Raw genomic sequence first — 144,179 nt, 5'->3', positions numbered from 1 at the left:
CTCTGGACTAGACCTGCCACCACTGCGCTCGGTCTGCAATTACTGATAGTGGTGACACGCGGGTCCTACGTATACTAACTGACCACAGCCAATTTAAAGGCTACCACCTAGCAAGTGTGGTGTCTGGCGGTGACACCACACAAGACATTCAGAATCTCCATCAGATGGAATGATAGGATAGATCACTGTCAACTTCTTCTTCTTAGATATTCCCTTCTTGATGGGAGGAACCATACAAAAGTGTCAGTCACTGACATGGTCAGTTGTGTCATGCCAGATCATGGGCATTGCAAAAGGGCATTGAACATCCTTTCCCATGCATCCAATTCCTGAGGTTGCTGCCCCAAGTGTTGGAGATCACATGTGCAGGCCAGGGTTATCCTGATCACCTATTTTGCACCCAAAACAACAACTGTAAGCTTTTTTAATCAGTGGAGTTATTTGCTGTTGTGAAGCAAATGTCACTTCTCCACCCATATAGCAAAATGTGTCACCACTGTTAGCACAAACTCATGGCATTGTTGTTCATTTCAATAGCAGTCAACTTTAACAACTGGTAGCTATTCTGGAAACAAATGTGTAAAAATGTTTACATGCATTAATAAAGTCACTGTAATTGAAGAGGAGGGAGACAAAAAGCTTACTAAAATTGGTATCAAAATGTTTATATCCAAAATATAGCACACAAGTAGGGCCAGGGACAATATAATAATATTACTAGTTATTATGACTTTGGCAAACCATTATAATATTTGATTTTTAACTTAACATAAAAATCCATATAAAATTATCTCACCATAAAAAAAAGACAGTGTAAAATGAAAACTAGAGCTAATTTTGAATTGTCTTTGTGATATTTGGGATCAGCATATTAGAATTTATAGGAATAGGCTATTATCACTCAATTTATATTTTCATTGTTACACAGTGTTCTTGCTTTTGTAAGAAGAGCGGTATCATACCCAAAACTAAAGGCAATTCAGATTTTTTTGATATTTACCAAAATCAGGATCTGTGATTCAGAATTTCCCCAAAGATATTGAAAATAATTTTGAAGAGGAACTCAGCCAATTCACTGAACTTTTTAAAACTGACTTACCTGAATATCATTCATAAATTATGGCTGTTTCACCTCACAGATGATGATTATTATGGCTCCAATTTCCTAATGTGGAAATTGTGTTGAAGATCTGTCTCACTATTATGGAAGAATTCAGAACAAAATAAAGGTAACTATGGGACAAAAAGGCTCAACTACTTGTCTGTGATGAGTACCGAGCCAGGTATTCTAAAGAGAATTGGTGTCTGAAGAACACCGAGTTTTTATTGCTAGTTCCAATTGATTCATTGTTTGATTGTAACTAAAATCTGCTGAGTGTATGTGTTGTTTGTACTATTGTATATACTCATTTAATCAAATACATACTAGTATACAAAAGACAATACGTATTTGTTTGGTATACATTTCACTATATGTCTCAGAAAGGGAATGATCTTATTTGCATGCATCTGTTAACATCTGCACATCAAAAGTTGCTCTCTGATTTTGGAAACTGGAACTGGCTCTAATGTCAGTTCAACAGGTGGTTGAGTGCCACGCAGAAAGTTTTATGTTTGTCTGGAAGACATAAATGTTGTCTGTCTTATTCCTTTTGTTTTGTGATAACACACACTAGTAACTTTAAAAATATTTCAGAAAGTAACTAATAATGTTAATAAAAGTATGTGAAAAATACGAACTGATACAGAAACTATTACATTCAGGGAACAAAGTTTATCTGGGTTCAAGGGATGCACTGAGGTATCACTGTCTCCAGCACACGATTACAAGGATCTGGGATTTGTGCATATTTAATAATTAACACTGCAATGGTTTCTTTTGTTGTTTAGCATGCTAAAGGTTGCCATGTCTGATCCCTCAGTGCCCTACCAAGTGACAAATGTTTATTTTACTACAAAATTATTGGACAGTGCTTGGCAAAAGACATTTAAAATATTCTGGTTGTGTATATTTGAATATATTGTCCTTTATAAAACATATGCAGTGTCATTAAATAATTTCAAAAAACTAGTTCACATCCATGAAACAGGAATTCTGTATACTAATTTGGGAAAATTTAGTCCCGTTTCTTTTGGACATATATTCAACAACCTACCTTTTCACTTTACATTCAAAATCTCTGTTTCAGACCTTTCTCTTGACTCAGAACCATAAGGCTACAATAAATTCTGGGGATAAGGCTCCATGTTGCAAACTTCGATGAAATCACATGAGCTTGGCTTGTCTTCAAGTACCACCTTGAAGCGTACAGAACAGGCATCATTCATGCCTGTGTGTTCCACAGTCTGTAGTGTGATAAAATCTGTTTCCTCAATGGCTGCTGGAATAGCCTTTTCAGCATGAAAGAAACAAGATTAGGATTCAATTCCCCACTGATGAGGATGTCATGAAAGACTAAGTGTTTACTGAGACCTAGGAGCACACCCACTGAGTGTATGAAGATATCCTTCCCATGCCTTGGGACCATTTTCCTAAGGTGTACCACTATTCAACATATGTTAGAACCGATGGTTATTAATAAAGCTACACCCTCATGTCTGTGCTTTCCCCTGACAAGGGACACAGCAAGCCCTGCTAGAGGGAAACTGTGTGCAGTGACAGTTTCAGTGCGAGTGTGAGACAGCATCTCAGACTTACTGGTTAAGGGAACGACTGTAGTACTTCAAGTTTGCTCTAGTGCTTGTCTCCCATACAGGGCCCCTAGACCTACTACTGACTTACCACTCACAGCATAGTTGATTAGTAGTAGTAGTAGTAGTAGTAGTAGTAGTAGTAGTAGTAGGTACTGCATTTTCTGGAAAGAAGACAGTACCTGCTAGTGAAAATAGTACTTCACACGTCTTTTGTATTTCTAGTAAGGGACTCTTAGCCATTCACTTGACATATATTCAGAGTTTCTTCTAATCACTTAACAATAAGGATGATTTCTAGCTGCCTAAAAACAGCAACACAGTTACCTTTTGCCTGATAACATCCACAGCAGAGCTGCATTGCAGCTGGTGCAATATTTTTCTGATCATTAAATGAATAACTTTAAATTAACCTCACTGATTCTCTTCTGGACCAGTTTCTATACAAAAATTATAAGAACTGCACCAAAAATGGTGAAGGAATGTTTATGTCAATATAAGAGAAAACCTGATATAAAATTAAGTGCTTCCTTGAAGCTACTTGAAAATATGTATGTGTGATATTTATTTTGTAGAAGGTATACCCAGTAACAGACTTGTGTGACAAATTTGACAACAGAAGAAATATGTGAGAAACAGATAATACATACAGTACTGTTGTGGGAAGAAACTAACTTTAACATAATATGACAATTATTTTATGTGCGGAAGGCAGTTTTACACAGGGCACCCCATTTTGTCAGAACTACATCATGACTGCAAAGTAATGAACACTTCTTCAGAAGAAAGTGGCCTTTGAGCAGAAAAATGTGGAAATGCACTAATCACTTAATTACAATTACAATTACACTTCATTACAATTAAAGGGATGTAATTTTCAAAACAAGGTATTACTGCCAAAATTTATAGGTGTTGCAACTGTTGATCATTAAATTTCATTTGCCACAAAATATGTTATGCATGACAAAGTCATGAAAATTCTCAAAAATACCAGTACACACTTGATCACATAAATATACTTTTAAATGAGGGGGAATACATGTCGCAAAGACACTAGTAGAGAGAAAATTTGTAGTAAGCACAAATTTAATTTATAACTAACAATATAAAAGTAATTTGATGTGACACCTGTATATATTTGGAAATATCCCATTTACAACAACACACAGAGACACACCTGTATACAAAGAAAAACTTGGAAGTCAGCTTACGTGTGTCAATAAATATCCAAAATTCACAGAATTTGCAGTTAGCTAAATTTGCTAGAATTTCTGCACTAGTGAACATTTTAGTGTGTTTATCCCACACAAAACAGAAAAAAAATGTCTGCTATTGGCAGATGATAATCTTTTCATCACATCACATCAAATTTAATCAACTCCATTTTCTACAATATAAGTAGGTGAAGAACACTGATTTTCACTGTATAGTCATAAAAGAGACAAACTATCAGTAGCAAAAAGCTCATGACAAAAGATTAGTCATTTGGATAGAGAAATTGATAGATGCAAGAAAATGTAGAGGATAAGTAAAACAGCATCAGGCTAACAGTGACATCTATAGGCATTAAACTGCACTCTGATCTGATTGCAGACCAGGGTTCAAAATTTGATTACTTACTGTTACTTTGTTCAGCTCAATATTTATATCCTTTACAAGGTTCAGGAGGTAACTATTCCGGTGCTTATACACATTTATCACATTTTCTAAGTGTACTATTTCGGTGTTAATTTCTTCTATTTTCTTGTTACTCTTTGTAATATTCCTAAAATGAACAAATTTATCTCATGTATGTATTATGCATAAGCATGAAAATAGATTAAATCTGTTTTATGAGCTGTAACAGTCTGTTCCAAGTAACAAACAGTTTAATGTTCTAATCACAGCACATTAACCAAAATTAAGCAAACTTTTCTACAATCCATTAAAAGGTTTCACTTCTTTTGAAAGATTTTTCATGTAAAGCACTGCATATAATAATTACATAATAACTCAAAGCCTCTCTCATTCATAGGCAGAAAATGAGCATTGGGGCATAGACAGTAATTCTGCATTGTTGCCCTGTCTGTTTGCTTCTGCCTTCCTCTGAACTATTATGAAGTATCAAGTGAGTATCTGTTTTATGTGGCTGACTGTTAAAAGCCTAGTTTTGTGTTTGAGTTGTTATGGTTGAAGGGAAGGTAGAGGTGAACCCTAGAGGCAACACTTAGTGTAACATCCCCATGTGACACATAAATCACAAGACAGATAAAGTCTTGCGATCAGGATTGTATGCCACCATTTCTCTTCCACTTGCCAGCCAAATACTAGGAACAAAAATTTCTTCCAATGCTAAAATTTCACCAGCTACCTCCAAGTCGAGTACTATGATACAGGAAGGTGTTACCAATCTCAGCTAGGAAGGCAGGTATGTAATAATTAAAGATTCATCATTATCAGCTGATGTAAATGAAATGAAGTAGTCTCATTAGTAGTCACAGCTTATTTGCCACAGTCTCTTTTTAAAGTAACTTATAACTGTAATTTTTCAAATAAGAATTGGCTGATAGACTTTTTTCCAATGATACTCAAGAATGGGTACACCAGCACCTTTACACAAGAATTTTGAACAGAATATGGTTAAAATGCTTAAAATTGCATTTCAAAAGATAAAATATGAAACAGAAATCTGATCACTTCTGCTGCACTCATTTATTTTCACTCACACTTTGTCAGAAGCATAAAATATGTAATACTCAGTCAACAGTAATTTTGTAACATTCATTGTTAAAATGAAGATCTCCCTGAAAGTAAGTTACATATAACAACTGTATAATTTTTCAGGGAGTAAAAATAATTGTTGTTTTCTTTGGTGCTACTTACTTATACATTTTATTATGTATGATCAAGAGATACAGTATGTATTATAGAACAGCAATGTGTGTTTTGCATATTTTACAATATTTAGAAATTTATATTAATTTTTACACATCTTTCAGTGTAAGAACATCGAATATCCTGTAAAAGTACATTATATATATATATATATATATATATATATATATTAATTTTCTATTACAGTGGCAAAAATAATGAAAAGTACTAACATAACATATAATCCAACATACAGAAATAGTACTTACCTACTTACTTGGTTGCGCACACAAACTGTTGTCAGATTATGAATAGGTATTTATTTATTTAATTTACAATCAAAAAGTAACTAGTTATATATAGGACAAAAAACAAAAACAGAGAAAAACTTTAAAACAGCGAAAATAAACTGAACTGTTCAGTCAAAAGGTAAGTTCACATAAAATTCCTTATTTTGTACATCAAGATATTGACACACATACAGCAAGACCACCATCCCAGAAGACAGATGAAGAAGCTGTTTATTCAACAATGGATTTACTCACCACACGAGTTCAAAATTCGCTTCGTTCTAATGTAATACTCCCATAACTGCACAGAACACTGTTCTGACACTTAAGGGTGTTTCAAAACTGACAGGTATATTTGAAACGGCAATACAAAATAAATGAGCAGCGATAGAAATACACCGTTTGTTGCAATATGCTTGGGACAACAGTACATTTTCAGGCAGACAAACTTTCGAAATTACAGCAGTTACAATTGTCAACAACAGATGGCGCTGCAGTCTGGGAAACTCTATACTACGATATTTTCCACATATCCACCATGCGTAGCAATAATATGGCGTAGTCTCTGAATGAAATTACCCGAAACCTTTGACAACTTGTCTGGCGGAATGGCTTCACATGCAGATGAGATGTACTGCTTCAGCTGTTCAATTGTTTCTGGATTCTGGTGGTACACCTGGTCTTTCAAGTGTCCCCACAGAAAGAAGTCACAGGGGTTCACATCTGGCGAATAGGGAGGCCAATCCACGCCACCTCCTGTATGTTTCAGATAGCTCAAAGCAATCACACGATCATCGAAATATTCATTTAGGAAATTAAAGACGTCGGCCGTGCGATGTGGCCAGACACCATCTTGCATAAACCATGAGGTGTTCGCAGTGTCGTCTAAGGCAGTTTGTACCACCACAAATTCATGAAGAATGTCCAGATAGCGTGATGTAGTAATAGTTTTGAATCTGAAAAATGGGCCAATGATTCCTTTAGAAGAAATGGCAGCCCAGACCAGTACTTTTTGAGGATTCAGGGACGATGGGACTGCAACATGGGGCTTTTCAGTTCCCCATATGCGCCAGTTCTGTCTATTGACGAAGCCGTCCAGGTAAAAATAAGCTTCGTCAGTAAACCAAATGCTGCCCACATGCATATCACCGTCATCAATCCTGTGCACTATATCATTAGCGAATGTGTCTCATGCAGCACTCATAGCGGCCCTGAGGGGTTGCCACATTTGAATTTTGTATGGATAGAGGTGTAAACTCTGGCGCATGAGATGATACATGGAAGTTGGCGTCATTTGGACTGCAGCTGCAACACGGCGAACGGAAACCCGAGGCCGCTGTTGGATCACCTGCTGCACTAGCTGCGCGTTGCCCTCTGTGGTTGCCATACGCGGTCGCCCTACATTTCCAGCACGTTCATCTGTCATGTTCCCAGTCCGTTGAAATTTTTCAAACAGATCCTTTATTGTATCGCTTTTCGGTCCTTTGGTTACATTAAACCTCCATTGAAAACTTCGTCTTGTTGCAACAACACTGTATTCTAGGCAGTGGAATTCCAACACCAGAAAAATCCTCTGTTCTAAGGAATAAACCATGTTGTCCACAGCACACTTGCACATTGTGAACAGCACACGCTTACAGCAGAAAGACGACATACAGAATGGCACACCCACAGACTGCATTGTCTTCTACATCTTTCACATCACTTGCAGTGCCATCTGTTATTGAAAATTGTAACTACTTTAATTTCGAAAGTTTGTCCGCCTGAAAATTTACTGTTGTCCCAAGCATATTGCAACAAACGGTGTACTTCTATCGCTGCTCGTTTAGTTTTTATTGCCGTTTCAAATATACCGGTCATTTTTGAAACACCCTGTATATTGAGGAGATTACACAGGCATAGGGTTGTTAATTTGAGGCTGATTTTTTCTTTTATTTTTAGAAGATAATAGCATATGAAAGATTAATTGAGATTATGACTGAGTTCCAGACACACTGCATTTGGATCATCTGCCCTGATGTTCAACCACACAACTAGTAATTTTCAAGTTAGAGTCAGATGATATAATTATTTCAAGAACATTGACAGCAACAAAAACATTTTGGCCCATTTCCTTTGTAATGAAAGGTGTACTTAAACAAGCTTATGATATTTCATACTTCCATTCATAGATAATCATGACATCCATTAATGCAAATGTATGGTCCCAAGACAGAAAGCTATGCCCAAAAACAACAAACTTAAGATCTACTGCTCTAAAATATCCTATCAAAACAAGGAAGTTTTACAAAAATATCATTGTCTAGTTGTTTTTGTGCCCAAACCAGTGGCCTAACCAACGAAATTATTCTAGTGTACAATTTTTATGTTATAATGGCATACAACGTTCTTATATGTAACACATTTGATGCAGGTTTTTCAGGCACATTTTTACCAGCAGTACAAATATAAGATTTTCCACTGTACCTCCTACTTTTCTTTACATTCTGCTTCCAATTTGATGGATCTACTTTCTTTCTATGCTATTATTTAATGATACAATATCCTTTGGATTGAAAGTTGCCAACCATGTCTGCTATTTTCATTGACATACAATGATCTTCCAGGATGGTCATCTTCCAGCTACAAATAGCTCAACTTGTAAACAGAAAAAAGACATTTGTTGATACAATAGCATGTCTCATGTGAGGTACCACTTTATTCCAGTGAAAATTCAACTTAGTTAAAAAATATGAGATACAACCTTCTTTGAGGGAGGTCTTTAAATACACATACTATGACCATAAAGTAGATAAAATAATGTAATGGAGAACTGCAAGTGGCTGATATCTGTGAAAAATATAGGACGAGCCAGTTGTCTGGATAACACAATAAAATCTTTTACATAATAGACTGTGTAGGATGTGAGATGCTACACAGAATCTTAAAATCTGCAGTACCAAATTGTTTTCACTGTTTCCTGAAGTAGAAGAAATATCAGCTGGTAATCCTGTACCAACTGTCAAATGCTGAAGAGCCAAAGAAACTGATACACCTGCCCTGCCTAACATCATGTAGTGCCCCCATGAACACACAGAAATGCACACAATATGACATGGCATGGACTCAACTAATGTCTGGAGTAGTGCTGGAAGGAACTGACACCATGAATCCTGCAGGGCTGTTAATAAATGTGTAAGAATATGAGGAGGTGCAGATCTCTTCTCAACAGCATGTTGCAAGGTACCTCAGATATGCTCAATAAAGTTCATCGTTGAGGAGTTTGGTGGCCAGCAGAAGTGTTTAAACTCAGAAGAACGTTCCTGGAGCCAATCTGTATGTGTGGGGTGTCACAATGTCCTGCTGGAATTTACCACATCCATCAGAATGCACAATGGACATGAATGGAAGCAGGTGGCCAGACATGAGGCTTACATACATGTAACTTATTAGAGTCATATCTAGATGTATCAAGGGTCTGATATCACTCCATGTGCACATGTCCCACTCCATTACAGAGCCTCCACCAGCTTGAATAGTTCCCTGCTGACATGCAGGTTCCATGGGTTCATGAGATTGTCCCTATACCCTTACATGTCCACCTGCTCGGTACAATTTGAAATGAGACTCGTCTGACTAGGCAACATGTCTCCAGTCATGAACAGTCTAAAAGTCAGCGCTGACTGTCCCAGATGAGGTGTAAAGCCTTATGTAATGCAGTCATCAGGGTACACAAGTGGGCCTACAGTTCCAAAATCTCATATTGATGATGTTTTGTTGAATGGTTCACACACTGCCACTTCATGCTGGCCCAGCATTTAAATCTGCAGCAGTTTTCAGAAGGGTTGTACTTCTGTCATGTTGAACAATTCTCTTCACTCATTGTTGGTCCCCTTCTTGCAGCATCTTTTACCAGCTGCAGCAATGTCAAAGAGTTGCTGTTTTACTGGATTCCTGATATTCATGGTGCGCCTGTGAAGTGGTCATATGAGAAATTCCCCATTTCATCACTATCTTGGAGATGCTGTGTCCCAATCGTTCATGCATCAACTATAACACCACACTCAAACTCTCTTAAATCTTGATAACCAGCCATTTCTTTCACAATTCTCTTTGGCAAATAGGTAAGCAAAAACTACATACTACTCTTTGGTGCAATTCTTGCTGTAAAGCTGTTGTGCAGTAGATAGGCTCATGATGAAATAATTAACAATAGTTCACTGTGGCAAATGACAATCATCTTAACACTCACAAAGGCAATAACAGTGTCGAGTGATGCAATAATTTCACAAGAACAAAACTCTTGTTTTTCAGGTTGAACAAAACAGGCATAGCCATCAGTGTACACCCAGTGTAGTACAGAATGGCATTATAAGGACTGTGACTTGTTTGCTAATAAAATGTATTATTGTTATTGCTATTTTCATAAGCCAACCCTGTTCAACATCCTGATGTCGTACCAACATATCTTGACCCTGTTCCTGTAGAGGTGAACCATCTGTATTTTGGTGACAGGTACTGGATCAGAACTGGTGACAATTGTCAGCTACAAGGAGGACGCAGTTTCCTACATCTCTATAGTTTGGTCAGCCACAGGATCAGTGTTTGCAGCTAGACTAGAAACAGTGTCTCCAGTTAAAGCTCACAGTTCAGTATGTAGTGAGGTGAGTGCAATGCCTTTTTGTGTGTGGGGTTCATTTTCCTCAATTGAAAGGGACATGGCAAGTCAATGGGTCCTTTGCCAGAGGTTAAATTGTCTTAGTAGGTTCAGTATATGTCAGGTAAAAGCAGACAGTGCTATGTGGATGTATAAATATAACTGTTAGTTTTCTCCCGTAAATGTGGTAATATGCTTTATCACGGGGATGGGTATGTCACTTATTTAAATATGGTAATATGCTTCATTATGGCAATGGATATGTCACTTATTGTGTAGAGGCATATAAGGTGTTAGCCATGAGTAGCAATTTAGGAAGTGAAGCCAATTTTTGTCAAAATCTATTATGAGAATGTTTTAATTAAGTGTCCTTTTTGTAGATTGGTTTTGTTTGCTGTATTGTTGTACTTATTCAATAGAGTTTCTGTGACACCAGGGTCTGAGAATTGGAATAAATGTATATTAGTCTGTACCATTTGGAAAGGGTAATGTATTTCTCATTATGCAAGGATTATTCTGTAAGCATTTAAAGTGGTTCTAGGGTAGTGGTATGTTTAACCTTGTGTATGAAGTGTGCCAACTCCAAAAAACATTGTTGTGCACTGTTCCATTGCTGTTTTACAATAGCAAGCCTCTACCTATTCATGCATTATTGTTTCAGCTAGGACAATGAAAAGTTGTGTTGATATAGGTTTACATCAGCTACTGTAATTTAAAATAAACTGCGACTGCGTCATCTTAGTGTACAAAGTATCCATGCACCTGGCCTTGTACACAATCATTCCAGTCCATAGTGCAACATCAGTACAATTCAGGTGCTATGTCGGCCAATAAGTTTGAGCAGCCAACAATTTGTAGGTCAGGTTTCCCCTGGCTCATGACCAACCAATTGGGCACATGCATGCCACATAAACAGTTCTCTATACAGGCAGCTTCACAGGTGAACAGAATTAAGTCATGCCCTTGGTGCTATTCATGGTACAAACGCTAAGACTGCCCATCCAGACAACCACAGTGTTAAGCTTGTGACAAGGAACGACATGTACAATCCATGTGTTTGCATCATAACAAACATACATATGAATTCTGTCCACTCACAAAAATCTAGTCACAAAGCCAATGTAATTAATGTAGTGTATTCAAAGCCTGCCTCACGCATTAACAAAACTAGCAAGTGAACAGTTTCTTCAGTGCCACGTCAATCCGACAAACTTTTTGTTCATTTGTATATTACTGGAAAATGTGAAATTTCAGTTGGATATGGATGCCTCTGTTACATTGAAGAATCATACACATATGAACTGTTAGGCTTCCCACATCTGTCTAACTCTAGCACACACCAGACAGCTTATAATGGACAAGCCAATCCTGTATTGGGAAAACGTGCTTTGACTGCCATGTATCACTTGCATACACAAACTGTAACTTTCACTGTGCTCTAATCATGTGATTGTAAGAACATATTTGGCCTTGATTCATTTGATTTGTTTGGTTTCCACATTCAGGACCATGTGTTAATGTCTGCATTCAATGCAAGAGGCAGTGTAGCTAGATTTTAGAAAGAATGCCCTGAACTTTTTTCTTAAGAGTTAGGGAAGGCTAACAATTTTGTTGCACATATTACTGTGAAAGACAATGCTCAGCCAAAATTTTGCCAGGCCAGAACTCTTCCCATTGCATTACAGGACAAAGTCACTACTGAACTTAAAGAACTGCAAGTTAGCAGAGCTATTGCACCCATACAAGCTAGTCAGTGGGCAAGTCCACTGGCTTTGCTCCCCAAACCTGAAGAACACACGCAAAACTGTGTGCTTTGTTTCATGAAGTATCTGATGCAGGACTAAAGTGTACATGGAACAATTGTAATTTTTTCAAACCCGAGTTGCAGTATCTTGGTCATGTCAAACAGTCAAGGCGTATATCCTCTTAAGCCACATTTGTTAGCGAGGCATGATATGCCGGTCCTCACAATACAACAGAATTGCAGTCAGTCTTAGGGAAAATTAATTATTATATTCAGTTCATACCATATGCTGCACAAATTGCAGCTCCATTGCATTGCTTGTGTTGAGAGAACGCCCCTTTGTTTGGACAGATGAGTCCCAAGAAGCTTTTCAAAGACTTAAAGCTGCATTGCTAAGTAAGCAATGCTTGGTTCACTTTGATCCCGACAAGCCAGTTGTGTTGCAAGTTGATGTTTCTTCCTATGGAAAAAGTGCAGTGCTTTCACACAGATTTGATGATGAAGACAGGCCTATTGCTTTCATGCTGAAGTATTGTCCAAATCTCAATGTAACTATTCACAAATAGAGTAAAAGGTATTGTGTATGGTGTTACCAAATTCCGCCACTATTTGTATGGGAAAAATTCTACTTAGTAACGGATCACAAGCCATTGCAATGCTTGTTCCTCTTAGAACTGCCCCAAAAATTGCAAATATGGGCTTTGTTGTTGTCTCAATATCAGTATGAGATTTTGAATTGTCTGACAGCTCAACATGGTAATGCGGACACACTTTCACATCTTCCAATTGGTCCTGATACAGAAATTGTCACTACTTCTGCATCTTGTTGTCACATCAATGCTCAGGATTCTCAATTGCTTCAGTACTTTCCTCTGAAAAATGGTGCACAGACCACGCAAGCTGATTGGAACATTTTGCTAAACTACATATGCACATCTTGGCCTCACTCTTTGCATAGCATAAAGAACTCTGTTGTGTGCTGATACTTTGCATATCAGCATAGCCTAATTAAACAGAAAGGCAGACAGTCACACGAGTTGATCCCCAAAGCTTTGCAAAAAGCTGTGTTACAGTTACTTCACCAAGGACACTGGGGGATTGTTCATACAAAACAGTTAGCGTGTCAGCACAGTACTTCGCAGGGTTGTGTTGTTGCTGTGGTCTTCAGTCCTTAAACTGGTTGGATGCAGCTCTCCATGCTATCCTATCCTGTGCAAGCTTATTCATCTCCCAGTACCTACTGCAACCTACATCCTCCTGAATCTGCTTTATGTATTCATCTGTTGGCCTCCCTCTACAATTTTTACCCTCCACGCTGCCCTCCAATGCTAAATTTGTGATCCCTTGATGCCTCAGACCATGTCCTACCAACTGGTCCCTTCTTCTTGTCAAGTTGTGCCACAAACTCGTCTTCTCCCCAGTTCTATTCAATACATCCTCATTAGTTATGTGATCCACCCATCTAATCTTCAGCATTCTTCTGTAGCACCACATTTAGAAAGCTTCTACTCTCTTCTTGTACAAACTATTTATCGTCAATGTTTCACTTCTATACATGGCTACACTTCACACAAATACTTTCAGAAACAACTTCTTGACAATTAAATCTATACTCAATGTTAACAAATTTCTCTTCTTCAGAAATTCTTTCCTTGCCATAGCCAGTCTACATTATATATTTTCTCTACTTTGACCATCATCAGTTATTTTGCTCCCCAAATAGCAAAACTCATTTACTACTTTAAGTGTCTCATTTCCTAATCTAATTCCCTCAGCATCACCCAACTTCATTCGACTACATTCCATTATCCTCATTTTGCTTTGCTTGATGTTCATCTTATGTCCTCCTTCCAAGACACTATCTATTCCGTTCAACTGCTCTTCCAAGTCCTTTGCATCTCTGACAGAATTACAATATTCTTTTTGAAGAATGAGGGATTTTCGCAAGTCTCACACATCTTGCTCACCAGATAGTAGAGTTTTGTCAGGACTGGCTCTCCCAAGGCCGTCAGTATTCTAATGGAATGTTGTCTACTCCGGGGGCCTTGATCCAACTCAGGTCTTTCAGTGCTCTGTCAAACTCTTCACGCAATATCATATCTCCCATTTCATCTTCATCTACATCCTCTTCCATTTCCATATTATTGTCCTCAAGTACATTGCCCTTGAATAGACCCTCTATTCACTCCTTCCACCTTTCTGCCTTCACTTCTTTGCTTAGAAATGGGTTTCCATCTGAGCTCTTGATATTCACACAACTGGCTCACTTTTCTCCAAAGGCCTCTTTAATTTTCCTGTAGGCAGTATCTATCTTGCCCCTAGTGAGATAAGCCTCTGCATCCTTACATTTGTCCTCTACCCATCCCTGCTTAGCCATTTTGCACTTCCTGTCAATCTCATTTTTGAGATGTTGATATTCCTTTTTGCCTGCTTCATTTACTGCATTTTTATATTTTCTCCTTTCATGAATTAAATTCAATATTTCTTCAGTTACCCAAGGATTTCTAATAGCCCTGGTCTTTTTACCTACTTGATCCTCTGCTGCCTTCACTACTTCATCCCTCAGAGCTACCCATTCTTCTTCTACTGTATTTCTTTCCCCCATTCCTGTCAATTGTTTCCTTATGCTCTACGTGAAGCTCTCTACAAGCTCTGGTTCTTTCAGTTTATCCAGGTCATATCTCCTTAAGTTCCCTCCTTTTTGCAGTTTCTTTAGTTTTAATCTACAGGTCATAACCAATCAATTGTGGTCAGAGTCCACATCTGCCCCTGGAAATACCTTACAATTTAAAACCTGGTTCCTAAATCTCTGTCTTACCATTATACACTACTAGTAATTAAAATTGCTACACCAAGAAGAAATGCAGATGATAAACAGGTATTCATTGGACAAATATATTATACTACAACTGACATGTGATTACATTTTCACACAATTTGGGTGTATAGATCTACATCTACATCTACATCCATACTCCGCAAGCCACCTGACGGTGTGTGGTGGAAGGTACCCTGAGTACCTCTATCGGTTCTGCCTTCTATTCCAGTCTCATATTGTTCGTGGAAAGAAGGATTATCGGTATGCTTCTGTGTGGGTTCTAATCTCTCTCATTTTATCCTCATGGTCTCTTCGCGAGATATACGTAGGAGGGAGCAATATACTGCTTGACTCTTCGGTTAAGGTATGTTCTCGAAACTTTAACAAAAGCCCGTACCGAGCTACTGAGCGTCTCTCCTGCAGAGTCTTCCACTGGAGTTTATCTATCATCTCCGTAACGCTTTCGCGATTACTAAATGACCCTGTAAGGAAGCGTGCTGCTCTCTGTTGGATCTTCTCTATCTCTTCTATCAACCCTATCTGGCACGGATCCCACACTGTTGAGCAGTATTCAAGCACTGGGCGAACAAGCGTACTGTAACCTACTTCCTTTGTTTTCGGTTGCATTTCCTTAGGATTCTTCCAATGAATCTCAGCCTGGCATCTGCTTTACCGACAATCAACTTTACATGATCATTCCATTTTAAATCACTCCTAATGTGTAGTCCCAGATAATTTATGTAATTAACTGCTTCCAGTTGCTGACCTGCTATTTTGTAGCTAAATGATAAGGGATCTATCTTTCTACGTATTTGCAGCACATTACACTTGGCTACATTGAGATTCAATTGCCATTCCCTGCACCATGCGTCAATTCGCTGCAGATCCTCCTGCATTTCAGTACAATTTTTCATTGTTGCAACCTCTCAATACTCCACAGCATCATCTGCAAAAACCCTCAGTGAACTTCCGGAGTCATCCACCAGGTCATTTATGTATATTGTGAATAGCAACGCTCCTATGACACTCCCCTGCGGCACACCTGAAATCACTCTTACTTCGGGAGACTTCTCTCCATTGAGAATGACATGCTGTCTTTTGTTATCTAGGAACTCCTCAATCCAATCACACAATTGGTCTGATAGTCTGTATGCTATTACTTTGTTCATTAAACGACTGTGGGGAACTGTGTCAAACGCCTTGCGGAAGTCAAGAAACACGGCATCTACCTGTGAACCCGTGTTTTAGGCCCTCTGAGTCTCGTGGATGAATAGTGCGAGCTGGGTTTCACATGACCGTCTTTTTTGAAACCCATGCCGATTCCTACAGAGTAGATTTCTAGTCTCCAGAAAAGTCATTATACTCCAACATAATACGTGTTCCAAAACTCTACAACTGATCGACGTTAGAGATATAGGTCTATAGTTCTGCACATCTGTTCGACGTCCCTTCTTGAAAACGGGGATGACCTGTGCCCTTTTCCAATCCTTTGGAACGCTTCGCTCTTCTAGAGACCTATGGTACACCGCTGCAAGAAGGGGGCAAGTTCCTTCATGTACTGTGTGTAAAATCGAACTGGTATCCCATCAGGTCCAGTGGCCTTTCCTCTTTTGAGCGATTGTAATTGTTTCTCTATCCCTCTGTCGTCTATTTCGATATCTACCATTTTGTCATCTCTGCGACAATCTAGAGAAGGAACTACATTGCAGTCTTACTCTGTGAAACAGCTTTGGAAGAAGAGATTTAGTATTTCGGCCTTTAGTCTGTCATCCTCTGTTTCAGTACCATGTGAGTGTGTGGACATTTTGTTTTGATCCACCTACCACTTTGACATAGGACCAAAATTTCTTAGGATTTTCTGCCAAGTCAGTACATAGAACTTTACTTTCGAATTCATTTAATGCCTCTCACATACCCCTCCTCATACTACATTTCGCTTCGCGTAATTTTTGTTTCTCTGCAAGGCTTTGGCTATGTTTATGTTTGCTGTGAAGTACCCTTTGCTTCCGCAGTAGTTTTCTAACTCTGTTGTTGTACCACGGTGGCTCTTTTCCATTTCTTACGATCTTGCTTGGCACATACTCACCTAATGCATATTGTACGATGGTTTTGAACTTTGTCCACTGATCCTCAACACTATCTGTACTTGAGACAAAACTTTTGTGTTGAGCCATCAAGTACTCTGAAATATGCTTTTTGTCACTTTTGATAAACAGAAAAATCTTCCTACCTTTTTTAGTATTTCTATTTACGGCTGAAATCATCGATGCAATAACTGTTTTATGATCGCTGATTCCCTGTTCTGCATTAACTGATTCAAATAGTTCGGGTCTGTTTGTTACCAGAAGGTCTAATATGTTATTGCCATGAGTCAGTTCTCTGTTTAACTGCTCAAGGTAGTTAAAAAAATTTCACTGGATTCGTTTTCCCGGCCGCCTGTTATGAACGTTTGAGTCTCCCATTCTATATTCGGCAAATTAAAATCTCCACCCAGAACTATAACATGGTGAGGAAATCTACTAGAAATATTTTCCAAATTATTCTTCAGGTGCTCAGTCACAACAGCTGCTGAGCCAGGGGGCCTATAGAGACATCCAATTACCATGTCTGAGCCTGCTTTAACCGTGACCTTCACCCAAATCATTTCACCATTCAGATCTCCATCAATTTCCTTCGATACTATTGCACTTCTTATCACTATGAACACGCCTCCCCCTTCACTGTCCACCCTATCTCTGTGGTATACATTTCAATCTGAGTTTTGGATTTCATTACTGTTTACGTCTGGTTTCAGCCAACTTTCTGTCCCTAGTACTATATGGGCATTGTGACCGTTTATTAATGAGAGCAGTTCTGGGACCTTTCTATAGACGCTCCTGCAGTTTACTATTAGCACATTAATATTGTCATTCCCTGTTGCAGTTTGCCTACTCCTACCTTGCCGCGTCTCAGGAGACATCTTGTCGCCCATCAGAAATCAGTACCCAGAACAACCACCTCTGGCCGTAATAACGGACTTGATATGCCTGGGCATAGAGTCAAACAGAGCTTGGATGGCGTGTACAGGTACAGCTGCCCATACAGCTTCAACACGATACCACAGTTCATCAAGAGTAGTGACTGGCATATTGTGATCAGCCACCAATGACCAGATCTGGAGAATGTGCTGGCCAGGGCAGCAGTCGACCATTTTCTGTATCCCGGAAGGCCCGTACAGGACCCGAAATGTGCCGTCGTGCATTAGACTGCTAACATGTAGGGTTTTGCAGGGATCAAATGAAGAGTAGAGCCATGGGTAATAACACATCTGGAATTTAATGTCCACTGTTCAAAGTGCCATCAATGCGAATAAGAGGTGCCAGAGTCGTGTAACCAATGGCACCCCATACCATCACGCCGCGTGATATGGCAGTATGACAATGATGAATATACGCTTCGAATGTGCGTTCACCACGATATCGCCAAACATGGATGTGAACATCATGATGCTGTACACAGAACCTGGATTCACCCGAAAAATTTGTGTTTTGCCATTCATGCCCCCAGGTTTGTCATTGAATACACCATCGCAGGCGCTCCTGTCTGTGATGCAGCGTCAAGGGTAACTGCAGCCATGGTATTGGAGCAGATAGTCCATGCTGCTGCAAATGTCGTTTAACTGTTTGTGCAGATGGTTGTTGCCTTGCAGACGTTCTCATCTGTTGACTCAGGGATCGAGACGTGGCTGCTCGATCTGTTACAGCCATGCAGATAACATGCGTGTCATCACGACTGTTAGGGATACGAGGCCCTTGGGTTCCAGTATGGCATTCCGTATTATCCTCCCAAACCCACAGATTCCATATTCTGCTAACAGCTAACAGTCGTTGGATCTCAACCAACATGAGCAACAATATCGTATTGTGACGAACTGCAATAGCGATAGGCTACAATCTGACCTTTATCGAAGTCGGAAATGTGATGGTACACATTTACCCTCTTTACATGAGGCATCACAACAAGGTTTCACCAGGCAAGTCCAGTAAGCTGCTGTTTGTGTATGAGAAATCTGTTAGAAACCTTCCTCGTGTCAGCACTTTGTAGGTGTTGCTATCGGCGCCAACCTTGTGTGAACGCTCTGAAAAGCTAATCATTTACATATCACAGCATCTTCTTCCTGTCAGTTAAACTTTCCTTCTGTAGCATGTCATCTTTGTGGTGTAGCAATTTTAATGGCCAGTAGTGTATAATCTATCTGATATCTTCTAGGATCTCCAGGATTCTTCCATGTATACAACCTTCTTTTATGATTCTTGAACCAAGTGTTTGCTATGATTGAGTTATGATCTGTGCAAAATTCTACCAGATGGGTTCCCCTTTCATTTCTTACCCCCAATCCATATTCACCTACTATATTTCCTTCTCTCCCTTTTCCTACTCTCGAATTCCAGTCCCCATTACTATTAAATTTTCATCTCCCTACACTACCAGAATAATTTCTTTTATCTCATCATACATTTCATCGATTTCTTCATCATCTGCAGAGCTAGTTGGCATATAAACTTGTACTACTGTAGTAGGCATGGGTATCGTGTCTAACTTGGCCACAATAGTGCGTTGACTATGCTGTTTGTAGCAGCTTACCCACACTCCTATTTTTTATTCATTATCAAACCTACTCTTGCATTACCCCTAATTGATTTTGTATTTATAACCCTGTATTCACCTGACCAAAAGTCTTATTCCTCCTGCCAGCAAACTTCACTAATTCCCACTGTCACATGTCAGGGTATGAACACTAGATGATGTGACAGTGTCATTCCTGTGTGGAAGATCAGTTCGATCCACCACAAAAATTCTCTGCTTGGCCTAAATTGTAATCACTATGGCATCATGCACACATAGACTTTGCAGGGCCTTTTTAGAACACTCATTGGTTGACTGTGGTAGACTCTTATAGCAAATTTCCTTTTGCCCTACCAATGAACTCAACAACATCACATAGCACAATTCAGGTGTTGTCCACTATTTTTTGTCTCGACAGTTTGCCTGAAGTCATAGTGTCAGACAACAGACCTTAGTTAACATCAAATGAATTTGAAAAATTCTTTGAACACAATGGGTAACTTGTGCACTGTTCCATCCACAGTGAAATGGCGAGGTGGAACTGTTCGTCAGAACATTCAAGCAGCAGATGGCAAACTTTGCACAACACACACCAGAAATCAAGCATTGCAACTGTTTCTTGCCTCCTATTATTTGCATCCACAAGATGGACCATTGCCAGTGGAATTGCTTCACAGCCACTGCCATCAGACACTGCTGCACTCTTCTCAGCATCCAGCACCAAAGGAAGGCCACAAGTATCACTTTGCACCACATGATATTGTGTTTCACAGGGTTTTTAGTGGCAGCAGATGGTGAGATTAAGGCGAGGTCCTTCGTTGACTTGGCACATGCATGTATCTCATTTCAGGCCCAGATGGATTGCAGCACTAACATCACAATCAAATTCCTACTGTCATGTGCATGGTGATCCATCCGTGTCTCTTCCCCGAGATTAATTGATATTGAGGACAGTGCAGCCACATCAGCCACCTGAGGGTGACATCACAACACTGTGGGATGACCCCACAGAGATGGAGCCTTCACCTCCTTTGCCTACTCTCGGTCCTACCTATGGAGCTGGACACACCAACACTGAAGCAGGCAACACCTACATCAGGTTATGGGCCTCAGGAGGTGGACACGTACCCTTCTGGTCACTTTCAAGGGTACGTTTCTGCCAGAGCAAAGACCAGATGCCAGGGTATGACCAGAAGCCTGACATCCCCTGCAGCCATGGCTTCCAGTCCAGTCCAGCACAGCATCCACAATCCTGCCTCCCCTCTCATTGTCAAGCTCCTTATATGACGACGGTCCATCACTTTGTGGGGGAGGAATGTTCTTGTGTAAAGTCAAGCACTGGCACACTGGTCGGGAACATTAGAGCAGAGGAGGCTGTAAAGAAGGTATCAGCCAATGGCACGCAGAGCAACCCCTCTCTAGAATGACAAAGAGATGGCTGCGAATTCTACGGTGAGAACATAAGCGCTGCACCCGACTTACCACAGCCAGTTGAAGGCTAGCAGTTCTGCCAGTTCTACAGCAGCAAGTCCAATAATAGTATCAAGACTAGTCATTTCACTTCACCTATGTAGCATAGTCTATACTCAAGAGATTTCCTATTTTGTCTGTTGCGCTTTGCTTGTGAAATATCTATGTACTTCTCATAGTTAAGTATTGTCATTTATATTTTGTAATAAAACTCTTTAATTTGATTTTCTTGAATTGTCTAGCAATTCGAGAAAGCAAGTTTCCTAGGCACAGCATCTTTGACAAGTAGGCAGGATGCAACACGAAACACCATCACATCAGACACAGTAGATACCACCAGTTGCTTTCTACATTTCAGCCCAAGGACCAGTGCTTGCAGCACTGTTAATACAGGAAGTAGCAGCAGCTAGCACATTGATGCACCTACTGGCCATCACCATATTTTGATATACATACTTGTAAGCAGTGCCTCAGCACAAAATGTGTGCACTGAAGCTGTATAAATACCCAAGATTTTCAATAGAGGTACCCACAGTCTGGTATCACCTACGTGATAGGAGGTCCATGTCAAGCAATGGGGTGACATGGTATTGCAAGTTACCACCATGGTACTTGAGCTCCATCATCATGGAGCCATGTTCCGATACTATATTTTCATACCTGTGGACTTGGAGATTTGCATCTGGTGGACCACTCGGGTTCACTTCAGCCACAGCTGGACTTCTGTCTTGGAGGGCAGCTACTCATGTCTAGTGTAGTGCTGCCACCCTACTTCCTGCACTTATGCAGGCAAACTTCTGCTGTATGCCACCACTCACAGAGGTCATCACCACTACTGGAGGGTTGTCTTCAACAGCAAGAATCAAGGAGGGCTTCTGCGTCCACAAGAGTACCCTGCCCTGAATTGCAAAGCTATGCCTGGCCAGTGCACTTGTAGCCACAGGTGTCCCACATCACGTCCTAGTCCACAACTGATGCTAAGCTCTGCCTCTATACTTACTATGAAGATGTTGGTAATTCATTACCAATGACTTTATTTGCTAGAGGACACTTCCTTCACAAACTGTTGTTCTACATACATGAGAATTCTTTTAAACTTGAGCCTCAGATCTCCTACATGCTCCCCAGAGGGAAATGATTTCACTTCTCCTGTGATGTGACACAGCTGACTAACTTACTTAGGATGGAAATCTTCCTACTTGTATCAGCTACCCTTTATACTTTAGTAATCAATGTCGCTACAACATCTTTTGGTCACTATTACTGGTTTCAGTGTGGACATCCTTAAAGAGGTCTGGTCTATCTGTTACTATCAGAACTCATATTTTTACATCATCAGTTGGCTCCCCAAGTATCTATCTTAGGTAGTTTTCAGAGTAGGGATTTAGTAATGTTTCGCAGAATGTCATGTCATGTCCACCTCTTACAAAATGGTGTTTTTTTCCAACTGATAGTTGGATGATTAAAAGCTCCTCCAGTGATGAAGCCGATTGGAGAATAGCCGTACTAGTGAAATGAGGTCTTCTCAAAAGTTTCTGGTTACATTTGGGGATGAGTCTGGTATTGATAGAAAGATTCAGTTAGAAGTTTATGTCCATCCATTATCAGGGCCACTGAGAGGAACACCTGTTGTGTCCAAGTGCAGTATTTGTGTACAGAATATATCGTCTATTGTACAACTTTTCTGGGTATGGTGCTAGGTCATGTTGTAAAATAATGACTACTTGATCAAAGTTACAGTTACATTCTAATCAATCTAATGGTGCATTATGTTGTTCAGGATTCATTACATATCATTATGATGGAATGAAATTATTATGACACAATTTTAAAGCCTATCACATCCTGGACCATGTGAGTGCTGTAGAAGACAGGCAGTGTTAGGATCCATCAGGGATAAGATAGATGTTCCGCACACTGCAGGTGCATGCAATGTGGACCAAGAATGTGGAGAAGTCTACATCAGCAGACCAGTCACTCTATACATTCAGGAGCTCAAGTGTTACATTCAGCTTGGGCAGCACAACAAATCTGCAGTGGCTGAACACCAGAAAGATTGCAGCAAGAAAATAAAATTCAACAAAAACTGTGTTCTTGACAGTGAGTGTTGGTGAAACACAGAATCCGAGCGTTCACTGAAGTATTAAAATATCCTAACAATATGAACATAGAGGATGGTGTTAGGCTTGCAGCATCCTGGCTGGCAGCCATCAGAGTTCAAAAGGCTGCACAAACAACTTCAGATGTGAGAATTCCAATGGACTACAGCCACTATATGACAGGCGTACCCACAAGAAGGAAACTACACTCCACATCCCTACCACTTGTGGCACATTGCAAACAGCAGATCCCCACTCCCTCCACAACAGGAAACCAATTACAATAAGTTTCCCACTCATTCCATCACATGAGAGCAATAATATCAATGACAGTAAAGTTGTAACAATGCCAAGTTCTGTAGAGGAGTCATGAGAAAATGTAATGGACTCTTGACAACAAAATATAATGGATTCTTGACAGCAAAGTACACCAATAGTCCCAGAAGAAGAGCATGGAAACTATATCAAACTGCCAGTTTTATGAAGTGATAGTTACTTTAGAACATGATGTGGTACTTTACCCAGATTATACTTACATTAACTAACACTGGCCACAAAGGCCTATACAGTGGTAAAGAGCATATAAAATTTGTAGTGAAATCTGACACCAGTGCAAGAATGTAGGGCAGGGGCAGAGTAGGGATACGATAAGTGGCACAAAATAATATTTTACCCATGTAGAAAATTTTTGTTTAACTCACCCTGCCCTTTATATCAAATCTTGCCCTAATATTCCTATTAGCCTATCCTGTTCATATGAGGTTATATTTTCCCCAAAATTACAAAGGTAGGACACAGTTCTTAATACGGTATGTCGTTACTGTGAATGATGTTCTTGTGGTAGATCATTCCATTGTCCATCCTGTGCAGTTGACAGTAAGTGGATGGCCACTAGCACATGTGCATGTGCTGCAATACACCTCAACCATGCATCTCTGATGTGCTTGATGGGATTTAATGGGGAATGGGCAGGGTAGGTGATTAATTGGTTATCCTCACATTCCAAGAGCTCATCCACCTGCATTGTACTAAGCAATTGCAGAATAATTTTATAGCATCTGTTTAAAGTTTTTAGAAGTTTTACCAGGTAATCTCAGAACAGAGAAGGTTAGCTGTACACCAGTGTGCCAATTGGAATGTTAACAAAGCAAATTGCCAATGTACTAGGGTGAAAGGTGAGCATTGCCACACAATCTCAGATAGAGGCGGAAAGGCTTGGCCCTTTGAATAACACGACTTTTGGAGCTCAAAGACACGTCAGTCATGCTGACATTCTGCCTGAGTCACTAGAACCAAAGGGAATGAGAGTCTATTGGGTTTCAGTGAAACTATTACAAGCTGATTGATGATGGCTTGCCTATTACCTGCTTGCTGACTTCAGCACTGAGATGCAGCCAACCTGATGCATGCCACAGCTGTGATCTGCCATTTCTGTCTACTGGATCATTGTGGGTAAGAGCACTGGTGGACGGCCAGACCTCTCATACTGCAGGTAATCAAAGATAATCTAAAAACTGTCATCCCCATATTTATCAGGTGTTTTACATTTCCACAGTATACTAGCCAGCTATTCAGCATCTGCTGTAGCCTTGTTTGATCCATGATGGATGACCAGGGCCTCATCTTCTGACAGTTAACATCCTGGAGCACAGTCAGCAGCCTCCACCTGTGCACGTAATGGACTGTCTTTAAGAGTGCTGAATTGGAAGCCTTGATGTGTCACAGGAGTTCAGGGCAAGGACATTCCTTGTCCCTCCCACTAGAGGTCTGCAAATAGGGCATTTCACTCACACATACTTGCTCAAGCCCAGCACAAACATTCATGGCTTACCCATGTACGATTGGTCAGAGTGAGTAGGCTGTGCACAAATGAGGTGCCATGGTGAGGGAAGGGCAGAGGTCATCCGATCTGGTATGCTTGCATGCTGCTGTTGTGACCATTTCAGTATTGGTAGTGTGTGTCTACATGCTGGAGTTGTCCCTGACATACCCCCTCCAGCTGATGGACCTACACTCACATCACTTATGCTGTAGACGTATATTCCTGGGTGGTAGTGTCTATAGTGACACTATTATGATTCATCAGAGAAAATAGCGTGCTTTATGCAATAGACCATGAAACAACTACAGTCATTCAAGGCTTTATGCAATTAGTATTAAAAATTTGTAAATAATTTGAAGTAGCCTGCAGAAACTTTGAATCGATTGTAGGGGAAGTGTGTGAACTCCAGTGGTCAGCAGAATGTCAAACAGCATTTGAAGCATCAACAGTAGTGTTAGTGTCTGATTCAGTGCTAGTCTTTCCTAATTTTGAGAAGGAATTAATCCTCTCATTTTTGTGGTGGTTGGTTATATTTTGAGCCAGAATATCGATGGACAGGAACAGTCCACACAAAGTGTGGGGAAATTGCCATAATAGGAAGTGGATCAATGGATATTAGTCACTAGACCCTTCATGCACAAGGAAAAGTCAAAAAATCCTTGACGAAATATTAGGGCCCTTATCAAGTCATCGAGATAACCTATCCAGTAAACATTACAGTGCAGTTTCTGACTAAAATCTCCATTTTTCAGCCATGAGGGGTTAAACATTTTAGAGGAATGGTGGATGCAATGCCATAAGTCCAGATGACAGAGTCAGGGTGCAAGAATAAGGCTAAAAAATCAAAAGGCATAGAGCAGTGGGCAAGCAGAATGTGCACAGAGATGACACGTAACAAACAACAAGTAGTATTTAAGTATATCTGTTTTATATCAAAGAGCTGTTTGATGCATGTGTGTTTCTCTTTTTGTTTGAGTGTAATCTGAACTTGTGCTGGTTACCGTAGGTCATACAGTAATATAATGGTTACATGTTGTTTCTTAGTTATTATGTTCAAATGTGTGTGAATTCCTATGGGACCAAACTGCTGAGGCCATGGGTCCCTAGACCTACACACTACTTAAAGTAATTTAAACTAACTTATGCTAAGAACAACACATACATCCATGCCTGAGGGAGGACTTTAACCTCCGGCGGGAGGGGCCGCGCAACCCGCAACATGGTGCCTCAAACCGCACGACCACTCTGTGCAGCAATTATTTCATTGTGTATGCATATTTTCAAAGGAGGGGGGGGGAGGGGGGAATGGCATAAGTTCCTTTCTTCATGTGGCAGATCTCCAGGAACAACCACATGGGTTGTGGTAATCCTGATGTTGCTGCCTGTCATAACACAAGAATGATGCACTCAGTTCAAATTCAGGTATGTGATTTCCTCAAAAAATGGATATGTTACTGGGCAGCCATCAATGGACATTTGGGTTCGCTGTTCATGTGTGTGAGAAGGAATGAAGTGGACAGATTGCAGGATGCATTCATAAAATTACACAAGGCAGTCTAAGGTAACAAAATTCTCACTGAGATGCAAGGTGAATACCAGGAATTGAGGCTGTCATATAGCAAAATGAGACCTCAACTGATGCAAATCACTGGAATTTTACCACAAATGCTAGTTTGTAGGAAATGATGGTGGCTGTATGCAGCAGAAATGTTTTGGAATGGGTGGTAACAAAGACATCATGGAGCTGAATAATATAATTAGCCAAGTGCAAATGATGGCTGACACTGCTAAAACTATTTTAGGATGGCATACAATGTAACTGTGAAATCTGGAACAGGAAATTCTGAATAAAACCAAAATGGTACAAGAGTTAAACATGTAATCAGCCTTGTACACCCACTATACAATGAAAACAGTCAACAGTAATTTGGAGTAAATACAAAACTGATTGAGTTTACTGAACAGCAAATTAGCAGAAGCTGGAAGTAGTCTGATATGCAATAATCAGAAATTGTGCTTGGTGTTGCAGCCACCACAACAATTCTTGACTGGATTGTGGCTACCAGGAAAAGAATTTCCTGCAGATCTACAACACATGACAGAGTTGTTGGAGAAGAACTTTGCAAAGCCTTACCATATAGCAACTGTGCATGTGATTAAGGACAGAGCAAACTTGTATGTTTTTGATTAGGCACCAGTGTATGGATGAATGTCCAAGATAGATGTTATACAGTTCACCCTTATCCAGTAAGGTATGTAACAGTAGGTAAATGGCTAAAAGTCAAGATATGGACGTGTTTATAATTTATGAACATAGAGAAGCTCATCCTCTTATGTCACTAAGGGACCTACAGGAGTGTTTAAAGGAAAATATCACCTCTTTTCTATCCAGAAAAATGCAGGCTGATGCACAGACATGCAAAGTGCAACTGTTTCTTGGGAGAACAGAGGCAATGTAATGTCAGAAAGAAATATTGGCACCAGACCCTCATTTTCAGAAGGTAGGAGCACACTGCAAAAGCTCAGTGTTGCACCAGAAATTGTGATCATGAAATGCTCTAAGAATGGGAAACCTCAAGCCATGATAAAGTGTGAATTATGTAATAGTGATATTTTGGTAAAAGGCACATGAGATAGGCATGGTGAACTTCCAAATTCCAGCTTCTCTCACAGGTATGACTGTATGCCAACTAACTTGTTGTGCATTGTAATTGGCCAGCGAAACCATTGGTAGTACTGCCAATACAAAGTCTAACCTAGCTTAACAACTCCCTGAATCCTGATGTCACACTATTCAGACACACTAATAGCATTTTAGCAAGGGGTAAATCTTGCAACATGTTCAGTAGTATCAAGAGGACCTATTTGGTAACCATAGTCATTACAACCACCAGTCTTCCCATGTTTCTGATAGCAATTTGCATGTGTTACTTTTATCTCTAACATACAAGTATTCATTCTCCACACCTACTGACACATCAGATAGCTGTCAAGTGGTTAACTGTCACAAACCAAGAAGCTAAAATTTGTATAATTTGTACAAAAAAACAAGGTTAATGTAGCATAACTGTGAAAAAGATTCAATAAACTAAAACTTAAGAATGACATAGAATTGGGAAGCAAAGAGACAATCTATATATGTCAGCTCTCACAAGCAAAAGTGTTGGTGCAATGGGCACACTGTACAATTATGTAAGTATATGTATGAAATTAGTGAAGAGGATTAATAAAGGCAAAATCGAGGATGAATTTTTGAAGCAGGGGAGGAATGTCAGCAGAATAATTACATTGTGTTTGTTAAAATTTTTTAAAGGTCTACCAGGTGATCACAGGAAAGAGAAGGTTAGCTCTGGTACAGTTTGCTAATTTGAATGTCGAAAGGGCATACTATCAATGTAACAGATGTCAGGGCAAGAGTTGAGTACTGCCACACAACATCAGAGGTAGGCAGGCAGAAAAACAAATGTTGCCATACTACATAACAAAGCACTGTGAGGTAACACAACATAACTTCAGTGGCTGAACACCACTACAAACTCAAATGTAGAAGGGAAGAACCTAGCTCAGTGAGCCAGAATAATTACTCAATTAGCACAACAAAGTAATGAGTGCTGACAGGTTTGATAAAGGAGGACAAATGTGTCCACACACCCAGAAGCACTGAGTAATAGGCACAGGTTTGACCCTGTAAGTAACAAGGCTTTCATAACAGAGAGAGACATTGAGTGATGCTGCCATTCTGTCTGTGTTAGTAGATCCAGAGAAAACAAGTCTACTGAGTTTCAGTGAAACCATGACAAGTCGAATGATGATAGCCTGCCTGCTTTCTAACTTCAACACTGGGATGCAGTCAATGTGTTGCATATCTACATCTACATCGACATCTACATACATACTCTGCAATCCACCATACAGTGCGTGGCGGAGGGTAAATCGTACCACAACTAGCATCTACTCTCCCTGTTTCACTCTCAAACAGAACGAGGAAGAAATGACTGCCTATATGTCTCTGTACAAGCCTTAATCTATCTTATCTTTGTGGTCTTTCCGTGAAATATGAGTTGGCAGCAGTAAAATTGTACTGCAGTCAGCCTCAAATGGTGCTTCTCCAAATTTCCTCGGTAGTGATTCATGAAAAGAACGCCTCCTTTCCTCTAGAGACTCCCACTACAGTTCCTGAAGCATTTCCGTAATACTCATGGGATGATCAAACCTACCAGTAACAAATCTAGCAGCCCGCCTCTGAATTGCTTCTATGTCCTCCCTCAATCCAACCTGATACTGGTTCCAAATGCTCAAGCAGTACTGAAGAACAGGTAGTATTAGTGTTTTAAAAGCGGTCTCCTTTACAGATGAACCACATCTTCCCAAAAGTCTACCAATGAACCGAATATGACTATCTGCCTTCCCCACAACTGCCATTACATGCTTGTCCCATTTCATATCGCTCTGCAATGTTACACCCAAATATTTAATCAACGTGACTGTGTCAAGCGCTACACTACTAGTGGAGTATTCTAACATTACAGGATTCTTTTTCCTATTCATCTGCATTAATTTACATTTATCTATATTTAGAGTTAGCTGCCATTCTTTACACCAATCACAAATCCTGTCCAAGTCATCTTGTATAATCCTACAGTCACTCAACGATGACACCTTCCCGTACACAACAACATCATCAGCAAACAGCCGCATATTGCTCTCCACCCTATCCTAAAGATCATTTATGTATATTTTTAATATGTAGCGGACCTACCACACTTCCCTGGGACACCCCAGATGATACCCTCACCTCCAATGAACACTCACCATCGAGGACAACATACTGGGTTCCATTACTTAAGAAGTCTTTGAGCCACTCACATACTTGGGAACCAATCCCATATACTTGTACATTAGTTAGGAGTCTGCAGTGGGGCACCGAGTCAAATGCTTTCCGGAAGTCAAGCAATATAGCATTCGTCTGATACCCTTCATCCATGGTTCGCAAGATATCATGTGAAAAAAAGAGCGATTTGCGTTTCACAGGAGCGATGCTCTCTAAAGCCATGCTGATGCATGGGCAGCAACTTCTCTGTCTCAAGGAAATTCACTATTTTTGAACTGAGAATATGTTTGAGAATCCTGCAACAAACCAATGTTAAGGATATTGGTCTGTAATTGTGAGGATCCGTCCTTCTACCCTTCTTATATACAGGTGTACCCTGCGCTTTTTTCCAGTCACTCAGGACTTTACGTGGGGTAAGAGATTCACAATAAATAAAGTAAGGAGCCAATGCAGTAGAGTACTCTCTCTAAAACCGAATTGGAATCCCATCAGGACATGGCGATTTATTTATTTTCAACCCATTCAGCTGCTTCACAACCCCAGGGATGTTTATCACTATGTCCTCCATATGGGAATCTGTACGAGACTCAAACAGCTGTATGTTGGTACGATCCTCCTACGTGAAAGATTTCTCAAATTCTAAATTTAAATTTTCAGCTTCCGTTTTGCTGTATTCCGTTGCCAGGCCAGACTGATCAGTGAGTGACTGGATGGAAGCCTTCGACCCACTTACCGATTTTACGGAAGACCAGAATTTCCTTGGGTTTTCAGCAAGACCTTTTGCTGAGGTATGACAGTGGTAGTGGTTGAATGCTTCGCGCATTGCTCTTTTTAGAGCAGCATGAATCTCTACTAACTTTTGCCTGTCCTCATTCTCCTGATCTTTCTTGTACCGTGAGTGCAACTGCCCTTGCTTCCTGAGTATTCTGCTAATTGTGCTGTTTAACTACGGTGGGTCTTTTATGTCAATAACACACTTTTTTGGCACATATTTGTCCAATGCGAGGTTTGCAATGTGTTTAAAATTTGCCCATCATTCTTCCACATCCATAGTACCGGAAATAAATGAAGTCGATTCATTTACTAAGTGGGATGTTAACAACTGCTTATCTGCTCTTCATAGTAGAATACTCTCTTAGCCTTCTTGACAGACTTTTTTTAACTTTCATAACCATAGTAATAATGACAACATCATTATCACTAATCCCTGTCTCAAACCTGACACTGTCAATAAGGTCTGGTCTGTTCGTGGCTACCAGATCTAAAATATTTCCATTACACATTGGCTGTCGATTTAGCTGTTCAAGAGAGTTTTCGGATAATGTGTTCAAAAGTAATTCACATGACAGCTTGTCTGTACCAACTGTAATGAACACATAGACATCCCAGGCTATGCTAGGTAGGTTGAAGTCACCTCTGACTAATATAGCACGATCCGGGTACTTCTGCGCTACAGAATGTAGACTCCCTTTGAATTATTCTAGAAGTGTCAGGGTGGAACCTAGTGGCCGGCAATAACACCCCACAATTCACTTTAAATCCCCTAGTCCTGTTGAATGTGTCCAGATAACTTCACAATCACACTACTTCAACTTCAGTAGAGAGAATACTTTTGTCAACTACAATGAAGACACCACCTCCTATGGTGTCTAATCTGTCTTTCCGATACACGTTCCAACCCTCACTAAATATTTCGGAACTTCCTATCTCAAAGTTCAGCCAGGTCTCAGTTCCGAGAATAATTTGCGCGCCACACGCTTACTGGCGGGCAGTAAATTCAGGAACTTTATTCCAAACACTCTGAAAATTTACTGCTAATAGCTTGAGAGATGAAGTGTCTTTACACTGAGCACATCCCGATTTCCCTGCCTGCACATCGACTGGTGAGTGTTCATCAGGACACCTTGCACTACTGCCTAGCCTAAAAAAAAACATGTGCACACCATAAATAATCTGCTACCTGACTACCCACTTCCTTTGTGTAGTGCACCTCTGACCAATCAAGGGGCGTTCTACAATACGCAAGGATATCATAGCCATGGCCTGCTGTTCCTGTCCATTGAGTCATCATCGGTGATAAGACAAGGATGCAGCCATCCCTCTTCTACTATGGATCATCGCAGGTTATCTGCAAGCTGTCATCCTTTCACCAATCAGGAATTGCACCTTCACATAGGCTGCTGGTCAATTTATGAGCATCTGCTGCTGTCTTGGTTCATGCATGGTGGATATCCAGGACCTAGTCTTCACAACAACTGACATCATGGACGACAGTCGGCAACCTCCACTGAAGCATATGATGAGCTGTCTTCCAGAGTTCTGAGGTGGAAGTTGCACTGCATCACAGAACTTCTGGGCAGGTGACACCTCCTTGTCACTTCTATTGCCACCAATACTGCACATGGCCGTGGCACTCACCTGTGGTATTATGTGACATCTTGTTAATGTAGCATTAGCACTTCTTTGTGTCACACAAATTTACACCAGGCTGCCAACCATCAGTTTGGATACACTTATAACTCTGTACCCTTTACATCATAAATAAATGTGACTGCAGATATCACTGTGCCAGTAATGCCTCTGGCTGTGAACAGGACCACTCACACACACTCCATACTCAGCCTTCTATTCACAATGTGACCCTAATGGACAACAATACAGTCATCCATAAAAATGAAGTCAGGGCTGAATGCATCCCTGAAAGAGACACAAATGGGGAAGGAGTACAGGGTCACAATAACATTAACTGTTGATGGTACCATGTTTAAAGATTTGGAGGTATGTGCTCCCATGCAACATTATGCCTCCTCACAACATAATACCTGGACCACCAATCAATCCATGTTTGACAGGGTTCTTTGGTACATTACATGTTCCCATCTCTCGCCATATAACGGTACATCCAAGATCGTCAGTATCCAGAAGTATGTATAGTATGTCTGAGATTAGCATATCTGATAATAAAATTAAAACAATTTGGAATATTGTTAACATAGAAACAAGACAACTGAGAGCACAGGAAGACTAATTTTCATCAAACTCAATAAAATTTTTAACAATAATTCAGAACTAGAAAATATTTTAATAATCATTTTTAAAAGTCATAGAAAAATGGGATCCAGCTGTTCATTACAAAATGTGAGGCTATATATGGAAGAGGCAATATGTATGCAATTTGATACAATTGAAATTCAGCTCACCACTCTTACTGAAATTGGGAATATAATAAAGTCACTTTAAAGTAAATGCTTGCATGGAATTGATGGCATTTCCAATAGAGTACTAAAAGCTTGTTCCCAAGAGATAAGTAGGACACTCAGCCACATATGTGGTAGCTCAATGAAACAATGCATTTTCTTGGATAAACTGAAATATGCTATTGTTCAAGGATTGCATAAAAAAGGGGAGAGGTCTGATGCAAACAACTACTGCCCAATCTCACTTCTGACAGCTTTATACAAATTTCTTGACAATGTAATGTCTTCAAGAGTAGCTTCACATTTTGTAAAACTGAAGCACTAACAAAATGTCAATTTCACTTTCAGAAAGGCTTTAAACAGCAAATGCTATACATGTGTCATCTGATCAATTATTAAATGCTCTGAATAACTGAATATAACCCACTGAGATCTCTCAAAGGCTTTTGACTGTGTGAAATATGAAAAGCTTCTAGATAAGCTTTAAGTACTTTGGTATTAGTGAACAGTGCACAAATGGTTTAACTCACATTTAACTGTAAGAAAGCAGAAGGGTTAAATTAACAGTACAGGTATCAAGAGGTGTCCCACAGAGTTTAGTCTCAGTTCTATTATTATTATTTTTATTTCTATTATTATTATTTACTTCCTTTCTCACACGTTATGTCTGGTGAAAAATGGAAAGTGACGCGGACCTTGATCAAGTGTGACTTCCTTTTAAATGTATGGTATATGTTACATTGCATTTAGGAACTTTCGAGTAATTGAACATGTATCAATGATTACAGATTTCTGTAGTTGTATGTATACGTTTGGATGCAGTAGTATTGTGTTGATGTACTGGTGGATATTGTGTGGTATGACTCCTGTAGTTCATAGTATAATTGGTATAATGTCAACTTTATCCTGATGCCACATATCCTTGACTTCCTCAGCCAGTTGGATGTATTTTTCAATTTTTTCCCCTGTTTTCTTCTGTATATTTGTTGTATTGGGTACGGATATTTCGGTTAGTTGCGTTATTTCTTCTTTTTATTGGTGAGTATGATGTCCGGTTTGTTATGTGGTGGTGGTTTATGTGTTATAATGGTTCTGTTCCTGTATAATTTGTATTCATCATTCTCCAGTACATTTTGTGGTGCATACTTGTATGTGGGAACGTTTTGTTTCATTAGTTTATGTTGTATGGCAAGTAGTTGATGTATTATTTTTGCTACATTGTCATGTCTTCTGGGGTATTCTGTATTTGCTAGTATTGTACATCCTCTTGTGATGTGATCTACCATTTCTATTTGTTGTTTGCAAAGTCTGCTTATCTGTTGTGGTATTGGGATCTTTAATAATACGCTTGCTGCAATATCTGGTGTTTATTGTTTAATCCCCTTCCTCTTTCCTTTCTGCTTAATGTGAATCTTTCTGTTGCTGAATGTATGTGATGAATTCCATATTTGTGGCATTGTGATCATGTAAGTGTATTGAGTGCTTCTAGGTCTGTGTCACTCCATTTCACTACTCCAAATGAGTAGGTCAATACTGGTATAGCATAAGTATTTATAGATTTTGTTTTGTTTCTTTCTGTCAGTTCTGTTTTCAGTATTTTTTGTTAGTCTTTGTCTAAATTTTTCTTTTAGTTAGATTTAAGTAGTTCTACGTTCTAGGGGACTGATGACCACAGATGTTAAGTCCCATAGTGCTCAGAGCCATTTTTGATATACCCTTCTTCATTCCCTGATTTAAGCTTATAACATTGTTTGGTTAAAACCTGGAAATCTGTTACCTTTCTAGTATCCACACTGGTCACCATAGCAACAGAATTCTTAGAACTGTAGCCGCACTTCTGCCAACCAAGTGCCATCAAAAACTACTGATATATCAGTCATACCATCATTTATCTCAACATCATCTTTTGCAACACCCTTCATTGACTCACAAGCAACAGATTCCACAGCAGCTCCACTAAATCCTGATACTTGTTGATTTTACAAGGTGGGTGTGGAATATTCATCATAACACACATTTTTTCTGCTGCACTGTGTCCTTTGCCAAAAACTCTCAATCCATAAAACCACCTAACATTTACTTCAAAATAATTATCTTTACACTTATCAGAATTCCAAAATGAATGAGTATATTTATGACTGGCACAATTAATGATGAGTTTCCTGGCTAGCCATTTGATACCTCACTGTCTTCATGTATACTAACTAGTCTTCCACTATTTTACAACACACACATTCACCTAACAGCCTTCTTAGGATGTCTAAATCTATCAGAATATAACCTATCCTACCATTTACATCACTTTCATTTTGAGGAAACTGTGTATCACAACATTATTTTTAATCTTCAAAGCAGTAATGGGTGTTTCTCTAGATACTGATGAGTTTGCCTGTATTTCATTGTTGGTAACTTCACACACCACATGTTGAACATAAATTTTGAAAATTTAAAAAAATAAAAAAGATTAATTTAAAAAACGTCATGTATTATTGTTTTTACTGACATGTTTTACATCCTGGAGGGCCTCCTCACTTTGGATAATTTGGAATGAAAGTAAATCTAATGTAATCTAATCTAATGTTTCCCTTTATTCAAAAATCTATTACCATGAAACCCATGCATATCCAATTAGAATATTGTACAATGCTACCAGTATGAGCATAAGAAAAGCAGTATATCACAGATACTTTGAGTCAGTAATAAGGTGTGGAACTGTATTTTGGGGCAACTCAAACCATGCGTGTTGAATACTAAAACTTCAGAAGACTGTCATTAGTAATATGCACAATGTAGGACGAAGAAAATCATGTTGGCCACTCCTAAAAAATCTGAGTATACTCAGTGTTCCCTCACTATACATATATGAGCTGATTAGCTTTAGACACAGTAACCCTGATGTATTTGTAGCAAATCATTTTCAACATGATTACAACACAAGAAATCAAAATAATTTTATGCTGCCCACCCACCATTTAAAACCTTCTCCACATTATATGGGTATGAAAATTTATAAGAAAGTGAAAGGAAGATAAGTGCTCAGCATAAATTTAGAAACACTGAAAAGATCCTTATATGAGAAACTAGTGGAGAAATGTTACTATTCAGTAGAAGAATTCATAAATGACAACCTGAAAATTTGAGCAGGAGGGAGCAAGTACTTAGGACTATTAAACTTAAAAGTTTGTTACTTTTGAAGAAAAATTATTAATTGCTTAATTAAGTAATTATTCAGTACTGTATATTGTGTTACTGGTATTATATGGAAAATTGTCAAACATTTATTGTGTTTTGACAAGTCTTCTGTACTTCCAAGTCAATGGTTTGAAATTTTATGTTATGGCATATTAAACTTCTGCTTCTACTTCTGCTACTACTTCTTAAAAACACTTCATTTGGCGCCATACTTTAATTTTTGAGAGATTTACCAATCTATTCATCACTTTTCCTCAGAAAAACATTAATATGAAACAATACGATACTGTTTTTGACAGTGCTACACATACAAACATTTTATTAGATCTTGAAGTAAGGCAGATAAAAATTTTAACATTTTCATCCGGTGTAGATTATATTTTTAAAAAATAAAATAAAATGCTTCATAATTTTATTTGGAAAATTGCAAATTTTATAATCATATAAAGATCCAAAAATGTGAAAAAAGTTTTTTTCCATTGTAACTCGCCTTAATAATAATAATAATAATTAATAATAATAATTAATAATAATAATAACAACAACAATCCCTGTGGAGGTCCGGGAAAAAAATACGCCTTCGGTATGTTCTGCCAGCCATAAAAGGCGACAAAAAGAACAAACCACTAATAGTGGTAACCCCCCCCCCCCCCCCCATTTAGTGTGATTAGTTGGTTCAGGACAGAACTAATGAAGTGTCAGACAAGCGCTGTCATGGTCAGGGACGACGCTTAAACCCTATGCCCGTCCACAATGCAAAGGACACTGCTAGCCACACGGAAAATGCTATAAATGTAAGTGTATTGAGTGCTTCTAGGTCTGTGTTACTCCATTTCACTACTCCAAATGAGTAGGTCAATATTGGTATAGCATAAGTATTTATAGATTTTGTTTTGTTTCTTTCTGTCAGTTCTGTTTTAGTATTTTTGTTAGTCTTTGTCTAAATTTTTCTTTTAGTTCTTCTTTAATAATTGTATGATCTATTCCTATTGTTTGTCTGTAGCCTAGATATTTATAGGCATCTGTTTTTTCCATCCCTTCTATGCAGTCGCTGTGGTTATCCAATGTGTAATCTTGTTTAGTGTGTTTTCCCTTGACTATGCTATTTTTCTCACATTTGTTTGTTCCAAAATCCATATTTATATCACTGCTGAATACTTCTGTTATCTTTAGTAATTGGTTGAGTTGTTGATTTGTTGCTGCCAGTAGTTTTAGATCATCCATGCATAGCAAATGTGTGATTTTGTGTTGGTATGTTCCAGTGATATTGTATCCATAATTTTTATTATTTAGCATGTTGGACAATGGGTTCTGAGCAAGGCAGAAACAGAGAGGACTTACTTAGTCTCCTTGGTATATTCCACGCTTAATCTGTATTGGCTGTGCTGTGATATTTTTTTAGTTTGTTTGGATATTAAGTGTGGTTCTCCAATTTTTCATTACTATGTTTAGGAACTGTATCAATTGAGGATCTACTTCGTATATTTTCAATATTTGTAGTAAGCATGAGTGGGGTACACTATCAAAAGCTTTTTGGTAATCTATGTATGCGTAGTGTAGCGACCTTTGTTTAGTTTTAGCTTGATATGTCACCTCTGCATCTATTATCAGTTGCTCTTTACATCCTCGTGCTCCTTGGCAACAGCATTTTTGTTCTTCATTTATAATTTTGTTCTGTGTTGTATGTGTCATTATTTTCTGTGTAATGACTGAAATTAATATTTTGTATATTGTTGGTATGCATGTTATGGGGTGATATTTTGCTGGGTTTGCTGTGTCTGCTTGATCTTTAGGTTTCAGATAAGTTATTCCTTGTGTAAGTGTATCAGGGACTGTGTATGGGTCTGCAATGTAACTGTTAAATAATTTAGTTAGATGTGAATGTGTTGAGGTGAACTTCTTTAGCCAGAAATTTACTATTTTATCTTTTCCAGGGGCTTTCCAATTGTGCGTAGAATTAATTGCTCGGGTGACTTCATGTAACAAAATTATCACTTCAGGCATTTGTGGTATCATCTTGTATGTGTCTGTTTCTGCTTGTATCCACTGTGCATGCCTGTTACGTTGTACTGGGTTTAACCATATGTTGCTCCAGAAGTGTTCCATGTTTTATGTTTAGTGGGTTGCCTATTTTAATGTGAGCGTTATCTATTGTCTGATGAAATTTCTTTTGGTTTGTGTTCAATGTTTGGTTTTGTTTCCTTCTATTTTCACTTTTTTTTTTTTTTTACCTTCTAAGTCGTTTGGCCAGCGCTTGCAATTTATGCTTCTTTTCATCTAACTGCTCTATCGCTTCTTCTTGCAAGACTTTACCTAATCTTTTTCGTTTTTGTCTGATATTTCATTTCTTATAAATTGTGTTAGCTGCCCGATGTCTTTTCTCAGTTTTTCTATTCTGATCTGTAGCCTGTGTTGCCATGCTGGTTTTGTGGGTTTCTTCTGTGTATTCGTTTGTTCTGATCTCTGCCTAGTGTGTATATTTAGTGTAGTGAGTGCTCCTATATAAACCAGTAGTTTTAACTCTTCCATAGTTGTATTTTCATTTATTTTGCTGTGTTTGATTGTGTTGATTGTTGTTGTTGTTGTTGTTTCGACTTGTTGGTTATTTGGTGGTCTATGTAAGAATGGTCTAATGTCTGTATTTGTGTCTTTGTATTTTAAATATATTAGCTGAAATTTTTGTTCTATATGTAACATGTGTGTCACTTCATATTGTATTTCTGCTTGTTCTGGTGGCTGTCTTCAGTTCTTGTTTTTCTCCGATTGTTTAATTGATGTGTGGTGTTCTTTGTTTGTTTGCTCTGGGATGTTTGAGTCCATTAGATGTTTTCTCATTCTGACTGGGGTACCCCGTTTTATTATTATTATTATTATTATTATTATTATTATTATTATTATTATTATTATTATTATTATTATTATTATTATTATTATTATTATTATTATTATTATTACACGGATCTGATCACCTTTCCCGGCGTAATAATTGATAATATTCTTCTCGGGTATGCAGCCGGATCATAACGTCTTCAAGACACAATATTTCCGCGGTCCAACTGGCCGCCATCTTCAGGTGAGAGTGCTGGTGCACTATCTCGCCGGAACTGACTTCACAGCGCAAGCGGCGGCCCCTATATAGGCCGCAGAAGACCCACAACGCGTGCGCGAGAAGGTGCCGTAACCGCCCTCTAGCGCAGTAGACATACCCCGCCGCCAGTGATGGAAAGAGGCGAAATCGAGATATCGCTGTCAAAAATTAAAAATAAAAATAAATAAAAAAATTTTATTCCGACGATAGAACCACAGACCGTTGTTTTTTAATGTCAGATAACACTGGGTCCCAAGTCTTACTTAAAAGAAAACCCTTGTCTCTATTAATAAGATTGTCAGATAACCGAATCTCTATGGATTCTTTTAAAATACAGTCCCAATAGCGAGATGCAGGGGCAACCATTTGGGTCTCGTCATATAGTATGTTGTGTCCCTCGGTGATACAGTGTTTTTATTTACTCGATTTCGCCTCTTTCCATCACTGGCGGCGGGGTATGTCTACTGCGCTAGAGGGCGGTTACGGCACCTTCTCGCGCACGCGTTGTGGGTCTTCTGCGGCCTATATAGGGGCCGCCGCTTGCGCTGTGAAGTCAGTTCCGGCGAGATAGTGCACCAGCACTCTCACCTGAAGATGGCGGCCAGTTGGACCGCGGAAATATTGTGTCTTGAAGACGTTATGATCCTGCTGCATACCCAAGAAGAATATTATCATAAAACCTATTTACAGAGACCTGGCTAATCCTGAATTATTGAAGAAGTGTGTACATGGTTAGACTCAAAATCCCAATCAATAATCTTATATGGACTTGCTTACCAAAAAATGTTTCTGTTGGAATAAGAATCTAAAGTGAGGGGTCACTGACGCTGTTATTGCTCTTAATGATGGCAACATTGGTAGGGTGAAAGTGCTACAGCATATGGGAATTAATCCTGGAGTAAACTGCATTAGAAAACTTTAACAGGGGCAAGGTTTGCATTGAAACTTCCCGACAGATTAAAACTGTCTGCTGCACCGAGACTTGAACTCGGGAACTTTGCCATTCACCTGCAAGTGCGCACACTCTACTGCAGAGTGAAAAATCTCATTCTAGAAACATCCCCTAGGCTGAGGCTAAGCCATGTCTCCACAATATCCTTTCGTCCAGGAGTGCTAGTTCCGCAAGGTTCGCAGAAGAGCTTCTGTGAAATTTGGAAGGTAGGAGACGAGGTACTGGTAGAATTGAAGCTGTGGGGATGGGTTGTGAGTCGTGCTTGGGTAGCTCAGTTGGTAGAACACTTGCCCAAGAATGACAAAGTTCCCAGAGTTCAAGTCTTGGTCTGGCACACAGTTTTGATCTGTCAGGAAGTTTAATATCAACACACACTCCACTGCAGAGTGAAAATCTCATTCTGGAAGGTTTGCATTGATAAAGCAGAGTATGCAGCACAATTGGCCACTGAGTCCAGAAAGAAGAAAAGAAGAAGAAACTTGAAAAAAAGAGCAAGAGGATGATATACAGTATGATGCAGGGTGCTTCTGAGTGACTAAAAATAAAAAATAAATGAAGCATATATTTAGTGAGTTACAGTCTGTTGAAGCTTTAGAAGGCATTCCTGAAAATTTAAATTTTCTGTTGCATTTTTCTATAAATCTCAGAAACCACTTTGAGTACAGTATTCAAATTTTCAGGGAGTAATAACATACATATACTGAGTCAACTGAACTTAAAGAAGAACATAATGTTATGTACATTAAAATTATTTAGGATAACGCACAAGAAAGTACACAAAATTTTAACCGTGTAATTAAAAAATTGTATTTCCAAAACCAGTGCCTAAAATAAAATTTTTTAGTTCAGTAAACTCAGAATACACAGTTTAATGTCCTGAACAAGTTTCAAGTCAATTGCTACAGTTGTTCCTGAAATAGAGGGAAGCCAAGTTACTAAATTTAACATTGTTGGGATAGGGTGTTCCAACTCCCCTTAATATATATTAACGACTTGCCACTCTATATTCATGAATAGGCAAAGCTAGTTCTTTTTTTTGATAATACAAGTATAGAAATCACACCCAATAAACAAGAATTGGCTGAGGAAATTGTAAATAATGTCTGTCAGAAGATTATTAAGTGGTTTTCTAGACTCTCACTAAATTTTCAGAAAATCTCGTATACACAGTGCTGTACAGTGAATGGCGTAACACCATTGATAAATATGGACTTTTAACTCTGTTGCTAAGGCAAAATATTCCAAATTTCTGGGTGAGGGCTTTTATGAGAAATTGAATTGGAAGAAACACATTAATGATCAGCTGGAACATTTAGGTTCAGCTTCTTATGCTATTACGGTTATTGCATATCACTGCTTTCATATGACGACATATTTTGCGGTAATTCATCATTAAGAGAAAAACTATTCATTTCACAAAAGCATGTACTCAGAATAATAGCTGGAACCCACCCAAGATTACCTCACAGGCCCTTATTTACCCTTTGGGATATTCACAGTACCTCCACAATACATATATTCACTTATGAAATTTATAATTAACAATCCATCCCATTTCAAAAATAATAGGAAAGTGCATGGCTACAACACTAGAAGAAAGGATGATCTTCACTATTCAGGGTTAAATCTTACTTTGGCACAAAAATGGGTGAATTATGCTACCACAAAAATCTCTAATAATTTATCAAACAGCATTAAAAGTCTGATAGATAGCCAACCAGCATTTAAAAACAAATTTAAAGAATTTCTCAATGACAACGCCTACTCAATAGATGAATTTTTAGATATGAAGTAGTAACTGAAAAAAAGACATGTCATGTAAAGAAAACTTATGTTAAACTGACACATTCCACATCATTACAAAACGTCGTATAATGATCTATGAAACAAATATTATTGTATTGTATTGTATTGTAATGTAATGTAATGTCCTGTCAAAGAAAATAGCAATTGGCATTATTTGTTTTTAACATTTTATACATCCTGATTGTTGAACTGTAAAAATTGCATGTCCTGTGGACATAAGCTTATGAAATACAAATTGAGATTGAATATCTACCATATTTTGAGAGAGAAGGGTGTAATTGTTCTTGCATGCATAAGATTTTCCAATACCTCTTGGGAGGTTTCAAGTAGAGTGTGTGCTTCATAATTATCAATCTATGCCTTCTTACCTTTCTTGTGAAGAGGTTCAGCAATAGCATATTTCACAGCCAGCCTGGAAATATCCCCTGTGATGTATGTGAAGAACAGGATTTTTAATATGTTCCCTGAGATATGCTTAACTACATGAGAATTTTTGTTTCCGAGACGGTTAGTTACATTCTTAATTTATTTGGCAAAGTATAGTGTTACTGCGATTGGTCTCTATTTATGAGGCTTTAGCATTGCTTCTTGCATATATTCTATTTCATCATTGCTTGAGCTGCCAATGCCAATCTTCTCAACTACTTCCAAGAAATGATCATTAAATACATTGGCTACCTGACTGCTATTGTTTGTTATTTAGCTGCATCATTAATAACAAAATATTCACTTTTGTTAAAAAGTTTTGCATATAAATTTAATTTCATTATTTGAATTATTAATTTCCGACATTACAAAGATGTTTCTTTAATTTTTTAACATCTTTCTTTAAAAAGCAAAGTATTTCTCATAATATGAAATAAATATCATTTCTATGTTTCTTCTAATCATTCTGTACAATTTCCTTTTACTTGCACATAATATTTTGATGCCTTTAGCCATCCAAAAACTTTTTAATGTCATTAGTGCTATATTTTATAGCTTACTACAGAAAACAGCTGATAAACATTGACAGAAATCAATCAGTAAATACATTAAATTTTCAGTTGACATTGTCACATTATATGCTCCCCTCAACTCAGCCAGTAGGTCTGCCCTGAAACTATGTTGCCTGTTCATTACTTTCTCTAAGTTCTCTTTATATGGGCCAAAAGTATCACACTTTGGTCCACACTCATATAGCCACTAAAGTGTACAAAAATGTGTACCTTGAATGCTGTTTCTAGGCCTTCAAACTAACTCATTTTTAAGCTAACCCTAAAGAGGGCATGTAAATTTTTGTAATACAAGCAGGTGTGGACATAATTTCTACAAATATAAAGAATACCTGTTTTTATGATACCAAGGTAAACATATATGAGCAAAAGCACACTTTACTCTTAGTTTAATTAAACAATGATAAAAGAAACTTTTATTATGTGAGCTAAATCCTTGTTTAATTAAACAACAGCAAAATACACTTTCTTTACATCACACTGTTGCTATGTACAGATGTTGCCCCACATTAATGATCCACTCATAGGATTAAGTGGCACATAAGTATCAGATTGAAGCCCAATTCTTAATCAGTTACTAATTATCTTGTGGCAGTTATCGACTGCAAGAGTCAAGTGCCTCATCTTTGAGAACAAACTTCTTGGAAAACTGTTGATCTCATTGTTTTCTGAACTCTGTATTCAAGCAGATGTGTTTGTACCAACATGATGAAAATAAAGTTAATTCATTATACATGAGCAGATACTTAATGTTGGGTTCGATATTACTGTATGTAACATCTCGATCCCCATAATCTCATAGAAAACTACCTCATTGGAGGATTTGGTGGTGTGAAGCCTGGGGGATTTTTCCTGCATGGATTGTAAATTTTGTTCTGACTGAGCTTGCTGTTTATTTTATATTAATGCTGCTCACTTGGAAATATGACAACACTACTTATCACAGTGTTAGACAAAGCAATAATGAAGGGATAGGCATGGGTTCACAACTGTAAAACAAAAATGGGATGGTAAAAGGCACAGGTACTTTTTGTTGGTGAGCTTTGTACCCAGGGGTGCCCAGTCAATGTTTAATAGAAAATGTTTACATCAGTTTATTCCTTCAATGTATATCCATCAATATGAATTGTGAATTGATAATAATTTATAAAAATTTCATGTAATCCCTATCAGTAGGTGCTCTCATTTATTTATAATCTGTTAATGGTTCTCCATTAACATTTAATATCTTATGAATTTTACTGTTTTTGTTATATAACACCCATAATAATACATTTGAACTATTGAAATTTTTGGTGTGTAACAAATTTATTAGCTTCCATCATCACACTTCACATTTATACTTGCAGGTGCTTGAGTAGGTATCAAAGTTTTAGCCATCTTCATTGTGCACATTCTTCATTTGTTTGTAACTTCATAAAATGTCCCTTTTATTCAGATGCCCCAAGATGATGTATATATAAGATATAGAAGTGTAATAGAAGTGACAAAACCTTTTGGTTATGCATCAAGTTTTATAAAGTTGACTTAGGACATGGCTTGTTTTAGGCAAACATTTAAATAATATTGTATGTAAGTACCACAAAATGTTGCATCCTGTAGGTTGAACATACATAATATAATTTACTAGCACATTATAATATTAATTTTTGCAGTTCTGAAGATGATGTTATTACTAGGTAAACCGTAAAGTTAACCTGTAACTGTAGGCTGTATATTCTTATATAAACAATATCAGTTGCTGTTACTGCATAAAAACGTTAAAAATTACCAAGATGATGTATCAAATATTAAATAATGTTGGTAGAACTAACCCAAATCTGGTAATCATGTTTACTTTAATTTATGTCTGTTGCTGCAGTAGTCCTAATTTTGGTATGACACCCTGAACAAATGGGTGAGCAACTATACCAAATTCACCTGTAAATCTGTACAAAAGTAAAATCCTAAAATGTAGTGTGTTGTTATATAATATGAAATTTGATCTGTTTACTGTAACTCACCTTTCCGCTCTTTTAATATCAGCTTTTGTTTTTGTTATTTCATAGCACTTGCTTGATAGTTTCTTTTTGTTTTTTTCTACATTTTTCTTAATTAAGCCAACTCTATTGTTAATCTTATCCTCTATTTCATTACTTAAGCAGTTCACCTCTGAACTCACTTCCTGGGCCTTTTGCATTGCATCATCATAATCTGAAAGAACAAATTCTTCATCCAGTATAGCAGATTATAGTTAACAATAAATTACATAGAAGCTGTTGTTACATTTAAAAATTAGAATATTCTGACCATGAAGTTCAATTTTACTAGTCATGGATGTACTCGATATGGTATGTCCTTGTCTTCCTGCAACATTTGAACTGAGTTACCCAACTTTATAGTGAAAGTTGCAATAACTAATGTTTGCACCTTGGATCTTTCCTTTGGTAGTACAACACCTACACACTTAGGTCGAGGTCATAGCAAAAGCAGAACAACCATTAAGTAACTGCAAGTGCAGGGATCTGAGAACTATTTTTTTTTCTTTCAAAAATCAATTTCTGAATGTATTGGTCTTTGAACCTTTACAAACATTGCTCAAATGTTCCATTGTCATAGCTTCACAACTGTATTGTCTCCTCCTGTCTAGGTACAAATCTCATAAATATCCATCAAGTGAATAGATGATAATGTGAACTGTGTAAAATTTCTGAGAAATGTAACTACCATTCAGATGAAATCATTAGTAAGTTTACACTTTCATAATTGTAGGAGATAATTCTCTATTCAGTACATCAACCATTTGTTGTACATAATATAATAAATGTAGTGACACTTTCTGATACACCAACAGAAATAAAAAATGCAGTTTTGACTACATATAAGTACTCCTTAAATTATTTCCTGTAATGGAAACAAGTTTAACTCCAACATTTGTGTTATGTTGTATAGTGAAACTAACATACTTATGTATGATGTTCAGGTTCCATGAATATGTCAACCACCTTATTCTATTGTGAGGTTTTTTCAAATACAACGCTCCAGTTCAATATTTCCTAAACATTAGGAAACAGTAAGACATGGAATTTGTAAAATAAATAAGTACATAAGTAATTAAATAAAATTTTATTTCTCTAGGTAATGAAATACAAGGTAATGGGTCTCTGTGTTGTATATGAGCAATTCATTAGGAATGCTTGCCACTATTGTGTTTTAGACTACTGCTTCTTAAGTGAATTGTATATGTTTAAATTAGATACAACCTGTAGGAATAGCAATAAACATTCTATAGTAGTGTGGAAATTAACTGGGACCAGCTCATGTTTTAAAAAGAATTTAAGCTGGTTAGCTGTAATGAATTTCATCTGCCTAATTGTTGGACTCTTCGCGCACTGATGTTGCCTTATCTATGAACAACAGTTGTCAGTCCCCTCCAGTTCATTTGAGAGCTTGTATATGTTGAAACAGCATTTGTTATTCCTGTGTTCTCAAAAGGAAAACTTTGTGTTTGTGTTAAAATGGATATTTCACCTAACAAGCTGGCAAAAACAGTTGCTTTTCATGAACATACATCTGTGACTATAGGAGACTGTGCCTCTACTGATGGCATGGGAAAATTTAGTGTTTCAAGACATCTCAGGGCATATAGTAATACTGCGTCACTGTTTCCAAAGAGAAAAGATAGATGTAAATGGAAACTAAAAGCCACCCCTTTAAGTGACCAAACTATTTATCAACCGTAGAATTTGTCCTCACAAGTTAAGTATGGACATTCATGGAGATTTATTGGCTGCTGGAGCTGAAACTGACTGTTCAGCAGTATGGCATAGTCTTCTTGATTGTGAGTGGAAGGCATGAAATACAATGAAGAAGAAACACTTGTTAACACCTACCATTAAGAAAAAATTATTGGCATGGGCCAAAATATATAAATCTTGGACCTTAAATGACTGGAAACAAGTACTTTTCAGTAGCAAATCACGTTTTACTGTTCAAGGATACAGAGCAAGAGTTGTGAGGGGAAGTGCCCATGGTTCAGTGAGAGCTGACCATCTTAAGGAGACTGTAAAATACTCTCCCCACAAAAAAAAAAATTGTTTTGTGGCTTCTTCATTGCAAGGGGCCCTGGGGCACTAGTTCTTTTTGATGGCATATCAATTTCAACCAAATACATGGAAATACTTAGGTGCAGGATTGTGCCATTCCTACATACCTTTGTAAATGAAGGAGCAACATATCAATATGATCTGGCCCTGTGTCACACTTCTAAAGCAGTCAATACATTTGTGGAAGAAACAACATTAATGTGCTTTAGTGACCCCACAATAAACCAGACTTAAACCCCATCGAGAATTTGTGGAGTAATGTGAAAATGCATCTTGGCAAAAGGACTATTCAACAAAAGACTGCATGTTAGTAAAAGTTGTAAAAGAGTGGTCTCATGACAAACTTTGAAATATTTGCTCTAACCTGGTCAAATCTATGCCACAACATGTTCAGAAGCACATTAAAGCAAAAGGAGGACACATTAGTTATTAATATTCAGTTAGCTACTATCTGTAGTACACATATAGCAATAAATGTACACAGTTATAGTTTAATCATCTTGTCCTAACTAATTAGCATGTCACTGTAGTGTATTTTAATTATAATTTAGTTGATAGAAAACCTGTTTACAAAACTGCATAATGGAATGTCCAGAATGGAATAACAACAAAATAATGAGAGAGATAGATTGCTACTCCCCATTTAGATGATGATGAGTTGCAGACAGGCAATGAAAGACTGCTACACATTTAAGTTTTTGATCAAAAAGTGTTCTTCCAACACATCAACTATTTTGGAAGTAGTTCTTTTGGCCAAATGCTTAAATGTATAGCAGTCTTTTGTTGTGCCTGTCTATGATTAAACACCTCCACTATATGGTAAGTAGCAATCGATCCTCTTCATATGATCATATTGTTCCTTAAAAGAATTGAGAGTCATACGAAGCTATTTTGTATATGTTGTTATTAAACCAAATATTCCAGTTTGTTACAGGGTTACCAAAATCTTCAACAACTGAAATTTATTTGGAGCCTGCACATACAAAGCTGGTAAGTCTGTTTTACTACATTAGTAATTGGATCTAAGTGTTAACTCAGCTAATATTGCTTTTGATTTAGACTCAATGCTTCAACCCATCTAAGGAATTCTCATCTTTTACACACGCATTTGTAGTACTCATGTCGTCATAAAAAAATTGTCACAGGAATATGAAATTTGTGCTAGATATGAGATGCACTAATAAAAATTATGAACTAATAATGACACATTGCTGAGAGTACACTATTTTGTATAGCTAGCACAAACTGCACCAATTGCTTATAACATTGATGAGAAAGTTGCTTTTAGCTCTACTGCATTGTTATTAAACCCCAATTTAACATGAACAAATAGCTTTTTTAAACTGAGCAGTATCATAGTGTTGTTTTTTACTAGTCCCTTTCACAGTGCTTTGTAGAAAGATTAATAATATATTAGGCAAGTCAGTTGAGAGATGTGATTTGTGAACATATTATAGTTTAATTGATGAAACAGTTAAGAACTGTATTAGAGTATATAAAGTCAGCCCATTTTCTTGAAGTTATATAATCATCATCATCATCATCATCATCATCATCATCATCATCATCATCATCATCATCATCATCATCGTCTTGGACAGTTTCCATCCTCTGGCCAGGACTCTATGGAACATAGGCCTCTCCATCATCATCTGTCTTGCCACCATCTCTTCACCTTGGTCCAGTCTTCTCCATTCCTCTGAACACATTCCTCTACTCCTTTCAGCCATCTGTCTCTCAGTCTTCTCTTGGTCTCTTTTCTTCCAGTTTCATCTAGTGTATCCTCCTGGGTATCCTCTTCTCCTCCACTCTCTTAACGTGTCCGTACCACCTCAGGCTTGATTTCTCTGTCTCCTCCTGTAATGGTTCCGCCTCTCTGATCTTCTCATTTCTTAACCTGCCTCTCTCTGTCACTCCAATACTGTTTCTCAAGAATTTCATCTCACTAACTAGTACTTTCTTTTTCTCTCTTAATTTCATAACCCAGGTTTCTGATGAATATGTCTGGATCAGGACATAGTATGACCAGTACACAACCTCTTTACTGATTTGGAGTACATCGTTGCTCCATATCAGGCTACTGACACTCTTCTGAAGTGTTTCCGATTTTCTCCCCCACTCATTTATTTCTCTGTCTTTTTTTTCCATCTTCCTGTATCAAGCTTCCTAGGTACTTTAAACTGTCCATTCTCCTCAATCATTCCCCACCAACTGTTATTCCAGTCATTCCTTTCTCGCTGTGATAACCATCTCACTCTTTCTTATACTAAATTTCATACCATATTCTTGTACTGTTTGTTCCAATATGTACTCCCTCCTCCTTATTTCCCCAAGTCATCAGATCACCTGCAAACACTGTAGCTTTCATCTTTCCTTCACCAATTACTTGTGCTACCGTACTCCTATCATCCATCACTACAATGAAGAATAATGGTGAAAGTGCATTTCCCTGCCTCAAGCCATTCTTCTGTTCAATCCAAGCTTATCTCTCTCCTCCCACTTTCACACAGCTAAAAACTTCCATGGTACATTTCTCTTATCCTCCAAATAATCTGTTTTGCTTCTCCTCTGTTACCCAGGGCTTTCCACACTTTGCTTCTATGTACACTATCATATGCTTTTTCAATGTCTGGGAAGGTCATTCGCAGATCTATTCCATATTCATAGCACTGTTCCTGCAGTTGCCTCAAAGCAAAAATTAGATCCACTGTGGACTTTCCAGTTCAGAAGTCATGTTGCTCTTCTCTCATTCTTCCTTTTGCCCGAATCAATGTTATCCCCCAATAGCTCTTGCACTCTTTTCTCTATTTCCCTTGTTAAAGATTGGAACAATTATTCCTTCTTCCAGACTTCTGGGATCATCTTCTGTCTCCACACAATTTTCATTACTAAATATAGCCACCTCTCATGCTGCTCTCACCATCTGTACACTTACCTCATCCAGAGCTGGTGACTTCCCTCCCTTCAAATTGCCCAATGCCTCTTCCACCGTTGGCCATGGGGCATGGTTGGAATTGGTATGGTTTGGTTTAGTGATGAAGCCCACTTTCATTTGGATGGGTTTATCAAAAAGCAAAATTGGTGCATTTGGGGGACAGAGTCCACATTTCATAATCAAGAAGTCTCTTTACCCTCAATAGTTGCCTGTATGTTGTGCAATGTCCAGTCATAGAAAACTGATATGATATTCCTTGATGGCATGGTGACTACTGAATGGCACATGAAGGTTTTGGAAGATGATTTCATACCCATTATCCAAAGTGACACTGATTTTGAGAAGATGTGGTTCATGCAAGATGAATCTTGACCCCATCAAAACAGGAGTGTTTCATGTCCTGGAGGAGCACTTTGGGGACCGAATTTTGGTTCTGGGGTATACAAAGGCCACTGGCATGGGCCTTTAATTGCTGCAATATTCTTCAGATCTGAACATATGCAACTCCTTTTTGTGGGGCATTATTAAAGGTAAAGTGTACAGAAATAACCCCAAAACCATTTCTGAGCTGAAAACATCCATTCAGAAGGTCATCGAAAGCATTGGTATTCTGACACTTCAGCAGGTCATGCAGGATTTCACTATTTGTCTATGTCACATTATCGACAATGATGGGAGGCATATGGATCATGTCATAACCTAAATCTGAATATCTGTAGTGATGTTTACATGATGAATAAAGTGTGTGCGCACACCATAGTTTGTAACCAATGTATGTTGATTTTTCATATAGTTCAATAATCGTCACCCTGTATATACACAAGAAATTCAGAAAGAAGTTGTAGTTTTTGGATTGATAAAAATTAAATCCCACATAGTATGTCTCTGAACTCCTGTTTTTAAGTAGTTTACATCAGGAAAGTTTAGTTATGCCCACTTTGTACTTTGAAATCTCTCACAATGTGTTGACCTACATACAATATTGCTAATACGCTTTACATGTGTCCACACTCACTGCTGCCCTGCAGCATAATCTTCTAGGGAATTGCTGTTAAAATAAAAAAAATGTATTTACTCTACAGTCATTTGCAGTAGGAGTATTATGTAAATGTAACTGCAAAGTATTTTGAAAAAGTTTTTTCGGGGACTTCATGCTTTTTGCGCTTATGTGGCAATTCATTTACTGGTGAATGGTGTTTGTGATTAATAACAAAAGTGAAGTCTGTTTATACTGTGAAATTCACAACCACAGTGCTAAAAACGAAAAGTATTTCCATGGAAATTATATGAACCTGGCTGGAGTTGTTTACTACTACTACTACTACTACTACAAGTTAGCACAATATTTAAACTTTGGGACCTAAGTTACAAACACTAAAAGTTTATATTGAAATCATTTTTAATGTCTTTGGTTCTTAAACCATTATAATGGTCTCTGAAATCAGTAAAGGCACATACGTACTTGAAAGAGGAAGAATAACAGTTTTGTTCAGGGAAGTTACTTTTCTGCTGAGGTACATAGCAATTAATCACAATTAAATACAAATAAATCTGTCTATATTGAATTTGATCTTGGGAGGCAAAAAACTCATGAAAACCTCATCTTAATGGGTGACAAATACATTAAAAAACAATACTTGACCAAATTTCTTGGCTTGGCACTTTATGCAGAGTTAAACTGGTCTGATCATGTGAATGATATTTGCAAAAAGCTATGTACTACCATGTATGTCCTAAAAAATGGACACCTTTTTGTAGCACCACCACTCTGAGGCAAATATATTTTGCACTATTTGAATCCCATCTAAGTTATGGTATAGAGGTATGGGGATCCAGCAGTAAAGGTAATATGAAAAGTGTACTTATCTTACAAAACAAGGAACTTTATGTGCTGAAGATAATCATTATGGCAGTAAACAGTAACAAAACACTCAATAAAGAAATACACGGTCACAACACTAGAGGTAGAGAGAGACCCCACATAATCTCTCATAGAACAACAATATGAGAAAAGCCCTGACTATGTAGGCATAAAACTACTGAATTGCTTCCATCCTAATATCTCCAAATTGCCCATTCCAAAACTAGAGATGAAATTTAAATTATGGCTCCTAAACAATCCTGTATATTCAATAGATGAGTTTCTAGATTTAGTACACTCGTATGATGGAAGACCATCTATCTAAAAATATTTGGAATCTCAGATCTTAGACTGTGACACAAACTGTATATATTTGAATGTCAGATATGAATACTGCATTACAAACTGTAGATTCCTTAATCTAAGTATGGCAGTAACACATTTTTTTTAAAGTATAGTCCATATATGTAACACTGTTCTCTGAACTAAATTTAGAAAAAGTTGTGTAGATAAAAGTGCCAGCCAATAATATGTACTCTAGTAAGTAAGGCTCTGACTTATCCAGAAGACTGGAACAAAAAAAACCTTTTTTGTAATCAGCTGATGTTGGATCAAAATAAATAAATAAAAGTTTCTGGAAAAAATTTCCATACTTATCAGTGTTAATTGATTAGCACTCATTCTGATCTGTCATTAGTACTGTATACACAAGTTGCTTCCGGTGACTGTCTCAGTTTGTTAATGACTAACTTGGTTCATATTGCATCAATGGGCATGTTGGCCTTGGCTGTATGTAACATTTCCAATTGATCCACAGCCTCATGCAACTGATACAACATGCAGTTCACCTGAACAATTTTCAGATTTAATTGGTGAATTAGATTGAAATTTGTAAGTGCTAAGTGTCGAGTTAGCTTAATGAACTTAAAAAAAATATTTGTCATTAACATTAGAGCCAGCCTGACTGTATAGTGATGATATCTTTTTGCAGATTATTGTAATAACTACAAATTTTTCAGAGGCATCTTAGAAAAAAAAAGTTTAAAAATTTAAAACTTCAGTTTTCCTTTTGCTGTCTTTTTTAGCCACTTCAGATTGGTCAACGAGTGACTCGATAGAGTCCTTCAAACTACTTAGCCATTTCATGTGAGACAAGAATTTTCTCAGGTTCCCAGCAAGATCCTGCACTAAGCCACGATGGTGGAAATAATATGCTTTGACATCAGCATTCTTTTTTGACCTGAGAATGCAACAATCTTTGCTTCCACACCAATCCCTGAATTTTGTAATTCAACCACAATAGTCTTTTCCATCCTCAATACCCTTATTTTGCACATACTTCTCAAGAGCATGGTTTGCAAACAGTTTAACCTTCATCCAAAATTCCTCTACATCCATCATATTTGAACTAAATCATGTCCATTCATTGTTTAAGTAGAATGTTCCCAGCATGAAAACTCTCCTAGCTTTCTTAATGGATTTATGAACTTCAGTGGTCATAGTCACTATGATGACATGATTGCTAGTCCCTATCTCTATACTGACACTGCTGATAAAATCAGGCATGCTTTTAGCTATAGGGACTAAAATACTTTCATAGAGAGTGAATTGTTGAACTAGCAGCTGAATACAGTCTTGGAAAAATGTGTCCATGACTACTTCTCAAGACTGACTGTCCACAGTACCTGCAATAAATCCACGAACATATCAGTCTATACTCTGTAGGTCAATGTTGCCTCCAACTAATATTATGTGATTGGAGTATTTCCATGCTACTCAACACAGACTTACTTTGAATGATTATACAACTGTTACAAGAAAATAGGATGGCCAATAAAAACATCCCATGATTATCTTGACTTCACCACAGCTAATCACGTATGTCCAGATATCTTCACAGTCACACTTAATTTTCCTTGACAGACATATTTTTGTCTATTTCAACGAACACTGCCTCTTATATGGGGTCTAAGCTGTCTTTTTGAGATAAATTCGTGCCTCATTAAATACTTTATCTACTGGCCATAGAACCAAGTCAGTCAAAGCTACTTGGTCATGGAATGAGTTAGTATGTATTTAGAGAATACTGGTTGGAAAATCTGTAAACAAAATAGTATAGGAACTGCCCCAAAGTAAGATACTACAGGAAATTAAGAGTGAGTTAACAAGTTTTCATGTTTCAGTATCTGAGACAGTGGATATTATTCTTAAAGATTTTCCACGCAAGATCTTGACACTTCCCAGTTGGCTTTTCATCCACCATAGTCCTGCAAAGACAAAGTGGTAGGCTTCACTGACTGTTCAACTACTGTGTGACAATAAAATTTTACATTTACAATGGTTACTTATCAGAAACTGTATGCACTGTGTTCAGTTGCTCCAAACTAACATTTTGCAATGGATGCAGGCCAGTAAAGGCTGTATTATACTATGGAAGACTTCAACTGGTGATACAACAGACTTGTGGTAGTAATTGAACACACCAACACAGATGTGGACTATATGAACATTCATGCATAGCACCTGTGTCCCTTCAGGTTTGATGTTGACCTTGATGGTGATGGAATCTTCCAGCAGGGTAACTGTCCATATCACAGTGCCAGAATCATGCTACAGTGGTATGAAGAGCATGACAGTCAACTTAAGTTGATATCTCTCCCGCCAAATTTGCATGATATGAACCACAATGGTAGACATCTGAAATGCTACGAGTATTGGACACCAACTCCACTCCCATGAACTACCATAGTTTATGAGATTTGTGTGACTTGTGGCTAGTGCCACACACTTCTAGAAACCTACCAAAGACTTGTTGAATCCAAACTGTGTAGAATTTGATTTGTGGGGAGGGGACCAGACAGCAAGGTCATCAGTCCCCTTAGATTAGGGAAGGATGGGGAAGGAAGTCAGTTATGTCCTTTCAAAGGAACCATCCCAGCATTTCCCTTTAGTAGTTTAGGGAAATCACAAGAAACCTAGATCAGGATGGCCGGATGCGTGTTTGAACCATCGTCCACCTAAATGCGAGTCCAGTGTCCTAACCACTGCACCACCTCACTCAGTATTACAAGATGTCTATGAGCTGCAGTGAGTACAGAAATGAGATGACAAACATGCTTCATATTTAAATTTTTTTCAAGTTACATTTAGTCATATTCTTTACACAGATTTGACTGGAGTCCTGCTCTGTTCTAAAACTCTTGCTGATATAAACATTACTTCTTCACAATTTTGTGAATGACTTAACGTACCTTTTTTGGCTTTCTCCAAGACCAATGTGAGAGCTGCAACTTTTGCTGGATCAACTGTAACTTCTAACACTCTCTTTTTCTGATTCTTTACTTCATGCTCGAGTTTTGGGTGTTCTCTCTGAAGTGTCTGAAAAAAACTGTTCATGAATACCAAATATGTGAATAAAATATTTATGCAAAAATATCAGATTATAAAAAATATGGACATTTTGCTATTTCATGATAAATTTGGAATCAAGTAAAGTTACACAAAACCAAGTAAAAAAAGTTAATTTTATCCTAATGAAAATGCAAGTAAAATTTTTGAAAGGTTTATCTATACACATTAACAGTATTAATCATCAGGGCTTTGATATCTGTGTCTTTCCCAAGAGACTGATTCAGAATTTATATACTGTTCAAAATAACTGTAAGGTCTATGTTGTGAAAATCATGAGACAAACTTGTAAGAGAAACATTTATTACATTATCTCCTCATATGCACTCTAATCAAAATAATGGGACATCTCTGATTCATTACAGAGTGTATAAAATGACTGTTCTCAAATCTAGACATTCAGGATGAGATGTTTTAGTTTAGAAATGGGCAAAAGTAGGACATGGAGACAATTTCAAAGAGAAGTAAGACTAACTCAGGATATTACCTCTGATACAGCATGCCTGAAAACACCTTACCATAATTTCAGTTTCCAACTTTTGTGTTTTGGTTTTCATATTATTTATCTCTGGTGCAAGGAAACAAATTTTTTTGTCAAGCTCATGAATTTTCCTAGTAAACTCTTCAAGTTTTTTCTGGCATTCTTGCATCTGTTTTCCAAGGTCCTCCACAGTTTTCTGAGTAACTGGAGCTTCAGGTACTTTTTGACTCATTAGACCTTTTTTCACAGTATGGCCACCACCTGTCATTTCACCTGTAAAAATCACAAATCCAAATTAGGACAAAGAATACTGACAGCTCTCGCACATTTCATTGCAAATATGTTGTAAATGAATTCTCTACAGAAATGTTAATTTAGCAAGTGTTATGAAATATTTACCATGTATACAAAAATACTTCTGTCAGTGCACTGTGCTTTATGATGTTTAGCAGCAGAGCCACTCAGAAACACACAAAAAAATGTACAGTTTAACAAATCAAGTTCCCAGCATTTATTTCTAAGAAAGAATTTAATCTGCAATGTATGTATTAGGTGTTGTCATATGTATGACAATTACTGATAAACACTTATTTTAAAGCTCAAGATAGTTTCCAAGATAGTTGTTTGTTAGTGTGTTTTATAAAATTACAGAAAGAGATGACTGATTAAGAATAAGTATGTCTGTATTAGATTAAGGTTACTGGAGTCATCAAGGCCATTCCAAAATAGGAAATCAGAGATACATTACACAGAGCAGACATATGTGGTAGTTTTTAGGTTACTGTAGCTAAATAGCAGCACTGGAGCCCTGAAAATTGCAGACACTCATAGCAGCTGTTACAGGGGAGAACTTTCACTTCAGAGAATTAACTGGTAATACCATCCACCACCTAGACACTGTCGTACAGCCTCACAGTAAATGATGGCCATGAAAAGGCACATCTTACCAGGGGCAGCAAGCTTGATACATGCTCCTAAGGACTGCAATGTCAGTGGGTTTACAGAGGTCACATTGCTACTGCAGCAGTCCTCGTTCGAAAAAGGACTGAGGGCGGGGCCAAGTGACATAAAACATTGTTGTTACTGGCCATAATAGGAGTGGCAGTGATGTTTAGTTTCCAGCTGAACACTATTGCTTGGAGTTTGTTATTGTGAAGTCCAGAACCGTACCTACCTGCAAATTAGAAGAATGGGAGGAATCTAAATATGGTCAGCCAGTGGTGCTCTGGAGGTGCAGAGCAACTTGTCAGATTAGCTGAAGCTTCTTAAGTGTTAATGGATTGGTAGGATGACTATAGGAAGGGAGTAACACTGCAACATCATGATTCTTTAAAGATCTAAGCTTTTATATTCAAAGGGAATTCTGACTCAGATCATTGGGACAATGACTTCATGTTTCTTCTGGCCAGCCTCAGTAAAGCTTACTGAGGCTGGCCAGAAGCAACATGGATTCAATCCCCCAATGATCCGAGTGAGAATTCCCTTTGAATACAAAAGCTTGGGTCTTTAAATAACCATGATGGTGTGAACATGCCTGTTTTTTCACTTTGAGTGCTGCTCTCAAGTTTGTACCTAACATGCTGCCAGTGTCTGCTAACTCTATTAGTGCCTACTCCCATGGAGTTAATCAGACCCATGAATTCCATGGGTCTCCTGCTTCAGGCATCCTACCAAATCCCAGAATCCGTGCCTCTCATAGGTGCATTGTGACAGTGTTTGGCCTTAATTCAAGTTATCAACCTGCCTTCATTGGGAATTTGTCTTTCTGCATTTGCTCCTCACCACTCGGAAATTGCAGATTGACTAGTCAGGTTCCAGCTCTTGTCTGTGATAGGAGTATGCCTACAGAGTGGCAAGTTAAGTGTTCATACTTTTCCGAGTTTTCCGCATAGTACATTTATTAAATTTCATGCATGTTTCTCTGTTTAAGAGGATTAACTTGTGTTTTTGTAAGTGTAAATTCATTCAGTCTTTAGCACAGTAGTTGCTCACTGAACAACCAGTTATGTAGCTCGTTAACACATCAGCATGCTTTGGTGCCATGTCAGGAGGGTTGCAAGTTGCATATCTACGATCAAGTGCTTATATAGTTCACTTCTTCAGTTAGTGTTGCTAAGATGGATTGGATGTGTACATGCTGCATGCAGACGCAGGAGTAGCTGGCCACAGTTTGCGAACATGTGAACGTGCTGTTGGCTATGGTCAGTCATGTTCGGGCTGCTGCCTCAGGTTGCAACAGAGGCAGAGAATCTGGTGCATCACATGGGACACCTCAGGGATCACTTCTTTTGCCCTCAGGCTCTGCTTCCGAGGTGCCTCCTAGTACACATAACAAGGTGTATCTGCCCTCACAGCAAGGTGATTGGCAGGTGGTAACATGTTCGCGTTGCTCAAGGCAGAGGATCAATGTAGCGACTGGCCACCTGGCCTTGCCCATTCATCCTGTGAGTGGGCAGGTGAATGCTCCTTCAGCATGGTCCAAGCAGGCTCACAGGGGAAGGGTATACTTGTTACTAGGAGCTCCAATGTTAGGCTCGTAATGGAGCCTCTTAGGTATATAGGATTCAGGGCTGGAAGGAAAGTGAATGTTCACTTAATATGTCTGTTGGGTGCCTCATCTGAGATGTGGAATCAGCCTTGCCAGTGGCTATCGAGCATACAGGGTGCAGTCATCTGCAAGTTGTGGCTCATGCCAGCACAAACAATGCCTGTTGCATGGTACTGAGGTGATCCTCAGTTCATACAGGCAGCTGGTGGAGGTGGTGATGCTGCCCTCAGCCACAGGGTGCAAAAAGAGCTTGCAATCTGCAGCAATGTTTCCAGAGTTGATTGAGCTTGTAACATCACGAGTCAAACCACAATAGCATTTTATTGAAGTAAACTACCTTTCAGTACGGGCTCATAGCTTTGGAGTTGGTGGCGGTGACAGCCACTTGTATCTCGGTGTGATTCACTCACAGCTGTTGCTAACACAACCATGGGAAGCGCCACTTGTGTCAGTTCCAGAGACAGAATATTCAAACCCTTAAGAATTTAAATAAACAATACTAAATCTTATTCAATTTTGAAAAAACTTTTTATTTAGTCTTTTGTTATTTAAAGAAAAGCTGGTTTCCAAAATGTCAGCTTTCTGGCTGAGATGCTTTCAAAGTTAGAGAAAATGATCAAAAATACCAAAAATTGGCACTAGTAAGATTAAAGTCAGTTCAGATGCATAACACTTTGTCGTTCGCTATCAGTTGGAAACGAAACTAGAGTTTACAAAATGTTAGGACAGTATGTTTGAATTTTTATACTTGAAATGAAATGTCATGTGACAAGGGCCTCCCGTCAGGTAGACCGTTTGCCTGGTGCAAGTCTTTTGATTTGACGCCACTTCGGCGACTTGCGCGTCAATGGGGATGAAATGATGATGATTAGGAGCGGAGCGCAGATAATCTCTGACCCAGCCGGGAATCGAACCCGGGCCCTTTGGATTGACAGTCTGTCGAGCTGACCACTCAGCTACCGGAGGCGGATTTTTATACTTAAATAACATGAATTATTTTTCATTTTTGTAATTGAGAGTCAGTAGGAATTGATATTCATTTAATAACTGTTTATTTTGTTGTGTAAATTACTGAGAGTGTGTATGTGGGACATACGTAAAGATTCAATATTATCGCCTGTTAAACATTATGTTACATGGTCAAGGGAAAGTGTGCAACAAGCTGTTGCAACAAAAACTGTAATTCCCCTTACTTGCTGATGACGTATGGCCAAGTGTGCTTGTTTTTGTAAGAAGGCAGCGTCAATAGTTTTAATTTGGTTTGGTTTTTTGCTATTTGCAGCATAAAATGATGTAAATGCATCTGTGAATGTTGATTGGAGTAAAACAGTTTAGGGGCTGATATGATCTTGAAAGACTGGTCTGATCAGCTGTTGATTTGATCAACCAATCAGAGTGAAGTCTTTCCCGCACTCTATCAAGTAGTATATGTGCTGTGAGCAACAGCATGGATGCAGTCATAGTATCACTGTCAGATGCACAGGTAATGTTGAATGTTAGCGAAAAAGTTATATGTAAAATGAAGAAGGTACTGTTATTTTGTGTTCATTTTATATTGCTGTAAAAGCAGATGCATTTACAGACAGATTGTGAAAACTTGAGCTTTGTGAAGGTTGGTTGGTTGGTTTGTGGGATTAAAGGGACCAGACTACTATGGTCATCGGTCACTTCTTCCATAAAAACTTAAACCACCCGAAGAGAATAAAAAACGAACAACAGGAAAGACAGCAGACGAAACAGGACATGAAATACTCTGACAGAGACCAGACAAAACAATTTAAAACACACAGTGTGACGGTGGTTGGCTGACCATAGAGAAAAAGAGGAAAAGCCAACCACCAAGAACACTTTAAAAACTCAGTTTAAAATCAGAGGCTAAAAGCCAGAATCAACACTTAAAAAAAAACCACTCAGATTAAAGGATAAAAACCCCCTGCCCGAATAAAACACAAAATCAAGTCCACCATGGCAGAGTCATCTGATAAAAGAGCAGAGAGCATGTCAGGCATTGCAAAAGTCTGCCTGAGCACGGTTAAAAGTGCGCACTCCAATAGAATATGGACCACCGTCAAGGACGCCCCACAACGACAAAGAGGGGGATCCTCACAACACAGTAAATAACTGTGTGTGAGTCGGGTGTGGCCAATGCAGAGCCGATAAAGGACGACTGAGTCCCTGTGGTTGGCTCGCATGGATGACCGCCACACAGTCGTCGTGTCCTTGACGGCACGGAGTTTGTTAGGGGTGGTCAGACCGCGCCATTCAGCATCCCAAAACGAGAGAACTTTGCGGTGTAAGACTGCCCGCAAATCAGCCGCCAGGAGGCCAATCTCCAGAGATGACGCACTGGTGGCCTCTTTCGCCAGGCGGTCAACAGTTTCATTGCCGGGTATACCAACATGGCCTGGGGTCCAAACAAAGACCACAGACCTGCTGCTAGGGCGAGAGTATGCAGGGACTCCTGGATAGCCATCACCAGACGAGAACGAGGGAAACCTGCCTCCACAAGTATGCTGTCCACAGGGCTGGTTCGGAAGGCACCAGTGGCAAGGCGTATCCCGCCGTGGAGGATTGGGTCCAGCACCCGCAACGCAGATGGGGATGTTGAGCCATAAGCCAGACTCCCGTAGTCCAGACGGGACTGGATTAATGGCTGGTAAAGCCGTAAGAGAGTAGATCAGTCGGCGCCCCACCTGGTGTGGCTCAGGCATCGCACAGCATTTAGATGCCGCCAACACACCTGTTTAAGCTGCCAAATATGAGGCAGCCAAGTCAACCGGGCATCAAAAACCATCAGCAAAAACCTATGTGACTCCACCACTTTAAGAAGCTCGCCGTCAAGATAAAGCCGCGGCTCCGGGTGAACAGTGCGTCGCCGGCAGAAATGCATAACGCAGGTCTTGGCTGCCGAAAACTGAAGACCATGCGCTACAGCCCAAGACTGCACCTTGCAGATTGCGCCCTGTAGCTGACATTCAGCAGCTGCAATGCCAATAGAGCTGTAGTAAAGGCAGAAGTCGTCAGCATACAGGGAAGCGGAGACAGAATTTCCCACGGCTGCAGCGAGCCCGTTAATACCTATTAAAAACAGACACACACTGAGAACAGAACCCTGTGGCACACCGTTCTCCTGGACTTGGGAGGAATTATATGAGGCCGCGACGTGCACGTGGAAGGTACGATACGACAGAAAATTGCGGATATAGATCGGCAGAGGGCCCCGAAGACCCCATCCATGAAGCTTAGAAAGGATGTGATGACGCCATGTCGTATCATACGCCTTCCGCATGTTGAAAAAGACAGCAACCAGATGCTGACGGCAGGCAAAGGCAGTACGGATGGCCGACTCCAGGCTCACCAGATTGTCGGCGGCGGAGCGGCCTTAACGGAACCCACCCTGAGACAGAGCCAGAAAACCTCGAGACTCCAGTACCCAATTCAAGCGCCGGCTCACCATCCGTTCAAGCAACTTGCAAAGAACGTTGGTGAGGCTAATGGGACGGTAGCTGTCCACCTCCAAAGGGTTCTTCCCTGGTTTCAGAATGGGGACAACAAGACTTTCCCACCATTGCGACGGAAACTCACCCTCGACCCAAATGCAGTTGTAAAGATCGAGGAGGCGTCGCTGGCAGTCCACTGAAAGGTGTTTCAGCATCTGAGAGTGGATGCTATCTGGCCCAGGAGCGGTATCAGGACAAGCGGCGAGGGCACTTCGAAATTCCCACTCACTGAATGGAACATTGTACAATTCAGGATGGTGGGTGCGAGAAGATAGACTCCGACATTCTATCCGCTCTTTAATGGAGCGGAAGCCAAAGGGGTAGTTGGCAGAAGCGGAATTCATAGCAAAGTGCTCTGCCAAGCGGTTTGCAATGACGTTGGAGTCAGTACAAACTGCTCCATTCAGTGAGAGCGCAGGGACACTGACAGGGGTCCGATAGCCATAGAGGCGGCGAATCTTGGCCCAGACCTACAATGGAGTGACATGGAGGCCAATGGTGGACACATACCGCTCCCAGCACTCCTGCTTGCGTTGGCGGATAATGCAGCGGGCGCGCGCACGCAGCCGTTTGAAGGCGATAAGGTGGTCGATTGAGGGATGTCGCTTGTGACGCTGGAGCGCCTGCCGGCGAGCTTTAATCGCTTCAGCGATCTCAGGCGACCACCAAGGCACAGTCCGCCGCCGAAGGGACCCAGAAGAACGGGCAATGGCAGATTCGGCTGCAGTAACGATGCCGGTGGTGACCGATTGAACCACTGCATCAATGTCATCGTTAGAGAGAGAGGCTCAATAGCGACAGTGGAGGAGAACAAGTCACAGTCAGCCTTATTCAGAGCCCATCTGCTAGGGCGCCCAGAAGACTGACGCTGTGGTAGAGACAGAAAGATCGGAAAGTGGTCACTACCACACAGGTCGTCATGCACTCTCCATTGGACAGACGGTAAGATGTAAGGGCTACAGATGGAAAGGTCAATGGCGGAGTATGTGCCATGCAACACACTGAATTGTGTGAAGGCACCATCGTTTAAGATCGAGAGATCGAGCTGCGCCAATAAATGCTCAACGATGGCGCCTCGACGTGTTGCCACTGACCCACCGCTCAGATGGTTATGGGCGTTAAAGTCGCCCAGTAACAGGAAAGGTGGAGGCAATTGAGCTATCAGACCAGCCAGGACATGCTGCACGACATCACCATCCGGTGGAAGGTGAAGACTGCAGACGGTAACAGCCTGTGGCGTCCACACCTGAACAGCGACAGCCTCTAAAGGTGTGTGGAGAGGTACAGACTCGCTGTGAAGAGAGTTCATGACATAGGTGCAGACGCCACCAGACACCCTTTCATAAGCTGCCCAGTTCTTATAATAACCCCGATAGCCACAGAGGGCGGGGGTTCGCATTGCCGGAAACCAAGTTTCCTACAGAGCAATGCAGAGGAAAGGGTGAAGCCTGATAAGTTGGCGGAGCTCAGCTAGATGGTGGAAGAAACCGCTGCAGTTCCACTGCAGGATGGTGTTGTCCATGGCTGAGAAAGGCTTGACAGGACTGGGAAGGGAGATTACGCCGCTGGGTCACCTGCTGCCTCCGACTTAGCACCTGTGATAGTGCTTTCCATGGCGTCTGATGGACTGGCGAGATGGAGATCCTCAGCGGATGCCAGAATCTCCACCGCATCCTCAGACGCAGAGCTGGAAGGTTGCGGGGGGATGGCTGCCACCACGAGTTCCTTGGGCTGAGAGCTCTTCTTGGGTTTCTCATGCCGTTCCTTGAGTCGCACCGGCTGGGAGGGCTTCACCGATTCAGTCTCCGGGACGGAGGAGGATCGAGAAGCCCTACAACCAGCTGATTGCGGGCACTTACGCCATTGTCGGTCGTCAGGCTTCTCGCTGGCAGAAACCTGAGAAGGGAGGGACCCAAGGGACCCCTTGCGAGCGTGAGAAGCCGAAGAATTTGGACACTTCTCCTGCTTAGAAGTGGGGACGGACGTCCCCGATGGGTGGGATGGTGTTGCTCCTGAGGTAGGTGGCGGAGGAGCAACCCGGTGGGTAGAGCCCCCCCACTGGTGAGGGGGCAGTAGGAGTTTTACTACTAGTCGATCCGGCCACAATTGGAGAAACAGACGGGGCTAGCACAGGTGTTGTAGCAGCAGCGTAGGAAGATGTCATTCTCACAGGATGGAGTCTGTTTTATTTCCTTTTGGCCTCAGTACAGGTTAGTCGGTCCAAGGTCTTGTATTCCATGATTTTACGCTCTTTCTGGAAAATGCGGCAGTCTTGCTCCCCGCAGTTGACACAGATGGGAGGCGGGGCACATGGGGTATTGGGATGTGATGGGCGTCCGCAATCACGACATGTTAGGCTGGAAGTGCAGTGGGAAGACATATGGCCGAACTTCCAGCACTTAAAGCACCGCATCGGGGGAGGGATATTGGGCTTAACGTCACATCGGTAGACCATAACCTTGACCTTTTCCGGTAATGTATCCCCTTCGAAGGCCAAGATGAAGGCACCAGTAGTAATCTGATTTTCCTTCGGACCCCGATGAATGCGCCTGACGAAATGTACACCTCGGCGCTCTAAATTGGTGTGCAGCTCTTCATCAGACTGCAAAAGAAGATCCCTATGGTAAATAACTCCCTGGACCATATTTAAACTCTTATGGGGTGTGATCATAACGGCAACATCCCCCAACTTGTCACAAGCGAGTAACCGTCGTGACTGGGCAGAGGATGCCGTTTGTATCAGGACTGACCCAGAGCGCATTTTGGAGAAGCCCTCCACCTCCTCAAACTTGTACTCTAAATGCTCGACGAAGAACTGAGGCTTTGTGGAGAGAAAAGACTCCCCATCAACCCTCGTACAAACTAAGAACTGGGGCGAATAACTGCTACTGCCATCCTGAGACTTTCGTTCCTCCCACGGTGTGGCCAGGGAGGGGAACGTTTTCGGATCGTACTTCTGAGCGTTAAACTGAGCCCGAGAACACTTAGAGACTGCTCGCGGCTGGCCACCAGCGAGAGTCGATGTACCATGCTTCATTGCGGGTCATCTGCCCTGATGCCACCTACTCTGACCAAGGGCCCTCCCACAAGGGCGCCACCCAGCCACGGCAAGAGCCACCTGGCAGAATGGCCGTTGCCGGGAGTCCCGATACCCCAGGAGGATAGGCATCTACTCCTTGGCATACGTGGGGAGTTAACGGCGCAGGCATCAGTAGAGCGATCCCTGTGTTGTCAGGGGGCTACAACCAACAGGGTACATGGCGGCCCCACCACAACGGACTGGCTACCGTGCTGGATGTTAGGTAACATGTAGTCCATGGTCGCCGTCGGTGCAGAAAGAGGCACAGCACAGTGCAAGGCGTTATCTGCACGCAGAAAAAAGAGTCATGCCCAAGAGATGGAGAGCGGACAGGACTGCTGTTCAACAGTGTATAAGCTGGCGAAAGGTCTGATCGCAAGATGGACACAATGCACCAACTAAGGCGCCCTTCCCCAATCGGCTCGCTCTTCGGAAAATTTTGAGAGATGGAGGTCAAACCCAACAGGGGACCATCATATAAGGCCGAAAAGTTTGAGACTCCTTTTAGTCGCCTCTTACGACAGGCAGGAATACCGCGGGCCTATTCTAAACCCCGAACCCGCAGGGGGGGGGGGGGGGGGGGGGGGGGGAGAGCTTTGTGAAGGAATTAGTTGGAGAGATAAATGTGTGTCAAGTTTCGGCCTTTGTGAAGAATTCTGCATGGCATATTTTGTAATCATTTACGGAATAGTTGGTGAGCAACTTCTTTTAAAGAAATTCACTGACAAAGACCAAATGTAAAACTTATGATGTAGCTGAGTATAAACTGTGAAAATTGCATAATAATTCAAGTTTAACTTTGGTGCATTTCTGGCTGTCTTGCGTGAGTACTAGGGGGTATAAGCTGTGAGATGAGGACAGTAATATTAGTTGTTAGTTTTAAATGCAGGCTGATGGCAGCTATTTAATTTGGCATCTAAAGCAAATAATGAACTATTTGGCCAATTTTTACGTTTTTCTAAGAGATGGAACAATCACCCTCCTCCCAAACATTTTTATAACATATTTACATGACATTTCGGTACAGAGTTAATGCCGACTGTGCTAACGTAAGTATTGATGATGTTTCCATCAACGCTGCTTTTAACATCGCCAGAAAAGTATCTACATTGCAGAGAGGTGGGTTGGTGACTAGACGCTATACTGAGGTAGGTGGGACTTTTATGGTTGACAATATGACAATAGAAGCAGTAAGCAGCTACATGAATTTTAACCAAGCAATGCTGCAATTGGTGCTTTATCAGCCAGGAATTACAATATAGAGTTTGGGAGAGTAGGTACTGTATATAAAAGCAGCAGTGATAAATGAACTTGTTGAAACGTTTGACATGCGAGTGAAAAAGGAACTACACTACTGGCCATTAAAATTGCTACACTATGAAGACGACGTACTACAGACACGAAATTTGACTGAGAGGAAGAAGATGCTATGATATGCAAATGATTAGCTTTCCAGAGCATTCACATGAGGTGGGCGGTAGTGGCGACACCTTCAACGTGCTCACATGAGGAAAGTTTCCAACCAATTTCTCATACACAAACAGCAGTTGACCGGCGTTGCCTGATGAAATGTTGTTGTGATGCCTCGTTTAAGGAGGAGAAATGCGTACCATCACGTTTCCGACTTTGATAAAGGTCGGATTGTAGCCTATATGATTGCAGTTTATGGTATCGCGACACTGCGGCTCGCGTTGGTCAAGATCCAATGACTGCTAGCACAATATGAAATCAGTGGATTCTGGAGGGTAGTACAGAATGCCGTGCTGGATCCCAACGGCCTCGTATCACAAGCAGTCAAGATGACAGGCATCTTATCCAGATGGCTGTAACGGATCGTGCAGCCACGTCTCAATCCCCGAGACAAAAACCATCTGCATTAACAGCTTGACAACATTTGCAGCAGCATGGACTATTGGCTCAGAGACCATGGCTGTGGTTACCCTTGATGCTGCATCACAGACAGGAGTGCCTGTGATGGTGTACTCAAGGATGAACCTGTGTGCACAAATGGCAAAACTTTTTTTTTTTTTGATGAATCCATGTTCTGTTTACAGCACCATGATGGTCGCATCTGCATTTCATGTTGTCACGATGAACGCATATTGGGAGCATGTATTCGTCACCGCCACACTGGCATATCATCCAGCATGATAGTATGGGGTGTTAGTGGTTACACGTCTCAGTCACCTCTTATTTGCAATGTAAGATCCACTGTTCAAAGTGTCGTCAATGCAAACATGTTATGACCTGTGACTCTACCCTTCATTCGATCCCCGCAAAATCCTACATTTCAGCAGGATAATGCACGACCCGGTGTTGCAGGTCTTATACAGGCCTTTCTGGATACAGAAAATGTTAGAATGCTGCCCTGGCCAGCACATTCTGCAGATCTCTCACCAATTTTAAAATGTCTGGTCAATGGTGGCCAAGCAACTGGCTCATCACAATACGCCAGTCACTACTCTTGATAATCTGTGGTATCCTGTTGAAGCTACATGGGCATTTGTACCTGCACACATCATCCAAGCTCTGTTTGACTCAATGCCCAGGCACATCAAGGCCATTATTATGGCCACAGGTGGTTGTTCTGGGTACTGATTTCTCAGTATCTATGCATCCAAATTGCGTGAAAATGTAATCCCATGTCAGTTCTAATATAATATATTTATCCAATGAATACCCGTTTATCATCTGCATTTCTTCTTGGTGTAGAAATTTTGATGGCCAGTAGTGTATATTAGGACAATAGACACATGTGCTAATGAACGTGCATCAATAATCGGCAGCCATTGAAATGAGGTGGCAGAGTATGTCGGTGACCACTTGGAAAAGAGAGGTGTCATTTCTACTGCAATGAGAACAACTGACGTTATGCAGCAGCAGATGATGTGCTGAAAGCTGAAGATCACCAAGTGTCGTTATAATGCAGTGACCAGCATCTGGGGTAGTTGGCGGCCATTTATGCAGCAGGTGCCTGGAAACTGTACTTGGTTGGCGCAGAGGTTGGCAGATGGATACGCAGTTTCATCTCAGCATGCAGTCAACCAGATGAGAAGAAAGATATGTAGTGTTCTACTTCATTATCTGTGTGCATGTGCTAAGGAACTAAGCAGAATAGCTGAAAACAATCAGGAAACTGTAGATGAGAAACTGGAGGTAGGTTTGCGAAGAGTTAAAAAGCTGAAAATGATTCCACGAGTACTGGTTTAAGTTTTGGTATGTCACAAGCTAATACAAGTAGCAGTTTGACAGATTCAATGTATACTAATTATGGACCAGTTAGTGAACACAATATATTGGAACCTAATGTCCCATTTACACCTGGCAATGTTAAAGAAATAAAGTAGGAGCCAATGTCAGCTGCTAGGAAGCAGAAGGACAATGTGTCAGATATGTTGGCAAGTATCTTGCAACATGTGGGACAAATAAATGCTAATATGTGTAAAATGGAATTGGATATTGATAGTAAGATGAATGGTTTGGGTTCTGAAATTAAAACATCGAGTTCTGATATTGATGATAAAATGAATAAAATGGATAATGACATTGATACAAAAACAACAAAAATGGGGTCAGATATAAAAACTTCACTAAGTTCTGAGCTAAAACAAATTACATATGAAATGGTCCAAATGGAATCAAAAATGGAAAATAAAACTTCGAAATTGAGGGATTCAAGGAAAAATGACCTGACTGTTTGGTAATAACACAAAATTGACATTAATCAGGTGAGGCAAGAATGTAATTCTGCAATAGTAACAGTGGAAAGTGAACTAACATCACAGATAAGGCAAGTTTCTGAGGATAGTGTTAAATTAGAGAAAAGAGTAAATCCTTAATTAGATGAAGTTTATGAACATATTTAGAATGTAGAAAAATGCACTGAAGATTGTCACATTGTCTTAGAAAGTAAAATTAAGGAAGGAAATGTGTGTATGAAGGTTGGTGTGCAAATGCAGCATCAATATTTGAAATTTGAGCCAAATAAGAATGTTCATCCAAAAGAGTTTTGGAGTGATTTCAAAGATGTGTTGCCTAAAGTGTGGAAGTTGAGCAATAGATTGATTTCATTACGTCAAATTTAATGGGGAAAGCTAGAATATGGGCGAAGTTAGCTTCTGACAAGTATGACAGTTTAGGGGATTTCAAACATGCTTTTTTTGAAGAATATTGGGGAAAGAGAAAGCAGATGGAAGTTTTAAACAACTTTTGGTTTGGGAAAAATATGACCCAAAGAAAGATAGCATCAAAAGGTTTGTATAAAAGTGGATGACTACTTTGTCATATTTAAATGAAAAGGTAGAAACTGAACAGATCATTATGGGCATAGAGAATATGTTGCTATTATATTGGCGGAATAAGATCACGTCAGCTCTTCGAGATGATATTGATAGGTTTATCCATTATTTAGGAAGAGTAGAAAACATTTAGAAAGATTAGAAAACATTTTGAAAGAGGAGGAAAATAATAGGAGAGAATGTAGGCCTCCCATGAGACCCAATAACAACAGGGCAGAAGTCAGTGTAAATAGAATAGGCTTACAAAGAGGTAATGGATACCAGCGTTGGTACAGAGGAAGAGGTGCTGCTGGAAGTAGGTTCAATGACAGAGTACAGTACTTTGATTGCAATCAGCTACGAGTAGATGACGTAATAGACAAGCATCATCTATCAGGCAATAGAAATGTCAGTGACAATGACATCGCATGACAGGGAAATGCGTAGCGATCTGTGATGACGCTAGTGTTCGCAGACTGCAACTGTATAGACTAAACCCTTTGTAAAGAAGGCACCTACTAAATAATGTATTGAAAGTAATGTTAATGAAATAAGAAGGGCAGAGGAGAGTGACACTGAGAAGCAATATATTTCTTTAGGAAAGAAAGTAGCATTTTGTGCAAAGGAAAATTTTAGTAAAAATCACAGGAACCATGCTGAGAAGGAACTTGATAGAGAAAGTAAAGACTCAGGTCAGGAGGTGGGAGTGAATCAGCACTGCAAAACCAATGTGAAACTACCTGTAGACGGTGGAAATGACACTATGGGGATACAAGACGATGTTGTTAATAGACTGAATCAAGTAATTTTGGAGAGTGAGGATGAAGGGACAGAAGAGGAAGAAGTAGTAAATTATTTAGATAGTTTTGATGACACCTTGGATAGGGTGATAGGTGATATGTGGTTTATTCATCTCATTACATAAAGGAGACATGTCAAGGTTTACGAAAGAAACTTTTTTCACTTTTTTAAGAGAAATACAAAAGTTTATATTATATTTTACATTTCTAAGTCACATGTACATGAAATAATAAGTGTAATACAATCCCTGTGTTCAGATTGTGAAGCTGTCCTCGATGAATTCATCGACAGAATAACACTTTTCCACCAGAAGATTAAAGAGCAATCTTTTCAGTGAACCCATTTCCATTTTAAATATACTACTTCCTTTTATTTTATTGAAAATTTTTAACCCCATATACTCTGGCATTTGGGCATAAAGTTTGAAACGATGTGTTGGAAGTTTGAAGTTATCTCTGTGGCGAGTGCTGTAGTTGTGGTCAAAACGGAAAGTGTCTAGTGTATGTTTATTTCTATATGAGAACACCACCATCTCATATACATAAAGAGAGGGGATGGATAGTATTTTTAAATTTTTTAACAGTGGTCGGCAGGATTCCCTTTCTTTTTTTTTTTTTTTTTTTTTTTTTTTTTTTTTGCAACACACGTTTGTAATTACTTTCTTTTGTAATACTAGTAGCCTAGTGACATTTGCTGAATTTCCCCAGAAGATTATGCCATAATGAATAACTGACTCAAAGTAGCAGTGAAACTATCTTTCTGGTACCCATGCTTGTGGCACCTGACAAAATACACATTGCAAATGCTAAGTTGTTCAGTTTATTTACTAAGTAACCTATGTGTACCTTCCAATTTAAATTTTTGTCAAGATTTAGGCCTAAGAACTTCACGTGGTTTGCTTCTGTGATATCCTGATCATTGCAAGTTATCTTTATTTCACTCGTTTTTACTGATTTAGCTTCAAATTGCATCATTTTGGTTTTAGTTACACTTAGTTTTAGTCCATGTTGATACAACCAAGATTAAAGGTTTTCTAAAGTATTTTTGGCTTTTTCTGGAATATTGTCAGATACCTCATTTTCAATTAGAACTGATGTATCATCAGCAAATAAGACTGAATGAACATCAATAGCAAGTGGTAGGTCATTTACGTAAAAAAGAAACGGATAGGGACCCCAATATCGAACCTTGTGGGACTCCTTGGGGAACTGTTTCCCAGTCTGATGAATAATTGGTTCCATTTTAAGCTAAAATTACCCTTTGTTTCCTGCCTGACAGGTAAGAGCTAAACCATTTTAAAGCAGTGTCTCTGAATCCATAAATCTGTAATTTGTGGAGGAGTAATGCATGGTTCACTGAATCAAAAGCTTTAGTCAGGAGGTTCAGAAGTTAGGGAAATGTTTTGATTTGTCTATAGTGGAACAGATAGTAAAAGCCACCACAAATAATGAAGTGAAAGAAGGGGCCAGTTAAGTTAAATGTACTTTCCACAGAAGGTGTAGGCTTTGACAGGCGTGAAGTAGTGCAAGATTTATTGGAAGAACCTAAGTCTGTAATCATAAGTGAATCCTTGTTTGATAGATACTGGATCAGAAGTATGCACATTGTCACAGGATTTTGTGAATGCTCTTCCAAAAAGTAAACGAATAGTGATAATGCTTGTGAGTGGGTTAAAAATTGTGGTGGCCACAGGTAAAAGCAAGAAAGTAGTCAAGCAAGAAATATTTCTACCAATCACTGTAGGTGGGATACAGATAGAATTGAATTTTTTAATTATCAGCAGACTCAGTTTGGAAATGTTGGTAGGTGCCAATTTCTTGAATAAATACCAATGGTGGGTTAATTTTGTAACCAATGATGCAATGATTAGCATAAATGGAAAACAGGTAACTATAATGTTTATAGTAAAAGGCATAGTGTCAATAATGAAGTAAGTGATACTCTGATCCAATACTGTAGGATGCTGTGGTGTGAAGGTTATAATTAATATGGTAAAAGGAATGAAATAGATCCCCTGAGCTAGAGAATGTCAGAACCAGAATCAGTGTAAAATTAGAGGAACTAACTGATTTGACTAATGTACAAACACAAGATCTGAGGCAAATTTTAAATAGGCAATGTCAATTATTTTTGGACCAGTCCAGATTAGTTTGGAACTATGAATTCTATTTAACTGTGAAAGAAGATACCCATTTTCTTTAAAAAAAAACCTTCGCTGTTCCAGAAGTACATAAGGAAGCTGTTCGTGATTTGATACAGAACATGCTCAAATGGGAGATAATTAAAAAAGCAATTAGTGTCTACAATAACCGATAGGTTCTAGTACCTAAGAAGGGTGGCTCAATTAGGCTAGTTTGGGATGTGAGGGTAGTACATAAAATTATCTTACCAGAAAGTGATAGACCTGAAAACATAGAAGAATTATTACAAAAATTTAAATATGCAAATTTTTTTACTTCTATGGACATAACTTGTGGTTACTGGAATTTACCTTTGGCTAAAGAATCCAGAAAGTACACAGTGTTCCTGGTTAAAGGACGACGTTACCAGTACAAGGTAGTGCCCTTTCGGTTGAACATCAGTGTGTGTGCTTTTGTTAGGGCAATTCCCCAGGTCTTAGGTGATAAGTTATTAAGGCAGTTAACTGTTTGCGTGGATGATTTATTAGTTTTGACTCCCACTTGGGAAGAGCATTGCATATTGTTAGACAAGGTATTAGAGGCAATTAAAATAGGGGGAATGAAATTGAAATTAGAAAAAACCAAATTTGTGAAGAAATAAATTAAATTCCTGGGACATATAGTTAGTGGTGAAGGGATTATGCCCAATCCAGGTAAATTAAAGGCTATTAAAGATTCTGCAGCCCTAAGTACACATGAAGAGCTAAAGAGTATGTTTGGCCTTTTCAGATTTTACCAAAAATTTGTACCAGGTCAGTTATTTAATGAATCATGTCTGAGGGAATCTCTGAAGAAGAATGTGCCTTAAAAGTGGACCCCAGGAGTGTCAAACGGCTTTCCAAAAACTTAAAGAAGCACTGGTGAACAGTCAGAATTTGAAGCATCTTGACTTTTCAAAACCTTTTTGTTTAAGATAAGATGCTTGTGGTTATGGGCTGTGGGTGGAATTGTTCCAAATCAAAATGGTTGGTGAAGAACCAGTCCACAAAACAATCGCCTTTGCAAGTCAATTGTAGCAACAAGTGGAGAAAAATTATAGCATTTTGTAACTGGAAGCATTAGCCATTACTTCCAGTTTGCAGAAATTCGAGCAATATCTTTTAGGACAAAGTTATGATTCTTACAGACCATAATGCTCTAACATAATTAGATACTTTGTCAGCTTAAGCATAGCAGGCTGAGGTGTTGGCCTTTGTACTTACAGCAATTTGACTATGAGATGAAGTATATAAATGGTTCTGCAAACATTGTGGCAGATGCATTATCCAGCCAATAAGTCAATTGTATGAAAAATTCTGAAAGGCAAATAAAAATATTCTATTCTATTCTATTTTCTATTCTATTCTCTATATTCTATTTTCTATTTTCTACTTTCTATTATGTATATTCTATATTCTATTCTATTATAGAAGTGTAATGGAAAAGGAACATGGGGTGGATCTATTAAGAAACAGGAATTGTGATGAAATTCTGCTGGTGGTAATTCAGCTGCAGGAAGAGGGAGTGATTAAGCACACCTGCAAGAATCTTAGATGGGAGCAAAACCATGATGGTAATTTGAAATTAGCAAAAAGCAGAATAGTTCACACTGACTTTTGAAAGACAGCTGAATATTACCAGGTGCACAAATATATGATTTTCAGAAGGAGAAAGAACAGTGAGGAGAACTGGCACATTTACTTCTCCAAACATGTGGATTTGTTAATTGATTTTATACATGAGAAGTATGGTCATTATGGAGCCCGCAAATGTATTACCAAATTGGTGAAGTGGTGATTTTTGATAACATTTGGTGTCAAATGCAAAAGAGGCTAGAATACTGTGACCGATGTCAAAAGGTACACGCAAACAACAGAATTGTGCAAGGACAGATGTACTCTGTGGAACATCAAAACAAATTAGATTTAGCAGCAGTGGATCTTTTTGGCCCTTTGCCAGTCTTGACAGGAGGTTGAGAGTAGGTGTTCGTACTGGTAGATGGTTTTACTAAGTATGTAAAATTTTATCCGATTAAAAAGGCCAGTGCTAAGGTAATAGTGAGTAAAATGGAAAAGGACTATTTTGTAAACATTGGGGTTCCAAAAGCCATTTTGTTAGATAATCGGCCTCAATTTATTTCTAAGCATTTTGAGAAATGTTTAAAGAAGAAAAATGTGGAACACATTAAAATTTCGGCCTATTTTCTACAGGGTAACGTGTGAAAGAATCATGAAAGAACTTAACCATCTCTGTAGAACATATTGGCATAAGAAACACTCTGCCTGGGCTAGCTACTTGGAGTATTTTGAGGAGGTACTTAACAATTTGAAACATGAAGCCACGAGTTTAGCATCAGTAGAATTAATGGGGGGAATTAGACCTAATAATCTCCTTTTCATTTACTGAAATTCCCTGAAATTACAGAATTGGCTGTGGAAGAAAAGAAGAAGGTAGCTCATGCCAGTATTAGAAAAAAAGGCATTGGAAATAAAAAGGAGACATGATGTGAGAGCTAGTCCAACGAACTTTCAGATTTGTGACCTAGTGATAGTAAAGACTTAGGAAAAATCTAAGAAATTTATAGCTGAAACAAAAAAAATTTATAAATGAATATGTAGGACCCTTCAGAGTTATAGAGAAACTACATGCTAATGCCTATAGACTGGAGTATGTGAAGCCACAAACTATTTGGATTAAGATAAATTATTGATTGGATTACTACCCACTTCTCTGTCCTGTCTTATTCCTCCAGGGCTGTGTGTCTTTAACGTTGTGGTTAGCACCTGCCGAGTGGCCAGATGATTGGTTTATTCCTTCAGTTTTGGTTATTGTAAACTGGTCACCTACCTGTCTCTAATCTATGCATCCTTGCTAGTCCCTCTCCCTCCCTCCTCCCCCCCCCCCCACCATCCTTTGGGAGTGCATAAGGAACACTTTTCTATCTGTGCATTGCAGTTCTTTGTATTGCCACTTAGCACTACCAACGGGTTACAAACCTTTAAGTGATGTGAACACTGAGGCAACAATGCTTCCTGCATTTTTCCCTGGCTCAAGGAAGAAGCAAAACCAATTTACAGCACTGTTTCTTGGTTAAACCATTGACAGCACCCTTATATGGTCTTCCCATTCTTGTCCAGGCCCTTGTATGAACTCGCAATAATACCATCTCGTTGCGGACTTGTTGAGTGATGAGATGACTGAGGCAACAACGCTCCTCCCTCCTATCCCTGGCTTAGGTGATCAGCAGGACTGTTTTTCAACCGAACAACACAAACCTACATTGACACATTTGTTCTAACAGTGAACTAAGAGAGTGACCAAAACTAACATAAATGTAAATGAGATGACTTGAAAGCCACAGAGAGATGGACTTAAGTGTATTTAATATTATCAGTAAGTCTTGAATGAAGTTGTGTTTGATGAATTTGAGAGCTATAGAAGTTGGCTTGAGTTATGCTTAGTAGTTTCTGTAAGGACCTGTTGTATATAATGTCTGTTTAATAAGTATTTTGGTACAGGTAATAATGAAGAACCACAGAAGTGATCATGAAAATATATATTTATTTTATGGTAATGAAGAGCCACAAATGTTGGCCTGAGTTATGATCTTTTCTGTATGTACTATATATATATTGTAAGTTGGATCATGAGATGATGAAGGGCCACAGTAACTGGCTTTTATTAGAGGTGTTGTGAGAGCCACGAAATTGGCTGGAGTTAGGTTCAGTTATGTGTAATGAAGAGCCATAGTAATGAGCTAATAGGTTCAGTAATCATCTATAAGCATTTTTTATATTCGTCTGGAATATGGTGTATGAGATGTACAGAGCCACAGAGGTGGCATGAGTCATGTTCAAATTTTTTACAAGGACTTTTGGTAATTCTGTATACCAACAATGATGAGTATTCATTATATACAATGTGTGTGATGTATATTGCTTAAGCCACAGAAGCTGGCATAAAGTATTTTCAGTCTCCAAACCACAATATAGTAAATTTTTGTATATGGGATATGTGTGAGGACTTTGCTAAAACCATAGATGAGGGCAAGGGAATTTTTTAGTAAATTTATATAAGGACTTTCTGTGAAACAGGTATTCTTTGTATATAGCAGTATGTAAGATGTGTTTCAAAGCTACTGAAGAGGACATAAGTAATTTTAGCTATTTTCTGAAATTGTTTTCTCTTTTTCTGTGTCGAATATAGTAAATGTTGCCGAACTGAATGATTTTTCAGTGAATTTAATGATTTTGGATTTTCTTATATAACTTATAATGACGGTTTTTTCAAAATCGCAAGGGGTGGCGAAAGTAGTTTTTCAGTATGTGTAATGATGATATATTTTTTTCTTTGCATACAATAAATTGCTTATTTGTATGAAGTGAAGCAGAAATTTTTTTTTTGTGCATCAGCAGGTTTGTAACAGTAACTTGCTTAATCATTAACAGATTTTAAAAAAAGGTTTGAGTAATGGCGACAATTTCGGGTACGCTTAAAGATTTGAGGGAGACAATACATTCTCCACTGAGTTAGTTAATACTAATAGTTAATACCAAATGTAAAGAATTGTTTGATTAATATTGAATATGAATTTGCCTAAGAAAGATTTATGAGTAAAGTGAAACTGATCTATAGTAAAAATTTGAAAAAAGAATTGGAAAAGTTCTTTGACAAAGTTTTGCTTTTACCTCTGAATCTGAGAGTCAAGCAATAAGAAATTTGTAATTATAATAAATGTGTGTGTGAGGTTAGGAGGTCGATACTAAGAATGGACATTAACACATACTGTATATTGCTGGTATGAATAACATGACAGAACCTGAAACGGTACTGAGAAAGCACCTGATTGTTGAGAGAGAGAGAGAGAGAGAGAGAGAGAGAGAGAGAGAGAGAGAGAGAGAGAGAGCTGAACACTGTAACCCAGTGACAAGCAATGATATGAGCCACATGTAAGTGTTAGTGATCCACACCCATCTGTTTCATCAGTGAAAGTAGTTGAGACCACAATTTTGTTTGGACAAGTGTTGTAGGGATGTACAACCCATGTACTGTCATAAAAGATTATGTTTCAGTGAAGTTGTAGAATGCTCCACAAGTGATGAAACGGAATATGTGTTTTTTGGTTAAAAATTAGGTTGTTGTTATTGTGGTCTTCAGTCCTGAGACTGGTTTGATGCAGCTCTCCATGCTACTCTATCATGTGCCAGCTTCTTCATCTCCCAGTACCTACTGCAACCTACATCCTTCTAAATCTGCTGAAATGGGAGATACGATATTGTGTGAAGAGTTTGACAGAGCACTGAAAGACCTGAGTCAAAACAAGACCCCCGGAGTAGACAACATTCCATTGGAACTACTGACGGCCTTGGGAGAACCAGTCCTGACGAAACTCTACCATCTGGTGAGCATGATGTATGAGACACGCGAAATACCCTCAGACTTCAAGAAGAATATAATAATTCCAATCCCAAAGAAAGCAGGTGTTGACAGATGTGAAAATTACCGAACTATCAGTTTAATAAGTCACAGCTGCAAAATACTAACGGGAATTCTTCACAGACGAATGGAAAAGCTAGCAGAAGCCGACCTTGGGGAAGATCAGTTCAGATTCCGTAGAAATGTTGGAACATGTAAGGCAATACTGTCCCTACGACTTATCTTAGAAGCTAGATTAAGGAAGGGCAAACCCACATTCCTAGCATTTGTAGACTTAGAGAAAGCTTTTGTCAATGATGATTGGAATACTCTCTTTCAAATTCTGAAGGTAGCAGGGGTAAAATACAGGGAGCGAAAGGCTATTTACAATTTGTACAGAAACCAGATGGCAGTTATAAGAGTCGAGGGATATGAAAGGGAAGCAGTGGTTGGGAAGGGAGTGAGACAGCATTGTAATCTCTCACCGATGTTACTCAATCTGTATATTGACGACTTTTACCCTCCACACTGCCCTACAATACTAAATTGATGATCCCTTGATGCCTCAGACCATGTCCTACCAACCGATCCCTTCTTCGGGTCAAGTTGTGCCACAAACGTCTCTTCTCCCCAATCCTATTCAATACTTCCTCATTAGTTATGTGATCTATCCATCTAATCTTCAGCATTCTTCTGCAGCACCACATTTTGAAAGCTTCTATACTCTTCTTGTACAAACTAGTTATTGTCCATGTTTCACTTCCATACATAGCTACACTCCATACAAATACTTTCAGAAACAACTTCCTGATACATAAATCTATACTCGATGTTAACAAATTTCTCTTCTTCAGAAACGCTTTCCTTCCCATTGCCAGTCTACATTTTATATCCTCTCTACTTTGACCATCATCAGTTATTTTGCTCCCCAAATAGCAAAACTCCTTTACTACTTTAAGTGTCTCATTTCCTAATCTAATTCCCTCAGCAGCACCCGACTTAATTCGACTACATTCCATTATCCTCGTTTTGCTTTTGTTCATGTTCATCTTATATCCTCCTTTCAAGACACTATCTCTGACAGAATTACGATATCATCGGCGAACCTCAACATTTTTATTTCTTCTCCATGGATTTTAATACCTACTCCGAATTTTTCTTTAGTTTCCTTCACTGCTTGCTCAATATACAGATTGAGTAACATCGGTGAGAGACTACAATGCTGTCTCACTCCCTTCCCAACCACTGCTTCCATTTCATGTCCCTCGACTCTTATAACTGCCATCTGGTTTCTGTACAAATTGTAAATAGCCTTTCGCTCCCTGTATTTTACCCCTGCTACCCTCAGAATTTGAAAGAGAGTATTCCAATAAACATTGACAAAAGCTTTCTCTAAGTCTACAAATGCTAGAAACGTGGGTTTGCCCTTCCTTAATCTAGCTTCTAAGATAAGTCGTAGGGACATTATTGCCTCACGTGTTCCAACATTTCTACGGAATCCGAACTGATCTTCCCCAAGGTCGGCTTCTGCTAGCTTTTCCATTCGTCTGTGAAGAATCCGCGTTAGTATTTTGCAGCTGTGACTTATTAAACTGATAGTTCGGTAATTTTCACATCTGTCAACACCTGCTTTCTTTGGGATTGGAATTATTATATTTGTCTTGAAGTCTGAGGGTATTTCGCGTGTCTCATACATCATGCTCACCAGATGGTAGAGTTTTGTCAGGACTGGCTCTCCCAAGGCCGTCAGTAGTTCCAATGGAATGTTGTCTACTCCGGGGGTCTTGTTTCGACTCAGGTCTTTCAGTGCTCTGTCAAACTCTTCACACAGTATCGTATCTCCCATTTCATCTTCATTCACATCCTCTTCCATTTCCATAATTTTGTCCTCAAGTACCTTGCCCTTGTATAGACCTTCTATATACTCCTTCCACGTTTCTGCTTTCCCTTCTTTGCTTAGAACTGGGTTTCCATCTGAGCTCTTGATGTTCATACAAGTGGTTCTCTTATCTCCAAAGGTCTCTTTAATTTTCCTGTAGGCAGTATCTATCTTACCCCTAGTGAGATAAGATTCAACATCCTTACATTTGTCCTCTAGCCATCCCTGCTTAGCCATTTTGCACTTCCTGTCGATCTAATATTTGAGACGTCTGTATTCCTTTTTGCCTGCTTCATTTACTGCATTTTATTTTTTCTCCTTTCATCAGTTTAATTCAATATTTCTTCTGTTACCCAAGGATTTCTACAAGCCCTCATCTTTTTACCTACTTGATTATCTGCTGCCTTCACTACTTCATCCCTCAAAGCTATCCATTCTTCTTCAACTGTAATTGTTTCCCCCATTCCTGTCAATTGTTCCCTTATGCTCTCCCTGAAACTCTGTACAACCTGTGGTTCTTTCAGCTTATCCAGGTCGTATCTCCATAAGTTGCCTCCTTTTTGCAGTTTCTTCAGTTTTAATCTACAGTTCATAACCAATAGATTGTGGTCAGAGTCCACATCTGCCCTGGAAATGTCTTACCATTTAAAACCTGGTTCCTAAATCTCTGTCTTACCATTATATAATCTATCTAATACCTTTTAGTATCTCCAGGGTTATTCCATGTATACAACCTTCTTTCCTAATTCTTAAACCAAGTATTAGCTATGATTAAGTTGTGCTCTGTGCAGAATTCAACCAGGCGGGTTCCTCTTTCATTTCTTAGCCCCAATCCATATTCACCTACTATGTTTCCTTCTCTCCCTTTTCCTACACTCGAATTCCAGTCATCCATTACTATTAAATTTTTGTCTCCCTTCACTATCTGAATAATTTCTTTTATTTCATCATACATTTCTTCAATTTCTTCGTCATCTGCAGAGTTAGTTGTCATATAAACTTTTACTACTGTAGTAGGTGTGGGCTTTGTATCTATCTTGGCCACAATAATGCGTTCATTATTCTGTTTGTAGTAGCTTACCCGCATGCCTATTTTCCTATTCATTATTAAACGTACTCCTGCATTACCCCTATATGATTTTGTGTTTATAACCCTGTAGTCACCTGACCAGAAGTCTTGTTCCTCCTGCCACCAAACTTCACTAATTCCCACTTTAACCTATCCATTTCCCTTTTTAAATTTTCTAACCTACCTGCCCGATTAAGGAATCGGGCATTCCATGCTCCGATCCGTAGAACGCCAGTTTTCTTTCTGTTGATAACGACATCCTCTTGAGTAGTCCCCGCCCGGAGATCTGAATGGGGGACTATTTTACCTCCGGAATATTTTACCCAAGACGACGCCATCATCATTTAATCATACAGTAAAGTTGCATGCCCTCGGGAGAAGTTACGCCCATAGTTTCCCCTTGCTTTCAGCGGTTCGAAGTACCAGCACAGCAAGGCCGTTTTGTTACAAGGCCAGATCAGTCTATCATCCAGACTGTTGCCCTTGCAACTACTGAAAAGGCAGTTGCCCCTCTTCAGGAACCACACGTTTGCGTGGCCTCTCAACAGATACCCCTCCGTTGTGGTTGCACCTACGGTATGGCTATCTGTATCACTGAGGCATGCAAGCCTCCCCACCAACGGCAAGGTCCATGGTTCATGGGGTACGAAATAAAGAAGTTTCCACATGAGTGTTTTGTAAATTTTAATTGAAAGAAAATGATGTAGTATTGCATTGTGGGAGAGAAAAGAGCTGAAAGTTGTTTTGTATAAGAATTTTCTGTATGCCATCAAGCCCCAGCCAATGATTATTTGATGTAATTATATAAATGATATAATTTAATCTTAAATATTCTGTTTATTTGTGAAAGACTTTAGTTCAACATAGAGTTTTTGTAAGAACTATTTTAGATTTGACAGTGTTGATATGGATACTGAAATTATTAATATTCACTCCGTATTTTGTAAGAACCACAAACATTCGTAAAAGAAATTTTGGGAACTTTGGGGGTGTGTAACATTGCAAAGTCAATCTGCAATAGTATTTTATTGAAGTAAACTACCTTTCAGTACAGGCTCATGGTTTTGGAGTTGGTGGCGGTGACAGCTGCTTGTATCTCGGTGTGATTCACTCACAGCTGTTGCTAACACAACCATGGGAAACGCCACTTGTGTCAGTTCCAGAGACAGAATATTCAAACCCTTAAGAATTTAAATAAACAATACTAAATCTTATTAAATTTCGAAAAAACTTTTTATTTAGTCTTTTTTTATTTAAAAATTAGCTGGTTGCAAAATGTCAGCTTTCTGGCTGCGATGCTTTCAAAGAGAAAATGAACAAAAATACAAAAAATCGGCACTAGTAACTTTAAAGTCAGTTCGGATGCATAACAGTTTGTCCTTTGCTATCACTTGGAATCGTAACTAGAGTTTAGAAAATGTTAGGACAGTATGTTTCAATTTTTATACTTAAATAACATGAATTATTTTTCATATTCGTAATTGAGAGTCAGTAGGAATTGATATTCATTTAATAACTGTTTATTTTGTTGTGTAAATTACTGAGAGTGTGTATGTGGGACATATGTAAAGATTCAATATTATCTCCTGTTAAACATTATGTTACTTGGTCAAGGGAAAGTGCGCAACAAGCTGTTGCAACAAAAACTAATTCCCATTACTTGCTGATGACGTATGGCCAAGTGTGCTTATTTTTGTAAGAAGGCAGCGTCAATAGTTATTTGAACAGTAATTTTTTTTTCTACAGTTATTTCAAGTATAGTTTTCATTTGGTTTGGTTTTTTGCTATTTGCAGCATAAAATGATGTAAATGCATCTGTGAATGTTGATTGGAGTAAAACAGTTTAGGGGCTGATATGATCTTGAAAGACTGATATGATCTTGAAAGACTGATATGATTGGCTGTTCATTTGATCAACCAATCAGAGTGAAGTCTTTCCCGCACTCTATCAAGTAGTATATGTGCTGTGAGCAATGGCATAGAGGCAGTTGTAGTCTCACTGTCTGACGCACAAGTCATGTTGAATGTTACCGAAAAAGCTATGTGTAAAATCAAGAAGGTACTGCTATTTTGTGTTTGTTTTATATCGCCCTGAAATCAGATGCATTTACGGACAGACTGGAAAATTTGAGCTTTGTGAAGGAATTAATTGGAGAGATAAATGTGTGTTTAGTCTCAGGCTTTGTGAAGAATTCCACATGGCATATTTTGTAATTGTTTATGGAATAATTGGCAAGCAATTTCTTTTAAAGAAATCCACCAGAAAGGACTGACTGTAAAACTCATATTGTAGATGAGTATAAACTGTGAAAATCTCAACAATTCAGGTTGAACTTTGGTACACTTCTGCGTGTCTTGTGTGTGCACTAGATGGTGTGATCTGTGAGATGAGGACAATGATATTAGCTGTTAGTTTTAAATGTTAGCTGATGGCACCTATTTAATTTGGTATCTGAAGCAAATAAAGAACTAATGGCCAAATTTTGACATTTTTCTAAGAGATGGAACCATCGCCCTCTATCCAAAAATCGTTATAAGATATTTAAATAACATTTACATACAGAGATAATGTGGACTGTGTTAACATAAGTGTTGATGATTTTTTTCTTCAACGCTGCTTTTAACATTGCCAGAACCATATGTATGTTGCAGAGAAGCGGGTTGGTGACCAGACGCCATACTGAGGTAGGTGGAATTTTGTGGTTGACAGTATGACGAAAGAAGCAGTAAACGGTTACATTAATTTTAACCCCGCAATGCCACAAGCTGAGTGGAGAATATCAACCAAAGGCTTCATCAACTCTGTGACAGTCATGGCTGCAGATTTCTGGACCTGTGTTTTTGTGTGGGGACTTTATAGGCCTCCTCTTGTTCGGTCAGGCGTGCACTACACAAAGGAAGCAGGTACTTTGGTATCAGATAACTTGCGGAGTGCACATGGAGGTTGTGTTTTTCTTTTTTCCTCGGCGGTAGTTTGAGGTGCCCTGATGAACACTCCTCAGTCAGTTAACAGCAAGAAGAGAAGTCAAACGGGGTTCAGAATAAACACATTTCGGCTGTTACAACTTTATCAGTCAAGTTTTGAAGTATTTATAATAAAGTTTCCAAATTTACTGCCCTCCAAGAAAGTTCTTGCACTCAAATTATACTTGGGATCTGGCTTAAGCTCAGAGTGGAAAACTTAGATATTTAGCAAGTCACAGAACATGTCTTAGAAAGACAGATTAGAGGCCATGGGAGGGGGAGTTTTCATTGCAGTTGACAAAAATGTTGTATCCATTGAGGTCGAACTTAAGTGTGGCTGCTCTAGATTCATTCAAAGAAAGTCTATGGTCAGTAGTGAGTAAATATTCAAATCGCTCAATACTAGTTGTAGGTGACTTCAACCTGTTGAGTACAGACTGGGACATCAATGGATTCAATGTGGGGGACGGGGGGGGGGGTTACAGAAAGACAATCATGCAAAATACTTCTGTATACTATTTTTTTTAAACTGCCTTGGGCAGCTAGCTTGGCAGCCCACACCCAATGGAAACACCTTTAACCTTGTAGCTACAAATAGACTGGGCCTTATTGACAATGTCAGTATATAAATGGGGATTAGGAATCATGATTTCATTATAGCAACTGTGATTACAAAAGTTAATAAATAAGTCAAGAAGGCTAGGAAAGTTTTCTGCTACGTGCAGCAGATAAGCAGTTATTAACATCTAGCTTTGACCATGGATTGGCATCACTTAGTAGCAGTAAGGTGGCTGGAGAGAAATTAAGGGCAAAGTTTAAGCAGATTATAAATTGTGGTCTGGAGAGTTACGTGCCTAGTAAGTGAATGAAGGATGGATGGTTTAGTAATAAAATTTGTGAGGCACTAATAAAGACGAGGCTGTTGCACTCTAGGTTCAAAAAGAAACACACAAATGATGATGAACAAAGGTTAGTAGAGATTTGTGTGTGTGTGAAAAGATCTATGCATTACACCCTAATGAAAGATATAGCCAGGAACCCGAGAAAATTCAGGTCTGAAGTAAGACAGATAAATCAAGTCTAATGCTTCCATTCACTCCCTTTTTGACCAGTCTGGTGTGGCTGTTTAAGATAGCAAAACAAAAGCCAAAGTTTAAAATTTGATGTTCAAGAAATCATTCACGCAGGAGAACTGTACAAACATACAGTCATTTGACCATCACAAAGACTCCCATATGGATGACCTGGTGTAGAGAAGCAAATGAAAGATTTGAAAACAAATAAATCACCAGATCCAAATGGACTCCCAGTTCTATTTTATGAAGATTACTCTATGATATTGGCCCCTTACCTAGCTTGCATTTATTTTGTGTCTCTTGTCCAGCACAAAGCCTCAAGTGACTGTAAAAAAAAAGTGCAGGTGACACCAGTATATAAGAAAGGTAAAAGAATGGACCCGCAAAATTACAGACTGATATCCCTAACTTCTGTATGCAGCAGAATCCTTGAACACATTTTCCATTTGAATGTAATAAACGTTCTTGAGGCTAAGCAGCTTATTTCCACAGATCAGTATCATTTTAGAAAGCAGGGCTCACGAGAAACTCAGCTTGCCTCTTTCTCACAAGATATACTGAGAACTATGAATTAAGTGCAACAAGCAGATTGCATATTTCTAGATTTCTGGAAAGCATTTGACACAATGCCCCACTGCAGCATGTTAATGAAGGTATGAGCATACAGAATAAGTTCACAGATATGTGAGTGGCTTGAATACTTCGTAAATAATATAATCCAGAATTCTGTTCTCAATGGTGGGTGTTTATCTGAAACAAGGGTATTGTCAGGAGTGCCATATGGAAGTGTAATGGGACCACTGCTGTTCTCTGTATACGTAAATGATTTGGAAGACATTATGGGCAGCTGTCTGCAGTTGTTTGCTGATGATTCCATGGTTTACAGTAAGGTGTCAAAATTTAGTGACTGTAGGAAGATACAAGATGATAAACAATATTTACAATTGGAGTGATGAATGGCTGCTAGTCCTAAATGTGGAAAAATGCAAGTTAATGCAGATTAGTAGGAAGAACAAACCTGTAATATTTGTATACAGTATTACTAGTGTCCAGCTTGACAGAGTCAAGTAATATAAATATCTGGGGACAACTTTGCAAAGTGAAATGTGGTGGAACGAGCATGCAAAAACTGTAGTAGGGAAGGCAAATAATCACCTTCAGTTTACTGGGTGAATGTTCGGAAAGAGTGGTTCACTTGTAAAGGAGACTGCATATAGGACCCTGGTGCAATCTATCCTTTAGTACTGCTTGAGTGTTTGGGATCCATTCCACGTCAGACTGAAGTAAGACATTGAAGCTATTCAGAGGGGGAGGGGGCTGTTAGATTTGTTACCAGTAGGTTTGAACAACACATAAGTGTTGTGGAGATGCATCAGGAACTCAAATGGGAATCCCTGGAGGGAAGGTGCTGTTACTTAGGAAACACTATTGAGAAAATTTAGATAGCTGTCATTTGAAAGTGACTGCTGCATGATTCTGCTCCTGCCAACATACATCATGTGTAAGAACCACAAAGATAAGATACGAGAAATTGGGGGTCACAGGGAGGTGTACAGACAGTCCTTTTGCCCTTGCTCTATTTGTGTGTGGAACAGGAGAAGAAATGGCAGGTGGTGGTGGTGGTGGTGGTGGTGGTAGTAGTAGTACAGGGTACCCACTGCCATGCTCCTTACAGTGGCTTGTGGAGTATATATGTAGATGTAGTTGCAGATGACCAAAAATCTCATAGTCTCTCTTCCCTGTGTTATTACACAACATTATTCACATTACTTCTTGGTGAATAGCTGCAATGCCCGATTATATGTATTTACACTGCGTGTCACTGGTTGAGTGGATTCCTAACTATCAATATTTTACACTTCTTTTCACTGATTATTTACATTTTCAATCATGAGATTATCTGCACTGTAAGTTTCATTACGTTTCCTAATCTAATTGCCTCAGCTCACCTGATTTAATTCGAATACATTCCATTATTCTCGTTTTGCTTTTGTTGATGTTCATCTTATATCCTCCTTTCACGACACTGTCCATACCATTCAACTGCTCTTCCAAGTCTTTTGCTGTCTCTGACAGAATTACAATGACATCGGCGAACCTCAAAGTTTTTATTTCTACCCCATGGATTTTAATACCTATTCCAAATTTCTCTTTTGTTTTGTTTACTGCTTGCTCAATATACAGATTGAGTAACATCAGGGAGAGGCTACAACCCTGTCTCACTCCCTTCCCAACCACTGCTTCCATTTCATGTCCCTTGACTCTTATAACTGCCATCTGCTTTCTGTACAAATTGTAAATAACTTTTTCCTTCCTGTATTTTACCCCAGCCACCTTCAGAATTTGAAAGAGATTATTCCAATCAACAATGTCAAAAGCTTTCTCTATGTCTACAAATGCTAGAAATGTAGGTTTGCCTTTCCTTAATCTAGCTTCTAAGATAAGTTGTAGGATCAGTATTGACTCACGTGTTCCAATATTTCTATGGAATCCAAACTGATCTTCCCTAAGCTCAGCTTCTACCTGTTTTCCATACGTCTGTAAAGAATTTGTATTAGTATTTTGCAGCTGTGGCTTATTAAACTGAGAGTTCAATAATTTTCACATCTCTCAACACCTGCTTTCTTTAGGATTGGAATTATTATATTTTTCTTGAAGTCTGAGGGTATTTCATGTGTCTCATACATCTTACTCACCAGATGGTATAGGTTTGTCAGGACTGGCTCTCCCAAGACTGTCAATAGTTCTAATCGAATGTTGTCTACTCCCGGGCCTTGTTTCAGCTCAGGTCATTCATTGCTTTGTCAAACTCTTCACACAGTATCATATCTCCCATTTCATCTTCATCTAGATCCTCTTCCATTTCCATAATATTGTCCTAAGTACATCACCCTTGTGTGGACCCTCTATATACACCTACCAGCTTTCTGCTTTCCCTTCGTTGTTTACAACTGTTTACATCTGAGCACTTTATATTCACACAACTGCCTCTCTTTTCTCCAAAGGCCTCTAATTTTCCTTTAAGCAGTATCTATCTTGCCCCTAGTGAGATAAGCCTCTACATCCTTACATTTGTCCTCTAGCCACAACTGCTTAGCCATTTTGCACTTCCTGTCGATCTCATTTTTGAGACATTTGTATATTTTCTTCTTTCATCAATTATATTCAATATTTCTTCTGTTACCAAAGGATTTCTACTAGCCCTCGTCTTTTTACCTACTTGATCCTCTGCTGCCTTCACTACTTCATCCCTCAAAGCTACCCATTCTTCTTCTACTGTATTTCTTTCCCCCATTCCTGTCAATTGTTCCCTTATGCTCTCCCTGAAACTGTGTACAACCTCTGGTTTTTTCAGTTTATCCAGGTCATATCTCCTTAAGTTTCCTCCTTTTTGCAGTTTCTTTAGTTTTAATCTACAGTTCATAACCAATAGATTGTGGTCAGAGTCCACATCTGCCCCTGGAAATGTCTTACAATTTAAAACCTGGTTCCTAAATCTCTGTCTTACCATTATATAATCCATCTGATACCTTCTGGTATCTCCAGGATTCTTCCATGTATTCAACCTTCTTTCATGATTCTTGAACGAAGTGTTAGCTATGATTAAGTTATACTCTGTGCAAAATTCTTCCAGACAGCTTCCTCTTTCATTTCTTATGCCCAATCCATATTCACCTGCTATGTTTCCTTCTCTCTCTTCCTGCCCAATTAAGGGATCTTACATTCCACGCTCCAATCCGTAGAATGCCAGTTTTCTTTCTCCTGATAATAACCTCCTCCTGAGTAGTCCCCGCCTGTCCGAATGGGGGTTTATTTTACCTCTGGAATATTTTATCCAAGAGGATGCCATCATCAATTCACCATACAGTAAAGCTGCATGGGCTCGGGATAAATTACGGCTGTAGTTTCCCCTTGCTTTCAGCCATTATCAGTACAAGCACAGCAAGGCCATTTTGGTTATTGTTACAAGGCCATATCAGTCAATCGTCCAGACTGTTGCCCTTTCTACTACTGAAAAGGCTGCTGTGCCTCTTCAGGAACCACACATTTGTCTGTCCTCTCAACAGATACCCTTCCGTTATGGCTGCACTTACGATACGGCCATCTGTATCGCTGAGGCACCCAAGCCTCCCCACCAACAGAAAGGTCTGTGGTTCATGGGTGCTCTTACCAAATGAAATTGGGACTTATCTGACCAGGCTATGGTTTCCCAGTCATTTAGGGTCCAACTGTTATGGTCATGAGCCCAGGAGAGGTGCTGCAGGAGATGATGTGGTGGTAGCAAAGGTGCTCATGTCAGTCATCTACTGTCATTGCCCATTACTGTCAAATTTCACTGCACTGCCCTAGCAGATGCGTGCATAGTACATCTCACATTTATTTCTCCAGTACTTCATGCATTTTTGCTCATCTACTAGTGCTGACAACTCTACACAAATATCACTGCTCTTCATCATTAAGTGAAAGTGTCAGCCACTGCATTGTCCATGGTGTGAGGTAATGCCTGAAATTTGGTATTCGTAGCACATTCTTTACGCTAGATAGCTCAGAATATTAAATTCCCTAATGATTTCTGAAATAGAATGTCCCAGGCACCTAGTTCAAACTATCATTCTGCATTTCAATTCTCGTAATTCCCACTGTGTGGCCATAATCAGGTCTGAAACCTTTTTGCTGGATTCACCTGAGTACAAGTGACAGCTCTGCCTATGCAACTGCCCATTTATAATTTGTGTATAATATACTACCACCATTTGTGTATGTGCATATCACAATCCCAAAACTTTTAGCAGCTCTATAACTTTGTACTCTGTGGTCTCTTTGCAGTAATGGAAGTGCGGCACCCTCTCGTGGTGTGTATAACACCACCTGGTGGCATATGGCAATCCCTCTATAGCAGAGGGTCATCGTGGCTCATTTAAATGTTCATTCTGCAAAGGTATGAGTGGTAATTAAATTAAATAAGCTGCAGGAGGCAGTTTACAGTGTGTCAGTGCATGTGCATGCATGCATATCCAATTTATGGAGCTATAATGTTCATTCAAAATTCACGAAGTCCATCACAATTTATTATTTCTTTTCCATCTACATTTCGGTCATTTTCATGAACAATGTAGTGATATCACTTACCAAAATAATATTCTGAAATTGCATCAGTGAGATTTCTTACAATATTTTGCAAGTAATAAAAATAAAGGCATTACCTACTATTCACTCCTAACAGATGAATTCCTAAAATGTTTTGTTTGTCCTTTGTACATATTCATGATCATCCAGACACACACACACACACACACACACACACACACACACACACACACACACACACACACACACACACACACACACTAACCCAGCACACAATTACTCCACAAATGTGTCTGAAATTTTTCATTGTTTAGTGCCATCATTCTATTGGTCATGTGAGATAGTGCCTGACCTTTATTAATGAAGTCTGTGTGGGTGACAGGCAGTTACTCAGCAGAGGATACCAGTTTTCTACATATTTTGCAAAACAGTTACAATGCATAAAGTAACTCAAAAATTATTGAATCCTCCAGTGAAGTATTGCTGACACTTCATTTGATTGTCTTCAGTGCTCAAGGTTGTCTGAAGATCAGTATATGTTAGCTTATAGTGGATTCTGGAAATTTTGTGCATCTAAACTTCACTGTGAAAAAGGAAGCACTTCATGTGAATATGTGTTGCAGGTTTGGAATGGCAGTGCTGATTAGTCCCACCTGTGGCACCCACTTACATAACTATGCTCGATGTTCAAAATTCCTACAAAATTAGTCATATTAAACATGGGAGACAGTTAGTAATAATTCTGAATTAATCACCTGTAGCTTCAATGATGTGTCCTTGTAAAGTAACTACTCTGTAACGATTTCCTCCAGAAAATGCAACTCTTGCTGCTTGTGCTACATCATTTGCAACAAGTGTGTTACGTAGAGCAAAGTAAAATGCCACACGAACTCTCTCATCTGCTAATTTGATTAAGTCAATTAACCGTGGTGCATTCTCAGGCCTGAAAAATATTGATTTTTTTATGTACACTTGAAAAGTAAGCAAATTTGACAATTACATCCAGGTAAAATGCCAAAGGAATGCCACAAAATATTTTTATTTGACTTTGTTGTAATTGCCCATCTAACAACCTCAAGTAATCAATATTAAAGCACAGTCATTACTATGGGTCAGTTTCCTTCCCATTCATAGCATTAACCCTCGAGCAGGCTCGCCATTTTTCATAATACAAGTGGGTGCATGGCGCACTTTGTGCAAATGTATAGAATAGCTGTCTTTATGTTACCAAGGTAAACAAGCATTATCAAAATTACAGTTTAATATTAATTTAATTAAATAACAAGGAAAGAAACTTACATAATATGAGCTAAACCACTGTTATATTAAACAATACTGAAATAAATTTTTACTATAACACACTGTTGCCAAGGACAGGTGTTACAGAGACAGTAATGGCCCACTCAAAGCATTCAACTGTGCAGTTGTATCAAATCTCAGCCAGCCACTTATTTGTTTACTAATTATCTCTTAGATAACTGCTTCAGTGTGGGATTATGTTGGTCGGTGGGGTCATTTTTTTGCACAGATTATAAATTTTTTTCTTGACTAAATTACTTTTATTTTATATTACTGGTGCTTGCTTGGACACATGACAACAAAGATTATTGCTGTGCTACCCAAAGGAGTAATGAAGGAATAGGTATGTGTTTGCAGTTGTGAAACAAAAACGGAACCTTGCAAAATCATTTTAATTTTGGTTGGTGCACTTTATATGCAGACATGCCAACTTGGGGGTTAAGGACAATTTTTAGAAAGTAGTCACTGGACTGTAAAATCAGTGTGTCAAATGATTTACTCACTGGTGCCAGTGATCCAATCAATACTGACTATAAAAATAAGTATGACATAAATTAGCAATGATCACATTGGCTTGCTACAAGTCATGGTGATTAAATTGTCATAGTCACAAGCAGCTACAAAGCTTTACATCATCTAATGAATAACTCTACGTCATGGGTATTAGTACATGAATCAAAAAATGTCCTGTGTGTGTTTAACGTCCCTTTGACAATGAGATCATTAGAGATGGAGCGCAAGCTCAAATTAGTGAAGGATGGAAAAGGAAAGTGGCCATGCCATTTTGAAGGAAACTTCCCAGAATTTGCCTTAAGAGATTTAGGGAAATTATGGGAAACCTAAATCTGGATGGCTAGATGAGGGGTTTGAACCAGTGAAACCCTGCACTACCCTTCTAAGTGTGAGAGATTGGATCTATGAAGGTACCTTCATAACCAATTGACATTATATAACAAATGCATGTTTAAATTGTGAAACCACACTACTGAATCTTTTGAAGCATCAAGTATTAATATGTTTAAATAAACTTTTAATTTATTTGCACTATGTTGATAGCAAATATGTTGTATGATATTTTCAATACCATTATAGATGATGTGCTGTTACCACCAGACACCACACTTGCTAGGTGGTAGCCTTTAAATCAGCCGCAGTCCATTAGTACACATTGGACCCATGTGTCGCCACTATCAGTTATTGCAGACCCAGCGCCGCCATACGGCAGGTCTAGTCTAGACAGACTCCCTAGTTGTAAAGCTGACTTCACTAGCGATGGTTCACTGTCTACATACACACTCATTTGCAGAGATGACAGTTTAGCATAGCCTTCAGCTACATCATTTGCTCCGATCTAGCAAGGCACCATATTCAGTTACTATAATTACTATCTTCAAGAACGTATTCTGAACAGAGAATATTGTGAATCATGTACCATCATTAATAGATTAAAGCTAAGTATCAAACTAATTACGTCTGCTTTCTGAATTCTCATTCCTTGTCATGTTCCAGGCCTCACATCAGTATAGTTCTTCCGTCCTTACACCATCCTGCGTGAGCTAAAATGCGTGCATTTTGGCCTCCACTCTTAACATGGTGTTGGCTCTTCTGCTAACACAAAAGATGTCATTCAGCATATTACAACTGCCCTGGCAATTACAGTGGTGGTGTTAATTTGATACAATCAATTATGCATATTTGCCACTGGTTTACAGTAACTGGCTCTTCAGCCTCCCCATCGATTAATTTCTTATTGACAAACTGACAAAAAAGCAAAACCATATATTCACTAAAGTGCATGGCACTTATTAGTTCTAATTCTTAAAACTAACTTGCTAGCATTAACTAAAGAAGGGAATACAAACGTTTCTGGCTGAGTATAACAGGGTGAATGATACTTTTGTTGGTATTCAAGAGCAATGAATGATGCCTGGCCAATGTTTGACTGACGCAACAGCTCTATGCTTTCCTGTGCTGTTTTCACTGTATCAACTACCATGTGGTTTAAATAACCACAGGCTGTTGAAACTGCCACATTGTACATCTTGTCTATGGCACCAAGGTCTCCCTGCAATGTTTCACATGAAAAAGTTGAGAGAGCTTTAAGAATTACAGACATCAATTGGGAAAAAGTCGATGAAAATTGCATCTTTCCTGTGCAATGACATACCAATCTTCCAAAGAAACCTGGTAACTTATTATTCAACTTGCAGTTTGTCAAATATTCAACAACTTTATTACTTGAAACTGATTTTCTCATTGTTTGATGAGCTTCATGTAATTTCATTCGAATAACATACAGTTGTTTTGAACATATTTCCTCTTCATGTGCCAGTTGTTTCTTTTCATCTTTGGCCAGCATTAAATCATTTTCCACAACAGGGTATTTTTCCAGCATTTGTTGTTTTTCCCTAGAAGAATGAAGTTTTATGTCATTGACTCCTAAGAAAACTGATCAAGTTAATGAAATGGCTGACAGCCCCTACACATTATTGAAAGGTTTGTGTGTCATATTCTTGTTATAAACTTCACAAATATTACTGTCTTATAGTGACTGCAAGGTGACAGAAGTAGAATGCCGTTTTGACCGATTAACATTCATTCACTACTATAACACCTGACACTGAGTTTTCAGCATCACAAATTTTGACACCATGGGTAATTTGACAATCCAGAAGAATTCACATTCACTCAGTTTGTATCTGCAACTCCTAAGACACAGCAAATCACTAACTACTTACTAAATTTTTTAAGAATAAAGTAGACAACTCAGCTTAGAGGCAATGCATGGTTGACAGGCTCACAAAAAAGAATGAAAACATTGCTAGCTTTCAGCAAAAGTATATGCAGGAGGGAGAGGCAGCAGGAGCACAAGATAGGAATGTGACACAGGGGCACAAGAGCCCGTGAGTTTGTGTGGCACTTCACCATCATTGCCCCCTTTCACTGTCTTGTACCCTACCCAATCATCCCTTCTCATCATTGGGTGTCTCATAAACTCGCAAGCTCTTGTGTGTCACATCCCTCTCCAATGAACCTGCAGCCTCTTCCTCCTGCAGTCCCATCACCTACATCTTCTGCCTGTCACCTAGACAAACTCTCACCCTGGTGTACCTGCCAAACTGCAATGCTGGCATTCAGCTTTTTAGGCTGCCTAATGTAAGACTCAGAGGGCCATAGACATGGGTTCCCAGGTAGATGCCATGTTTCTTGACTTCAGCAAGGCATTTGATACAGTTCACTGCAGTTGTTTAATGAACAAAGTAAGAGCATATGGACTATCACACCAATTATGTTTTTTTTTCTGGTTTTAGGGCGCACAACTACAATGGTCATTAGCGACCTGACTAATTTAGGAATGTACCGCGATCCACAATGTTAAAACAGCAACTAAAAGCGTCAACACTATAAAAGACGTATTAACAGGCATAGGATTAAAAAACTACAGCACAATCAAACGTCCTTAGACAGGTGTGTCAAGTTGATAAAACGAAGTACACTAGCAGCAGCTCCTGGGTCATCCACTAAAATGGCATCCAGAGTACATGGCAGGCCAAGATCAAGACGCAGCGTAGTAAAATCCGGACAGGACGTTAAAATGTGGCGGACCGTCAGCAATTGCCCACATGGACAGAACGGCACCGGCACTGCTGTCAGCAGATGGTGATGGCTCAACTGGCAGTGTCCAATTCGAAAAGGACGTGAGGACGACATCCAAGCTGCGCGAAGAGGTTTCAAGGCCCAAAGCTTGTTGTCCCTAAGTGCAGCCCAATTGACATGCCACAGCGATAAATTGCGCCAACAAATGACCGTGCTACAATCTGATGAAGGGACACAACAAGAAGCCGTCCGAGGCTGGAGGACCGCAGCCTTGGCCGCGGCATCTGCAGCTTCATTCCCAGGGATACCGACATGGCCAGGAACCCACATAAAGGTAACTGGAGACCCGTCATCCACCAGCTGCTGAAGAGGCTCTGGATGGCGCTCAGAGAATCGGAGCAGATGACATAAGCAGAATGTCGGTGGCGGCAGACGTAAAGAACAGCCTGGTAGAGGGCAAAGAGCTCAGCTGTGAAGAGCGAACAATGGCCATGTAGCCGGTATTTGAAACTTTGTGCCCCGACAATAACAGAACACCCGTCCCCGTCATTGGTCTTAGAGCCATCTGTATAAATGAAAGTCATATTAATGTACTTCGAACAAAGTTCGACAAAACGGAAGTGGTATACTGAACCGGGGGTAACCTCCTTTGGGAGCGAGCGGAGGTCAAGGTGAACGCGAACCTGAGCCTGGAGCCAAGGTGACGTGTGGCTCTCGCCCACTCTAAAGGTTGCAGGGAGTGAAAAATCAAGGAGTTGAAGGAGACGACGATAGTGAACTCCAGGGGGTAGCAGGGCAGACATACAACCCGTATTGACGGTCGAGAGAGTCGTCAAAAAAGGAATGATACGATGGGTGGTCAGGCATTGGCAGTAGCCGACAGGCGTAACGACAAAGCAGTATATCGCGCCGGTAGGTGAGTGGTAATTCACTGGCTTCAGCATGAGGACTCTCGACGGGACTAGTATAAAACGCTCCGATCGCAAGCCGTAAACCCCAAAGTTGTATGGAGTTGAGGCGGCGTAATTTGGACGGCCGTGCAGAGGAGTATACATAGCACCCATAATCCAGCTTGGAGCAGACGATCGACCGATATAGGCGAAGTAGGACGGTTCGATCCACTCCCCACAACATGCCACTGAGAACACGGAGGACATTTAGAGAACGGGTACAATGGGCAGCCAAATATGACACATGTGGAGACCAACTAAGTTTCCTGTCAAATGTAAGACCTAAAAATTTTGTTGTCTCCACGAATGGGAGAGCAACGCGGCCGAGTCGTAAGGACAGTGGGAGAAACTCTTTGTAGCACCAGAAATTAATACAGACTGTTTTCTCTGAAGAAAAACGGAAGCCACTGGCGACACTCCAGGAGTAAAGACAGTCAAGAGAACGCTGAAGACAGCGCTCCAGGAAACATGTACGCTGCACGCTGCAATAGATGGCAAAATCGTCCACGAAAATGGAGCCTGATACATCATCTTGTGAAGATGGCCGGGAGGGGGAGCTTCCTCCGCTGGTGAAGGGCCAGATGTTCGGCTACCAGCGGTGCGGCCAGGCGAAACGGATGATGGCCTGGGGCGGCAACCGCTGGGGGGCGCAGGAGGAGAAATGCACCATGGCGGGGAAGGAGAACTGTGCTTCCTATGAGCCTTCTCGGAAGGTCGTTTTGTGGAAGGATTGGTCGATGGCTGAGGGTTCGAGGTACGTAGAAGGTCTGCACGAGACGGTTCTTTCTTGAAGGCCTGTGCTTCTGACTTCTGGGTTTTCGTCCGGGCAGAAGCTGATAAAGGTGCTTGTGTCGGAAGGGCGACGGGAGGAAGAGGAGACGTCGACAGAGCGATCTTAGCACTGGCCGAACGGACGACCGTAGTGCTGAAGGTCAGATCGCATATCTGCATCGCCACCTCCCTGGTAGTCTGAGGAGAGGCGAGGACAGTACTGTACTTCCCCGCTGGGAGCAACGTGGGCTTCCTACTAGCGAATAGCTTGCGAGCAGCTGAGGTGGAGACACTCTCTTTGACCCGAATTTCTTGGATACAGCGTTCATCTGTGTAGACGGGACAGTCACGGGAGGACGCTGCATGGTCACCGCGACAGTTCACACAACGAGGAGATGGAGGTGGACAGTCACCCTCATAGGCATCCCTGCCTCAAGTCACACATGTAGCCGCTTTGGAACAAGAATGGCGAGTGTGATTAAAACGCTGACACTGGTAGCAGCGCGTAGGTGTCAGGACATACGGGCGAACAGAAATAGCCTCGTAGCCCGCCTTGATGCGCGACGGAAGCTGAACGCTATCAAAGGTCAAGGAAAGTGTCCGGGTCGGTACAAGGTCATTGTTGACCTTTTTCATGACCCTATGGATAGCCATGACATCCTGCTCAGCGAGGAAAGACTGAATCTCCTCGTCAGTCAATCCGTCGAGTGATCTAGTACAGACCACACCACAAGACGAATTCAAAGTGCGGTGAGCCCCCACCCGGACAGGGAACGTGTACAGAAGTGTGGCACAAAGCAGTTTTTGTGCCTGGAAGGCGCTCTCAGTTTCTAGTAACAAGGTACCATTACGCAACCTGGTACAAGACTTGACAGATCCAGCTATGGAATCTACGCCCTTCTGGATGACGAAAGGGTTGACAGAGGAAAAATCCGTTCCGTCCTCAGATCGAGAAACTACGAGGAACTGTGGGGCAGGCGGTAGTACTTTTGTCACTGGTGGGCAGAAGTCGAGAGAGAAGAAGAAGAGAAATCCATTGCGGAGGAATCCCCCATGATTGCCTGCGTCTCCGATGGCGCGCTCCTTCCTTGTGGGGACCCTCTCAGAGGGCACTCCCACCTTAGGTGATTGTTCACACCTCAGGTCACACCACCCGAGAAACGGACGGAGGGACCAGTTGGCATGGTCGGAAGGTGTCAGCTCAGGCAATCATCCCTCCCTGGGCCTGGACTTTACCAGGGGTACGTGTGTGCCGTACTTGTCTATCCATGGTGGGGAATTACGCGTTACCCCGTCACCGGCTACGCGTGCAAACGTGTGGTGTCGGCCTTCAGGCACGCACAGGGAGGAAGGAAGAAGAGGAAAAAGGAAGGACAGACTGTCTCAAAAGGAGGAGGAGGCGAGAGGAGGAGGAGGAGGAGGAGGCGAGGAGGAGGAGGAGGCGAGGAGGAGGAGGAGGCGAGGAGGAGGAGGAGGCGAGGAGGAGGAGGAGGCGAGGAGGAGGAGGAGGCGAGGAGGAGGAGGAGGCGAGGAGGAGGAGGAGGCGAGGAGGAGGAGGAGGCGAGGAGGAGGAGGAGGCGAGGAGGAGGAGGAGGCGAGGAGGAGGAGGAGGCGAGGAGGAGGAGGAGGCGAGGAGGAGGAGGAGGCGAGGAGGAGGAGGAGGCGAGGAGGAGGAGGAGGCGAGGAGGAGGAGGAGGCGAGGAGGAGGAGGAGGCGAGGAGGAGGAGGAGGCGAGGAGGAGGAGGAGGCGAGGAGGAGGAGGAGGCGAGGAGGAGGAGGAGGCGAGGAGGAGGAGGAGGCGAGGAGGAGGAGGAGGCAAGGAGGAGGAGGAGGCAAGGAGGAGGAGGAGGCAAGGAGGAGGAGGAGGCAAGGAGGAGGAGGAGGCAAGGAGGAGGAGGAGGCAAGGAGGAGGAGGAGGAGGAGGAGGGAGGGAGGAGGAGGAGGAGGAGGCAAGGAGGAGGCAAGGAGGCATGGAGGAGGCAAGGAGGCAAGGAGGAGGAGGAGGAGGAGGCCAGGAGGAGGAGGAGGAGGAGGTGGAGGAGGAGGAGGGCAAGGAGGAGGAGGCAAGGAGGAGGAGGCAAGGAGAAGGAGGCAAGGAGAAGGAGGCAAGGAGAAGGAGGCAAGGAGAAGGAGGCAAGGAGAAGGAGGCAAGGAGAAGAAGGCAAGGAGAAGAAGGCAAGGAGAAGAAGGCAAGGAGAAGAAGGCAAGGAGAAGAAGGCAAGGAGAAGAAGGCAAGGAGAAGAAGGCAAGGAGAAGAAGGCATGGAGAAGAAGGCATGGAGAAGAAGGCATGGAGAAGAAGGCATGGAGAAGAAGGCATGGAGAAGAAGGCATGGAGAAGAAGGCAGGGAGAAGAAGGCAGGGAGAAGAAGGCAGGGAGAGAAGGCAGGGAGAAGAAGGCAGGGAGAAGAAGGCAGGGAGAAGAGGAGAAGAAGGCAGGGAGAAGAAGGCAGGGAGAAGAAGGCAGGGAGAAGAAGGCAGGGAGAGAAGGCAGGGAGAAGAAGGCAGGGAGAAGAAGGCAGGGAGAAGAAGGCAGGGAGAAGAAGGCAGGGAGAAGAAGGCAGGGAGAAGAAGGCAGGAGAAGAAGGCAGGGAGAAGAAGGCAGGGAGAAGAAGGCAGGGAGAAGAAGGCAGGGAGAAGAAGGCCAGGGAGAAGAAGGCAGGGAGAAGAAGGCAGGGAGAAGAAGGCAGGGAGAAGAAGGCAGGGAGAAGAAGGCAGGGAGAAGAAGGCAGGGAGAAGAAGGCAGGGAGAAGAAGGCAGGGAGAAGAAGGCATGGAGAAGAAGGCATGGAGAAGAAGGCATGGAGAAGAAGGCATGGAGAAGAAGGCATGGAGAAGAAGGCATGGAGAAGAAGGCATGGAGAAGAAGGCATGGAGAAGAAGGCATGGAGAAGAAGGCATGGAGAAGAAGGCATGGAGAAGAAGGCATGGAGAAGAAGGCATGGAGAAGAAGGCATGGAGAAGAAGGCATGGAGAAGAAGGCATGGAGAAGAAGGCAAGGAGAAGAAGGCAAGGAGAAGAAGGCAAGGAGAAGAAGGCATGGAGAAGAAGGCATGGAGAAGAAGGCATGGAGAAGAAGGCATGGAGAAGAAGGCATGGAGAAGAAGGCATGGAGAAGAAGGCATGGAGAAGAAGGCAAGGAGAAGAGTACATAAGACAGTGAGATGAGAAGAACAAAGAAAGGAACCAACCGAAGGAAGGAAGAAACCAGAATAAGTAAAAAACCAAAATGAACGCAAATATAGGTCGTGAAAGTGTCCGTCTCCGGACGCAGGCGCTAACTACCCCCTTGAGGGGGAGGGACTCCTTTTAGTCGCCTCTTACAACAGGCAGGAATACCTTGGGCCTATTCTAACCCCCAGACCTTCAGGGGGGACACCAATTATGTGATTGGATTGAAGAGTTCCTAGATAACAGAACGCAGCATTTCATTCTCAATAGAGAGAAGTTTTCCGAACTGATTTCAGGTATCCCGCAGGGGAGTGTTTTAGGACCATTGCTATTCACATTATATATAAATGACTTTGTGGATAACATCGAAAGTTCACTGGGGCTTTTTGTGGATGATGCTGTAGTATATCGACACGTTGTAACAATGGAAAGTTGTACTGAAATGCAGGAGCACCTGCAACAAATTAACGCATGGAGCAGGCAATGGCAATTGAATCTCAATGTAGACAAGTGCAATGTGCTGCAAATACACTGAAAGATCCTTTATCATTTAGCTACGATATAGCAGGTCAGCAACTGGAAGCAGCAAATTCCGTAAGTTATCTGGGAGAAGGCATTATAAGTGATTTAAAATGAAATGACCATATAAAATTAATCATCAGTAAAGCAGATGCCCGACAGATTCATTGGAAGAATCCTAAGGAAAATCAGTCCAAAAACAAAGGAAGTAGGTTACAGTAAATTTGTTCGCCCACTGCTTGAATACTGCTCACCGGTGTTGGATCCGCACCAGATAGGGTTGATAGAAAAGAGAGGAAAGATCCAACAGAGAGCAGCGCGCTTCATTACAGGATCATTAAGTAATTGTGAAAGCCTTACAGATATGATAGATAAACTCCAGTGGAAGACTCTGCAAGAGAGACGCTCAGTAGCTCAGTACGGGCCTTTGTTGAAGTTTCTAGAACATACCTTCATTGAGGAGTCAAGCGGTATATTGCTCCCTCCTACACCTCCTACATAGATCTCCCGAAGATACCATGAGGATAAAATCAGAGAAATTAGAGAAATTAGAGCTCACAAAGAAGCCTACCGACAATCCTTCTTTCCATGAACAATGCGAGACTGGAATAGAAGGGAGAACTGATAGATACACTCAAGGTACTCTCCGTCTCACACTGTCAGGTGGCTTGCAAGGTATGGACACCACTTTGAGTGGGGAGGGAGGGGGTGCAGGGCAGCAGGGGTATGTGGAAGGGATGGTGGGGGGTAGTGAGTGGATAGGGGAGTAGTGGAGGGAGGGGGACAGCATGCACACACCTGTATTTGTACCTTAGTTCATTAAACATTTTGTCCAAAACCTGGCAAATTTTTCATTTTTTTTGTGTGCCTCTTTATTAACAAATGTCTCCACTATTCAATGATTTGTCCTCAGTCCTCATTTATCATATGTGTTAGCCTTGACTTTTATTTTTTTTTATAGCTCAGGAAAATAACTACAGCTACTACGCATGACTGTAGCAGGTACTTTACACCATTTGCATGTGCTTTCTGTGCATCACTTTTTTTCATTTCTGCAAGCTCCCAGTAGGTTTCAGACACTAATGTAGAAAGCTGTTTATCACCATTTTAGCATGGCTTCAGAAGTATGATAATTTCAGCTTGTTTTAGTCATATCTCCACAATATACTGTAACATGCTTATATACGAGGGTTGGAACTTAAAGAATGTCAACTATTTATTCGCAACTGATTTGGCATCCCTTCACTCCCAGCTTCAGGCAGTGTTGGCTTCGGTCACAGAGCTTGAGGCTCTTGCGAATGGGCAGCACCGTGGGGGTCCTAATGGGAGTTTGTCGGGGACAGCCAGCTTGTCCCACGCAACCCCAGATCGGACTACGACTGTGGCTGCCCGGGATACTGCCCACATTGAGGCTGATCCCTCACCTGTGGTAGAGTGGGAGGTCGTCTCAAGGTGTAGCAGGGGGCGAAAGACATTCTGGAGTGCTGAACGGAGGGCCTGATGAACCAGTTTCAGGCTCTGTCTCAGTCTGATACTGGTCTTCGGCCTGACATGGCTGCTTGTCCTGTTCCAGAGGTTGCCCCCTCAGTCTGCAAGATCCGGGCGGTCGCAGAGGGTGGGCTTACTGGTAGTTGGGAGCGCCAATATCAGGCGCGTAATGGGGCACCTTAGGGATATGGCAGGAAGAGAGGGGAAGAAAACCAATGTGCACTCCGTGTGCATATCGGGGGGAGTCATTCCAGATGTGGAAAGGGTCCTTCCGGATGACATGAAGGGTACATGGTGCACCCATCCCCAGGTGGTCGCTCATGTCAGCACCAATGATGTGTGTCGCTATGGATCAGAGGAAATCCTCTCTGGCTTATGGCAGCTATCTGATTTGGTGAAGACTGCCAGTCTCACTAGCGGGATGAAAGCAGAGCTCACCATCTGCAGCATCGTCGACAGGACTGACTGCGGACCTTTGGTACAGAGCCAAGTGGAGGGTCTGAATCAGAGGCCGAGACGGTTCTGCGACCATGTGGGCTGCAGATTCCTTGACTTGCACCATAGGGTGGTGGGGTTTTGGGTTTCGCTGGATAGGTCCGGAGTCCACTACACGCAGCAAGTGGCTACACAGGTAGCAGGGGTTGTGTGGCATGGGATGAGTGGTTTTTTTTAGGTTAGATGGCCTCGGGTAAGTACAGAAAGGGCAACAGCCTTAAAGGGTGCAGGGCAAAGTCAGGACATGTGGGGACTACGCAGCAGTCAGTATTGTAATTGTGAACTGTCGAAGCAGCATTGGTAAAGTACCGGAACTTCAAGCGCTGGTAGAAAGCACTGAAGCTAAAATCGTTATAGGTACAGAAAGCTGGCTGAAGCCAGCGATAAATTCTGCCGAAATTTTTACAAAGGTGTAGACGGTGTTTAGAAAGGATAGATTGCATGCAATCGGTGGTGGAGTGTTCGTCGCTGTTAGTAGTAGTTTATCCTGTAGTGAAGCAGAAGTGGATAGTTCCTGTGAATTATTATGGGTGGAGGTTACACTCAACAACCGAGCTAGGTTAATAATTGGCTCCTTTTACTGACCTCCCGACCCAGCAGCATTAGTGGCAGAACAACTGAGAGAAAATTTGGAATACATTTCACATGAATTTTCTCAGCATGTTATAGTCTTAGGTGGAGATTTCAATTTACCAGATATAGACTGGGACACTCAGATGTTTAGGATGGGTGGTAGGGACAGAGCATTGAGTGACATTATACTGAGTGCACTATCCGAAAATTACCTCGGCAATTAAACAGAGAACCGACTCGTCGAGATAACATCTTGGACCCACTGATAACAAACAGACCCGAACTTTTCAACTCTGTATTTGCAGAACAAAGAATCAGTGATCATAAGGCCGTTGCAGCATCCCTTAGTATGGAAATTAATAGGGATAAAAAAAAAAAGGGGGAGGAAGATTTATCTGTTTAGCAAGAGTAATAGAAGGCAGATTTCAGAATACCTAACAGATGAAAACGAAAATTTTTGTTTCGACACTGACAATGTTGAGTGTTTATGGAAAAAGTTCAAGGCAATCGTAAAATGAGTTTTAGAGAGGTACGTGCCGAGTAAAACTGTGAGGGATGGGAAAAACCCACTGTGGTACAACAACAAAGTTAGGAAATTACTGCGAAAGCAAAGAGAGCATCACTCCAAGTTTAAACGCAGCCAAAACCTCTCAGACAAATAGAAGCTAAACGATGTCAAAGTTAGCGTAAGGAGGGCTATGCGTGAAGTGTTCAGCGAATTCGAAAGTAAAATTCTATGTACCGACTTGACAGAAAATCCTAGGAAGTTCTGGTCATACGTTAAATCAGTAAGTGGCTCGAAACAGAATATCCAGATGCTCCGGGATGATGATGGCATTGAAACAAGGATGACGCGCGTAAAGCGGAAATACTAAACACCTTTTTCCTAATCTGTTTCACAGAGGAAGACCGCACTACAGTTCCTTCTCTAAATCCTCACGCAAACAAAAAAATGGCTGACATCAAAATAAGTGTCCAAGGAATAGAAAAGCAACTGGAATCACTCAACAGAGGAAAGTCCACTGGACCTGACAGGATACCAATTTGATTCTACACAGAGTATGCGAAAGAACTTGTCCCCCTTCTAACAGCTGTGTACGGCAAGTCTCTAGAGGAACGGAAGGTTCCAAATCATTGGAAAAGAGCACAGGTAGTCCCAGTCTTCAAGAAGGGTCGTCGAGCAGATGCGCAAAACTATAGACCTATATATCTGACGTCTATCTGTTGTAGAATCTTAGAACATGTTTTTTGCTCGAGTATCATGTCGTTTTTGGAAACCCAGAATCTACTCTGTAGGAATCAGCATGGATTCCGGAAACAGCGATCGTGTGAGATCCAACTCACTTTATTTGCTCATGAGACCCAGAAAATATTAGATACAGGCTCCCAGGTAGATGCTATTTTCCTTGACTTCCGGAAGGCGTTCGATACAGTTCCACACTGTCACCTGATAAACAACGTAAGAGCCTACTGAATATCAGACCAGCTGTGTGGCTGGATTGAAGAGTTTTTAGCAAACAGAACACAGCATGTTGTTATCAATGGAGAGACGTCTACAGACGTTAAAGTAACCTCTGGCGTGCCACAGGGGAGTGTTATGGGACCATTGCTTTTCACAATATATATAAATGACCTAGTAGATAGTGTTGGAAGTTCCATGCGGCTTTTCATGGATGATGCTGTAGTATACAGAGAAGTTGCAGCATTAGAAAATTGTAGCGAAATGCAGGAAGATCTGCAGTGGATAGGCACTTGGTGCAGGAAGTGGCAACTAACCCCTAACATAGACAAATGTAATGTATTGCGAACAAATAGAAAGAAGGATCTTTTATTGTTTGATTATATGACAGCGGAACAAACACTGGTAGCAGTTACTTCTGTAAAATATCTGGGAATATGTGTGTGAAACGATCTGACGTGGAATGGTCATATAAAATTAATTGTTGGTAAGGCGGGTAACAGGTTGAGATTCATTGGGAGAGTCCTTAGACAATTTAGTCCATCAACAAAGGAGGTGGCTTACAGAACACTCGTTCGACCTATACTGGAGTATTGCTCATCAATGTGGGATCCGTACCAGATCAGGTCGACGGAGGAGATAGAGAAGATCCAAAGAAGAGTGGTGCGTTTCGTCACAGGGTTATTTGGTAACCATGACAGCGTTACGGAGATGTTTAACAAACTCAAGTGGCAGACTCTGCAAGAGAGATGCTCTGCATCGCAGTGTAGTTTGCTCGCCAGGTTTTGAGAGGATGCGTTTCTGGATGAGGTATCTAATATATTGCTTCCCTCTACTTATACCTCCTGAGGAGATCACAAATGTAAAATCAGAGAGATTAGAGCATGCATGGAGGCTTTCAGACAGTCGTTCTTCTCACGAACCATACGCGACTGGATCAGGAAAGGGAGGTAATGACAGTAGCACGTTAAGTGCCCACTGTCACACACCGTTGGGTGGCTTTGGGAGTATAAATGTAGATGTAGATTTAGGAAAGAATTACATGTTTTCCCTGTTACTGTCCTTCAGAGTAGTCGCCAGTGTTGTGTAGAACCCGTTGCCAGCAATGCCTGTTCTGGTGATGGTGCAAATGGAGCAGTCTGCTGCCTGTCGAATCTCTGGAACATTTCTGAAGCGAATGTCACGAAGTGGTTCCTTCATCTTCAAGATCAAATCGAAGTCACAAGGAAGTAAGTCTGGGTGTATGGTAAATGGTACTGTAGTAACTACAACCAACAGCGGGAATGCCTTGGACTGCGGATCGGAGCCACCAGGCGGGGAAGCCGGTGGCGGTGGAGCACAGACCACGAGGTAAACACAGGATGAGTCGAACGACAGACCCATGACAACTGACCATGATGGACTGTAAGTGACAACAAGGAAGAGAGAAACAAAGGAGGATTGTGGGAACCACAACACCAAACATAAATCCTCTCGGAACCAGAGCCAGGCAAATGTCAACAATGAGCAACGACCAGAACGCAGTACCACCGAGATAGAAACAAAATCCAGAGTGAGTACCAGACTGGCTGGACTAGGGCAGAGCGGGTACCTATATACGAAACCGGAGGGAGCGGCTATTGGCCGCTGTCTGCATGTGGCTTAGTGGTGGCGCCCTCGCTGCGCGAGAGCCGCTACGCAGAATAGCCGCCGCAGAGGTGGAGCCCTCTATTGGCTGACCACGTCCATTTGTTCTGCCGTGTGTTCGACTTCCACGGCAGAAGGTACTAGAGGTACAGTACATCGACCAGAGTAGCCAAGCTTGTGCTGTATGGGCCCCTCATATTGTTGTGCAAAATGATGGTTGGGTTGCGCAGAAAGTGTTGCCACGTCTTTCGCGAACCTGGTCACAGGTGATGCTCCAAAAATGAACAGTAATACTGTGCACTGAGTCTGCTGTGAAGGAATGTAATGTGTTAGCATAACACCATCACAGTCATACATGAGAATCACCATAACTTTCACCATACTGGGACTCTGATGCACCTTCGACTTTCGCGGCGACCCATAATGATGCCATTTGTTGGATTGGCATTTCAGTTTTGGCTCATACGAAGTGGCCCATGTCTCATCCAGTGTTATGATTTGGCATAAGAAAGCCTCTCCTTCACACTCAGACCTCCAACGGCATCTGAGCAGCACCGTAACGCATCCATTTCTGCATTTCTGTGAAGTCATGTGCAACCCATCGTGATGCTATTTTTTGTATTCCCAGGTGTTCCTTCAGGTTGGGAGATACAGTTGTATGCTAATCCGGTTTTTTGGGGAAGCTCACGAATCATATGGCATTGATGACTGTCCGCTTATGCACTAACAGCATGCACTTCTTCTTCAGAAACGCAAGGACAACCTGCCTGATATATGTCTGCCACAGTTCGCCAACCTTTGTTGAAGATTTTTACCAAATGTGCCACTGTTCTGTATGGTAATACTGATTCCCCACATGCCTCTTTAAGACCTTGATGACACTGTCATGCTGCATGACCTCTGGCACATTCAATCTTGCTCCAACTCCATTGTTCTTGTTTCAAAAGTGTAGTGACACCATTACATTAGACTGCCCGCTCACAAGTGACTGTGTTTCCCTCGATTGTGCACTCGACAATGATGTGGGACAGGTGAGTCCATTTGCTCGTAGATAAGGTAGGTCAACGAAGTGTGCTATCAGCAACAATAGTAGGGTCCATTGCATAGTGTTTGCAAAGCAGTGTTGTCACTATTTAAGTTCCAACCTATGTACTATTTACCATTAAGTGATAGTTTATGTCATAAAAAAAATACAGCAATACATTGTCTTTTGAAACAGCACTGGTTCTACATTGGGCAATGACGTATACTTCCTCATTCTGATAAGAGAATGCAAAAGGAAGATGAGAGTCCAGAAAAAAATGAGGAATGTGATGGCACAGATGATGCATTTCCAATTAGGGAATACTCCAGAACAACAAAGCCTGTGCCATCATCAACAGAAAGGGTGTTCCATGACATGCATCTACCTAAGATGACAGATAAAACCAGAAAGTCATTTCATTGGTGGGTTGTATGGACATAAGGGTTTCACATTTGTGTAGATGCAAAATTTGTCTCTTTTGCAGGAAAATGGAACAGTTACATAAAAAATAGCAGAATAGACCATTAGACAGGGACTTCAAAAAGTAAGTTTTACTTGTCATTGTGTGCTAAGGTCATTGTAGGATATGAGTAGCTCATTATTAGAGGACAGTATGTGTTGAGGGTTTTTTGCACACACACACACACACACACACACACACACACACACACACACACACACACACACACACACACACACACACACATTCTGCTGTGGTTTGGATAACAAATGCATTGCACTGTGGGAGTGTACCAACTGGGAACATACTCAATTTCAAGTATACAGGATGGTATGATTCTTGTGTGAGAAACATCTGAATTGCACACAGATTCACCTTGAAACTTTGGCAGTTTGTGGACCAAAAGCTATGTTGTATCCAGTCAATGTGAAATGTTGCCAACAATTAAACCAAGGTGGCACAGACGTGGGTGATGCCATTAAATAAGGAAGGTCACCAACATTGACACTGACCATGGATGGGAAAGTTCAGGCAATCAAAGATTTCCTGATAAAGATGTTCAAACATTGGTTCTTGAATGACTATGACCAAGTAGTGGATTTTTATCATTAAGGATCCAAACAATTGGTAGGATGTTCTGACAGTTATTTGCAGAGACTTGGTGACAATGTTGAAAACTAATGTCGTATCTCTGTGTCACTTCTGAGTGTAGTGGAGCATTCAATAAAAGTGACTTGACCTGCCACAATAATGTGTATCTCACTTTTTGAAGTCCCCTAATATGAAAGATGTAATAATGAAATGAAATTTTGTGGTAATTATATAAATATAGGGGATGGACAAAAATACGAGAACACCAGAAGAAATACATGCTTGGACGTAAATGCAAATGCTAATGAAGCCTGGAGGCTGCACTATTGTATATGACAATGAACGGCACCTGTGGAATGTCCTCAATACACTGCAAGCATCAGGTGTTGTGAAAACAATGTTCTGGGTAGTTTCAAGTGGTATGTCAGAGCTACGGGAATTCAAACACAGGTGAATTGTTGATGCTCATATTGTGGGTGCTTTCTGTAACCAAGGTAGCCAAAGTGTATGGTGTTTCAAGGAGCATCGAATTGAAGATTTATCAGCACACAGGGAAAGTGGGAGATCATCATTCTCTAAGTCTCAATGTGTGAATGATCATGACACATGGTCACTAAAGAGAACTGTGATGAAAAATAAGGGGATGACAGCTGCAGAAGTCACCGCAGAACTGAATGTGCCACTTGTTAATATTTTCAGCATCAAAACAACACAAAAGCAGCTCCATAAGCATGGAACTGCAGTGTGAACTACAGTTCCAAGACTACTCATCAATGATTCAAGTGCCCATATGGAAAACATGGTACCAAAGCCACAAAACCTTGGGCTATGGACCAATGCAAGAATGTTGTTTGGTTGGATGGTCTTGTTTCACACTGTTTCCATTTTCTGGCTGAGTTTACATCCCGAGAGTGAAACATGGTGGGGATTCAGTGATGACTTTGGGAGCCATATCATCGTACTTGATGGGTCCCATGCAAACACACTTAGTACCTGGTAGATGTTTCATAGAACACCTTCACAATAATTATTTTCCTCACTAACAGCTTGTGGAAAAAACAAACACCTTTACCTTACCATGCAAGCTCTGATTTCCCTTATTTTATTACATTGATCATTTCTCCCTATGTAGGTTGGTGTCAATAGGATATTTTCACATTTAGAGGAGAAAGTTGATTATTGAAATTTTGTGAGAAGGTTCTACAACAGTGAAAAATGCATTTGTTGTAATGATGTCCACCCCAAATCCTGTATCATGTCAGACACATACTCTCTGATATATTTCTCTATAATATGAGACTTGCTGGTCTTCTTTGAACTTTCTTCATGTACTCCATTAATCCTATCTGGTAAGAATCCCACACCAGGTAGCAGTATTCCAAAAGAGGACAGGCAAGCATAGTGTAGACAGTCTAGTAGATCTAGTGCATGTTCTAAGTGTTCTGCCAATAAAACAGTCTTTGGTTTGTTTTCCCCACAATATTTTCTAGGTGACTTTCCAATTTAAGTTGTTCCTAATTGTAATTCCTAGGTATGTAGTTGAATTTGTGGCCTTTAGATTTGACTGATTTATTGTGTAATCAAAGTTTAATGGATTCCTTTTAGTGTTCATGTGGATGACCTCACACTTTTCATTATTTATGGTCAACTGCCAATCTTCACACCATACAGATACTTTTTCAACATTTTGTTGCACTGTTTCTTGATCTTCTGATGACTTTATTAGATGATAAACAACAGCATCATCTGTAAACAATCCAAGACGGCTCCTTAGATTATCACCCGATTCATTTGTGTAGATATGGAATGGCAGATGGCCTGGGAACTGCCAGAAATCACTTCTGTTTTGCTCAATGACTTTCCAACAGGTAATACAAACTGTGACCTCTCTGACAGGTAACCACTAATGCAGTCACGTAACTGAGATGATATTCCATAAGCATGCAATTCGACTGCAAGCTGCTTGTGAGGTACAGTGTTGAAAGCCTACTGGAAATCTAGCAATATGGAATCAATTTGAAATCCCTTGTCAACAGCACTCAACACTTTGTGTAAATAAAGAGGTAGTTGTCTGTATGTGACCATTTTGCTGGTTTGGGTCCATCCTGTAATACAATTTCTGTTCCCCAATGGTGATGTAGTGTTCCAAGATGACAGGGCCTCTATTCACACAGCTCACATCATCCAGGCTTAGTTTTATCAGCATGAGAATGAACTGTCATATCATCCAGGATTAATTTTATGAGCATGAGAATGAACTGCCCCATCTCCCCTGGCCACCTCAGTAACCATAATTCAATATTATTGAGCATATGTGGTCTACTTTGTGGGGAGGATGGATGATTGCCAATCTATAAATAAAATCCACCAAAGGTATCCGTGAAAATAAGTAATTACTAGGATAAGTAATATATTTGGATCCCGTTGTAGCAATACAGTGGATGTGATGTACATGTACAGATAAACAAGTGATTAAAATTTCAGAAAAAAGGGTGATTTATTCAACAGAAAGAGATTCACAAACTGAGCAGTTGGCCCTTGTACAAGCAGCTATTCAGCTCAGGATTGATCAATAGAGTTGTTTGAGGTCATCCTAAGGGATATAATGCCAAATTCTGTCCATTTGGTGTATTACTGTAGATCGTCAAAATCACGAGATCATTGGAGGGCCCCGTCCATAATGCTCCAAATTTACTCAATTGGGTAGGATCCATTGATCTTGCTGGCCAAAGTAAGGTTTGACAAGCATGAAGATAAGCAGTGAAAAAGCTTTCCATGTGTAGGTGGACATTATCTTGCTGAACTGTAGGCCCAGGATTGCCATGAAGGGCAACAAAACAGGTCATAGAATATCATCAGTGCAGTTCTGTGCTGCAGATGACAATCAAAGGGGTCCTGCTACGATAAGAAGTGGCATCTCAGATCATCACTCCTAGTTGTTGGATTGTGTGGTGGGCCACAGTCCTGTTTGCATCCTGCTGCAACCCAGCAGATCTTCAGATACATATTTGCTGCTTGTCAGGGCTCAGTTCGAAGTGGGACTCATCACTGAAGACAATTCTACTCTAACCAATGAGATTACAGGCCAAAGATGTTTCTCGATCTGTCCCCGGTAATGCCCATCTGTGCACTGGGAGAGTTTCTATTGTTTTTCTTTTTACTCGCTAAATACAACCTTGGCCAGTAAGATTGCCAGATCTCTTCACAGTTGAGAACATTTGAAGCATTATAGGTAGGGTCCCCCAACCATCTTGGGACTTTGACAATCTAACGTGCCAATTGGACAGAATTTGGCACAATATCCCACATGATGATACCCAACAACTGTGTCAATCAATGTCAACCAGAGTAACTGCTTGCTCAAGGGCCAGTGGTGGAACAATACATTATTGACCTGCTCAATTTGTAAAGCAATTTCTCTCAAATAGACCATAAATTTTTTCTGAAATTTTAATTATTTGTTTTTGTGTACATGTACATCACATCCACAGATATGGGCATAGCTTTGTTTTATCTATATAAAACAATTTTTTAGCTCATTTGACGACATGAAATTCTTCTCCTCATGTTGCGTAGAGAATCTGGCATTCTGTGTTGTGCTGGGTGATACAACAGAGATGTTTCTGTGTTCTATCACTGGTGTCCCAATGTGAACCAGTGAAGGTGCTTCCACTGCTGCAGGTTGTTTCTGTGGAATATCATGAGTCACACTGCATATCATATTAAATACAATATAGCTCCAGTCAGAAATATGCCTTACTGGAATCTATCGCAGTAAGAGTTCCAAAATGGAGAGATTGCTGGAGTCTCACAAATGCTAGCTTCAATAAGTTTGAGTAGCTACATGACAGACTGTCTGCCCTGGTGTCTCCTGCTATAACCAGGAGCTCTCTCAATGGGCACCACCCAGCCTTGGCAATAGCCACCTGGCACTGAGTGTTGCCCGAAGTACCAGTGCCCAAATGGGAATGACCACCTATTCCTTGATATAAATGCACATTGAAGTTCAGATGCCAGCAATACAATCCCAGCTTATTTTAGGTTGGCTGCAGTCGTGGAGGCTCATGATAGTTCCTTCCAATGAACTGGCTACCCAATTAGGTTCCGAGTCAGACAGGTGGTTCACCCAGAACTGGATGTCAGGGTTGAAGCACCCTGCCAGGTACCTATGTGCCACAGCATCTGGCCTTTTCTGCACAATTCATACTTCAGAGAAATTTGGAGAAGAATGGATTTTTAATAATGGTATGGACTAGAACAAGTTAAGAAAGGTAGGAAGTAACATAAGGCCTCAAAAAGGGAAAGCCAAAACCAGACCAAGGCGAGATCTAGATCATCATCAAGAGAGCAAGCAAAGATAGAGTGAGGGAATAGAGTAAGAAGAGACACTAATTGCACCACAGAAAAAAAGTTGTACTGTGTTGGTTCAGTGCCTTACGGGCAACACACATGTAAGAACAAAACAGTCACTGCCCTAGGCAGGGTGTACAGAAGAACCACTACTATGGGAGACTGCTGCTTTTTCCATTTAAAATTCAGGTTCTGTTTTGCTACAGTTGCATGCTGCTTATTTTCAAACGGTACCAGTTATCTATTTATCCACTTATTTACCCATGTATGTATACATACATACATACATACATAATAAACCACTATGAAGGGAATGGCTGAGGGTACTCAGCATACTATGACATGTTAGAGGTTCTTCCTAGTCCAGTCAAATACATAGCAAGGGAAGAAAGATTGAGTAATTGTCTGTGCATGCTGTAATTAACTTAATATTGCCTTCACTATCAATAAAGGAGTGATACACAGTAGGATGATGAATAAATATAGTTCTTGACACTTCACGAGTTTTTGCAGTATAAATGGTGTCTATCTTAGAGAAACAGAATGCAGGAAAAACAAGTGTCTATATGCCTCCATACAAGCTCTAATATCTCTTATCTTTTTTTGTGGTACTTATGTGAGACGGATGTGGGTGCCAGTAAGATCATTCTGTAGCCTGTCACAAATGCAGGTTCTCTATAAATTCTCAGTAGTTTTTCATGAACAGAATTGTTTCTTCCATCCAGGAATTCCCATAACACTTGTGCTGTGATCAAAACAACCTGTAGAAAATCTAGCAGCATGTCTGTGAACTGGTTCAATATCTGTTTTTCCATCCAACCTGGTGATGATCTCTAACATTCGAGTAGTAATTGCTGTTGTATTGCAAGAACTGAGACTTATTTAAGAAGGGCATTACCATCCACAATACCACTGTCAAGAAGCAAGCCATGAATTAAAAGAATCAAGTAGTTTACAGAATATTTTGGTGAGATTGTTTAATTTTATTCCAGCAGCACCCACTGTATTGTTTTATTTCTGAGGGAAGGAAGTTGAAGAGGTCTGGAGTAAAATATAGAGTTTCACTTTGAACATTGCATGTGAGTATAAATTCTACATAAAGATTCTATTACCTATGTTAAAGTGTTTGTGTACATCACAATCAGAAAGAACTTTGATAACTCATCAAAATTAGACATATGGCCTTAATTCTGAACTGTCATAATCATCTATCTTCTTTTTTTTAGATTGCACTTAGAATGTACAAAATACCATAATACTCCTGTGAAAATGGTTATCTTGTTGAATATACTTACTCCTTTGTTTTTAAGAGACGTTCAGTCATTTTCTCGAGATTCTGAATCAAAAGCTTCAACTTCTCTTTTTCTGTCCTTTCAGGAAGAACATATACTTCTAACTCAGATTTTGCTACTTCATACTGAAAAAGAGAAAAACAGAATAAAGAGAGAGTGTGCCAAAGCAGAACACAAAAACTTTAGTATTTGAGTTAGTAAATGAATAATTTTGCTTCCACAGATAGAATTTCTATTTTACTGGTGTTGCAATACTTCAAGAGTGTGTGTGTGTGTGTGTGTGTGTGTGTGTGTGTGTGTGTGTGTGTGTGTGTGTGTGTTTATATATATAATTTTGTCTTCATGATTCCCCATTGGGATCACAGGTTATTAGATGGTTGCAATCATTGGACATGATATGACGCAACTGTAAAATTAATAATGTTTCAGAATGTTCACTTGCTGTAATTTCATACTAGTTTCTTAATATTTTTGGATATGTTTAATTTATGTATCACAGTTTTATGTAGTTTTCATGTAATATAAATACAAACATCGAGGAAAGTTTTGCATCACCTCGGTTCAGAGAGTTCCATAACCTGTACAGAAAATTGGAAGAGAGATCAACATAAACATCATTTCCACCCTTTTTGTTGCTCATGAAAACCCCACACTGCATGTTGTACTACCTTCAGAGGTGGTGATCCAGATTGCTGTACACACCAGTACCTCTAATACCCAGTAGCACGTCCTCTTGCATTGATGCATGCCTCTTTTCGTCGTGGCATACTATCCGCAAAGTTCATCAAAGCACTGTTGGTCCAGGTTGTCCCACTCCTCAGTGGGGATTCAGCGTAGATCCCTTAGAGTGGTTGGTGGGACACAGCCCATTAACAGCCCTTTTCAATCTATCCCAGGCATGTCTGATAGGGTTCATGTCTGGAGAACACGCTGGCCAATAGTCGAACATTGACAAGATATCCACAATTGGCACACGAATTTTCATCCATGAAGACAAATGCCTCACCAATATGCTGCCAATATGGTTATACTATCAGTCAGAGAATGCCATTCACCTACAGTACAGCCATTAGAGCACCTTCCATTACCACCAGCAGCATACTTCGCAACCCCAAATAATGCCACCCCAAAACAGCAGGGAACCTCCACCTTGCTGCACTCACTGGACAATGTGTCTAAGGTGTTCAGCCTGACCAGGTTGCCTCCAGACATATCTCATATCTCAGATGATTGTCTGGTTGAAGGCCATGTCACACTCATTGTTGAAGAGAACATGATGCCAATCCTGAGCGGTCCATTCAGCATGTTGTTGGGCCCATCTGTACTGCGCTGCATGGTGTCATCGTTGCAAAAATGGACCTCACCATGCACATCAGGAGTGAAGTTGTGCATCATGCAGCCAATTATGCATAGTTTGAGTCATAACACAACGTGCTGTGGATGCACAAAAAGCATTATTCAACATGGTGGCATTGCTGTTAGTGTTCCTCCAAGCCATAATCTGTATGTAACAGTCATCCACTGCAGTAGTAGCCCTCAGATGGCCTGAGTGAGGCATGCCATCGATAGTTCCTGTCTCTCTGTTTGTCCTTCATGTCCAAACAACATCGCTTTGGTTCACTCTGAGATGCCTGGACACTTGTTGAGAGCCATTGTTGAGAGCCCTTCCTGGCACAAAGTAACAACGCAGATGCCATAAAACCACGGTATTGACTGTATAGACATGGTTGAACTACAGACAACATGAGCAATGTACCTCCTTCCTGGTGGAATGACTGGAACTCATTGACCATCAGACCCCTTCTGTCTAATAAGAGCTGCTCATGCATGGTTGTTTACATCTTTGGGTGGCTTTAGTGAAATCTCTGAACAGTCAAACAGACTGTGTCTGTAATACAATAACCACAGTCAATGTCTACCTTCAGGAGTTCTGGTAACTGGGGTGATGCAAAAGTTTTTTGGATGTGTGTAAATAAAATTTACTGTCCAGTGGGGAAGATAATGATATGCAAAAATTTTCAATTGATATAATGAAGATGATGATGATGATTGTAATTGTTCTGTAACAATACCAACACCATTAACCTGAGAGGAAATTTCTAATCATTCATAGTGATTATTGCAGTCCAAACAAGCCACTTCTAAAGAAAATTCTCAACTAGTATGATGGTCTAAGTTTTTAAATGTCATTCCATTACATATCAGTTCATTTGGTTGCAGTTTTTTGTGTAGCAATATTGGTTTTAAAGTAGAGAAGTTTAACAAAATAATCAGTTTAAAAAACTCAGTTAACTACAACTGCAGATCATTTTGATAGCTTATAGTGTTAATAATTAGTTTAACATTATATATCTGTATGTAGAAATATTAATATAATAAATGACATTGTAAAGAATTATCTAACAATCAGTATGGACTACAGTAAGTACCTGTGATTTCTTTCCACCAACAACTTCCTGAATTTTAGTGAGCTTGTACTGGAGAGAATCCTTTTCCTCACATAGGTCAGCAATATCTTCCTTAATATGTTCCAGAGCTTCCTTCAGTTGGGCATCAAGTTGAATACAGTCACTATTAATCTGAATTTCTTCATCCTTAAATTTCATCAATTGCCCTTGATATTTCTCATACAGATCTTCATAATCTGATAGCTGTCATTTAAGAGTAAACTTATGTTATGAAAGGAATGGACTATTGTAATGATTTCAGTTTAGCAATAAACACAGTTAGCAGTTATCTCATAAATAAAGCACAACTGCAATTCAATGGCAATACAGTGACTAACATTTAGTTTCATGCATATCAAAATATGACTAAGAAGAGAAACCATTTTTCTCCTTTAGATACCTTTCCCCCCCTCTAATCCTTTCCTCAAGCCCTATTCTAGGTAGTTAGCACATGAATACCAGACCACCTACCTGCTCACAAAATCACAGTTAATTTATTGGGCAAAATACAACTTAATCTCTATTCAAATTAACATTTAAGAAATTCCATACATCATTAATTGATGATGGTCTAATTTCATTTTGTGTGCTTTCTCTCTATTTACTTCTGTGCTTAGCAATTTGGGATGTTCCATATGTTTATATAGTTAACTGTAGCCATCCATTTATTAACTTTGATAATGAAAGAGCAGATTTCCTACACATCTTCAGCAGCTTTAGAAGAATCTCTGTTGATAATCGGTCATACAAACCAAGAATTTGATAACAGCATGTGTAATGAATCATCATCCTCTAACATTACCTTTTTGTTTATAGAGGCAACTGATACCATGATAATCTTGAATCTCGCATAGGTTAAAATTGTCTCAGCTGCTTCATTAAAAGAATTAATTTGATTTTATGTATGATGTATTATATTTCAGACTAAAATGTATAAAAAGGAAATTACTGTGTTACAATCGATGTGGACTAATGGTTAAAATTACTCTTCTTTTAAGAATAATCAAAATCACGAAATTTCTGGTATACTTAAAAATTCATATTATCAATTTCACAATCTAACACTAATTATTAAATTCATTTCTGGATTAATTTATAAAACAATGATATATTTTAGCAATAATTCATCTTTTGTCTTGTAAACTCTTGCTTTATAAAGCCTTTGGAATATTGTGAGTGCCACAGAATGTCTGACACAAACACACGTAGTTTGCTAAACTTGTCACCAACAATGTAATTATTGGTTTTTTGAATGTGGAAATTCAGCATGATTTAGAAGAATGGGAGAAAATAAAAAGATATTCATGGCAACAGGCAACTCTTCAACAGTTATTTTGTAAGCACAAATCTAGGAAATCAAAATTTTCAGTTGCAAGAAAGTCCACCTAGACACGACTGAGCCATCAACGACAGCAACGAGATAATCGAGATAATAAAGATAACATACACTGTCAATCAGAACAAGGATGACAGATGGCAGGACCAGTAGCATCAGAGATCTTCCTTGCCAGGGACCTATTTCCTCCACCATGTCATGTGTTCAGGACTGGATCAGCATGAATTCCTCTGCACACATGCTATATAGTGTGGCACAAGCCAACACATAGGCAGTTCACTCCACCGGAGCTGTGGGACAATTCTGTACCAGCTCTTAGCAGCCCATCAGTCTGAGCCCAGTCGGAAGCCACCACAATGGGGTCAATAACTTTCCAGCAATTTCCTGAGACATACTTGGCCAACTGTGCCAAATGCTCAGCTTCCATTGTTAGGCATTATCAGTCGCATAGTCCTCATGACCCACTACCTTTATTCACCATGTGTTCCAGGCATATGACTAAGTGCCTGAAAAGTTGTATTATTTTTTCTGTTCCTTTTTCTCCTAGATCACTGGATGTTCAGTCTATTTCTCTTATTTCTCCAAGGCTGAACAGCCAGTATCTGGACCCTCTGACATGACACAACAAATGTAACTCTCTCTGTGGGGCATGCAGCAGGTGAAGCAAGGGTTGGTTGCCATGGTAGTGAGCTTTATGCCAGTATTTGCTGATGGCTCATAATCCCCTGCTCAGCTGGAACTCACAGCTACAGGACTTTGTGGCACACCTCTACCCTTTCTCCCTGTTGACAAAGTCAAACATTGGATGAACTATGTTGCGCACTTTGAGGGAGTATTTTCTGGCATATGGTATCTCAGGAGACAACCATCATAGTGTGTTTCTCCTCGACTATTATGGACCAGAGGTTTTCTGCCTCCTCCAACAACTAAAACCTGAATGAGAACCACATGCCCTATCATATGAGGAAGTAAAATTTTGACTCTGAGGAGGACCGCATCACTGCAGTGCAGCACGAATTGTTCAGTTGCGATAAGCAACAGGGTCAGTCCAAACAGGATTTGATTGTGATGCTCCAAGGTCTTTCTCAGGAATGTCAGTTTTGGTGTTTCAGCAAAGCCTGTAAACAGTCTTATTCCATGTCTGTCATTTGGGACATGCTCCTGGTACAAGCACTCAATCAAGGGCTTTGGACAGATGTGCTGAAACTGAAAGACCCCACATTGGATGCTTGTCTGCAGATTGTTCAAGCATTTGACCACTCATTCATGTATCAGGTTCCATACAAGATCCTTCTTCTATCTATGCAGTCAACCCTACTGCCTGCTACCCTAGCCAAATCTGCTCCCTGCAGATTTTCCACCTATAAGTAAACAGGCATTCCCTGCATGCTGCACTCCTGCATTAACCATTTCATCCCACATTCTCAGCACCATTGCCTATTTTGTCATGCCACACATGCCTCCTGCACCATGTCACGCAAAAAAACAGAGGTCTGCAGGGCTACCACCAAGATGTGGGTGGTTTCAGCTCAAGTGGACACTTTCCCAATGGAGGAATTAAACATTGTTGGCCCAGAGATGCTTTACGTCCTTGCCAATCTTTGTGTCTGAGATCAACAAATTTCCCTCCAGGTGTTCATCAATGATCACCTTGTTGACTGCCAGATGGACACCAGTTCTACTGCTTATATTATGTGGAACACCAACCAGCAGTACGCCCCTCCTCCACTACAACCATTCTCCCAGCATCTCTACAGTTACAGGAGTGACATAGTGGCAGTCAAAGGAGAGTTCGTCATATTCCAACGGTCTTCCTTGTTGATACCTCAGGGGTGGCAGACATTAGGACTTGACCTCTTCACTGTTTTGGGTCTATAAATGCACAATTTGACCAGTAGCATACTGCCAGTCATTGACAATCCTTAGTTCCACACTTTTCACGAGAAGTATCATTCAGTGTTTGAGCCTCCTACTACAGGTATTGTAGGGTTTGAAACATTTATCACCTTCCTTCAAATAGCCATACCCTACTTTTTAAAGGCTTAGAATGTCCCATTCACCCTTCAGGATAAGTTACAGGTGGAGCTGCAATTTTGCAAGATCCTGGCATCTTGACAGCTATTTCCAATAGTTAGTGGGGAACACCCACCCACCATCCTGGGTCAACAAACTGGATAGCTCCCTCCAAATATGTGGCAATTTCAAGAACATGATAGAAGTGCAATCCATTGTGGATGCTTACTCCATCCCGAAGATACACAAGATTCTTACTGACCTCAAGGATGCATATCTGCAGCTTTCACTGGATCAGATGTCATATGATTTGCTAGTAATCAACACATCTTTTGGTCTCTTCTGCTACAGCCCTCTCCCCTTTTGAACTGCAGGCACCCCATCAATATTTCAGCAATATTTTGAACACCTTACATGGGAAGCACTGGGACAGCCAACTACCTAGATGATATTGTCATGGCAGGATGGTCTTCAAAAGACCTGGCTGGTAATCTAGATGCTCTTTTCTCCATCCTCTATTCTGCTGATCTTAATTATAATTATGAGAAATACCAATTTTTTGTTCCATTTGTGGAATAACTGGGACATATCTTAAGCACCTCAGGGATCTGGTCGACGCTGCAGTATGTCCAGGCTGTACAGGACTTACCACAACTAACAATGTCAGGTAACTTTAATCATTATTGGACCACCTTAATTACTATCTGTTACGTCTAAGAACCCTCCATACTCGATTCACTGGACAATCAATCAAACAAGTCATGTTAATGAGTCTTATTACAATTAAATACAATACTTAACCTTGACAATTACATAAATGCGTCACAAGCAAAAGGACAACATATGAAGTTATAAGTCTTTGTGGTGACCATTGTTCTATAACTGACAAAAGTCTGTACTGAGCTGCTATTGAAGTCACTCTCTCTGATGCTGCTATAAAAGCGGCTAATCTTAAAGATGCTATTGAACTGGGCCGCCACTAGTCACGCATGGCTCTTATGTCCTCTTCACCTAGAGGCCACTGCTGTTATGTTGTCATTCTGGAAGGAAGGTCAGTCAGCATGCAGTTGGCTGATCTCTTCTCACAGCCTTCTCTTCCATGTTGTTCCCAACTGGCGTGCCAGCGCTGACTGTATGCCATAACATTTCTCAATCCCAAAGCGATGGATTGTCATTGTATATGAAGCATGACAATGGGAGGGGAGACAGGAGCTTGGATGCTCTGATGGACCAGAAACTGTGGCTGCAGGGGCATCAGACTTCCGGTCATACCCTGCCATCCGGTCTTTGCTCTGGTGGAAATGTCTCCCAGAAAATGTCTAGAAGGAATGTGTCCAGCTCCAAAGCCCATACGAAGATGTAGAAGGCATCAGCTGTTGTAGTGTGGGTGTGGGAGTGTCCAGCTTCATCAGTAGGACAAGAGGAGACAGAGGAGGCAAAGAATCTGTCTCCATGGGGTCGTTTCACAGTGTCATGAAAACACACACTGGCAGCTGCTGTGGCTGCGCTGTCCTTGCTATCTGTGAATTTGGGGGAAGAGATACAGAAGGATCACAGTGCACATGACTGTGCTGAAATTGATTGTGATGTTGGTGCTGCAATCCATCTGGGCCTGAAATGAGACACACACACATGCGCCAAGTCGACAAAGGACCTCGCCTCATGCCCATCATCTAAAATCTATAATTAAACTCAACCTGAACAGGTCTTGGAAGGTCTGCACACCACTCTCCTGGCTGTATGTCAGTTTATGAGACTATGAGACTGAAGCCGTTACTTCTCAATCAAGTAGCTCCTCCATTTGCCACACAAGGGCTGAGTGCATCCCTCGTTCCTACAGCACTCGACAGACCAGATGGTCACCCATCCAAGTGTTAGCCCATCTGACAGCACTTTGATGATCTGACGGGAACCAGTGTTACCACTGTGGCAAGACCCCAGGCCACGCCCATCATCTGCTGCCACTAACATCCCAGAAAAACACAATATGATACAACACAAAGTGATACTTGTGGCCTTCCTTCAGTGCTGGATGCTGCAGAGGATGGTGCAGGTGGAGGAATGTCTGATGACAGTGGCCATGAAGCAATTCCTTAGGCAATGGTCCATGGATGTAAATGATAGGAGGCGAGAAACAGTTGCAATGCTTCATCCCTGATGTTTACAGAGCGCAGTTTGGCCACCATCTGCTGCTTGAAGGATCTGCCAAAATGTTCTGCTTTGCCATTGGACTGTGGATCAAATGGTGCACTAGTTAGATGCTGTATGCCATTGCATTCACAGAATGTTGCAAATTCATTTGACGTGAACTTAGGGCCATTGTCCATTACTGTGACCTCTGGCAAACCTTTGAGGCCAAAAATAGAGGACAACACTTGAACTGTGCTACATGACTTTGTTGAGTTCACTGGCACAGCAAAAGGAGGGAATTTTAGTGGTCAAGCAGACTGATTTTCTGCACATGCTTGAAACTGACATAATATGTTCTATTTGGGCGTACATACCCTGCCAAGTGAAGTGTCGACATGCTAACTGTTTCATACAAAAAATCCCAAGTGTCCTTTGTGAAGTAATGCAACACCACTTCTTGCAAAGCTTTGGGGATCAATACACACGAGTTTCCATTGTCATTTTGAAAAAGAATCACACATTGCTGTGTAGCAAGGCTATGCCTATGTGCAAAGTATATGTGCATTACAGCATTCATTATGCTAAGCAATGGGTGGGACCAAGATGTGGGAATGTATTTTAGTAAAATGTTCAAATTGGAATCAGCTTCCATGGCCTGTGCACTTTTCCTATAGTGCAGAGGAAAGGATTGAAGCAATTCAGAATAATGAGCATCGATGTGACAACAAGTTGCAGCAGAAGCATCAAAGTCTGTATCAGAGCCAATTGGAAGACATGAAAGTGCATAAGCATTACCATGTTGGGTATTACCAGATGATACACAATCTTGCACTGGTACTGAGACAACAATGAAGCCAATATTTGCAATTTATGGGCAGTTCGTACAGGAACCGCCTTCATCTGATGAAACAAGCACTGAAATGGCTTGTGATTTGTTACTAAGTACAATTTTTGCCATACAAGTAGTGGTGCAATTTGGTGACATCATACACAATACCGCCGCCTCTATTTGTCAATAGTTACACTGAGCTTTAGATTACACTTTTTATGCGAAAACAGTAGACCTGTCATTATCACCAAATCTGTGCAAAAGCAATGCACTGATTCTGTAAGAAAACATGTCAACTTGTAACACAACTGGTTTGTCAAGATCAAAGTTAACCAAGCCTCGATCATTGAGCAATGCAGATTTTAGTTTTTGAAAAGCTTCTTGGCACTCATCTGTACAAACAAAGGGGACATTCTTGCAACACAAGTAATGAAATGGAGCTGGGGTTTGTGCAGCATTTGGTATAAACTGAATACAATAGTTCATTTTCCATGAGACTGACTGCAATTCTGTGACACTGCAAGGAACTAGCAGATCACGTATGGCTAATAAATGTCACTGAAGAGTATGTACACCTTGACTGTTTATGATATGACCAAGATACTGCAACTCAGGTTTAAAAAAGTTACACTCATTCAGTCTACACATTAGTCCTGCATCAGATAACATACGAAATAAAGCATACAGGTATTAGACCTGCCACAACAATTTTGTCCAAGCAGTTTGGTATTTGAGCAGTCAGTTGTTCCAAATGCCGTTGGGAAATGGTAGGTGCAGCAACATTGGAAAAATGTACACAGAAATATTTATGCAAGCCCAAGTAAGTGTTCACAACACACATGCTTGAGATTTCTCATCTAGTGGTATTTGAAGATATGTATCTTGCAAACCAATTTTTGAAAAGTAGTGACCAGAACCTAATCTGCCCATGAGATCATGCATGCAAGTGATATATGGCAAGCAAAGTACATTTTCCAAGAACGGGAATGTCTTGTCCATTGTAAGACGTCAGGTGTGTGCTAGTTTTAGATAGGTGTGGAGAGCCTAATAGTTTGTGTGTGTTATGATTCAGCTATGTAACAGAGGCATCCACGTCCAACTGAAATTTCACACGTTTTCCACTAATATGCAAGTGAACAAAAAGTTTGTTGGACTGGTATAGCACTGAATATTTCTGATGTCTGCAGCATGCTTTGAATACACTGAACTGATTACATGGGCCTTGCGATTAGATATGTGTGAGTGGGCACAATTCTTATGTTAGTTCTGTTGCAATCATATGGATTGTACGTGACCTCTCTTGCCGCAAACATAACACTGTCCTTGTGTGGATGAGTAGTCTTGGCATTTGTGCTGTGAATAGTACTGAGGACATGACTTAATTCCATTCACCTGTTTAGAGGACTGTTAACATGTCTTGGCATACACATGCTGTTGCTGCCTACTGGGCTTGTCATGAGCAAGGGACAACTCAGCCAGACAAATTGGTGGCTGCTCAAATTTATTGCCTGCTATGACCCTTTAATCATACTGATCTAGAATTTGCAGTACATGATGAAATGATGGACCTGACTCTTTAAAAATCTGTTCTCCAAGTTTGACATCAGTTAGACTGTACATGATCACATCATGCAACGTAACATCTGAATATAAAGAACCACAAGTACATCTGAATTTGCATTTCCTCATCATACCCTCCAAATCTGTTGCCCACTCACAATAAGTTTGTTTTGACCTTTTCCTGCAATGAAAGAATTTGTGCCTAGCTGCCACCATTTTCACTTGCTGGTTATTTGAAAGGTCACTCAGACTGACGTAAGGGAACAATTTCTGAAAGAGGCAAAAAAACTTCATTTCTCACTGATGAAAAAAAGTAATTTAGTTTCACAGTATCTGATACTTTGTGAGAAATGATGTGGGCTTTATACTGTTGCAACCACTTGAGCCATTCCTCTTCATTCTTTTTCATTAAACTGGTGAAAAGGCAGTATGGCACTCAGAGCTACAGTTGTTGCATGTTGGGCTGTGTCAGGTATTTGGTTCACCAAACTGCTGTACCGAGCTTAGAAGGACTGCAATCTGCTGTGTCTGAAACTGCAACATCTGAGTTAGCTGCATTGCATGTACCATTTGGAGCTGAGGTGCCTGAGCAGGAGAGGGGGGGGGGGGGGGTTGCTGATTTTGGAATAGGCACATGCAATAAACAGACAATGCAAGCAATAAAGTAAGCACCTACAATGCCCACCTGAAAACACTGAGTAGAAAAAATACCATAAGCCTCTGTTAAAACAAGTAAACACCCCGGCAAAGAAAAGACAAGGTAGAATTAAGGTAGAATTAAGGTGCCAACAAAATACCATGACAAAACAAAACTGTGGCAACTAGTGAATCTGGGTGCAAAATGTGAACAGGTTGGCACTTTGGTATTCATTCACCTCATTGCCAATCTTTTGTCCAGCCTCGTCATCAACTGCATATTGAGTTTGCTAGACAAACAAGTTGTATTACAATTACTGAAATACAATACTTAACTCTGGAATTTACACAGATGTGTCACAAGCAAAGGGCAACACACAAAATAATCATTCTTTGCAGTGACTGCTGATCTACACTCCTGGAAATGGAAAAAAGAACACATTGACACCGGTGTGTCAGACCCACCATACTTGCTCCGGACACTGCGAGAGGGCTGTACAAGCAATGATCACACGCACGGCACAGCGGACACACCAGGAACCGCGGTGTTGGCCGTCGAATGGCGCTAGCTGCGCAGCATTTGTGCACCACCGCCGTCAGTGTCAGCCAGTTTGCCGTGCATACGGAGCTCCATCGCAGTCTTTAACACTGGTAGCATGCCGCGACAGCGTGGACGTGAACCGTATGTGCAGTTGACGGACTTTGAGCGAGGCCGTATAGTGGGCATGCGGGAGGCCGGGTGGACGTACCGCCGAATTGCTCAACACGTGGGGTGTGAGGTCTCCACAGTACATCGATGTTGTCGCCAGTGGTCGGCGGAACGTGCACGTGCCCGTCGACCTGGGACCGGACCGCAGCGACGCACGGATCCACGCCAAGACCGTAGGATCCTACGCAGTGCCGTAGGGGACCGCACCGTCATTTCCCAGCAAATTAGGGACACTGTTGCTCCTGGGTATCGGCGAGGACCATTCGCAACCGTCTCCATGAAGCTGGGCTACGGTCCCGCACACCGTTAGGCCGTCTTTCGCTCAAACCCCAACATCGTGCAGCCCACCTCCAGTGGTGTCGCGACAGGCGTGAATGGAGGGACGAATGGAGACGTGTCGTCTTCAGCGATGAGAGTCGCTTCTGCCTTGGTGCCAATTATGGTCGTATGCGTGTTTGGCGCAGTGCAGGTGAGCGCCACAATCAGGACTGCATACGACCGAGGCACACAGGGCCAACACCCGGCATCATGGTGTGGGGAGAGATCTCCTACACTGGCCGTACACCTCTGGTGATCGTCGAGGGGACACTGAATAGTGCACGGTACATCCAAACCGTCATCGAACCCATCGTTCTACCATTCCTAGACCGGCAAGGGAACTTGCTGTTCCAACAGAACAATGCACGTCCGCATGTATCCCGTGCCACCCAACGTGCTCTAGAAGGTGTGAGTCAACTACCCTGGCCAGCAAGATCTCCGGATCTGTCCCCCATTGAGCATGTTTGGGACTGGATGAAGCGTCGTCTCACGCGGTCTGCACGTCCAGCACGAACGCTGATCCAACTGAGGCGCCAGGTGAAAATGGCATGGCAAGCCGTTCCACAGGACTACATCCAGCATCTCTACAATCGTCTCCATGGGAGAATAGCAGCCTGCATTGCTGCAAAAGGTGGATATACACTGTACTAGTGCCGACATTGTGCATGCTCTGTTGCCTGTGTCTCTGTGCCTGTGGTTCTGTCAGTGTGATCATGTGATGTATCTGACCCCAGGAATGTGTCAATAAAGTTTCCCCTTCCTGGGATAATGAATTCACGGTGTTCTTATTTCAATTTCCAGGAGTGTATAACTCACAAAAGTCTGTCCTGAACTGCTATCAAAGTTGCTGTAATTGCTGCTGCTGTAGAACTGGCTAATCTTGGAGCTGCTGTTGAACTGGGCTGCCAATTGGCTGATCTCTCCTCACAGTCTTCTCTTCCCTGTCATTCCTGACTGGCATGCTGGTGCTGACTGCATGCCGTACACTATCTTATGTTCATTTCCCATGCTGCAATGATAGCTGCTCCACTGCAGCATCTCTTATGCAAGAAGATTGCATGGCACTGGCATAAGAGGTGTGACTGTGCTTTCTAAGCCTTTAAGTGGGCATTGCTTCAACCACCTGTCTGATGGCTTACGATCCATCACTTCCTATAGTCATTGTGGTGGATATATCTGATTATGGTGTGTGAATCAATGGAGTGGAAGGACATTGACATCAGCCCAGTGCAACTACGATGATGGCAATGATGATGAATATGATGGGTTTTTGGGGTGCTCAACTGTGCAGTTATCAGCACCCTTATGAAGTCCCAATTTTTTCACACTCCAGTTCTTTACACAGTCCAGACTAGCCACCATCATGGATGATGATGATGATGTTGAGGAAAGGATAAGGACAACACAAACCTCCAGTCCCCGGGCAGAGAAAATCCTGAAACCAGGACCCAGTGATCCAGAGACAGCAATGCTAGCCACTAGACCACAAGCTGCAGACCCAATGCAACTATGAACAAATAGAAAAAGGAGCCCTGGCTTGTCTTTGCCTTAACAAAATTCCATGACTGTCTATGGTGGTCATTTTACCACACTGACTAACCATAGACTTAGGCTCACCACCATCAACAATGTGTTCAGATCCTACACCTGCTACATTGGGGAATTGTACTGACTGAATTTCTGGTGCAGCAGAAAGTATATTGGATCAGGATAGACAGTATCATTGCTGCTTGGTGGATACCTGCACATCTTGCCAGATCAAACAAGCTGCCCCACCAAGATGCTGTTTCCTGTGGCTGGAGCCAATGACACCATGGTCATGACTCCACTTGGATTTGGCACACCTTTTTCTCCACCATTCATAGTTCACCCTGATCGCCCAGATGTCTTTTATGCCATCTCAGCAAGTGACCCATATCTTCATGATTGAAGGTCGGCAGAAACAGTTGTCATAGCCAATGGGCCTCAGTTTACATTCATCCAGAACACATCGTTCTGCGAGTCCAATGGAATTGGTCTTGTCCACACTGTGCCTTTCCTCTGGGCATCCAATGGTCTGGTGGAGCAGTTTGTTTGAACATTTAAGAATCAGCTATCAAAGCATCACAGTTCCCATTCTCTGGGTGATGCACTCTCCACCTTTTTGGCTTCCTATCTATCAACACCACAGAAAGGGACCAGTCCAACTGAACAACTCCATGGATGGCTGCAGCAATTATTTCCCTCCCTCCTCCAGCCACAGGAGCCTCTACCACATGAGAGACTACAACCGTGTCTCACTCCCTTCCCAACCACTGCTTCCCTTTCATATCCCTCGACTCTTATAATTGCCATCTGGTTTCTCTACAAATTGTAAATAGCCTTTCGCTCCCTGTATCTTACCCCTGCCACCTTCAGAATTTGAAAGTGTGTATTCCAATAAACATTGACAAAAGCTTTCTCTAAGTCTACAAATGCTAGAAACGTAGGTTTGCCCTTCCTTAATCTAGCTTCTAAGATAAGTCGTAGGGACATTATTGCCTCACGTGTTCCAACATTTATACGGAATCCAAACTGATCTTCCCTGAGGTCGGCTTCTACTAGTTTTTCCATTCATCTGTAAAGAATTTGCATTAGTATTTTGCAGCTGTGACTTATTAAACTGATAGTTCGGTAATTTTCACATCTGTCAACACCTGCTTTCTTTGGGATTGGAATTATTATATTTGTCTTGAAGTCTGAGGGTATTTCGCGTGTCTCATACATCTTGCTCACCAGATGATGTTTTGTCAGGACTGGCTCTCCCAAGGCCTTCAGTAGTTCCAATGGAATGTTGTCTACTCCCGGGGCCTTGTTTCGACTCAGGTCTTTCAGTGCTCTGTCAAACTCTTCATGCAGTATCATATGTTCCATTTCATCTTCATCTACATCCTCTTCCATTTCCATAATATTGTCCTCAAGTACATCGCCCTTATATAGACCCTCTATATACTCGTCCCACTTTTCTGCTTTCCCTTCTTTGCTTAGAACTGGATTGCCATCTGATCTCTTGATGTTCATACAAGTGGTTCTCTTATCTCCAAAGGTCTCTTTAATTTTCCTGTAGGCAGTGTCTATCTTACCCCTAGAGAGATAAGATTCAACATCCTTACATTTGTCCTCTAGCCATCCCTGCTTAGCCATTTTGCACTTCCTGTCGATCTAATTTTTGAGACGTCTGTATTCCTTTTTGCCTGCTTCATTTACTGCATTTTTATATTTTCTCCTTTCATCAATTAAATTCAATATTTCTTCTGTTACCCAAGGATTTCTACAAGTACTCATCTTTTTACCTACTTGATCCTCTGCTGCCTTCACTACTTCATCCCTCAGAGCTACCCATTCTTCTTCTACCATATTTCTTTCCCCCTTTCCTGTCAATTGCTCCCTTATGCTCTCCCTGAAACTCTGTACAACCTCTGGTTCTTTCAGTTTATCCAGGTCATATCTCCATAAGTTCCCTCCTTTTTGCAGGTTTTTCAGTTTTAATCTACAGTTCATAACCAATAGATAGTGGTCAGAGTCCACATCTGCCCCTGGAAATGTCTTACAATTAAAAACCTGGTTCCTAAATCTCTGTCTTACCATTATATAATCTATCTGAAACCTGTCAGTATCTCCAGGCTTTTTCCATGTATAGGGTTTGCATATGTACACGATAATATTGCCTCCCCATACTGCATTGATCACAAACAGGGTAACAGATGGAAGGACAAGCACCACCTGAGATCATTCATGCCAGGGACCTACTTCTTCCACTGTGCCATGTGTGCAGAACTGGATCAGCTTGAATTCCGCCATGGCCCGGCTATTTAGGGCAGTACAAGTCAACACTTTGAAACTTCGGTCCACTGGAGCTATGGACCAATTCATACCCTGGCTCTTAGCAAAACATCAGTCAGAGTCTGCTCAGAAGCCACTGCAGTGGGACCTATGACTTCACACAAACATCCCCAGATGTACCTGTTGGCCAACTATGCCAAAATCTTAGCCTCCATCACTAAGGATTCAGTGGCATAGTCTTCACATTCCACTACATTTATTCACTGCATGTTCCAAGCATAAGCCTGTTAGAAGTATTAATATTTTTATTGAGAAAAGTTTTCCTTTGTTATTAAATGTCTCCACTGCAGTCATAATAAACATTTGTTCTTGTTTACCTGTGTGGTGTTATTTCTTATCAAGCATCTCCCAATGTGAGATGTAGCAATGTGCCTTTTCTTGGTCAAGGATTATGTCAGTGAGGTATTATTTACATTGGTAATACAAAAAGAAAGATTAGTATTTAATACCCTGTCAATAATGAAGCTATTAGAGACAGATAACTATCTGGGGTTGGGGAAGGACGGAGAGCTAAATAGAGGTACCAGCAACTCCCAGCTTAAACAATTTAGATGATATGTGGGAAACCTCTAGGTGACTATATGGTACATTCTTCAGCAAGTATGTTCAGTTGACTATCACTGACCAGAGGAGGGTCGCATCTCTTGTTGACACATAGGAAGTGACAAATGTTTCCCTTTTCCAAAATCCACAGAAGGTGGTTACTGATCATCCACTCAGTAGTATTTCCAGATAGATAATCCTGATACTGGTTGTGGCAATAAAAGAAAACTTGTTTCAGTGCATGCCAAAATTCTTTAGTGCCCATCAAATGTAAAGTGTAATATGGAAATAACTCTCTCTCACCATGTGGCATGTGTGTGAACATACATTTAGAATTAATGCTCTGACAAAAACTTTCTATATGGACAAATGTAAATAGGTCTGTCATTCAGGAGCAGTTTTCTTCTTTGCATAATAGTATGACACATTAAACTGTGGACTGATAAAGGTATATGGGCCACACTGCATCCATGTAAACTCCAACTATTGTAGTAAGTTGCATCACTAAGAAAAAGCATCTGTAGCAATATGGGGGTTGAATCTTTTTCCACAGTATGCTTTATAAGATGTAGATTAAACTTGATTCTACCCAGAATACTAGTTATGGGTATCATCATAATACTACCAGTATGGAAACATCCTGAGTGAACAAATTGTTTCCAAAGAGACCAGTCTCTGGTGGTCTACCATTCACATTATTACTTTTCTCACTTAACCTACGCCTGGATCATTCTTCAACATCATCTTGTCCAAGTGCATTTGCCCTCAATAGCCATGTGCATTATGCAAGGAAATGAATAAATGCAATTTGCAAGAAACCTTTCATATTCTGTCATTTCCTCCATGGCAGGTTGTGTGATTTTCTATGCAGGGTTAGGCAAATTTTCTGGCACTTTCCAGTTAGTTTCCTTCAAAACATTATGTGGCATAAGCTCTCATAGTGTTTCATAGGGAAGAGAGAAATACGACTTGAAACAAACTAATAGTTCCTGTTTGAGTTTTGTTATCTGTTTAATATTATGAAACGATTTTTATAATATAATGAATTTTTCAAGGAATAACCCAGTAAAATTAGGATGGACTAATTAACAAGTGCAACGTACATTAAGATGTAAGTTTAATTCTTAACTTAGTTTATACTTTTGTTTTATACAAGAGAAATTATCAGTCACCTGTTTTTTCTCATCTTTCAGCAATTCATTCATTCTTGCCTGCTTCTCTGCAGCTGCTTCAGCCTCTGCTTTCAGGCCAGCACCTTCATTATTATAACTTCCAGACTTTTGGTTCAGCTTGTCTTTCTTCATTACCTGCTGATCTCTCTCTCTGTAAAATTAATTAACTTTAACAAAAAACATAAATTCAATTGTGTTTAACCTGCTAATTAATAATATTGAATACCTACTGATTTAATTCATGAATATTTTCTAGTAATTTATTTTTTTCTTTTTGAGTGATTTCTAATTCTGACAGTTTCTCTCCTAGCAGTCTCTGAAGTTCAGACTTCTCTTGTTCTTTTTTATCAATTAACTCTTGGTTATCTTTTCTGCAAAGAGGAACATTATTAATGTATTTGCCTAACTTCTGATCACTCGTGGATAATGGTGTGCTTAAGGAACAGAAATGTTCTGCCTGCTCACCTCACTCTGTGATCTAGTTCTAGAAGAAAAAACCCCCGACAGATTTTAAATTTACTGCATAAACATGGTTAAATATCTAAATCGAACTACAATATGAAAGGCAAAAGGGAAACTGTTGTACATAAACATTCAAAATAAGGTTGAGGAGAAGGTTGGGTGGCCAAGATTACAATGCAACAAATACTAAGCCAAGAAACTTCAAAAAATTGTTTGAATACAGAATAATATTAAGCAATGTTAATTTTGGTAAATTAAAAGAATGAATAATACCAACTGAAATAAACACAAACCTTGTTCTCAGGATGTAAATTGGAACTATTTTTGCAGTCTGGTGTTTCACACTTTTAATGTCAACTGTAACTGACAGGCCATGTGAGGTGAGAAGTGGAGGAATCATCCACAAGTAAGGTAGAGTTTTTATAGGGTTTCCCAACAGTTGATGACACAGTGTTCATTGATACTGTAATTAAAGTGATTCTGAAATCATGATCTAGTCTGGAAATGGGTTCTAGACTTTATTTGAAATGCTATATTAAAAGCAACAACCATACAAAGGGGGGAAGACCATGGAATCTCTGTACATGTAAGTGGGCAAGGTCCCCCCCCCCCATCACGTGGTGATGGAGGCATTTTTAATATTTAAGAAGATACTTGAACAAAGGTTGCTTACAGAGGAAAGCCCAGCTATTAGAGCTAGTTTATGAATGTTAGATTAATATTCTTTGAGCTCATTGCAGAAGCAATTAACAAACTACTTCTTCCAAGGTGCAGTTAAGATAAGAGTTGCTCATCCACACTAGCATTTTCTGGTCACAGCAGACAAGCGTAATACTAATGCAGCAAGGTATGTTGAATGCATTTGGTATAGTAGTTATCATTGCTGGGTAGTGTGCTGTGGGTCACCAGTTGGAACCCAACCACTGGCAATTATTTGTTATTTTGTATTCATCCATTATGGAAAGGTCTTGTGTTTAAATAGTCTGTAACATTCAATGATGTTATAAATAGCCACACTTTTCGTCCAGGGCTTGGTGTTATTCTGGCTGTATGTTATTTTTCATAATAAATGTGCTTTCAGTGCTGTGTGTTACACTTCATTCATGACTCTGCTTTCACATTTGGACTCAGTTCTAAGAATGTCATTGCTTGGTGGAGACATTGGTTAATTCCAAACATCTATATCAACATAGCTTTTACATTGCCTGTCTGCAGCTGTCACCTATATCAGCAGGAACAGAATACAAGCAGTACTTCATTCCCAATGGCCATATATTCAGGAGAAAATGGATTCCAAATTAGCAGTAAAGTCAGCAGCATGCTGGGGATCCACCAGTGCTTCTCTGGAGATGCTAGTCAGGGCATGACTAGATTTGACTGGGTCATGAAATGCTATGGGTGGGATGACATGATGTGATGGCAAATGGGTACTTTTATTTTGATGGTACAGTCCAGCAGTGGTTAAACCATAATGAAGAGAAGTTCAATAGCTAGGATGAATTCCAGGTTGAACTGAAGTAAATGTTTAATGACAATCAGCAGCAAGTCCACTTAATGTAAGAACAACTGAAGAACAGGGCTCAGCTTCATGGGGAAACAACACAGACCAACCCACATAATATTTTAGCCTTATATCAGATTTTGAATATGACAGAAGCTGACAAAATCTTGCATTTCATGAGTTGCAGGAAACCTGTACCAAGCTCTTTTGGTAAAGGATGTCACAATAACTGAGGAATCCATCAAGTTGTGCCAGCATGTCAAGGAAATACAACAGAAAGAGAGTTGGATAAAGAGGTATGAATGAATCCTGACTGCGGTCCCTACGGGAGTTGTAGAAGATAACTGTGACCACCTCTCTCTCATACAACAGGAGCAAGGGAAGAGAAATCAGGCTGTACACCGTTGCAGAAAAAGAAGACAAATTTGTGTTGACTACTACACCACCAAACATCAATCATCACAGCTATTCAGACCAGTCAACTGCAGACGATTATAGTCGAACTGTGGAGTGAAGCCAATCACTATACCCTGGATGACGTCAGTCCCCAACGTACTGTAGCTGTCCCGCACTGACAAATAGAGGTACCAGCTACTCCCAGCTAAATCTTCAAACGATGCATACAGGGGTCCATATGTGAGCCCATATTTTAGGACATAGCTGGTGAGCCAATGATAGAGCAATGGGAGTAGTAGTATACACTGATGATATGCTCATCAGGAACCTCAAGAAGACAGAACAAAAGACTTCACAGCTTCTCATAAACATCAATGAACGGTGTTTTTTTACAGCAGAGGTGGGGGGAGGGGGGGGGGGGTGCCAACTAAAGCACTGGTGGAATAATACCTGGTAGATAGAGTGGGATTCAACAGAAAAAGGGCATCACATCTACACTATTTTCCTATACATAAATTAACAAGTAAGGCTTACACATATAGATCAGAGACATGGCATGGTTCATACCCAGAACACCTCTATTATTTTGGTCTCAGCCAAACACCCATGTGCAGTTGTGGAGGAGTAGGAACTCCAGAAAATGCCACTTTACACTGTGATGATCTCTCACACATATGACCCTGAACTGAATGTGACAACATAGGACAAATTCTATAACAGCTGGATGACTGGTGCATACAGAATGGCATAACTGATAATGTGTCATGTACCTTACACAGATTATACAAACAAGAACAATCACATACACAGATAAGACCAAACATGCAAACACAAGAACAGGATACTTGAGATGACACAGATCCAAGCACAGAAACAGACTCAGATGCTGAAACAGATACAATGAGATTAATGTACAGTCCTAGATGTAAGATAAGACTAAATAATTAAACACAGAAATTGATAAACTTTCATAAAATATTTTAAAGTATGTGGAAACATCTTGACCAATATGTGGAAATTAAAAGATATACTGTAGCATAGGTAGAATCATATACCTTAGGTAAAGTAATACCTAAAATGAACATGATGCAAAAGGTGGTTGTGCTTTGGTAATATATTACCATACAGACAACACAAACACCAGGGACACAAAATAAGGAAGTAAAAAATGCATAAATAAAATGTACTGATTATGCCCCATGTAAAGCACATATGACCTGTAGCAAATGTAATAGAAGGGTAATACAAACACATGCCTGTGCATATAAATTTATCAAATGATTATTAAAGCTCTATTTTCTATACTACCTTAAATGTGATAGGCTTTATGATTTACCAAGCTCTCACACTCAAGATAGCTTGGTAGTGGGATCTCTAACAGAAATCTATGTATTTTTCTATTGTCTTATTTCTCCTTCTTAAATGTAAGCGTCTTATAATTTTAGAATTTTTTTCCTAAATTTATAAAATGTCAGAATAATGATATGTCAACCTCTTTTGTGCCTTCCTAAATTCCTATATTCTATTCATGAACCATTAATTTTAAGATTTTTATTTCTAAATTATTTTAAAGTCTATAAATATTTAAAGCTGTGATATTTTTAATTCTTACTACAAATAAGAAGCAAAGAAAGGCCGGACAAGTAAGGGAATGGAAAGAAGTGATGGTACTATTACTCACAAAGCAGAGGAAGTATTGGGACAGTGGCAAGGACACGTAGAGTGCCTATATGAGGCTGATCAAAAACCAAAAGATATTGAATTAGAAGGGGAGATTAGAGTTACAGAAGAGGACAAAAGATGCTGAATCTTGGAAGGAGAAGTAGAAAAGGCTTTAAGAGAGGTGAAGCATACTGGCCGCAGTGGCAGAGCGGTTGTAGGCGCTTCAGTCCGGAACCGCGTGACTGCTACAGTCGCAGGTTCAAATCCTGCCTCGAGCATGGATGTGTGTGATGTCCTTAGGTTAGTTAGGTTTAAGTGGTTCTATGTTCTAGGGGGCTGATGACCTCAGATGTAAAATTCCATAGTGCACAGAGCCATTTGAACCAGTTTTAAAGGTGAAGAATCATCTAGCAAGTGGAATTGATGGCAGCAGAATTGTTAAAGAACCTTTGGAATAGTGGTAAGAAAGAGTTATCATGTCGATGTAATAACATGTATGAAAATTGTGAATGGCTGGATGAGTTTCTGAGTTATCAATTGAAAAGAAAAAAAAGCCAAGAAATTTGAAGATTTTAGAACTAGAAGTTTGATTTCTTACGTAGCAAAAGTTTCCTTAATGATGATAAATAGAAGACTTCATGCAAGACAGGAAAAAAGTATTGCAGAGAAACAGTATTGATTTAGAAGAGGGAAAAGTACAAGAGATGCAATTGGACAGCTGAGAATTATAGGTAAGAGATATATTGACAGAGAATGAGAAGTTTATATTGTTCTCATTGACTTGTAAAAATCTTTGGATACATTACAGTGGAATAAATCAATGGACATTCTAAGGGAGAATGACGTTGACAGGAGGGATTGAAGGCAGATTACAAATCTTTACCTGCAACAGAAAATATGAGTACAAGTTAGGAATAAGCGGACATGAAAACAAAATTGGAAGGTGAGTGAAGGAAGGCTGCTTTTTCTCTCCCCCATCAATACCGTTTAACATATATCTGCAGCACATGATTCAGAAAGGTTTGAAGAAAATTAGAGGAGTGCAGTTGGTAGGAGGAGGATAGAATGCATTTGATTTTCAGATGATGCAGTGTTATTGGCAGAGAACAGAAGAACTATGACTAGAATGTTTACAGAATTCCTGCGAGGAATTCACAATGAGAATTAATAAGAGATTATGTATAGAGATAAGTGCAAGAAAAGAAAGAACAAATATAGCATTATCACAGGAAGATATAGAGCAAGTTAGTGCTTTCAAATATCTAGGACACATTATTACAGATGTCAAGAGATTAATTAGGAGGTGGAAACATGTATAGCAACTGCCAATGAGGCATTTAACAGGAAGACGAGGCATCTGTGTGGGTGGATGGACAGGGACCTGAGGAACAGACTAGTGAAGTGCTTCATCCATAGCATGGCATTATACAGAAGCGAGACAGAGATACTGAGAAAAAATAAAAAAAAATATGAATAGAAGCATTTGAGATGTTGATTTGGAAGTGAATGGAAGGAGCAAAATGCGTAGACAAAGTGAGAAATGAGGTGGTGTTGAGAATAGTGGGGGAAGGGAGAGAAATTTTAAAAGTAATCAGGAAAAGAAAGAAAATGGGTTTGGACCCTGGATGAGAAAGGATTCCTTACTGATGGATGCTGTGGAAGGAACAGTAACGAAGAAGAAGAAGAAGAAGAAGAAGAAGAAGAAGAAGAAGAAGAAGAAGAAGAAGAAGAAACCAGACAGTGGATAGTATAAGGATAGGAAACAATTATGACCCAACGAAGTGGGTAGCAAATGACAGGACTGCATAAAGAGTTACATGTGAAGAACTGCCTTAGAGCAGAATACTGGTGATGACGAGGATGATGATAAATATAAAACATCAAATAAGTTTCACATTCTGTACATACACAATTTCATATTGTGAAAATATGACTTGCTTTAGTAACTAGGTGGCAGGCCATTTGTAAATGACAGCAATTAAAAGAATTAAAACAAATCCCCTCAGTGCCTAATTTAGGAAAACTAAGGAAAGTGACCATCCACAGAGGTGAGGATGCCACAAGCAAAACTTCCCTATGGACGACAGTTGCCAAGATGTCAGAAAATCTCACTGACGTCATCATTAATTGCCAACCTGACTGGGGACTCGTTGACCCATGGTTTCCTTTTTCTGTAATGCCTAATGCTTATTGTTGCTCACTAAAAAAGATGCAAAAGTAATTGTGATGAAAGTTGCAAAATCAGAAATCTGTATTGAAAGAGTAACTATCAATGACAGAATACGGACCAAATTTGTAATTGTGTCAGAATTTTATTCTCAGATTGGATTTCTTGCTGGCATCAGCATCAATTCATAGTCTGTGGAAGATCAGACACCCAAAAGAATAAAGCTGTCTCAACAACCACACATAACAAAGATTGTTCTGGATGGGTGTATACCACTGAAAAAACTGTTGTATCACCGTCATCAGAAAGGCAAGTACCTGTTGTCAATCTAGATGCTGAGTTAAATTACAAAGCTTTTGCTAATATCCAAAAGCTACTCAGTCCAACAATAGAAATTTTATGTGAGCAATGATCATAAGCATCATACGTGGTCAAGGAGAACCTTGGATCCAAACTTTCAAAGACAACTCCAATGTGCCCTTAAATGTATGTTCACAGGGACAGATGAATCAGTCCAGGAAGGACAGCGTAGGTCCATCAATGAAGAATCTTGCTCCATTACTACTACATATGACATATTGGTGGAAGCTACTATCTAACTGCCAAAGGATCTGGCCCGACTGAAGATCATCAGTGACCGTCAGACATTCTGCACATGTATTCAAATGGTTTCAAATCTAGAGTGGAGAAGAGACAGATGAAGTGGCACATGGTAAAACACCAGGGTAACACTGGGGATAGTATACCAAATAGTGTGTGTTGCCAGATGAACTACAGACAATTCAAGAGGAAGTGGATAAGATGCTGCAAGATGACATCAATGAATCTTCACGGAGGCTTTGGTCATCTACTGTGATCCTCGTGAATGAAAAGAATGGCACATGGCATTTCTGTTGACTCCTGATGACAGAAAAAATTCATGAATATAGATTTCTATCCATTGCCACCCCCTGATGACACCTTGCACTATTTGAGAGCAGAAAAATATTTCTCTAGTATGGATGTGGAGGAAGTTACTGGCAAATCAAGGTTGATGAGGCTAAATGAGAAAGACTGCCTTTGTAACTCCCTAAGGCACTTACATGTTCAAAATTATGCCACTGGGATTATGTAATAGTTCAACAGCCTTTAGCATATGATGCACAACCTACTTCTACACTTTAAATGAACTACATTATTTTTGTTGTCTGGATGACAGTCATTTTCTCAACAACATTTGAAGAAAATCTTAGATCCATGTCAATAGTTTTGATGTGTGTTCAGCCTGCAGGATAAATCTGATCCTGAATCTGTAAAAAGTGCCTCTTCACCACCCAGGAAGTGAAAGTCTTGGGGGCACTTAGTGAACACTGATGGAGTTCTTAAAGATCCAGGGAATATGAGTGACTGCTCTCATTTTCTGACTTCTTGGCACAGTCATGATGTCAAAAGTTTACTGAGAGTCTGCTCATGTTACCTGTGATTCACAAATGACTTCTGTACCTAGGCACATCCCTTGCTAGACCTACTGCAGGTAGATGCCAAATTTTTCTCAAATTAGGTGCAAGAAAGATCATTCCTTATCCTTAAGGAGTTGCTTATGTCTCTCTAGCCCTAACATTGTATAGTGAGAATGCCAAGACAGAGCTTTACCCTAGCAATATAGTTACAGGATAGGTGTAGTTTTAGTACAAATCTAGTGCGGTACTGAAGAGATGATATTTTATGCTCCTGAAGTACTCTCCAATTCTGAGATGAACTACTCTGTAACCAAGAAAGAATACCTTGCAGTTGTTTGTGCCATCAACAAGCTCCAGCCATGTTTATTTTGCAAACCACTCTCATTTGAGATGGATCACAATTCTCTCTGATGGTTGGGTCAACATCATTCTGAAGCATGGAGGTACCTGTGTGATGATTTCTGATTGTGTGAAGTTTCTTAGTCAAGAGTACAATCAAAGGTAATTACATAATATGACATCACGCACAGGATGACGATTGTTTACCAAACACAGACTAATGGCCCCACAAGATGCTTCAATAAGATGTTGCCAGATACACTCTTGATGCAGACTGATATCAAACACAGGGATTGGGATACTAAACTGCTCATCATAAGGCTCGCATACAACACAGCAAAGCAAGACACTACAGCCTATGGACCATTTTTTCTGTTCTACAGTCATGAGACCAAAACAAGAAGTGATACACTGTTACAGTTTCAATGGGGCAATACACAGGATGACTAAATAACCAGGACTGATGTAGCAAGGGAGTTGGTCTGCATATGAAGCCTGGATGCTCAGGAGGAAGACAGAATGCACTAATTTCAGGGACTGGTTAGTGAGGTACAGCCCAGGAGAGGCTTGCATGGATTTTCATGCACGTGCAGAAACTGAGGCACTCAGAAAAGATACTTAAGTGCTACTCTGCTCTGTATATACTTCCTTGTGTGTCAGACATTATACATGAAACTGAGGAATGTAACCCTTCATCAAGAAGACAAATGTGCAGAGACATCATCAATGGCTTCTGTACAAATCCCTACCACATCCCTGAGGTGCAGATAGGCAATGGTGGCATCTTATTCATGGAAACTGAAGATCCATTCAGTTATTGTGAAGCTTTGATGGGAGGAGCTATCTTTGAAACTTGTCAGTATAGAAAATATGTCAACACAACCAGAGTGCAAGGATCCCCAGTGCTACCAGGAGACCACTGTAAAGATTGAAATCTAAGATGAGAACTTTCAAAAACGTGAGTTGATCTTTCACCAGGAGAGCAAACAATGCTACGAGCCAGGTAACATGTAGAAGTAAGGGTTGCTGGATGCAGGATGCTGCTGACCAGTTCCAACTCAAGTTTCTGCCATTTATTTCATTTGTAATGTTTGTATATTCTGGGATACTTCACGTTTGTATAAATATTATCACACCCTGTCCAGGTGTTTGGTTATGGCTGTATGCTGGTATTAATAATAACTGTGCCATCACGGCTAAGCGTTTTGCATCACTGACATTGGGTGTTTGTATCTGGGTTTGATTCTGATTATGGCATGGCAATATCTAAAATGTAACAGTCCTGTGTTTTATGATTTGGTAATTTGTGTAACACTTGCATGTGCAAATAAGTGCCAAGTCCAGCATATCTGGCCAGAATGCTGAAGGGTGGCATTCCAGCCCAAGATGTTGATGAACAAAGCCTGGAGAAAGGAAGACGAAAGTGGGAAGAAGGAAAAGGGGGGAAGAAAGAAAGGCAAGAGAGGTGCCCTGTCCATGGAGCAGCTGGAGGCCACCCAGAGGCAGAAAGTGCAATGGGGGCCACAATGTCCCCTACCCCTACCACCACCACCACCACCACCACCACCACCACCACCACCACCACCACCACCACCACCACCACTTACCAGAGGCACCCCACCCAATAGTACCCAGAAAAGACTTGCAATACTGACTAAATGAAAGAAGCATAGGAAAACAGAGGAAGAACATCAATCAGACAGAACACCAAGTCAACAGAACACATGAGAAGGGGGAAGAAGAGAAAAAGAGCATGTAGAGTGAGCACTGGGGCAAATTACAAAACCCAGACAGCCACTGTCAATTCAGAGAAGAGGAGGCAACAAGGCATCCAGCCATCCCCTAAATGGGCAAGAGAGAGAGAGAGAGAGAGAGAGAGAGAGAGAGAGAGAGAGAGAGAGAGAGAGAGAGAGAGAGAGAGAGAGAGAGAGAGGCGGCAGGGGGGGGGGGGAGGGAGGGAGGGAGTTCGCTTCATGAGTAAACTGTAAAAGCAAGTCAGCCACTGCACTGAGGCATCATCCACTAACACCACGGGAAGCAAGTCAGGTAAATTAAAAGTCTGACACAGGGTGGCTGGGTTACGACAGCCTCCAATGCAGGGTGGCACTGCAATGACAGTGGCCGATTCTCATGCTGGAGTCAGTCAAGTATCGCCAATGTAGAGGCAGCATAGGATAATGCTGTCTTTGACAGAGGCCTGTATGGAGGACCTCCAGAAATTGGTGGTCGCCTTCACTGCCTATAGCTTATTTGGCAAACTCATAGAATGTCATTAGATATTCCAAATCCTTGCAACTTGATGGCGTAACACCAATCAAAGGCCCAATTCTGGAATACTGATATGAAGAGGCAACTTTCCAGTAGCCAATTTGGCCAGCCAGTCAGCAAGTTCTTTTGTTGGGGTCCCAAAGTGACACAGCTCTTGACCAGTGTTACCCTTGCCATCCCTTGGTTGTAACTATCCAGGATGCTGTTTTGTCCTCAAAGAATGTGGATACTTGGTGCTCTTTGCCTGGGCTCTGAGTCAGACACAAGCAGCCAACCAAGACAGCAGCAGTAACAGGGAAGTAACCAATTTTGTAACTTTTACAAGTTCCTAATCAGAAGTGAATTATATAATTTCATCTGTGTGCTTTGATAGTTTAGAGAGAGAAAGAGAGAGTGTAAACATGAGACATAAAAGGAATTGCAAAACCAAGGGAATAGCTGGGTCATCATAAAGGGAACACCTAGGGAGAAAGGTGGCAGGAAGGTGGGAAGCTAGGATGGGAAGGAGTGGTTTTAGGAAACAAAAGGCAGCACAAGAGAGAAGAAAGGCTGAAATAGGTCAGCACCTTGTACGTACCAAAAATATACCCACAAAAGAGTTGTGGGCCACCTGGGGGATGTAACAAACAGGAGTTAGACTGTACTGTTTCAGGGAGGCACACCTCTGATGGTTCATTCACTGTTCAGCACACAGTGTGAGCAATTGTATGGCACCAACGCAGCTGTCACAGAATCTTGTTAGACAGTAAGTGCCACCTGTGTAAACATTTTTCAGTGTAATTTTTTTTTGCATACCATGATGCACTGAGCACAATAATACCATTATACCACAGAAATAACAGCACTGTCAGATAAAAATATACTTTGGGAGTTGTAGTCATGAGTGGAGAAAAGTAAACAGAACTGAAGTGATGAATGATATTGCTATCGATTACTGCGGCACAGCTCTGATATTGGGAGAATGAATACATTGTCTAGTTCACATTCATTGCCACTAGAAATCAGGTGTCTTCTGTTTGCTTGGTTACCATCACACAGATATCTGTGTGAGTAGGACTTCGTCCCGCCAGTGTGACTGGAAGGAGGAATGCTGCAGATGTACAGTGGGTTTTACAGCTCACAACTTGTGGTCCCTCACCTTCAGCCATTCTTCCTTCCATTGATGATTGACCTTCTGGTTCAACAGCCATTTCACTGCATGAAGACATGATTAAGGATAGCTACTGAGCAGCCAAGAGATTTTCCATGTATATACAGTCTTAAACATGCGATACTCATCTAAAACACTGTTGAATGTATGTACAAAAACCACATATTGGGTGCTGATTTTTTAAATATTAGTCAAATCTGAAACAACTGTGGGCCTCCAAAGGAACCTCCCTTACTGTAAAAAAAATGTTCATCACATCTGCTTTCAAATTGTGGTTCTTTGCTTGGTTCCTAACTGGCCCCCTCTCTCACATGTGACTATTGAAAAGTTGTTCTGTGAGCAAACAACAGTATGGTGTGTAGGCAGCTGGGTAACTGAATACATTTTTTATGCTTGTCACACAAGTAGTAGTTACTGCCTGATTGTGCTGAAGTTAGTGAGGCACTCCACCACACCCAGAGGTTGAAATGAGGATAATTCTAAATGAACCTCTAGAAAACCTGATACCCTCATGGTGGTGTGAATCCTTGGTGGTGGTGGTGGTGGTGGTGGTGGTGGTGGTGGTGGTAGTTGGGATGTTTAAGGGGGACTAAACAGCTAAGGTCATCAGTCCCCCATTCCAAAAACAGGCGAGACAAAAATTTACGGAACAGGTAAAACCCCAGGGGGGAGGGGGGGGGGGGTGGGGGTGGGGGGAGACGCCCCAACCCCCAGTCACTGAAAGAACACCAATGTGTCAATGAACAAGCGAACACTAGAGACAAGAAAAGTACAGACGAACACCGGACAGAAGAAAAGAAGAGGGCCGGAGACTGGTTGACTGACCACAGGAACAAAAATTTGGAAAGAGTCAACCATCTGAATACACACATTAAAATCTGCAACCAATGAGAGACTCGAGGACAAGATACACAGAAAGGGAAAGGGGCAGGTTACCCCTAAATGGAACCATGAAAAGGGCTACCACAGATAAAATTTAAAACATCATCAGCCATGGAAGCATTGTCGCATAAGACCAAAGGCAACGTGCCCGGGAGATTAAAAGTCTGCTGGAGGGTGCGCAGGTGGGGACACTCCAACAAAATGTGGGCGACTGTCAACCGGGACCCACACTGACACAGGGGGGGATCCTCCTGACGCAAAAGATGTTCGTGTGTCAGGTAGGTATGGCCGATGCGGAGCCGACACAGGATGACAGAGTCCCTGCGAGAAGTCCGCAGGGAGAACCACCACACATCGGTCGTCTCCTTAACAGCCAGCAGTTTATTCGTCGAAGTCAGGCTACGCCACTCGTCATGCCACATCCGAAGCACCTTACGGCGCAACGCCAGCCACAGATCAAGAGCCAGGAAGCCGAGCTCCGAAGTGGGGACGTCGATCGCCCCTTTGGCCAGCCTGTCGAGACTTTCATTCCCCGGGATGCCAACGTGACCTGGCGTCCAAACAAAGACCACCGAATGACCAGAGTGGGTAATGGCAAAAACAGACTCCTGAATAAAGGATACCAGAGGAGAAGAGGTATAGCAGCGGTCGATAGCCTGGAGGCTGCTCAGGGAGTCACTGCAGATGACGATAGACGTACCTGAACAGGAACGCATATGCTCAAGAGCGCGCAATATGGCCACCAGCTCTGCAGTAAAAATACTGCAGCCAGCCGGCAAGGAGTGCTGTTTAACATGGGCAGTGTGAGCAAAAGCGTAGGCAGTACGACCATCCACCAGGGAACCATCAGTGTAGACCGGCTCACAGCCTGAAAATGAGGCGAGGAGCGCAAGAAAACGGCGACGGAGGGCCACATGCTGAACCGAGTCCTTCGGTTCCCGTGCCAAGTCCAGGCGGACGGACGGACGGGGCATTCACCAGG

General features: G+C 40.6%; 1 protein-coding gene across 1 annotated transcript; it reads right to left on the bottom strand.

Moving 5' to 3' along the window:
* Positions 1 to 44,932: 44,932 nt before the first annotated feature.
* LOC126314282 (structural maintenance of chromosomes protein 4-like) lies at positions 44,933 to 131,793 on the bottom strand. The gene is made up of 10 exons (XM_049992373.1): positions 131,687 to 131,793; positions 131,162 to 131,302; positions 130,932 to 131,082; positions 115,807 to 116,028; positions 113,381 to 113,502; positions 90,470 to 90,657; positions 55,897 to 56,132; positions 55,222 to 55,348; positions 45,093 to 45,282; positions 44,933 to 45,017 (listed from the first exon to the last, which is right to left on the bottom strand). Exons 1-10 carry the CDS (start codon positions 131,791 to 131,793, stop codon positions 44,933 to 44,935), a joined length of 1,569 nt encoding a protein of 522 aa, XP_049848330.1.
* Positions 131,794 to 144,179: the final 12,386 nt, after the last annotated feature.

Source organism: Schistocerca gregaria, unplaced genomic scaffold (genome assembly GCF_023897955.1).
Source record: "Schistocerca gregaria isolate iqSchGreg1 unplaced genomic scaffold, iqSchGreg1.2 ptg000547l, whole genome shotgun sequence".
In the NCBI taxonomy this organism is placed as follows: Eukaryota; Metazoa; Arthropoda; class Insecta; order Orthoptera; family Acrididae; genus Schistocerca; species Schistocerca gregaria.
This window is presented reverse-complemented; position numbering and strand designations above follow the sequence as displayed.

Excerpts from the sequence above, each read along its gene's own strand:
- LOC126314282 (XM_049992373.1), bottom strand. The coding sequence starts at position 131,793 with ATGATTCCTCCACTTCTCACCTCACATGGCCTGTCAGTTACAGTTGAC. Across the intron at positions 56,133-90,469 it reads ACACATCATTGAAGCTACAG|GTGAAATGACAGGTGGTGGC; the intron begins GTGATTAATTCA and ends TGATTTTTACAG. Across the intron at positions 45,283-55,221 it reads CTTGGAGAAAGCCAAAAAAG|ATTATGATGATGCAATGCAA; the intron begins GTACGTTAAGTC and ends TTGTTCTTTCAG.